Below are 143148 nucleotides of genomic sequence, written 5' to 3'. Positions count from 1 at the left end.
TGAGCTAAATCTGGAATGGGTTAAGACTTTGGGGGACTATTGGAAGGGCATGATTGTGTTTTGAAATGTGAAGACATGAGATTTAGGAGGGGCCAGGGGTGGAACAATATGGTTTGACTATGTCCTCACCCAACTCTCATCTTGAAGTTTTGTTCCCATGTGTCATGGGAGGAACCTGGAGATAAATGAATCATGGGGGCAGTTTCTCCCATCCTGTTCTCATAATAGTGAGTGAGTTCTCACAAGGTCTCATGGTTATATAAGGAGCTTCCCCCTTTGCTGAATTCTCATTCTCCTTCCTGCCACCATGTGAAGAAGGATGTGTTTCCCCTTCCACCATGATTGTAAGTTTCTGAGGCCTCCCCAGCCATGCTGAACTCTGAGTCAATTAAACCTTTTTTTTTTTTTTTTTAACAAATTACCCAGTCTTGATTACCAGTATTTTGGTCACAACCATTGAACTAGTCTCTGAGAAGTTCCAAACTTTCCCTTATCTTCCTGTCTTCTGAGCCCTCTAAACTCTTCCAACCTCTGCCCATTATCCAGTTGAAAGTTGCTACCACATTTTCAGGTATCTTTATAGCAATGTCCCACTCCTGATACCAGTTTTATGTTAGGCCATTCTTGCATTGCTATAAAGAAATACCTGAAACTGGGTAATTTATAAAGAAAAGAGGTATAATTGACTCAGAGTTCTGAAGGCTGTACCAGCATGACTCCAGCATCTACTTCTGGTGAAGACTTCAGAAACCTTAGAATCATGGCAGAAAGTGAAGCGGGAGCAGTCACATCACATGGCAAGAGCAGGAACAGAGAATGGTGGGGAGGTGCCACACACTTTCAAAAAGTCAGATTTCATAAAATCTCACTATTTCAAGGACAGCACCAAGCCATTCAGAAGGGATCCACCCCCATCACAAAAGCACCTCCCACCAGGCCCCACCTCTAACATTGAGGATGACATTTCAATATGAGACTTGGAAGGAACAAACATTCAAACTATATCAGCATCCAAACTGGAAAACAAGAAGTCAAACTATTGGGTTGGTGCAAAAGTAATTGTGGTTTTTGCCATTTGCCACAATTACTTTTGCACCAACCCAATATCTCTGTCCACTGATGATATAATCTTATACCTACAAAACTCTAAATACTTTTATTTTAAAACTCTTAGATTTGATAAACTAATACAGCAAAGTTTCAGGATACAAAATCAATATACAAAAATCAGTACCATTTGTATACACCAATAACAATCAAGCTGAGAATCAAACTAAAAAAGCAATCCCATTTACAATAGCTACAAAGAAATAAAATATCTGCATCCTGGCTAACACAGTGAAACCCCATCTCTGCTAAAAATACAAAAAATTAGTCGGGCGTGGTGGCGGGCACCTGTAGTCCCAGCTACTCGGGAGGCTGAGACAGGAGAATGGCGTGAACCCGGGAGGTGGAACTTGCAGTGAGCCGAGATCGCACCACTGTTCTCCAGCCTGGGTGATGAGCAAGACTCCATCTCAAAAAAAAAAAGAAATAAAATATCTGGGGATATATTTAACCAAGGAGGCGAAAGATCTTTACTACAAAACACTGATGAAAAAACTGTAGATGACACAAACAAATGGGAAAATATCCCATGCTCAGGGAGCAGAAGAATAAATAACATCAGAATGAGCACATTGCCCAAAGCAATGTACAGATTCAATGCAATTCCTATCAAATTACCAATGTCATTTTCACAGAACCAGAAAAAACAATCCTAAAATTCATATAGAACCAAAAAAAAAGAGCTTGAATAGCCAAAGCAACCCTAAGCAAAGAGAACAAAGCAGGAGGCATTGCATTACCTGACCTCAAATCATATTATAAAGCTATAGTAACCAAAATAGCATGGTACTAGTATGAAAATAGACACATAGATCAATGACATAGAAAAGAGAACCCAGAAATAAAGCCACATATCTACAGCCAACTGATCTTTGACAAAGTTGACAAAAATATACATGGAAAAAAAAAGGACACCCATTTTAATAAATAGTACTGGCAAAATTGGATTGCTGTACGCAGAAGAATGAAACTGGATCTCTATCTCTCACTAAACACAAAAATCAACTCAGGATGAATTGAAGACTTAAATGTAAGATCTGAAAATCTAAAAATGCTAGAAGAAAATCCAGGGAAAACTATTCTGGACATTGGTCTCAAGAATTCATAACCAAGACCTCAAAAGCACGAGCAACAAAAATAAAAATAGACAAATGGGACTTAATTAAACTAAAAAGCTCCTAAACAACAAAAGAAATAATCAACAGAGTGAACAGACAATCTGCAGAATGGGGGAAAATATTTGTAAACTATGATCCAACAGGGGACCAATATCCAGAATTTACAAGAAACTCAAACAATTCAATAACAGAAATCAAAAATATAATTAAAAACTGGGCAAGGGAAGTGAGTGGACATTTTTCAGAAAAGACATACAAATGGCCAACGAGCACATGAAAAAATGCCCAACTTCACAAATTATCAGAGAAATGCAAATTAAAACCATAATGGGATATCATCTTATACCAGTCAGAATGGCTATTATTAAAAAATAAATAAATAACATGTTGGAGAAGATACAGAGAAAAGGCAACTCCTACATACTGTTGGTGGGAATGGAAATTAGTACAACCTCTATGGAAAACAGTATGGAGATTTCTCAAAGAACTAAAAATAGACCTACCATTCAACGCAACAATCCCACTACTGGGTAACTACCCAAAGGAACAGAAATCATGATATCAAAAAGACACCTGCACTCATGTCTCTCATAGCACTATTTACAATAGCAAAGACATGTAATCAACCTAAATATCTATCAATGGATGACCAGATAAAGAAAATGTGGGATGTGTGTTTATGTACATATGTATATATGTATCCAGATAGATAGATAGAAAGATAATGGAATACTGTTTGGCCATAAAAAAGAATGAAATCATATCTTTTGCAGCAACACAGATGGTACTGGAGACCATTATCCTAAATGAAACAACTCAGAAAGTAAAAAACAGCATGTTCTCATTTATATGTGGGAGTTAAATAATGTGTACCCACAAGGATACAGAGTGTGGAATAATAGTCACTGGAGACTTGGAAGGGTGGGAAGGTAGGAGGGGGGTGAAGAATGAGAAATTACTTAATGGGTACAATGTTCCCAATTGTGTGATGTTTACACTGAAAGCCCAGGCTTCATTGCTAAGCAATACATCCATATAACAAAACTGCACTTGTACTCCTCACATTTATATAAATGTTAAAAATAGGAAACAAAAGCAAACTGGGTGGAGAAAAAAATGCAGATCATTCCATTGTATTTAGGAAAATCAAGGAATTCAAATATATTTAACAATATCCAAATTCATTTTGACAAACAAAAATATGCAATGTTTTCATAGTTTGTTCTGCTAACAAAATACCTGACAGTGGATAATTTATTAAAAAAGAAAAAAAAAAGAACTTATTTCTGACAGTTCTGCAGGCTGAGAAGTCCAAGATGAAGGTGGTAGATTCAGTGTCTGGTGTCTTGCTGCATCCTCACTTGGCAGAAGGCAGAAGGGCAAAAAAAGGTATGAATTTTAAAAGGACACTACTCTCATCCCTGACAGCTCTGTCTTCATAACTTAATCACCTCCTGAAGGTCCCACCTCTTATCACATGGGTAATTAAATTTTAACATATGAAATTTGGTGGACACATTTGGACCACAGCAAATGCCAACTAATCATTTTTAATTTTTAAAATAATTTGAAATAATTTCAAATGTATGGATATTTATCCTTTACCCAGATTCCTCAACTGTTAAACTCTTTACCTCATTTGCTTTATAACTTTTTGCTTTATATATTATGGCATTTTATTCATTTTTTTCTGAAATATGAAAGGGGCAGGCATGGTGTCCACTCCTAAATTTGCCATTGTGGTTTTCCCCAAGGCAAAATTTTTTCTACACAATCATGCTACCATTTAACTCAAAAACCAATGTCAAAACATGGCTGCCCGAGCCACAAATGCCCTTCAAAGGTTCCCTCATATGTGATAGTGTCTTGTTTTCCTTTCTGCTACAGGATCCCCACCCTGGAACATGTGTTGCATTCAGAGGTCATACCATTTTCTTCTTCTCCAATCTCAAACTGTTCTTCATCATTCCTTGCACTTCTCACTCTCAATATCCTATAAATGAAATTGAATGATCCTCTACTGGGTCTTTCTGATGATTCCTCATGACCAGATTCAGCGATGTTCCCTTAGCAGGAAGAATACAGAAATGGTGCTGTGCCCTTAGTGCCTCCCACCAGGGATCACAGTTGCTATCCCTCCCACCCCAGTGATGTAACCATTAATGACCTGGTCTGGTTGGCATCTGCCATCCCTATGCAGCTTTAATTTACACTTTTTACTTTATATTGAATAGTATTTTGTGAAGAGATATTCTAAGGAAATGTCAGTAAGCTGTTCCTCATCACATTTCCACTAACCAGCTTTTTTATATAACTCCTATCTGAACCATCTAACACTATGATAATTGCCTAATGGCAGCTCTAGACATCCTATAGTTGACATCTACTCTAAGAAGGAGGATTCCCTTCTCCTCCATTTATCTATTTTTAAATTTATCTTCGTATCAAAAATACTCCTCATTTAGTACATTATCCAGTGGGCTCCATTTTGTTACAATCACTTATTTTCATGCTTATGTGCCAGCTTTGGCCAGTGGGAGACCTCTAAAGCTCGTATTTTTACACAAGAAGTCCTAGGCTCAGCTTAGACAACTCCAGATGCCATGCTGATATTGGCAATTTCATCAAGGAATATGATTCCCTCTCATGGAACATGTTATGCAGACACCAAGAGTGTTCATACTTTATACCTTATGTGTTTCAAAATCCAACCTCATAACCACACCGCCAATGTTCCCTGCCTCTATCTCACATTCTCCTAATGCCTCCATGTCCTCAGATGCTAGCTGGCTGGCTAGCTGCCAACGTGCCTCCATGTGACTACTTCCCCACTTGCTATTTGAATCCTTAGGTGCTGGCTAATACACCACTAACACACATCTTCTCTGTTCACCTTTTCCCTCACTGCACTGCCTTCTAGGCTGTTCTAACCCTACTACTAAGGTAACCCAGCAACCAAGGCCAACTTCTGTGGCCAAAAGCAGATGGAAGGAAATCATAGGAAGAGAGAAAAGAAAGAGCAAGGGAAAGATACACATTTTCACTGCAAACAAAATTCTGGGATGACCATTTTTTTCTTTCCTGTTGTACCCTAAGATTGTACAACTCAAGGGGAAGAACCGGGATTTAAAAAATTGATGGGTCTGATTGCAGTTAGTAAATGTAGAAATTAGAACGAAATTAGAATACCACTATTTGGCAACTACTACAGAAATAGTAAAATTACGTAGTCACAAAAAAAAGAGACAATGAAGACTTACTTACATAAAGAAAATGGTAAGAAGACTCAATATTATGAAGGATGCCTATTCTTCCTAAACTGATCTATAAATTCAATGCAATCCCAACTAAAGTCCCCAGGAATTTTTCACGAAAAGTTACAAGCTGATTTTAAAGCGTAAATGGGACACTTGTGAAGAACATAAAAAAACTTGTCTGATTAGATACTAACTTTTTTTTTTCTTTTTTTGAGACAGAGTTTCACTCTTTGTTGCCCACGCTGGAGTGCAATGGTGTGATCTCGGCTCACTGCAACCTCCGCCTCCTGGGTTCAAGCAATTCTCCTACCTCAGCCTCCTGAGTAGCTGGGATTACAGGCATGCACCGCCACACCAGGCTTATTTTGTGTTTTTAGTAGAGACGGGGTTTCTCCATGTTGGTCAGGCTGCTCTCAAACTTCCGACCTCAGGTGATCCACCTACCTCGGCCTCCCAAAGATACTGACTTCTTATAAAACGATAAGGCAATATAGTACTTGCATAAAAATAAACAGAGCAGAACAGATCAGAATAGAGGCCCAGGCATGGTGGTTCATGCCTGTAATCCCAACACTGTGGGAGGCTGAGGCTGGAAGATCAGCTGAGTTCAGGAGTTCCAGACTAGCCTGAGCAACATGGTGAGATCCTATCTCTACAAAAAATATCTTTTAAAAAAATTAGCCAGGGATAGTGGCATATGCCTGTAGTCCCAACAACTTGGGAGGCTGAGGTGAGAGGATTGCTTGAGCCTGGGAGGTCGAGGCGCAGTGAGCTATGATTGCGCCACTGCACTCCAGCCTGGGTGACAGTGAGACTCTGTCTCAAAAAAAAAAAAAAAAAAAAAAAGAATAGAGAACTCAAGAAAGTTGGTTAAGACAGGTTGGGCTTTAAAGATCAGTGTTTGTGGGTAGGTGGAAGGATGGATGGATGGATGGATGGATGGATGGATGGATGGATGGATGGATGGATGGATGGACAGAAAGAAAGGTAGGGAGAGAGAGAGATAGAAAGTTGGTTTAAGACAGACTGGGCCTTAAAGATCATTAGGGAAAGGATTGATTCTCTAATAAAAAGTGCTGGGCTATTTAATTACTCATTATGAAAAAAATTATATCCGTACATCATAACATAAAGTCATACTGTAAGAAAAGGACAAAATGATATAACTTCATAAAACAATAGAGGGAAAATGTCCTTATGACTTTAGGAGAGCTAAGAACCTCTTAAAACACAAAACGTATTACCATAAAAGATGAATAAATTCAATGACATTGAAATTAAGAACTTCTGTTCAGCAAAATACCCAATAGAATAAAAAACAAGATAAAACTGTATACAGCACATAAAATGACAAAAGATTAGTACAGGGAATATATAAATCAATTTGACATCCAATACAGAAGTGTGCAAAGACACAAATAGGCATTATACCGAGAGAAAATATTAGTGGCTTGTAAATATATGAAAAGATGCTCAAGCTCATTAATAATCAGAGAAATGCAAATGAAGGCCACAAGGAAATAATACTCAAATCTCCTGTATTTGCAATACCTAAAACATAAGATAATACCAAGCACAGAAGAGGATGGGGAGCATTGGGGTGACTCATCTATTGATAGTAGAGACATAAACTAATATAAACACTTTGGAATTGCTTAGTGCTTCTCAAAAAAGCTGAACATGTATATACTCTATGATCCAGCAATTCCATTCTATGTCAATACTCTTAAACAGTGGTTCTCAAATTTTCGTGTGCATCAGAATCACCTGGAGGGTTCGCTAAATACAGATTGCTGGGCTCTTCCCCCAGAGTTTTGAATTCAGTAAGTCTGGGTAGGGGGCTTGAGAATTTGCATTTCAAAGAAGTCCCAAGGGATGCTGACGCTGCTGTTCTGGGAACCACTCTTCAAGAACCATTGCTGTAGAAGAAACTGTTGCACTTACATATCAAGACATCTACAAGAATATTAATAATGTAGTGCTTTGATAGTAAAAAATGAAAAACTGGAAACCCAAATATCCTTTAACAATAGGATGAACAAATTATGGTATAATCATACAATGAGATATTATACAGCTGTGAAGACAAATGAGATCACGGAGAGGTACACAAGGGCTTCTAAGTTATCGATGATGTTCTAGTTTTTAAGGCAGGTGGATATTTTATGGATATTCTAATTATTCCTGAAACCATATGTACAAATTTTGCATACTTACTTGTTTGTATGCACTGATTCTCTCTGGCTACCTCTACTCTCTAGCCCTACACAGAACATGTCAACTCATCTCAGAACTTGAGTAAAACGGGAACAGTACTTGGGTCCCACATCTCTACTGCCTCAAATGCTTACACACACTACTATCCCCATCTTCCCTAGTTGCTTTCAGTCATTTCTTAAGATATTTTTATGCCCCACAAGCTCCTAATCACTCTTCTATGACTGTAGGCCTCAAAATGACACCCAAAACTAAATTAACACTCCATATGTGGTATAACAGACAGTACTTGTAATAAAAACTGTCTCTTGCTACAAGTTTTTTTGGTGCAGTTCAGTGTTTTTACAAACTATATCAGACCGGTTACTCATACTGACTTTAGCTTATCTACTAAAATTCTTAGTATACTATTTTCATACATGATGTTGAAGCTATACCTGAGAAAGTTAGCCTTTTTGAACCAAAAGAATGGACTGAAAATTTTATCTCATTAGACTTAGCCTTTATGACTTCTCAGATAGATAGATAGATAGATAGATAGATAGATAGATAGATAGATAAACTTTTCTCATCAATGGGTTACTATCATCCATTCTCTGAGGAGGCCTCTGCATTCTTTATAAATTTAATGAGTCATCAATGATATTCAAGGTACTGATAAAGAACTGAACAGTACTGGACCAAGAACAAAGATCTGAGTCATTTCACTAGAAGTCTTCTGAATTCATCTGTATACATTTATGTATTATAGCCATTCAGTTATTTATTGTTGTTGTTTGAGACGGAGTCTTGCTCTGTCGCCCAGGCTGGGGTGCAGTGGCGTGATCTTGGCTCACTGCAACCTCCACCTCCCAGGTTCAAGCAATTCTCTGCCCCAGCCTCCCCAGTAGCTGTGATTACAGATGCCTGCCACCACGCCGGCTAATTTTTGTATTTTTAGTAGAGACAGAGTTTCACCATCTTGGCCAGGCTGGTCTTGAACTCCTGACCTCGTGATCCACCCACCTCGGACTCCCAAAGTGCTGGGATTACAGGCATGAGCCACCGTACCCGGCTAATTCAATTGGTTATTAATCCTCACTCACATTTCTCCATTTTACCACAAGGATATTACGATAAACTGTTATAAAACATGTCACTAGACTCTAAAGAAACTGAATATCCATCTAACTCTCTCTGATCCTTCAGCCTAGTAACACTATTAGAACAGTATTGTTCTGTCATCTCGGACCACAGTGAAGACCACCCCTAGGGAATGACAGAATGGGAAAATGGAAGAAAGCTGGTCTCTAGCAACTTTGTGGAGTTGCCATTCCTGCCCTGGGCTGTCTATTGTCAGAATTCTTTTAACTGGGAGAGAAATAAACTACTTTGTATAAAGAAAAAAACGGGATTATTACTCCCATAAATTGAAGTGATCCTAAAACCAAGAATACAAGCCTAGGGAGAATAAAGCAGGCCAAACTACATGGTATTTTTTTCTTCCAAACAAATTTATTCTGTTCCAGCCCCAAAGAAGAGGAAGGACCTAAATTTTAAAAATAACAATAAAAATTGCTAAAAACAAAGCCATTATAAAATTAAGCCCCCTCCTTTAGCAATAAATACTGAACTGATATATACATATGAGGCTTAGGAAGGAGGCAACAACAGGAACCTTGGGGACTGTGTCCCATGGCAAGATCCCAAGACTTCTACCAATTCCATGCTCTTTGCTTAAAACATAGAGAGCAGTGGAAGAGACAGCAGAGATATGCCAGAAGAGTATGTGGCCCTGGAGAGAGCTGGAACATGATGAGGACAGAGGAGAGAGAAGAGATACGAAGTGTAATACAGGCAGGGAAAAGGAAAGTTCATTTAAAACATTCCTCCCATTCCTGCTGAATCACTGGATGTGGCTAGACCAACTGCACAGGGCCTTGTCCCCTCTCCTCCAGTCCCTGTTGAGCACACAAGTCAAAGAAGGTCATTCACACTGTGGTCGCGATGCCACTGTAGCAACAGCCTGGCTGCTGGATCCCTGAGGCTTCCCATTCACCACCAGCAGGAGGGGCGTCTCCACTCGAACACTGGAAAAGGAATAGTCCTAGAAAAGACAGACAAAGGTTCATTACAGATTCCAAGATGGAAAAAGCTCTAGCATGGGGATACACCACTTGCAATTTTCTGCACCACCTCCCCCATTGCATACCCCCTCTACTTTCATCTCACATCAGACAAAACTGAGCTAACAAAGGGGACGCAATTTTCCCAAAGTTTTCAGTCTTCAGAAGGAAAACATGGAGCATGTAAGGTCATGCAGTGCCACTACAAGAATAAGACAGCTCTTTGATTCAAAAAAGGCAAGTTCCTGGCACTGCCTAACAAAAGAATGCAACTAACTCGCACAGAATCTGCCTTTTCCCACGGTGTTTCCCGATAATTAACTAGATACACATAGCAGCCAGCCAGAGCCAGTGGGAATCCTGAGAAAATCTCAGTCCAAATTGTTTATAAGGTCCTAATTTAATCCACCAAATACAAATTAAAGTTACTTCTCTTTTTTATATCAAGAGGAGGAAATAGAATATGTAACAGAATGTAGCCGTTTTCCTAATCACAAAAAGGATATCAGCTCACTTTATCAGTTCAAGTGTATTTTAAGTTGTAAAACATGTTAAATAATCTTCCTCCAAAAAATATGGCAATGAGAGGCAGGCTCTTTTAAGTCCAAGTAAATTTAAAAGTTCTCATAAACCAATTTTTTTAAGTCTTCACAGAAATATCGATAAGTGACACCAAAAAATGGCAATTTAAACAAGAAATACAAATTAAAATAATATTCATGCTATATTTTTCATGTAAAATTAGGAAACAACTTTTCAAAGGTTTCCAACCAGAGTTGAGAAAAAAACTAGAGAAACACTTATTTACATCCCTGTTGGTAGTGACAACTAACTAGTACAATTTTCCAAAGAAATATTTGGCAATATGTATCAAAAGCATCTGAATTCTGCATACCCTTTGGACCCAGGACTCTGCATTAGAAATTCATTTAAGGAAATAATCACAGATACAAGCAAAGATATAAAAATCCTCACTGTGTTTCTAATTTTTTTTCTATTATAAAAGTACTAATCTAGATCTGAGGTCATCAAAGTCTTTCTGTAAAGGGCCAGAGAGTAAATATTTTAGGCTTTGTAGGTCAAATGGTCTCTGTTACGGAACAAGTCACCTCTGACACCACAGTGCAAAAACAGCCACAGACAATAGTAAGCAAATGAGTGTGGCTGTGTTCCAATAAAGCTTTATTTGTGGACACTGAAATCTGAATTTCCTGTAATTTTCACACATCACAAAATACTATGCTTCTGTCAATTTTTTCATTTAAGAACACAGAAACCATTCTCTTTTTCTTTTTTTTTTTTTTTTTTTTTTTTTTTTTTTTTTTGAGGCAAAGACTTATCTCTATCACCCGGGCTGGCATGCAATGAGACAATGATGGCTTACGGTAGCCTCAAACTCCTGGGATAAAGTGGTTCTCTCACTTCAACCTCCTCAGTAGCTGGGACTACAGGCATGTGCTGCAATACCTGGCTAAGTTTTTAACATTTTTTTGTAGACACAGGGTCTCACTATGTGTTGCCCGGGTTGGTCTTAAACTCCTGGGCTCAAGTGATCCTCCCACCTTGGCCTTCCAAAAGTGCTGGGATTTTAGGCATGAGCCACCATGCCCAGCCTAAAAACCATTCTTAATAAAAACAAGCAGTGAGCCAGATTTGGTCCATGGGCTTTGCCAACCCCTGATCTAAATGGTTAAACAGTGGTTAAATATCTACATTCATAAGGTTTTTGTAAGAATTGAATGGGGCAAGGCAGGCAATAAAAAATCTTAGCACAGTGTCTGGCACTCAATTAAGTGTTAAATGAATGTTAACTATCATTACCATCTTCATCACCCCCTGTCTACTCAATGTGTGAAATATGTAAAAACATAGGAAACATTCACAAACATTGGCATATAATATCCCACTCATGATTTAAAATATAGATATAAATATATGTGCATATATTTATGAAAAGAAAAAAGACTTCAGGTATATACATCAAACTGTTAACAGTAACAGTTAAAAAGTAGTAACATCTGAGTGATAATATAACACCTCAGTGATAATATTTCACTCCATTTTTTAATGTTTTTGCTTACCAGTTTACCTTTTTAGTAAAAAACAATATATATATATAACATATACACACAAATATATATACACATAACCTACACACATACTCACATATAATTATTTCTATATCTTTTATAAAAAGATAAGCTTGGTTCTACTTTTAGAGCCTATGAGTTGGAAGAGAATCCTCGCCATCGCTCACCTTTCCTTTGTGCTGAATTCGGTGAAGACGCAGGTTAGGCTCAGGGATGGCTACAGAGTCTCCAATGAGCACTCCCCAGCTCTGCACTATATTGTACACCATCACTGCATAGCAAGGTCCATCTGAATCTACCAGGCCAAATGTACTGCCAGGTAAAGATAGATTAGGAGAGAGGACAACAAAAAGGTATGCAGGCAGGAAAGAAGAGCAGAAAGAGTGGTTTAAAAATACTAGCAAAATACTGGACTTAAAGTCAGTGACAGGTAATTAAAATAAAATATAAAATTTAATTTAATTAAAGTTTAAAAATAAAATACTAACAAAATAAACAAATGCTTTTTCTCAGTTACTCAGAAAACCTATCAGAGGTACCATCCTCCACTTTGTACATCTGAGTCTTCATTTTTCTGAAACTCATCAATCTGTCACTTTGCTAAGAACTTAGGACAAAGCACACTGAAGCCATTCAACAAATATTAATGAAGAACTAGACCAAAATGTTACAGTTGTAACATTATTCCTGATCTATCAATTTAACTATCATACTCTTTTTTGGTTTTTTTGTTTGTTTGTTTTTCTTGAGATGGAGTCTTGCTCAGTCGCCCAGGCTGGAGTGCAGTGGCGCGATCTCGGCTCACTGCAAGCTCCGCCTCCCGGGTTCATGCCATTCTCCTGCCTCAGCCTCCCCAGTAGCTGGGACTATAGGCGCCCGCCACTACGCCCAGCTAGTTTTGTTTTTTTTTTGTTTTTTTTTTTTTTTTTGTATTTTTAGTAGAGACGGGGTTTCACTGTGTTAGCCAGGATGGTCTCAATCTCCTGACCTCATGATCCGCCCATCTCAGCCTGCCAAAGTGCTGGGATTACAGGCGTGAGCCACCGCGCCCAGCCAACTATCATGCTCTTAACCAAAGCCTCTAACCATCACTGTCTGTGTAGTTTAATTCCACAAACTTTCACCACACATTACATATGTGCCAAGCATTGTGTTTAGCAGTAAGATACCAATCCAGCTATGAATGACCTATAGTCTAGCAGGAGTCAAACAATGAAGTCATCACTTACAGTAAAGTGTGATGAGTGCTAGAATAGCTTTTCCCTTGTGCTGAATTCAGTGAAGCCACAGATTGGACTGTGGGAGCCCAGAGGAGAACTATCTAAATCAAAATTGGAAAGCAGGAAAGATTTCCTGGAAGAGGTGATGCTCGAAGTGAATCTTAAAGGGTAAAAAACCAGCTGGGTTAAAATAGAAAAATTAATCCTCAGTAAAAATTTTAAAAACCTCTGAGGGGACAGGAACAGAGATTGCCTTGGAGGGAACATGAGGGAACTTCCCAGAATGGTGGTAATGATCTCTGTTTGGGTTATACAGATATTTTCCATTTGTTAAAAGCTATGAAATGTACACTTAAAATTGCACATTTCATTGTATGTAAATTTTACATAAAAAGAAAAAATTGAAATACTGAACTCAGTTAATGACTGCATGCTAAAGTATGTAAAGTATATTGATCTCTGCAATTTACTCTGACAGCAGGATAAACAGACCGATACGTAATAAGCTAAGTAAAATAAAATGTTAATGGAAGAATATAAGTGATTGAGAACACAAATGTTCAATGTAAAATTCTTTCAACTCAGCTGTATGTTTGAAAATTTTTGAAACAAAATGTTAGAGGCAGAAGAGGATGTTAGCCATGTCAAGAAGAAGCTAGAGATTATCCAGGCAGAGTAACTGTATGCAAGACACAGAGGCATGAAAACAGCTGTTCTAAAACCAACAGAATTGTTCCGTGGTTGAAACAAAAGGCACAGGTGGGAAAGAGACAGAAGATAATGGAAAGAGAAGTAGGAAGCAAATCATGAAGGACTTTGTATGCTAAGCTAAGTAGTTCACACTTTATCCCAAAAGCTACATATAGTACCAGCAAGGAATCTTAAATAAGAAGTAGCAATGGTCAGATTTACATCTAAGAAACATTTCTCTGGCAGCACTGTGGAACACTGGAGGAAACCAGACAATCAGGGAGATCTATTTGGAGAAGTGATAAAGGGGTGAATTACCAGAATTCTCTGGTAAACACAGAGAAGTCAAGTCTATAGGACAAAAAAGGCAAATCTTTTTGGAGAATGGAGAAGCCTATTCTTCCAAAAGTCTTAATCAAGTGACTGAGAGGTGATACCATTCATTCACAAGGAATCCAGGGAGGAGAAACAGATTTACAGAGAAAGATTTAGGTGAGTAATACTGAAATACTGAGTTAGAGATTTCTTATTGGAACCCAGAGGCAGTTGGTTATAGGGATCCAACACTTGGAAATGAAGCTTGGGCTGGAGATACATCTGTGAGCATATAGGAGGCTGCCAAAGCCTTGGGTTTATACGACATCACAAGGCAAGATGATCTATAGACAGGATGGAGAAGAATCACACTCATGCCATCACGTGACACACCTGAATTCACAGGAAACACTGCAATCAAGCAAAGCACTCTCCTGATGAATCCAGTCAAAGCCTCGGAATCCTTCTACATAGTATGTCAGGCAACCACTGACAAGTGATCAAAGTTGGCAACTATAGGCCATCCTGGTATAAAGAGAAAAAAAGGAAAAAAACAAAAATAGAGTCCTGAGAATCTAAGATTTAAAAGCTGGGCAGAAAAAGAGAAACCAAGGAGTGGCAAAATATCTATTTGTTCTCAAGGTCTTCTAAAACCTACCTTTGTCTGTCTATATCCCTTTCTAATTCTTCTCAGCTCTAGGATTTGCTCTAGTTAACTAAACTGTTCTCAGCTACCTTTTTGCCCTTCAACTCATCAAACACACAAACCCCTAGAAAACGCCATGGAGAAAGCTGGGCCATATAATGGGAATTGTGAATATTTCCGTTTAGATGGAACAGAAGGCAACTGTGAAAGGCAATAGTTACAGATAAGTCAGAATGTTTTGGAACCACGCAATAGAAGTTGCTGGATCCAGTGCCTAGAAAGACAATGGTGATCCTAGGAAAATAATAATTTCAGTAGAAAAGAGAAAGGGGAAACCAGTCAACCAGGGATTAGGAAGTGAGTGAAGGACCAAGGAGTGGTGGCACTCACTAAACCCTAACTTTTCAAGATCCAAAAATTTTCTAAATATTCTTAATTCATTTCCTCCGCTGCTAGCAGCACCTGCACCTGGGTCCTTGACATTTCTTTTTTTTTTTTTTTTTTTTTTGAGATGGAGTCTCGCTCAGTCACCCAGGCTGGAGTGCAGTGGCCAGATCTCAGCTCACTGCAAGCTCCGCCTCCCGGGTTCACGCCATTCTCCGGCCTCAGCCTCCTGAGTAGCTGGGACTATAGGCGCCCGCCACCTTGCCCGGCTAGTTTTTTGTATTTTTTAGTAGAGACGGGGTTTCACCGTGTTAGCCAGGATGGTCTCGATCTCCTGACCTTGTGATCCGCCCATCTCGGCCTCCCAAAGTGCTGGGATTACAGGCTTGAGCCACCGCGCCCGGCCTGACATTTCTTTTTTCTCACTCCCTATGACACATATACTACACACTCAACAAATATTTGTTGAATGACGTCTAAGACAATCTCCCAACCAGACTTTAAATTATAACTCAAAGCTCACTTTTCAGAACTGCCTAAGTACACCTAAGTACAAACAGGACTAAGAATTTGTCCTCCTTCAACTTCTATGATCATGAAAATGCAAAGGGACAGAAGAATTTTGAGGTTTCTGTCTTATAAAAAAAAAGTCCTGCCAAATTTCAACTATGGATATAGGAACCCACATAGCACCAAACTCAGGGATAAAAAACGGGCAGTGACAGAATCTACAAAAGCCTCTGATCAAAAGATTGTTAAACATCACCTAGGCAATATCTGCCCATGGGACAGTCACAGAAGGAAATGAGAAGTCACAAATCTGTGACCACTGACAATCTCCTCAACTGCCAGGGAAAGAACAGGAAGTGACAGCAATTAGTTCAAAAGGGTAAAATGGGGGAAATCCAAGAGAAACTCACAAGGGGACTTTCTCTTCTGTGGTAAGGCTAAACACCACCTTTCCCAGGATGACGGCACCACTGTTCACCCCAGGCTGAAGCGTACTCAGTGGCTTGAGCTCCAGGGTCACTTTCTGCCCAGAGGCTGACTGGTAGTGCCCATCACCGCAAGGGCCTAGATGGGCTGGGCGCAAGCTTCCCAGCATGCTCTGCAGCTTTTTGGTCTTCACCTTTCCCTACAAAGAAGAGGAAATAGGTAAGAAGCTGGAAACTAGTCGCCTTCCTTGAGACTCTAATCCTTCCCTCCCACCCACTTCTATAGGGTCACGACCTCCTAAACCTATTTATTCTTATTTTATTGACCCACAGCAAAAAAAAAAAAAAAAAAAAAAAAAAAGTAGAATTCAGCCCTTTAGACATGTTTACCTTACTCTCAAGGAGGCTGGTTAATCTATCCAGGAATTCCAGAAGTTGTTGCTCTCGTTGCCGGGGCTCTGGCCAGGCAGGGTCCAGGGCAGCAGCCCGAGAGAAGCCCTCCAGGGCCTCCCCATAGCTCTCTTCGTATTTATGCAACTGTACAAGAAGTATATCCCAATTATAAGTATATCCAAACAAACTATCCCGAGGGAATAATGGCACCATGGACTAGGAATCTAGAGAAATAAACTGTTTTCCTTCCTGGTTATTTTCCTGTGCTATAATAAACAGCCTCAAGAGCTGGTAACACCTTATATCCTTCTTCCTAGCCAAGATGATCACAATCCCAAAGATGGAATCATTTTAAAGAAGCTAATTTCCAAACTCTAAAATAGTTAAGTTGTATACCTTGGGTCACTTGACCTTTATATTTACTTAACATTTCAGAAGTCTTCTGAAAGATGCCCCCATTGTCTACATAGTCTTCTACCTCCTCAGCCCCTTCTCCTTTCCCTCCAGTGACTACACCAGATACTGAAGCCAAACTGAGCTAGCTGTTTATAGAACAGCACGGCTTTCCTCTCGCAGTCTGTACCCAGTCTGTGTCCCTATGCACACTCCGTTATCCTCACAAGCTAAGACCTAGGTGTCTTATTTATTTGACCCTCAGATGACTATACCCCAAAGGTCTTACCGTCGCCCTGTTCAAATGAAGGTCAGGATTGCTAGAAGCTTTTCTGTCAACCTTCTCCTATAATGGGATAAAAAGATTATCAGGGGATCCTGTCTCAATGTTAAGGACTAACATGCCCAACATGTCCTCCACCTCCTCTTCCTAGAGAAATGGAAGTTTCTTCCTTGCCAAAATGTAATCTATACCACAGAAGCAGTTACTGTATAACAAGTGTGGGTATCTTAGTCCCTAAAACCTTAGGGATATAAGTGTTTTTGTATGTGTAAGACTTTAAAATATTATTGTAATTTATCCATTTAGCATTGCAAAGATAGAATAAATATTTATATAAATGAAATATGTGGCCCGGGCACAGTGGCTCACGCCTATAATCCCAGCATTTTGGAAAGCCGAGGTGGGCAGATCACGAGGTCAAGAGATTGAGACCATCCTGGCCAACATGGTGAAACCCTGTCTCTACTAAAAATACAAAAATTAGCTGGGCATGGTGGCGCACGCCTGTAATACCAGCTACTCAAGAGGCTGAGGCAGAAGAATCACTTGAACCTGGGAGACGGAGGTTGCAGTGAGCCAAGATCGTGCCACTGCACTCCAGCCTGGGTGGCAGAGTGAGACTCCTTCTCAACAACAACAAAAAAAGATTAAAAAGCGACTATTTAGCAGAAGCCAAATATAAAATGTTGAAGGAATACACCATACTACTCTTTAAAATGTAAACATTCACCAAATTAAGAAATCAGAGTAAAATATAATTCCTCTAAAAGTTCCATGATTGAAAAAAGGCAGTTTAAAGTTAGAGTTGCGGGGAGAGTGGCAGGAATGGGAGAAAAACAAATTTAAAAGGGCAGTCCCTGAATTGCAAACATGAACATACAGTAGCTGTGTTCTTGATTCTACCACATGGAGCAGAGTAAGTAATGATAAGTTAAAAAGCAATTCTCTGTATCAAGAGAAGCAAAAGAAGAAAGGTAAATATGAGAGCTAAATAAAAAGTGCTCAGAGGACCAATGTGAAGTCAGAAGCCAATTCTAATAATGAGAAAAAAGGCACTCAAAGTCTGAGGGAAAGCCCTATGCAAATGCCTATCAATACAAAAATGCTTGAAAACCTAAACAAATTTCTTGAAAACCTAAATAATCTAATTCACTTAATTCCTAGGAAATGACACAGAACAAGCTACACATTGTTTTCTCTTTCAGCCCATGGGAAATCCAGAGCCATATTATCTAACGGTTAATTTGGGAATAGCACTTAATTTACACTGAAGTATAAGTTTTTCATTGTTCTTTAAAATGAATGTGGCCAGGCGCGGTGGCTCAAGCCTGTAATCCCAGCACTTTGGAGGGCCGAGACGGGCGGATCACGAGGTCAGGAGATCGAGACCATCCTGGCTAACACGGTGAAACCCCGTCTCTACTAAAAAATACAAAAAAACTAGCCGGGTGAGGTGGCGAGTGCCTGTAGTCCCAGCTACTCAGGAGGCTGAGGCAGGAGAATGGCGTGAACCTGGGAGGCGGAGCTTGCAGTGAGCTGAGATCTGGCCACTGCACTCCAGCCTGGGCGACAGAGTGAGACTCCGTCTCAAAAAGAAAAAAAAAAAAAGAAGGTACAAAAATATTAATAAGCATTATTTTAATAACTTTCTTCTCATTAAGAAAGATGAACACGTTGAGGCAGCTCTGTGATTTGGTTATGTATGTGTGTAAGAAACCCAGACAGGTTAAGGAGCTATCCAGCATCAACGCACCACAATGCAAGTGGTTCCTCACACTCACGTTATAAGAAGTCAGTCATCTCTGCAGACACATCTTTGCAAAATCACACAAATGAGATGCCAGCAAACACTGCCACTGTCTGTGATGCTTGCTAAAGGGCCACAGAGAAGACTGAACAACGCTTTTGCTTCTGTTGTTGCCTATTCATCTGGCCTGGTGACCCTAAGTACTTACTGCTTGGGCATAGGCACTGAGGGCTTGCTGGGAGATCTTTGGGTTCTGGCCAGTAGAGAAGTAAAGGGAAAGATATGAATTCCCAAGGATATCTGAAAGAGAAATACAGTGACGAATCATCTCAGAGTCCAAGTTCAAGATATGACTTATTTTGATCATTCTTGAAAGTATATTTGAGAGGTCCCACATGAAACCCAAATCAAGAATGACACGATACCTAGTATACCCAAAATTCCCCTACAATAGAGCAACAAGGACCCCAAACTGAAATTTGAACAGACCGTACAAAAGCCCTGCCTTGCTTATGTGAAAACTAGGATCAAAAGATCGAAGAGTTCCTAGAAAAGCAGTTCACCAAAATGTCTTTCGTGTGTCTTCAAAACAAAGATGTCCTGGCTTAAACCTCAGAGGCAGACTCAAAAGATGGACTGCAAATGTTGCTCTGATTGAAAACATCTGCTCTAGAACCCTGTTGGATATCTTTTGAGAGCACTCACACCAGGAGCGGCCATCATGGACATCCATCTGAACAGCCAGCTTAGCCTGTCGGACACTGTCCATGACATGGTGAGAATGTTCATCTTCAGTGCCAGTCCGCAGCTGGCGAAGCACCATTGACAGGTTTTGCAAGGAGACTTTGTTCCTGCACTGCAAATAGAAAAGGCACATACTCAATCTTCCCGATTCTACCTCCCCTTCCCAGATGTATTCTGAATTCAATCTTCTAAATCTAATTTTTTACTTTTTCAAATTTTTTGTTTTGTTTTGGTTTGGTTTGGTTTGAGGTGGAGTCTTGCTCTGTCGCCCAGGCTGAAGTGCAATGGCACAATCTCAGCTCACTGCAACCTTTGCCTCCCGAGTTCAAGTCATTCTCCTGCCTCAGCTTCCCAAGTAGCTGGGACTACAGGTATTTATCACCATGCCCGGCTAATTTTGGCATTTTTAGTAGAGACAGGGTTTCACCATGTTGGCCAGGCTGGTCTCGAACTCCTGACCCCAAGTGATCTGCCCACCTCAGCCTCCCAAAGTGCTGAGATTACGGGCGGGCGTAAGCCACCGCACCTGGCCATATTTTTCTTTTTGAGATAGGGTCTCACTCTGTCACCCAGGATGGAGTGCAGTGGCACGATCTTGGCTCACAGCAACCTCCACCTCCTGGGTTCAAGTGATTCCTGTGCCTCAGCCTCCTGAGTAACTGGGATTACAGGCACGTGCAACCATGCCCAGGTAATTTTTGTGTATTTGGTAGAGGTGGCGTTTCATCATGTTGGCCAGGCTGGTCTCAAACTCGTGACCTCAAACGATCTGCCCACCTCGGCCTCCCAAAGTGCTGGGATTACAGGCATGAGTCACCACATCTGGCATATATATATATATATTTATTTATTTATTTTATTATTACTATTATTATTATATTTTTTAGAGACAAGGTCTCACCATGTTGCCTAGGCTGGTCTCAAAATCCTGAGCGCCAGTGATCCTCCTGCCTCAGCCTCTCAAAGTGCTAGGATTACAAGTATAAGCTACCACACCCAGGCTTAATTTTTTCATCTAAATTCTTGCTGCCATCTGTATCTTCAACCCCCATCTACAAGGATCAGCTTAGTTGCTAACTTTTCTTCACTTCCTTTCTCCCCCTGAACCTGATCCCATCATCATCTTCCTTTCCCAGGACCCTGCCTCTATTTTCCTCATTCAGGTCTGCTTTCCGACCTTTCCTCCCTCCTGATTCCGTCCTAGTTCAATTTCAGTTCTACTCTGGTATTCATGTCCTAGGAAAACTCATAGAACCAAAGAAATTCATCCTTCCCATCTGTGCTTTCCAAAAGGATAGGGGGCAGCTCACATGGGTAAGGGCTCCTGAGAAGCAGGTGTGGGCAGCTGCAACATCCCCTTTTTTCCAGTACACCTCACCCAGCTGGTTCCAGGCTTCCACCAGCTTGGGCTCCAGCTTCACAGCCTTTGACAGAAGCTCCTCAGCCTTAGGGCTATAGTCAGGAGTCACATTTAGTGCTTTCCCAGTTAGCATCAGAACTTGCGCCTTGCCCTGGACAGAACCTAAGAGGAAGAAAAAAAGATAAAGTGGGAAAAAAACAAGCAATCTTACAGTTAAAGACCAGGGCACTTTCTCTCAAAAAATAACTCCATGTCAGTTTTAGGAATAAAAAGAGTTGAGGAAAATATTTATCAACAAACCATTTATTGAAAGCTCACCATAAGCAGAGTGCTATATTAGCTAATTGGGCAACAAAGAAAGCACTATTTCTAGAGCTTCTGCCATCTGTTTTTTGGGCCCCTATCTACAAGGATCAGCTCAGTTGCTAATTTTCCTAGAGGGATTTACAATCTAGGTGAAGACAAAGCATAAACATGGAAAATTAAAACCACGAAAAAGAGCATACAGCATTAGCCCAGTGAATGGGCTTTAACAAGTCAAGAGGAGTCAGGACAAATAGCTATCATTAAAACAAAAGACAGAGAGAAAGAAAAGACCCTCCAGATTAGAAAATGACATAAACAAAGACACAGAATCAAAAGTACATGTGGCCATGTTCAAGGGAGAATAAATGGTTCAACCTGGATGAAACAGAAAGTTCCTCTACAAGTAATTAGTCAGCGATAAGGTTAGAAAACAGAGTAAAACAATGGACACTTAAATACCAGGTTAAGGGGTTTAGACTTCAGCGAGTCAAAAGGCAGACAAGAGGATCAGGTTAAATGCATGAAGTAATGATTTAGGAAGATGACCATGGCCATCGTGTTATATAAGTGGATTTGAAAGTAAAAGAAATTAGAGGCAGAAAGTCAAATTACTGCAATAGTTCCAGTAAGTATGCTCTTTCATTTCATGCCATTTGCTATAATCAAATTTTAGAAAAAGTAGCTTAGGGAATGAAAGGTTGCACAGGGGCCCTGAGAAGTAATATTACATTGTACTACCCTATAGCAGTAACAGATAGGATACCAAAGAGTCTACGAGGAAGGAGTAAAGGTCGATCACATTTCACTGAAGGATGGGGGGTTGCACAGTCTCTAGGGCTCATACCCACTACTTCTTCCATCTGCTGTAGGGTCTTCTCCATCTCCTTCCGCACATCCTGTTGCTTCCTCCCAGCATCCTCAACACTATGTGTCTCAAAATAGCAGTCTCGAAATGAATAGAGCTGATCCACTAGTTCCTAAAAAGTATGACAATGGAACCATTAAGTGGAGAGAGCACTGGACAGGGAAACTTGAAATTGGCTAGCCATACCGTCTCTTGGTCTAGAAAGACCAATTCTCTTATCTCACCTAGGAATGGCACAATAGGCAAGTGGACAGGTTTACTAAAATGCCACAAATCATGAGGAAAAGCAGCCAGTACCCCAGGCCAGCTCTCATGGTCCCATGTTGTCCCATGCCAGTGTCTGTACTGTGATGACCGTTTTCTCTCCCTGCCCCAGCAGGGCTTCTAATATGACTAAACACTTCACATACCACAGTCATGAGGAGGGAAACACTGCAACTTAAGATAAACCAAAAGTTAGTAAGATCATTCTATATGGTCCTGGTCCTCAAAGAATAACACTTTGAAATTTACCCTTAAAGTTGGACTTCTCAATTAAAACCATTTTATTGCTGATTTTTCATATGCTGATATCTGAAAATACAATACAACCTTTGTGAATATAATAAACATGTTAGAGAGTCATTGTTTTCTACCACAAACATACCAATTTGAACTTGGTAACTTTGGTATTTTTGCAGCATTTTGTTATTTTTAAATGCTTATTGTGGTTTTGTTTAGTTCAATTTTTTGTCAAGTCATCTTCTAGGTGTCTTGGATTTTTTACAAGTAAATATTCTCTTTCCTCTTAAATGCCTCTGAGTCTTCCTGTCAGATAAGGCAAAGCTTTTCCACTACAGGTCAAGCATCCCTAATCCAAAAATCTGAAATCCTCCAAAATCCGAAACTTTTGAAATGCTGACACCACAAGTAGAATATTCCACACCTGACACACAGTCAAAATGCAGTCAAAGCATTGTTTCAGGCACAAAATTACTAAAAATATTGTATCAAACTACTTTCAGCCTATGTGTATAAAGTGTAAATGAAACAATTTTTTTTTTCTTTTTTAAAAGACAGGGTCACCAGGCACGGTGGTTCACGCCTGTAATCCCAGCACTTTGGTAGGCCCAGGCGGACGGATCACGAAGAGATCGAAACCATCCTGGTCAACATGGTGAAACCCAGTCTCTACTAAAAATGCAAAAATTAGCCAGGCATGGTGGTGCACACCTGTAGTCCCACCTACTTGGGAGGCTAAGGCAGGAGAATTGCTTGAATCTGGGAGACAGAGGCTGCAGTGAGCCGAGATCGCGCCACTGCACTCCAGCCTGGCAACAGAGTCTCAAAAAAAAAAAAAAAAAAAAAAAAAAAAGGAAAGACAGCCTCGTAGGCTACCCAGGCTGGTCTCAAACTCCTGATTTCAAGCAATCCCCCCACCTCAGCCTTCCAAAATGCTAGAACTACAGGCATAAGTCACCAAGTTTCATATTTAGATTTGGGTCCCATCCCCAAGTTATCTCATTATGTATATGCAGATATTCCAAAATGCAAAAAGATCTGAAATCCAAAAAACTTCTAGTCCTAAGTATTTTGGACAAGAGATACCCTATTCTTTCCTGAAACTGAACAGATAGCAGCAGAAATATATAATCACTTCCCATCGAGTCTAATCAACGGTCTTCACAACATATCCTGAATTCACCCACCTGACTCCGTCCCACTATGACCACTCCTGGATTACATCAGCTTCATTACTTGCCCAGAATGCAAGAGCTTCTTAACCAGTCATCTTGTTTCTGTTCTCTCTCATTCTCCTCACTGTAGTGGGAGTAATCTTATAAAAAATGTACATCATATCACAAACCTTCAAATAGTTTCCCATTGCAGACAGAATAAAATCCAAGTCCTTATCATGGCCTAGAAGACTGTATGAGCTGAACTACCACCACCCATCCTGACACAAACTTCACTTCTCAGCACTCTCTCTCCTACGATACTCAAGCCAGAGTGGCCTTCATGCAGTTTCTCAAACCCATCAAGCTCAGCCCACCCAGAAGCCCTTACACATGCTTTTCCTTATGCCTGGACACTTTCTCCAGATCTCTGCATAACTTATTCCTCATCATCATTTAGATCTTAGATCAAATATCAATTCCAGAGAGGTTTTCCCTAATTACTCAAACCAAATGAATATCTTCCTTCTCTCGTCTACTGTTAAATCATACTCTTATTTTCTTCATACTTATTTAAAATCATGTGGCCTATCATTAATTGTCTATTGTCTGCCTCCATCACTGAAATGTAACCTCCAGGATGGAAAGGACTTTATTCTGTTTTGTTTCGAGCTACACCTGAGCACCAGAACAGGACTTGGGATATAATAGGCTCTCATTCACTATACTTGATTGAATTAACTAACTAACTACCCCTGTTCTAACAAATACATATGTGCTATACTTAATTTAAAATCCTATCCAGAATGAAGAGAACAGACTAGCACCCTCTGCAGTAATGCTTTTCAAATTTTATTGTATTATATCCAAGACCCAGCCTGCAGAGACTCTGATTTTAACAGTTTAGCAGAACTCAAAATTCTACATTTTTAACAGGCACCCCAGATGATTGTAATGAAACTGTAAAACACACTTTGAGAAATATCCTTTTATACATTCCTTTTACACTAAAATGTCTATAACAATGAAATCAAAGTTTACCACCATCTCCATGAACAGCAACACCATTATCTAATCCTTTTCCTCTTCTCTACTTCACTCCTTTATTCCATTCCTGCACCGACCCCACCCCAACATAACTGAAGTATCCTCTCCCAAGCTGTTTAGGACATTTACCACAAATGAACCTAGGAAAAGACAATTCTCATAAAAAATTACAACCAATTTCCTTTTGTCCTGAAATCAACATGGCTGCAAATTAAGAGTTTTAGAGGGGGGCTTAATGATTGGTTTTAGTTGTTAAAGCAAACATTCAAGAACTTGTTTGGTTTTATTGTTTGGTTTTGTTTTCCTCTGGACTGAACGTTTTTAGAAACTTATTTTCTCATGGCAAAATCAATACATGTAAGTTGTTAAAATTCAAATAGATACATGTAAAAAACAGAAAGTAAAAAATTCCCCCAAACAACCTCAGTGATAACCACTGATTTGTATACCTTTTCAGATTCTTTTCTGTACATATACAAACGTATATACACCAATAATGTTTCTAATATAGAACCAGAATTGATTCTATGATTTCAGTCAGTCACAATTAGGGAATAAAATGAAGTTAATCCAAATCAGTTGGAACACTAAAAAGTGTTAGTTACTATTTTAATCTACTCAAGAACAAAGAAATTTCACCAATATTTAAATTTGTCTGTTAAACACCTTTAGGCGAGTTACAAGCCTGTCATAGTTCTAATATTTAAGTTACAGGCTGTCTTAGAACGAAGAACTGAGTTCCTGAGGTTTAAGGAAAATCGTGGGTCCTTAAAGGCAAAGAGCCAAGCAATTAGTTAACGCCTCCCTACCAAGCCCAAAAGCCTAGTCTTACTCAGAAGCACAGTCATCTGTCGACTACGTGGAGTCTGGACCCCTCTGCATCAGACCCCAAAGTGGAACTACACATGTTGAAAGAAATCAAAACTGAAATCCTAAGGGGAGTAACCAGGACACTTGCAGTGCAGGTCATCAGTGTGATTGTTGCCAAATTCAAAGCAGAAAGATGTTAAATGGCTTTTGTAGGGATCAAAACAACATGTGATAATAGTTTATGCAGATCTGCCATACACATGTATATGCTATTCGTTATGGATGAATCGAGAAAACAACGTCCTCTCTAAAAATGTACATGAATAGTTAGGAGCAACAAATCCTCTTCCATACAGGACTGAAATTAACCGCAGTCAGGTAGACAGCAGGAGGTTCCAACACACTGGGAGGCTCCCTCGCTGGCTGCGGCTGCACCCTCGAGGGTTGTTATAGTAACCGCACAGACGCAAGCAGCTTCGCGTGTGTGCCGGGGAATTCGCGGGCACTACATAAACTGGACTCCCTGCTTCATTCGGAGTAACAAAAACACATACAGATTTTAATCTAAGGCCCCACCTGCAATTTCTGCAAGATCGGCTTGACTTCTTCCTCTTCATCAGCCATCATCTCCCGGCCACTCCACCCCCAACTTTATAACCACAGAGACGCACGCCCTCTCTCATCGCGGAACCACAGCGACACCTGGCGCTCTGGAGGCTTTTCTGCCCACGAAGGGCTTTGCTTCAAACCAACTTAACTATTTCCTACAGCACATAGATGCTCTGCAATCACTTTTGAGTTCATAAACTTGTTTCTTTCCCAGATCCTGGAAACAAAATGTCCTCAGCTTAATTTCTATATTCTTGTTTCATATCTTCCTACTTATTTATACTAAGATTATAATACTCCATGAAGAAGAGAGTTTAAGAAGTGCACACCTGTGTTGTTTGAAATTTTTAAAGGCATGTAGTACAATGGCTACTTTACTCAATCTTTTCCAAACTTTGCAATAACTTTCTATGTATGATTAATTTTATCATTTTAATGCACTATCCTAATAAATACTACACTTGGGATGGCTCATAAAAACCACCATGCTGTACACTAATAATGCCTCCATATTTATAGACAACATCCAGAAGGATATATAAGAAACAATGTCTGCAGAGGGAAACAGAAACTGGGGAGCTGTGGGTAAGCGAAGAAAATTTCCACTGCCTGCGCTTTTGAATTTTCTTGCCATCTATATGTATCACCTATTCAAATATAAACATAATTTTTAAATAAAAAATTATTTGCTTCTACATAGTCTCTGGAAAGACACAAGACACTGGCAACACTATTGCTTACAAAGAGCAGAAGTGAGCGGCTGGAGCAAAAATGAGTGACTAGGGATAGACTTTTCACTCTATAACTTTTTTGTAACTTTCAAGTTTGTACCTTGTGAATATATTAAACTTGTGAATAAATCTTTTAAAGTGTCATGTAATATTCCTGACAGTTTTGCTTTACTTTTTTAGTTTTAATTACAGCTTCAAGTTGATTCTGTGAACCTAACAAAGAAGCAAAACGTTCAAGGCAGAAATCATGAATATACATAAAATCATTTCCTCAAATCATTTTCCAACATAAAGGAAATAGTTTGTATTGTAACCTATAAAATCTATGTCATTAGCTATAAAATAGGGAGGGATGTTTTAAAACTTTTTTTTTGAGACACAGTGAGAAAAAAGTCTCACTGTGTAGCCCAGGCTGGAGGGCAATGGCACGATCTCGGTTCACTGCAACCTCTGCCTCCGAGTTCAAGCGATTCTCCTGCCTCAGCCTCCAGAGTAGCTGGGACTACAGTGGGACTACAGGCACATGCCACCACGCCTGGCTAATTTTTTGTGTGTATTTTTAGTAGAGATGGGGTTTCACCGTGTTAGCCAGGATGGTCTCAATCTCCTGATCAAGTGATCCACCAGCCTCGGCCTCCCGAAGTGCTAGGATTACAGGCGTGAGCCACCACACCCAGCCCTAAAACTGTAAAATTTTTCATCCTCTTTCTCAGACATTTTAACTTTGGTGCACATGGGGCTGGGCTCAGTGGCTCACACCTGTAATCCCAGCACTTTGGGAGGCCAAGGCGGGCGGATCACTTGAGGTCAGGAGTTCAAGACCAGGCTGGCCAATGTGGTGAAACCCTGTCTCTACTAAAGATACAAAAATTAGCCAGGTGTGGTGGTGTGCACCTGCAATTCCAGCTATTTGGAAGGCCAAGGCAGAGCCACTTGAACCCAGGAGGTGGAGGTTGCAGTGGGCCAAGATGCTGCCACTGCACTCCAGCCTGGGCGACACAGCAAGACTCCATCTCAAAAAAACAGTAATAAATAACTTTGGTGCACACTAAGAATAATTTTTAAGAGATTTTATACTCTACATTCCTAGTGAGGGAAACACTACTTGCTCTTCAATTATGTAAAGCAGGGGTATTTAATTGCCTTTCTACAATGACTAAACATAAACTATCTTCAAATGATTTCAGTATAATTTTTATTACCTAAAAAACAATGGGATTTGGCATTTAGGGTAATTCCACTGTTAACAAATCCTAAACCATTAAGAATCAATCCTGGCCGGGCGCGGTGGCTCACGCCTGTAATCCCAGCACTTTGGGAGGCCGAGGCGGGCGGATCACAAGGTCAGGAGATCGAGACCACGGTGAAACCCCGTCTCTACTAAAAATACAAAAAAATTAGCCGGGCGCGGTTGTGGGCGCCTGTAGTCCCAGCTACTCGGGAGGCTGAGGCAGGAGAATGGCGTGAACCCGGGAGGCGGAGCTTGCAGTGAGCTGAGATCGCGCCACTGCACTCCAGCCTGGGCGACAGAGCGAGACTCCGTCTCAAAAAAAAAAAAGAATCAATCCTAAAATTTAAGAGTTAGAAAAGGCTGTAAGGATAACTTAATTCAATCCTTCATTCTACAGATACAAAGTCCAAGAAAGTTTAAACTAAGTAGAAACCAGAATCCAGATCTTCTGCCTCCCCAGCCAGTATGCTTTCAAGTCTTTCCTCTAGTAAGACATAAAGTTACTGAGAAGTCCTTCAAATTTCTATCATGGCTATACATTTTAAATAAATATATGCGTAATTAAACAATTTAATTTCCATAATAATAGTCAGAAATGCTCACTAAATAAAGGAAAACAATGAATAAATCTTGTAAATTATTTTAATACAGTCTCTTGAGATCAATAACACATTGGTAAACTTTCTGCAGAAGTGCATTCCTAAATAAATAAACCCAAGGCAACAGCTGACAAAAAGGTAAAGTAGTAGCTTTATTTTAAAATACAGTCTTCCTTTGGTATCTTTGGGGGATTGGTTCCAGGAACCCTCATGGATACCAAAATCCTTGGATGCTCATGTCACTTTTATAAAATGGCATGGTATTTGCATATAACCTACAGATTCTCCCAAATACTTCAAATCACCTCTAAATGATTTATAATACCTACAATGTAAATGCTATCCAAATAGTTATTATACAGTATTTTTAATTTGTATTTTTTATTGTTATATCATTAATTTTTTCTCAAATATTTTTGATATATGGTTTGCTGAATCTGCAGAAGCAGAACCTGTGGATACAGAGGGCCAACTGTAAACACCAAAAAAATTAACTTTAAAAAATAACTATCAATGTGAGTTATTTTAAATACAAATAGGGACTGAACATACATGCATCAAATTGTACTCTCGTTCACTGACATAAGCACACCTCCAAACAAGTTAATATGAAGGTAAATACATAAATATATACAAATAAATACACATACCCAAATAACAAGCCACACATCACCCACCATTTTCCAAGACCAAAATTTTCACATAAAACATACAAATACAGCAAAATATCAGTGTACATTAACATACTTACATATACAGATATGCATAAATACCAGAATTCAAAGCGACATGTAGCATATAACACAGGTACTTAAGGCATAAACAACACAGCTCAGTCAGAAACAGCCCAGGGAGAAACAGTTATCTATTGAAACAAATACTATTGTGACCTTCCCACCAGGGATGAAAATTCAGCAGTTCACAATGGAATTTAGATTAATAAAATGCTTATGCTTTAAATAATAGAAACAAAGAAACCAGACTCTAAACCACTCCCCACTGCCAATGAGTTTGTTATGTCGATAATGTGAAGACAACTTCAGAGATTTAAAAGCACAGGGAAGCTGAGGAGTCCTAACTAGGAAAAAGATTTGCTAAATGAAATCACTAAAGAGGAACATAGAAACATTCTGCAAAGTTAGCTAAATTATCTTTATTTTTTTAGAAACAAGGTCTCACTTTGTTGCCCAAGCTGGAGTGCAGTGGCATGATCTTAGATCACTACAGCCTCAGACTCCTGGGCTCAAGGGATCCTTCCAGCCTCAACCTCCTAAGTAGCTGGGATCACAGGTGTGTGACACCATGCGTGGCTCAAATTCTTTTTACTTTGAAGGCCCTGCTAGAAACTTGCTGCTGCTCTAATTCACGACTTGGAGAGGCAAAACTAAAAAAGCTGTTGCTGGGTTCAGGTGCTGTGGGAGAACCCACAAAAAATGGTTTGAACTGAAAATCTCCATCTCCATCGCCCCGATTTCGAACAGGTGTATTATCCAAAGGAAACCTGGAGTTGTTACCTAGTGGGGAAAAAAAGGGAAAAACATAATTTTATTCATTTGTTATCTACATAATCTACTTCAGAGGAATCATCAAATATATATATATATGAATATATTTTTTTCCTCCAGTATTTGTTTTAGAAAAAAACAGACATATAAAATCTTTTGCCCCAGGTTAAGAATAATCTTTTTAAAAAACATTGCAATAAACGTTCTAGAAAAAATATAACGATGAAATATTGGCATATACCATGACCCAATATCAATTAGCATGGGATTAAGACAAAGCAGATAATAGATCTGATTAAATGAACATTTAACTACTTCCACTGAACCCTTCCTTGGCTTTTACAGGTTTTAAAGGATCAAATAACTAAAGGAAAATGCTGACTATATATCCTTCAAGCTAACAGTGGTAGCAGGAGATAAAGAGGTTAACTGTGTACAAAAAAAGGAATGGGAAAGAACTGGTGAATATGAAAAAAATAAGACAAGTGGACAGTGACAAGAAAAAAATATCTATAATGCCATTTACAGTAACTCTGACTAAATTACATTATGTAAGTAAAACTGAAAGTTAAGCAGATATTTAGGTTTTTATTCTTATATCTGATATTCCTCATCTCATCATCTCATACCTGCTCCCCACCTTTTTTTTGTAGAGACAGGGTCTCACTATATTGCCCAGGCTGGTCTCAAACTCCTGGGCTCAAGTGATTCTCCCACCTCAACCTCCCAAAGTGCTGGGCCGCACCTGACCACCTCACAATTTTTCTAAGACATCATCTCCTCCCCTATTAAATCTTCTTCCTCAGCCTATAGTAAATATCCAAAAATGAGTATTAGGAAAGTCCAGCACAAGAAGCTTCACTTTTTTGTATGCCAAAAACAATTTCCATTAATAGCATAGCAAAAACCTATTGGATTTTGTTGCATAAAGAGTAGTATAAAGGAGAGAGCGCAGGAAGATATGAGATTAATTTCATCTGCAAGGCACCTAACAAGCAGACAAGAGATGGAATCATGCTAGATTGTGATTTCTAGAAAGAAAGAATCCTATTTGGATAATCTTTATATCTTCATTAGTTAGGATCATACCTAACAACCTGGTACATAAAACATACTAGATAAATATTTGATAAATGGAAAAATGATTAAACAAAAGAACAAAACAACCAAACTGACAACTTAAGAATTGTACAATCAGTATTGGCAGGTGAAAAAAATAGAAACATGGCCTTCTTGGAGGATAACAAATGGTTAAAAGTATAGGCTCTGAAAACAGGTTAGTGATATTGACCAAATTACTTAACTTTCTGTGCCTCAGCTTTCTCATCTGTATAAAAGGATAATAATACTTCATAAAGTTTTGTAAATTATATGAATTTATGTAAAACACTTAAAACAGTGCCTAGCACTTAGGAATCAATAAATGACAGTTAATATTATTATTACTACAACTACGTAGCTTTTAATTTAATGCAGCAATTTGCAAACTTTCATTTTGCAGAGATAACTCTGCTCAAATTAAAGATTTAATTTAAATGTAAGTAAATACAATAGATAAAAGCAATGATGTACAGGTTGAAACATGGGTGAAGAATTCATAGCCTACCACAACTCAAGACCCTTATCATCTCCACTGAATGCTTGGAAGTGGGCAGAGCAGTATAAAAAATCATTGATTTAAAGAATAGACACTGGATATCACATGTCCTTTCTTACCTAAGGGGAAGCCAAGAACACCAGACTGTGCAATCATGGATGGTTCAAGGGTGCCTTCATGGTTAGCAATAGTGATGTTTCGTAACCTAAGGCTATCATAGAGGCCTTGGAGCTTTTGATACTGACGATTGCGCTCCATAAGTTTCTCAGAGATGTCACTGAACTTTTTCTTGTATTCTTCTAGTACTTTCTTCATGGAGGTGACCTCCCCTTTCATAGAGGTCAATTCTACATCCTTGCTTTGTATTTGCTGAGTATATATCTTCTCCATCTGTTTCAGATGGCCCTCAGCCTTGCTGAAATTGTATTCTTGATAAAGACGTTCCTGATGTACCTGGTTCCAAAAGAAAAAAGATTTTTAAGGTATGGGGTACAAAGTTATACATTGTAAAATATTACACAAACACAAAAGGAAAAGAAAGATGCTTATATAGGGATGTTATTTTAACATTTAGAACCCAGTTTAAGAAGCAATCAGGATACACAATGAGGCACAGAAAACAATAAGTTATGTTATTAAATGCATAGAAAAAAAGTCTGGAAGAATACTCTCAAACCACTAACTTTATACCACCAAAAGAACTGAGTATTTGTCTTACTTTAACAAGTGACATGTTTTCCAAAGGTTTTTAAGAAATATAATCCCATTTTTCAAGTCATCCAGAGCATGAAGAACAGACTCTAAGACAACCCCAAATTATCATTGTCTCCTGGTACATACACCCTTGTGTAACTCCCTATCCCCTTGCATGTGGGCAGGACCTGTGACTACAATACTACATAAAATGTGACAGGTTGTCACTTCGTAAGTATATTACCTAAGACTATAAGGTCTGTCTTACTACGAGACACACTCCCTTGCTGGCTTTGAGGAGGCAAGCAGCCATGTCAGGAAGGCCCAAGAGGCAAGTAACTAAGAGTCTCTGGTGAATAGCCAGAAAAAAATTGAGGACCCAATGAATCTAGACAGATCTTACGCTTTTTGCAAAAATAAACTCAAAATGGTTTACAGACTTAAATGTAAAATGCAAAACTATAAAACTCCCAGAAGATAACATAGGATAAAATCTAGATGATCTTGGATTTGGCAGTGACTTTTAAAATATACCAAAGGTATAATCCATGAAAGAGAAAATTGATAAGCAGGACTTCATTCAAGTTAAAAATCTCTGCTCTGTGAAAGACCCTGTAAGAGAATGAAATGACAAGCCACGGATCAGGAGAGTATATTTGCAAAAGATAGCTCTGAGAAAGGATCAAAGAATACTTCAAACGCAGTAAGGATACAAAGAACACTTAAAACTCAACAATTAAAAAAATTTAAAAATAGACCAAAAACTTCATATACACCTCACCAAAAAAAAAAGGCAAAAAAGCATATGAAAAGATGCTCCACATCGTATGTCATCAGAGACATGGAAATTAAAATGAGATACCACTATACACCTATTAAAATGGCCAAGATCCAGAACATGGACAATACCAACTTCTGGCAAAGATGTGGAGCAACAGGTTCTCACTCATTGCTGCTGGCAATATAAAACGGTACAGCCACTTTGGAAGACAATTTGGCAGTTGCTTACAAAAATAAACATACTCTTACCACATAAGCCAGCAAAAACACTATTTGGTATTTAACCAAAGGAGTTGAAAAATACAGGAGCATGTAAGAGAAACAACTTACCCAGAAAAATATAATAAAAAGTTACTTAACAGATGACAAACATCCTTAATAAGTATAAGAGTATATGTAAGATATAACAATACATTCAACGACATGCTTAAAGTTATCCACAGGGAGGTCTTTCAAAGGAAATACTAAAAGTAGAAATCATAAAGGGAAGAAGTTAAGGATGTGTTATTTGATAAGAATGCTTATCATAGTATTTTAATAACTTGGAAATAAATTATGCTAAAAACAATATAACCATTAAAATATGATTATAGAATAGTTAACTAAAAAATATTTAACAAGATATTCACACCCAGTGGAGCATAGGCTACTCAGGAGGCTGAGGCAGAAGAATGGCTTGAACCCAGGAGTTAGAGACTAGCCTGGGCAACACAAGAAAACCCCATCTCAAAAGAAAGAAAAATACATACCAGATATATGTTGTCAACTCTGACAATAAAACAGTGTGTTATTATCTTACTTTTATACAGAAGACAGAGTGTGTGTGTGTGTGTGTGTGCGCGCGCATGTGTGTGTACCCAAAATATCAACAATGGTTATATCTGAGTGATGGAATTATGAGTGCTTTAATTTTCTTCCTTTTGATTTTCAACAATAAACATTATTGAAAACAAAACAAGCTAATAAGACAGTTTCTCATATACTCATAAAAAATAAATATAAAATAATGAAGAAAAGACACTAGAAGCTCCCACAAATGCCTGAAATTATATGTTCAAGAGAAACTAGACTAAGCACTAACCTGATATGTCCAGAAGGCCAGTGCTCGGGAGCTAATGTCCAACACGATCTCTGGTCGCAGTCCTGCCAATACCATAGCTTTATATTCCTCTGATGGACTGAGTTCTGTGCGGACAATATCTAGCTTTCCAGAAAGGGTACTGTTGCAGGCAGGACAGATAGCTGGTGAGCGACTAAACTCACCACTGCCATGCTGATCACAGAAGATGTGAGAGCAGGCAGTGACCCATGCATAGCCGGAGAGTTTGATGCGACACTTTCGATAATTACAAAGCAGCATGTCTTCACACAAAGACATAATAGGATAGTGAGGTCTCCAGAAGCTGAAGAGAGTCCTAATAAGGGGTAAATAAAAAGGCCAAGTAAGTTAAATTGCAATAAAAATAAAATAAATAAGTAAAAAATAAATATAACATGCATGTTTTTATTATAAAATACTGCACATTTTATTATATTCCTTGTATTTAGTATAATTGATATATTGATTTCAGTTACTCAATAATATTAATTGTGCTCCTTGTTTGTCCGGTTTTCTAAAAACACTTTAAGGATAAAGGTAAAGACAAAGGTGGTTACAGATCTTGCTAAAGTCAAAAATAATATATATGTGGGCCATGGGCAGTGGCTCACGCCTGTAATCCCAGCACTTCGGGAGGCCAAGGCAGGCAGGTCAGGAGTTCGAGACCAGCCTGACCAACATGGGGAAACCCAGTCTCTATTAAAAATACAAAAATTAGCCAGGCGTGGTGGCTCAAGCCTGTAGTCACAGCTACTAGGGAGGCTGAGGCAGGAGAATCACTTGAATCCGGGAGGCAGAGGTCGCAGTGAACAGAGATCGCGCCACTGCACTCCAGCCTGGGCGACAGAGCAAGAATCTGTCTCAAAACCAATATATAGGCCGGGCGCAGTGGCTCACCCCTGTATAATCCCAGCACTGTGGGAGGCCGAGGCAGACGGATCACGAGGTCAAGAGTTCAACACCAGCCTGACTAACATGGTGAAACCCCGTCTCTACCAAAAATACAAAAAATTAGCCTGGCGTGGTGGCGTGAGCCTATAGTCCCAACTATTTAGGAGGCTGAGGCAGGAGAATCGTTTGAACCCGGGAGGCGGAGGTTGCAGTGAGCCGAGATCGCGCCATTGCACTCCAGCCGGCGACAGAGCGAGACTCCACCTCAGGAAAAAAAAAAAAAAAAAAAAAAAAAAAAAAAAGGTGCCTTGGCCCTCCGGGTCGACAGAAAGGAACACTTGGACACCTTTATCCCAGTAGCCCCGCTCAGTGAGTTTCCTCAGGTATGTCACCTGGCAGCCACGTTAAGAGGCCTATTTTACGTCCGGCAGACTAGGGGCAGAGGCGAAGCAGAGGAGCTGGGAAGCTTTAAAGCTGAGCCCTCGCTCAGGCAAGAGAGGCGCAGCTAATTCGAATCTTCCACCAGTTGGGAGTAAGCGCCTATCTAATGGCTGTACAAGCTGCGTGAGGGCCAAGTTTTAGAGAAACAGCCCCACAGAAATTACAGTCTGGAATTTTCAGTCAGCTTTCCGCGCTCAGTAGAGAAAATAATAATAACAAATGATACTTAATCTGAGGCTGAAAGAAAAAGCGCGGAAAAACTCCGTTGCCTCCACAGCTCCACAAGCGAAGATTCCAGGATTCTCTGCGCGAGTGCTCCAGGGAACTACACCAGAGCGCGCATGCGTAGGGTTGCCCCGAAGCATCCTGGGACCTGCCAGGCCCTGTGGAGGTGCGGCGGGCAGCTCCGGCTTTCTAAGAATCAGGAGAAATTCCCAGAAACGGTGTGACAGCTGTAATTGGACAGCTGGCACCTCCAAGTTGGGGTAATCCACCATTTTATTTTTTATCCACCTTGGACTAGACATCTTTCCAGCTCTCACACATCTTCTATACACATTTAAGGAAGTTATAATTTTCTTTGAGTCTGCATTGCAAACATGCATTACAGGGCTTTACATTAAGCGATAGTGGGCTGGGCGCGGTGGCTCACGCCTGTAATCCCAACACTTTGGCAGGCTGAGGTGAGCGGATCACCTGAGGTCTGGAGTTCAAGACCAGTGTGGCCAACATGATGAAACCCCGTCTCTACTAAAATACAAAAATTAGCTGGGCGTGGTGGCGGACACCTGTAATCCCAGCTACTCCGGAGGCTGAGGCAGGAGAATCACTTGAACCCGGGAGGCAAAGGTTGCAGTAAGCCGAGATCGCACCATTGCACTCCAGCCAGGGCAACAAGAGCCACACTCCATTAAAAAAAAAAAAAAAAAAAAAAAATTAAGCGGTAGTATTGAGGGTCACAACTTTGAGGTGACCTACCTGCGCGTTCTCCTGGAACTGCTGGCAGTTCCAGGCATTACCTATAGGCATTACCTATAGCAGCTGCTGTAGGTAATTATTTTCTGCTTAATCTATATGGATGTTAGAATTCAGATTAAAAATTAACCTGAAGAGGAAAGCTAGAAGGGTCCTCAGAATATAAACCTTAATGAAGCTTTTTTTTCTTTTCCAGATAGGGTCTCACTCTGTCGCCCAGGCTGGAGTGCTGTGATATGATCTCGGCTTACTTCAACCTCCGCCTTCCAGGTTCAAGCGATTCTCCTGCCTCAGCCTCCCGAGTAGCTGGGATTACAGGCGCCTGCCACCACACCCAGCAAATTTTTGTATTTTTAGTAGACACAGGGTCTTGCCATGTTGGCCAAGCTGGTTTCAAACTCTTGACCTCAAGTGATCCACCCACCTCGGCCTCCCAACGTGCTGGGATTACAGGCGTGCACCACCATGCCCAGCCTTATACCGTCTTTTGTAGCCATCCTTCCAGATGTTGTGACCCTATTATGAATTAGTAACAGATGCAATTAGCCACACAGTGGACATCAAACCCTGCAAACCCCTTTCTGAGTAATGCCAAAACCATAATATCAAATCTTTTTCCTTCAAACAAAAAACTGTCAAAAACTGTGCAGCTTCCTACAAGGTTCGTCAACTGGTTCAGAGTAATTAAGCCTTTGTACATTTCCTAAAATATATTCTGATAACTTTAAAGTGATAACTTAATTCTAGTATAAACCAGTTTCAAAAAAATGAAATCTTCATGTGTGAACCATGTACTCCCTAACATCTGTTTTTGGCTGTTCGAGGCTTTTGTGTGAATTCTGGTTTTAACTATGCCAAATGTAGAAATATTAATACAAAAAAAAGTACAACTCATTTAAAGTTGAAAAATGCAAAATATTCTAATTTGACTAGTACCTAACTTTGTGATCCTAGCCTTTGTACTGCACCATGATCACTTCCTGGAGATGTATCTAAGTTAATACATACTTAATATTAATTCATTTTAACACCATGTACTGCAAATATGCTACAATTTATCCATTCTTCTAATAGACATTGATTGCGGGTTTTTACAATTAAAAACAATACTGCAATGAACATTCTGTACATGTCTCCTTGAGTACACATGCCAAAAATTCCTCTAGAATATAACACCCAGAGGCTGGGTTAGTATATAAGCAACTTCAAATCAACTAAATGTTGCCAAACCACTCTCCAAAGTAAAGGCATAAATTTCACTGCCACCAGCAAAGTATACAAGAGCCCAATGCTATAAATTCAGCAACATGCAGACATGTCAAGTTGTTTTATTTTATTTCATTGTTGTCTATCTGATGACAGTGAAATGGTATCTCAGTGTTGTTTTAATGTACAACTCTTTCATTACTGTACAACTCTTTCATTACTCGTAAGAGTGAGCATTTTTTCATCTGAATGACTACTCAGGGATCCTCATCTGTGATTTGCCTGTTCACATCCTTTGATGATTTTCTTGATTTATATGGAGTCATTTAACAGTAATATGCCATGCAAACATAAGTTTGAATTTTAGTGTACACAAATGTATCAACTTTCCCTTTTTGTACTTATGTCTACTCCAATATCATCCTCTTGCTTTTCAATAGTTTTAAAGTTTTGCTTTTCATATATACAACTTAATTCATTCTTCCCAATATAAAGAGTCTGAATAACTCACAATAAGAGTTGTGAAGGCCAGAGTGACCACAACATTCAAGAAAGCAAACATTCCAACAACTTCACTATTTGATGGAGTGGTAGTCTAGTCTATAACATTCCTAGGTTATCTTTACCATGCAAGGGATACAATATGCATCAAAATATTAGGAATGTTGTATTTCACTGCTTTTAGAATGATATTTAATCATATTTATTGACTATACAAAACAAGGCAACCAACCACAAAGATAAAACTACTAAGAATAACAAAATCATATTCCAGCTCTTTGGGAGGCCAAGGCAGGTGGCTCATCTGAGGTCAGGAGTTTGAGTCCAGCCTGGCTAATATGATCAAACCCCATCTCTACGAAAAACACAAAAATTAGCTGGGTGTGGTGGTGGGCACCTGTAATCCCAGCTACTCGGGAAGTTGAGGCAGGAGAATAGCCTGAACCCGGGAGGCGGAGGTTGCGGTGAGCCGAGATTGCACCACTGCACTCCAGTCTAGGCAACAAAGTCAGACTCCATCTCAAACAAAAAAAAAAATTATAGATATGAAATACTTTCCATGAGAATCAGGCCAGGCGCAATGGCTCACACCTATAATCCCAGCACTTTGGGAGGCCAAGATGGGCAGATCACCTGAGGTTGGGAGTTCGAGACCAGCCTGACCAACGTGGAGAAACCCCGTCTCTACTAAAAATACAAAAATTAGCTGGGCGTGGTGGTGCATGCCTGTCCCAACTACTCAGGAGGCTGAGGCAGGAGAATAGCTTGAACCTGGAAGGTGGAGGTTGCGGTGAGCCGAGATCACGCCATTGCACTCCAGCCTGGGCAACAAGAGCAAAACTCCGTCTCAAAAAAAAAGAAAAGAAATACTTTCCATGAGAATCTATATAGAGAAAAGCTGTCTGAAGATATTATAATGAAGGAGAAAAGGCATTGAGTTTCAAGCAGTAGTTGTGCTATATTTAAACACATAGAAGTAACTTCCTGTTTGTTTTGATACCTTGTTTTTATAGCCAAAAGTTGAGATTTGCAACAGACAGAAAAGTCTGACAACCTGAAGACCTATTTCTTGTAATTTATGAAATGGTTTAACTCATTTGTTTACTATTTTTAGACAAACTACTAAATATTCATGAACTGTATATTATTGATAAAGCAATTTCAAGAATCTTAATCTAAATAGGTTTCATATTCTGGCCAACACAAGTTATTACAGTTGCATACCATTTGTGAGATTCTGGTATAAGCATGAGTATTAAATCTCATTACAAAAACAGTGAAGTATACCAGACTTTCAATATTTGGATTTTTATTTTGTACCACTTGTATTTAAATATACCATTATGGATGTAAACACAGCATATAGGACAGTATACTTTAGCCAAAACAATTGAGAATATTTCAACATGAAGCAGAAATGAGTTTTTAACCATACCTGAGTGGTATGTGCAATTTAAGTCAACGATAAATATCAAGTAAGATTGTAAACAAAATATTAACAATAAAAGATTTTTAAATACCAGTAAGCTTTTATATATCTATTCCTCACATAAATAGATTGGTTTTGGCAGTCATTCTTATAATAGGCATTGATTCCAGGTTTTACAATTAAAAACAATACCACAGTGAACGTTCTATACATGTCTCCTTGAGTACACATGCCAAGAATTCCTTTTGGAAACCGCCGTGTTTTGTCAATCAGGGCTTCCCCCACCTTTCCCCCCGCCCCACCCTGAACCCTCTATGGCTTCCACACCCAGAGACTAGGTTAGTATATAAGCAAATATTTTTTTGGTATCTCTTCTGGGCCAGGTCTTAGGGGAAAAGAAGGTATCCTGCTTTCATGGAGTTTACAATCTACCAAACGATCTAAGAATGACAGAAGAAAATGAAAATATTATTTTATTCTTTCCTTTGCCACCTCTTACATTTTTGCAAATTGATTCCATAAAGCCATTTCTGGTGAGAAAAGTCCATCTTTAACTTGAAGAATTATCTATCTTCATACTGCAAAGAAAAGTTATATGTATAATTTTTTTTTTTTTTTGAGATGGAGTATCTCACTCTATCACCCAGGTTGGAGTGCAGTGGCACAACCTTGGCTTACTGCAATCTCCACCTCCCAGGTTCAAGCGATTCTCTTGCCTCAGCTTCCCAAGTAGCTGGGACTACAGGTGCGCACCACTATGCCCGGCTAATTTTTGTATTTTTAGTAGAGACAGGGTTTCACCATGTTGGCCAGGCTGGTCTTGAACTCCTGACCTCAGGTGATCCGCCCACATCAGCTTCCTAAAGTGCTGGTATTACAGGTGTGACCCACCGCACCCAACCAAAAAGTGTATTTTTAAAACTGCCCTGACTTGTGTGAGCAACCACTCTAGAAAACCAAGTAAACCATTTAAAATTTGAACATGAATGACTTTATAGTATAATGTTTCAGTAACTCCCAGAACCAACTGGCTTTCTTTCATAGCGCTAGATGAGAGCTATCTAATTACTATATGCTCATGTTTTGAAACTAGGCTGCTGCTTTTATTTTTTTAATCACAGGTATATTTTCTTAATCTAGAATCACCACCCGTTTAGTAATTGTTTGACTCCGCAAAAATCAGAAGGCACTAACGGACAGCCAGCCCATCCTCATGGTGCCCTGAGTGAAGATAAGCCATTTTTGATATATGATGGATCAAAATCCCACTGCCTAAGGCTCCAAGCAGTGAGAGGAACAGCCATCAAAGTGTACCTCCAACCACATTAATTTAAGAAACGTTTATAAAAAATAAAGACATCCCAACCTGGGCAACATGGCAAAACCCCATCTCTACAAAAAATACAAAAAATTAGCCAGGCATGGTGGCCTGTGGTCCCAGCTACTTGGGAGCCTGACATGAGAGAATCACCTGAGGCTGGGAAGCTGGGGCTTCAGTGAGCCCTGATTGTGCCACTGCAGTCCAGCCTGGGCAATGAAGTGAGTCCCTGTCTCAAAAAAAAATAAGACATCAAGAGACTCTTATAAGATAGGAATCATTACATCTAAGTAAGAACTAGAAGAGATCATTAAGGATCAATTGATTCGGCAAGGCAAAATGAGGAACTAGATAAAAAGTTAGTACCAAAATCAAGATTAATCAACTAAAGAAAATGTTATTCCAACAATTATATAAAGATACACACTATAGTGCCTGTGACTAATTCTAGAACTTCATTAAGTTTTGAGGGGCAGGGTGAAGGTAATGAGGGGTAGTCTAATTAACAGAAAGATATATAAGCAATAAAAACAAAGAATTTCCTTGTTTTTTTTTTTTTTTTTTTTTGGAGATGAAGTCTAGCTCTGTCACCTAGGCTAGGGTGCAGTGGTACGATCTCAGCTCACTGCAACCTCTGCCTCCCAAGTTCAAGCGATTCTCCTGCCTCAGCCTCCCGAGTAGCTGGGATTACAGGTGCACACCACCACACCCAGCTAATTTTTGTATTTTAGGTAGAAACAAGGTTTCACCATGTTAGCCAGGCTAGTCTTGAACTCCTGACCTCAGGTGATATGCCCACTTCGCCTCCCAAAGTGCTAGGATTACAGGCGTAAGCCATCACGTCAGGCCAAAACAAAGAATTTTCGTCAATCTATTATGCAGATGTCAAAAATTGCCAGGTAGTACAGAATCTAAGAGAAATATAAACATGGATTCTGAAGACAAAATAGTTAACATCAAACTGAGCATTTATCATATGCTTTACCCACACCCTTACTAATTTAATCTTCAAAATAACCACCCTGAGTCAAATACTATTACCATTCTCTAAAATATAAATATAAAATATAAAACTAAGACACAGATAATTAGGAAACTTGCCAATACTGCATAACTGGTGAAGTGATAGAGAGCATGGGTTTGAACCCAGTCTGACTCCAGAACCCATATATATACTATACTATGCTACTTCTCAACATCTTTAATTGACTTTTTTGTTTTTGTTTTTGTTTTTTTGGAGACGGAATCTCGCTGTCACCCAGGCTGGAGTACAGTTGCACTATCTCTGCTCACTGCAACTTCTGCCTCCTGGGTGCAAGCAATTATCCTGCCTCAGCCTCCTGAGTAGCTGGGACTACAGGCACACACCACCACGCCCAGCTAATTTTTTGTATTTTTTTTAGTAGAGATGGGGTTTGCCATGTTGGCCAGTCTGGTCTCAAACTCCTGTGCTCAGACAATCCATCCACCTTGGCCACCCAAAGTGCTAGGATTACGGGCATGAGCCACCACACCTGGCCTCAACTGACTTTTAAAAAATGAAACTTATAGCACCTTAGCAGCTGGCCATGAAGTCACAAACCTGAATTTTCAAAGACTCATATATATGTCAAAGCTTCTCAATATCAACGTAAGCCTTACCATAAAAGAAAAATGTAGTAATCATCTACTGTATATCCAGGATTTACAGCACCAAAGAGGTCCAGATTGAAACAGTGAGACTCAGATTTGGTTTCAGTCTCTCGAAATTTTACTTCTGTAAAAGACAACAAAAGCTAAAAAATTATTTCAACTCCTGATATTACTTTGAGTTGTTTGTATTTCCCGTATTTCACCCTTCTTTCTACCTAATTCTCTGCTGAAAATGCAGGCATGGGTAAAGAATATAAGCTTGTCCTAAGTTACTTAAAATAACTTTTAAAATATTACAATACATGAATACAATAAAATTAGAAAATAGGTTTATAATAATACAAGATAACTTGTAGAACTCAATTCTAGAGAAAATAACCGCTAGTATTTTAGTATATATATCCTTTCCGATTTCTTAAGCAAACATATGCATATAAAAATATTTAAGCAGAAACACATTGCTCTCTAATGTTTTTCATGTGTCATGAATATCATTCTATTTCAATAAACATAAACCTGTATCATAACTTTTAAGTGACTATATAGTGTTGTATTGTATAGTCTTCGCAAAATTGATTTAACCAACTCTGTGTTTCCCTTAATCTATATGTATAGATTGATAAAATAGTGATTGGTTTAAAACTGCCAGGCTAAATTGCCTATAGAATTATACCAGTTGCCAGTGCTTTTTCTGTAGTGTTTGAACTTTTAGATTAAGGATTCCTGACCCTAGTTCTAACTCACAAAAGTGATTTTTTGGGATTATAGAGATATCACAAAAGATCAAAGCACAATAAATTAGTCTCAAATTCCTAACTTATTATTTATATAAATTTATTATATATAAATTCATAATTTATTAAGGTTTAAGAATCACTTGGGATTACAGACTAAATCCCAGTATTAATTCCAACAAGCAGAATTCAATTGCAGGTGTTTGCCCCTAGCTTTAGTCTGCTCAGAGCATGTGTTTAATCAGGCTGATCAGCTGAAACACGGACTTAACATGCATTTCATCATGGCAAACTGTAAATGACTGGGGAAGGGCAAACCAGCACTGGCTCCTTATCCCTAAACAGGAAAATTCTCTTAAGGTTAGAACTAGGGATTTTTTTCAATTACCAAATTCCATCCACTAATAACACTGAGTCCCAAGTCTTGCTAGGTGATTAGAAATCCAAATGAGGTAAAAATGAAGATTTTGCTCTTACTCTTACCTCTGGCATCACATGAATCCAGCTTCTATCTAGAAATCCAGTTGAACCACAGGATCTATCAATTACCTAGGATCATTTCTGGAAAATTTTAAAAAAATAAATTCACAAAGGTTATGATTACATGACAACTCACACCAGCATGTTCTACACCAAGTCACAAGAAAATTTAGAGTAACTGTTCATCCTTTATTTAACTCTCCATTCATTAATATAAACTATTGACTCATCTTTCGGAGAATGTCACCAAATGCCCAAGCTCACTATCAAATAGGGCAGCATCAGGAGTTCAAGGTTACAGTGAGCTGTGATCATGCCACCGTACTCCGCCCTAGACAACAGAGTAAGACCTGTCTCAAGAAAAAAAAAAAAAAAAAAAAAGAGCAGGACCTCTCTTTTTTTGTACACAAGCTTAATTTTGTATAAATTTACAAGTTGGATAAAACTGCACAATAGTCTAACCAACTTCTGAAAGGCTATAAAGGTCAACAGTCTCACAGTAAGAAAACAGTTACGCAAGAAAAAGGAGTCAAGAACTTGTAAGATTCAGCTAACTGAGAAAATAATCCAAAATAGTCAGTTTTTTCAAAGCATGTTTCAATTTCATTTGAGCCAATGCAGGATTGTATTTAACCTTTACTCTTCATAATCCTTTGTCAAAATAATCTGAAGAAACTCTTCCCTTTACATAGGAAAATTGAATTAGTAACATTTGGAACCAAAGTCTGCCACAAGATGGCAACGTAAGAAAGAGGCTTGCTTTAACTTCCTCTTCCAGCATTTGAGTGTAATCTGAACTTTAAGGTCAAATACATACTAGATGCGCAGTTCGTCTTTGCAGGCAACCTTCACACTATTCCCTACTCTTCACCTAATTACTAGCTAGAAAATTTTTTTATTTACTTGTAATGATCATCTAAAACTTGTTAGCTAAAAATACTAGTTATACTTTTGTCATTGTGTTCTTTTTCATGCAGCAATGTGGAGATTTAAAAATCCATAACCTCAGACACAATCTAGCCAGAAAGACAAGACTCATAGAAATTAACATACCACCAAATAAGTGGTAGAAGGCAAGTAAGGTTAAGAAAAAAAGTAGGATTGGTCAAGGAAGGCTTCATGAAGCAAAAACAGTGGGTCATAAGTGGACCTTGAAGTTGCATGTCCAATAAGCAACCACTTAGAGTTAAAAATTAAATTTCTCCATTACACTACTCACATTTTCTTACTCAATAGCTATATTGGCAGTATAAACATAGAACATTCCCATCATAACAGAAGGCTGGACATCAGTGCCTTTAAGAATGGGTCTGCCGGGCGCGGTGGCTCACGCCTGTAATCCCAGCGCTTTGGGAGGCCGAGGCGGGCGGATCACAAGGTCAGGAGATCGAGACCACGGTGAAACCCCGTCTCTACTAAAAATACAAAAAAATTAGCCGGGCGCGGTTGTGGGCGCCTGTAGTCCCAGCTACTCGGGAGGCTGAGGCAGGAGAATGGCGTGAACCCGGGAGGCGGAGCTTGCAGTGAGCCGAGATCGTGCCACTGCACTCCAGCCTGGGCGACAGAGCGAGACTCCGTCTCAAAAAAAAAAAAAAAAAAAAAAGAATGGGTCTAAAATAAGCTGACAGAAAGAAAGCAGTGGCTATCATTCTTTGGAAATCCTATCTGTCAAGCTGTATAGAATTTGTATCATTTAAATTTTATAACCCCCTATTTACAAGGAAAATTGAGGCTCAGAAAAATTACCTAAATTTCCTAAGATCACCTAACTAGTAAGGGCTAGGATTTAAATTCAATTCCATCAAAACTCCATACTCTTTTCACTTCACCATGATACTTCCTACAGAAAATAAGCAGAGCTAAAGATGGTTTGCTTTAAAATGTAAAGCAGTGATATGCTAGCTAGCTCAGAAGGTTGGAAAGAAACTGAAGCATTTTAAATATCTCAGACAGATATGATCAAAATGTTATTTTACTCCTTCCTTGCCCTACATTTCTATAATGCTTTAACTATGTAAAATGTTTTCAGATCAGCAGGATTCAAGGTTAACTAAGAGAATGAAGACAAGCAGCAAGACATGGTGTGAAAGGTTTCTACAGTTTTAACAATGTCTACCTTAAAACTCCTTGATCTCTCCAAACCCAAAATCAGTTTTTTTAAAAAGGAAATTAAAAAAAAAAAAACTACTTGATCTAAGTATTCTTACAGGATAATACTTACAGGTTGAAAGGAACAACTTCTCTATTAATCTCAACTCACAAACAAAACCCAGATTGCAAGAGGCCTGATCTTTTTGTTCTGACACATAGCACAAAGCCTGGCACATAAATCCTGATGTTAAATATGGGATACCTTTCGCAATGGGTAATGCCCCCTGCAGGATTCTAGTCATGCATGCTTCAACAAGTGTCATTCCAACACACAAAGGACATTTCGTATTTACTAAGTATTTTGGAAATGCTCCATAAACAATCAATGATCCCAGCATTTTGTTGACTGTGAGCAGTAATCACTTCAAAGTACTAGTGTTCATAGCCAAAAAGTACATTTTATATATGTGAACAGATGCTTCATGAAGGCCTAATACAAACTACAAATTGATACTAAATCAGCAGATACTTGTGTTAAGATTTCATTACCATTCCATTTGACTCTATTCCAATTTATTCAGTGCCACCTAGCATTATAGGATACAATGGTAACTCAAAGAATCTCTAGGCTAGGCGTTTTAGATAGAAAAGGCACACATACGTGTAATAAAGAGAACTTAAGGCAGCTTATGTGATCAAAATTCAAGTACCAGGCTTTAGGTCCCATCAGTCTTTAACCCTTTCTGTTGAGAATATCCAAATTCAAGCCCATGATTTTCAGGGGGTCTACAGATGGGCCAGTCCTGGACTGGCACACAGGGTGCTGGACTTCCCTCCTCAGTGGATTTCATCTTCAACCTGAAACAAAATGAAAACACAAAATTTTGTTCATACGAAGTAAATACTAAACTGATAGCTTGGCATAGTTTTCCTTTAGAGATAGTTATATAAGGTACTGCTATCAGAACAGACTCCAAGTTTTAATTCCCACTCACTATCAGAGTTTCCTTCCTTTTTAAGGCAGAATAGTATTCCACTGTACATATGTATCATATTTGCTTTGTCCATTCATCTGTTGATGGACCCTTAGGTCAATTCCACATCTTGGCTTTTGTGAATAATGATGCAATGAACATGGGAGTATAGATATCTCTGACACACTAATTTTATTTCCTTTGAATATACCCAGAAATGGGATTTCTGGATTATATGGTAGCTCTATTTTTAATTTTTTTGAGAAATTTCCATACTATTTTCCATAATAGTTGCACTAATTAATATTCCCTAAAATAATAGATTTTGAAATCATACAAAACTAGATTTTAATCCTGGCTCTCTCATGTATTTGCTGTGCCCATGGGTAAGTTATGGAACTTCTCTAAACCTCAGCTGTCCCCTCTTTAAAATGAGAACAAATACTACATACCTCTTAAAACTTCTGTGAAGACCGAGGTAATAAATACACTTTGCACTGTAGCTGGCATGGTGTTAAATGTTTAATATGTTATTTTTATGTCTTGCCCAAGCTCAACCAGCTAGTGAGTAGAAAGGCAAATATTCTGCCTAAAAATTTCACACTTTTCCACAGCCATTAAAAAAAAAAAAAATCATGTCCTTTGCAGCAACTGGAGCTGTTGGATGCTGCTGGAGGCCATTATCCTAAACAAATTTACGCAGAAACAGAAAACCAAGTATCGCATGTTCTCACTTATAAGTGGGAGTTAAATCTTGGGTAGGGAGCTAAATACTGGGTTCACAGGGACATAAGGTTGGGAACAATAGACACTAGGTACTCCAAAAGGAGGAAAGGAGAGAGAGGGGCAAGAACTGAAAAACTTCCTATTGGGTACAATGTTTACTACCTAGATGGCAGAATCAATAGAAGCCCAAACCTCAGCATCATGCAATATATACCCTGTAACAAACCTGCACGTGTACCCCATGAATCTACAATAAAAACAAATTTAACAACAAGAAGTCACACTTCTCACAATAACCCAGAAGCCAGAAAGGTCACTCATATAGTACTCATAAGGGCCCTTCCAACTCCAAGATAATGGGTCTTTTATTTTTTATTTATTTTTTTTTTTTTGAGATGGAGTTAGTTTACTCAGAAAATCTACTGAAACAAAAAATATATCTTTTAAAAAAAATAATTTTTAAAGAATACTATGTGACCATTATAAGGAATGTGGACACTCTACTCATGGAACTTAACTGGAAAAAGTAAGACACATAGTAGAGTAGGTACAGTAAAAGGGAAGGATACCCACACATATCTGCTTATATGCATAAAATATCTTAGTAACACTGTTATGAGGGAGAGGAATTGGATGGCTTAGGGAAGGGGATAAGAAACTTTGATATCTTTTGAATTTTGAATCATATGAATGTATTACCTATTCAAAAAATATATATATGTATATATGTATTCAAAAAAAATATATAGTATTCAATATTTTATATATATATAGTATTTTATATATATATATAAAAAATATATATAGTATTTTTTTTTTTTTGAGACAGAGTTTCGCTATTATTGCCCATGCTGGAGTGCAATGGCGCCATCTCGGCTCACCGCAACCTCCACCTCCCGGGTTCAAGCGACTCTCCTGCCTCAGCCTCCCGAGTAGCTGGGATTACAGGCTTGCGCTACCACGCCCCAAAAAATAAATTTTAACAATGCTTGAGAATTATGAAAATTATGGGAGGCCTACAAATACCTATTACTACATTCGATTAACTGGTTTATTATTTGTCTTTCTCACACATTCTGCCTGTATGGATTTCCCACACATACATCATATAAAAATTAACATGTATCAAAAGAAAGGAATTCAGTGAAATTACATTCAAGGTCACTAGGCAAAACTTTTTATGAGAAAACAGATATCCAAAATACTTACTGTAAATAAATAAGTACTGCTTACTTCTAAAGGTACCTAACATTTATTACATACCAACTAGAGCCTAGTTTTTATATATTTTATCTGATCTTGGAAAGCTAAGCCTTGGAATGGCTCACTGCTTCTCCCAAGGTCACCAGAGCTGTAAACTGTGGCGCTGGAATTTGAATCTAGAGGCTTGCCCTAAACTAAGGTCCCTGATCTTGTACCATAGCTTTTAAGGACACACTCACCACAGTGGCAACATTAAAAATTAGCAGCTCCTCTTAGGGCTTATCTGTCTTCAGAGTTTGCTGTCCAGGTTCACCAAGAAAGCCGAAATGATCTGAGCAAAAGCCAGGGTAAAGACAAGGTCCGCTACAGTTTCCACAAACCCAGTAAGGACCTGGGCCCTCTAGACACTCACCGGAGAATTAAAATCTACTGAGCTGAACGCCTTCTCCCGAGATCTGACCTCACCCAGAGAGATATAAATCAAAACAGCATTGGGATGATAATATCTTTCCCTCAAAGCAAAATGAAGTCGGCGTTTTCCAAGAACAGACGCACTATGCACATGAAGCACAGTCTATTGTTCCTGGGTCACCAGGACACGGAGATGGAAGGCAAACCCGGTACTGCAGAGGCCCACGTGGAAACAAGCCAGGCAGAGCATTTCACTGCCTTCTCCCAACCTCCACACAGCCGACATTAACCTCCTTGCGACTCACACACACTGCAATGCCGACTTGAAATAAAGGCCTGCCACCTGGGTATATAACTCAAAGGGAAGAGAAATTCAAAACAATTAGAGAGCAAAATTAAGTGCACACTCACCAGCCCACCAAAACGGAGAGGGAAAGAAAGTGGAGAGACAGGAAGTCGCCTTGGGAAATGTCTTCAGAACCTGATTGGCTAATGAGTTCAAGAGGATTCCCTCCTCCTTTACCTTAAAAGGTGCTGAAATGACGTAACCCACTCCACCCCTCTCTATGGACCAGTGATGCTTCTTGCACTATTTTTAGAGTGAACTTCTTAAACCAAGTTTCCTTTTGAGTTAATGTACTTAGGCAAAAACAGGCTAATTTTATACACATTCTTGTTTGCGTGGGCCTACTGTATTCTAGTCCAAAGAATTTTCATCCCTTAAGAGTAATTTCGTATCCTTTGTGACCTCAACATGGTTAATTTATGCTAGACAACAGATTCCATTATAAACAGTCTAGATGATTCAAGTTAAAATTTACCTTCATTTTTCCCCCCAGATCCAAAGCTGGCCTGATAAAATTTACCTTCAGGTAATCTTCGAACTAACAGGCTTAGTAGAAAAACAGTAGATGGTTAAGTGTTTTAGGTTTCAAATAAAATTTAGCTGATTTTGAATCTGAACTTGCCACTTATTTGCACACATCTAAGCCTCAGTTCCCTCAACTATAAAAAGAGGGAAAAAAGATGAAATCTTCCTACTCTGATTGTTGTGAGGATTAAGTAAAATAATTTATATAATGTACTCAGTACAATGCCCGGTACACAGTACTCAACAATGTTAGCTGTTATTATTGTTATTACATATTTCTTGTTAGGTTTATCTTCCCAAGTAGGCTATAAACAACTAGAGAGCAAAGTGTACGTTTTACACATCTCCAGACCAAAACAATGACTTTCAGTGCTGAAGACATAAAAAGACAAAATAATTGATTAATCAATTATTTTGACTCCTCACATTGCCCTCCAGTTAAAGTATAGGTTCTTAGTCTGTTAAAAAAAATTTTTTTTTTTTTGAAACAGGGTCTCACTTTGTGTCCCAGGCTGGAGTGCAGTGGTGCAATCTCGACTCACTGCAGCCTTGACCTCTCGGGTTCAAGTGATCCTCCTGCCTCAGTACCCCACTAAGTAGCTGGGACTACAGGCATGCACCACCACACCCAGCTAATTTTTGTATTTTTTGTAGAGACGGGGTTTCGCCACGTTGCCCCAAGCTGAAAGATGTCTTTTTAAGCCATAATTAGAGGACTCCCTGGCACAATATTCATCATTATTCTTAATAAATACTAATATAATATATAATAGGGAATACATATACAAATATATGTTATATATACAAATATACATGTAATGTGCAAATATTTGAAGTATAAAAATTAAAGGTATATGAAGAAATGATACAACTCTAACTCATAGTAGTTCTCATTTTTTAATCATTTCATCCTATCCACCCTGCTTCCACCTTACTAGAAATTACCTATTCCTATCCACTTTAGAGTTTACCTGCCCCAAATTTCCCAACATTTAGCATCAAATGCTACTTTGTTGTTTCATAATTGATTTATTGTAACCTCTAGAGTCAAAACGTTTCTTGAATGTTTACTATAAACCAGGAATGATGCTAAGCACTTTATATTCATTACGTTGTTTAATCTTCATATTAACCCAAGAATGTAAGCACTTTCATTATAACTATTTTACCAAAAAAAAAAAAAAAAAAAAAAGGAAACAGAGTTATAGAGATTAAGAAATTTGTCTGTTTAGCAAGTGGTAAAGTCAGGATTCAGATCTCAGTTATTATGGTTTGAATGTTCCCTTCAAAGTTCACGTTGAAATTTAATCCCTAAAGTGGCTGAAACTTAATCCTCATTAGAAGCGGGGCCTTCAAGAGGTGACTGGATTATGAGGGCTCTGCCCTCATGAATAAATTAATCTATTCATGGATTAATAGGTTATCATGGGAGGGGAACTAGTGGCTTTAAAGAAAAGGAAAAGAGACTTAAGGATAGCATGTTAGCAGTCTCAGCCTCCTGGCCATGTGATTTCCTGCCATGCCTTGGAACATCACAGGGAGTCCCCTCCAGCAAGAAGTTCAGATGCAACCCAGAGGCAGTCCCTTAACCTTGGACTTCACAGCATCCATAACTGCAAAAAATAAATTTCTTTTTTAAAATAAATTACCCACAGCCTAACCAGCATGGCAAAACCCTGTCTCTACTAAAAATACAAAAATTAGCTGGGTATGGTGGTAATGGGCTTGTAGTCCCAGTTACTCGGGAAGCTGAGGTGGGAGGATCGATCACTTGAACCTGGGAAGCGGAGGTTGTAGTGAACCAAGACTGTGCCACGGCACTCCAGCCTGAGTGACAGAGTGAGGCCCTGTCTCAAAAACTAAATAAATAAATAAATAACCCAGGCCTGGTGCGATGGCTCACACCTGTAATCCCAGCACTTTTGGAGGCCGAAGCGGTCAGATCTCTTGAAGCCAGGAGTTCGAGACCAGTTTGGCCAACATGGTGAAACCCCATCTCTACTAAAAATACAGAAAAATTAGCCAGGCATGGTGGTGCACACCTGTAATCCCAGCTACTTGGGAGGCTGAGGCAGTAGAATCGCTTGAACCAGGAGGTATAGGTTGCAGTGAGCCAAGATTGCGCCACTATACTCCAGCCTGGGAGACAGAGCAAGACTTTGTCTCCAAAAAATTAATTAAAAAACAAACAAACTAATAATTAAGTGACCCAGTTTCAGGTATTCTGTTATAAGCAACAGAAAACAAACTGAGACAGCAGCCATCCAACTTGAGAGCCCAAACTCAACCACCACATTACACTGCCTCCTATTGTATGATTTCAGAAAACCTTAGAAAGTACAATATTATTTTCAAATTCCCATTAAATATCTAACATCTCTTTATGATATTCTGTATTCCAGGTTTTAATACTCATAACAATCCATTATGAAATTCTCTTCAGCTGGTAACATCAAAAATTTGTGCTCTGTAAAATAACTTTGAAATTGTTTAAAAGTAGATAGATTCCTGGGGCCAGGCGCAATAGGTTACATCTGTAATCCCAACACTTGGTAAATGGAGGCAGAAGGATCGCTTGAGCCCAAGAGTTTGAGAGCAGCCTGGACAGCATGGTAAAACAACTGTCTCTACAAAAAATAAAAATAAAAAATTGCCAAGAGTGGTGATGCTTCTGTAGTCCCAGCTACTAAGGTAGGCTGAGATGGGAGAGAGCATGAGCCCAGAAGGTAGAGGTTGTAGTGAGCTGTGTTTACACCACTGCACTCCAGCCTGGGCAACAGAATGAGACCCTATCTCAAAAAAAAAAAAAGTAGATTCCTGGGACATACCTTCAGAGATTCTAAATCAGTGGGTGGGACTCAGGAATATGTATTTTAATAAGCACCCTCAGGTACTTCTGGTAGATTTGAGGCTCACCCTTTGGAGAACACGGACTGAATGGCTATCGTTTAAGGATGTTATCACTGAAATGGTGGTGGGGGTGAGGGATAAAAGACTACACACTGAGTACAGTATACACTGCTCGGGTGATGGGTGCACTAAAATCTCAGAAATCACCACTAAAGAACTTATTCATGTAACCAAATACCACCTGCTCCCTAAAAACCTATTGAAATAAAAAATAAATTTTAAAAAAGGAAAAAAGAGATGTTATCACTGCTGCAGTGAGTAAACTCTTGGAAAAGGTAGCACTCTTTTTTTTATATATACTTTAAGTTCTAGGGTACATGTGCACAACATGCAGGATTGTTACATATGTATACATGTGCCACATTGGTGTGCTGCACCCATCAACTCATCAGCACCCATCAACTCGTCATTTACATCAGGTATAACTCCCAATGCCATCCCTCCCCCCATCCCCCTCCCCACAATAGGCCCTGGTGTGTGATGTTCCCCTTCCCGTGCCCAAGTAATCTCATTGTTCAATTCCCACCTATGAGTGAGAACATGCAGTGTTTGGTTTTCTATTCTTGCGATAGTTTGCTGAGAATGATGGTTTCCAGCTGCATCCATGTCCCTACAAAGGACATGAACTCATCCTTTTCTACGGCTGCATAGTATTCCATGGTGTACATGTGCCACATTTTCTTAATCCAGTCTGACACTGATGGACATTTGGGTTGATTCCAAGTCTTTGCTATTGTGAATAGTGCCACAATAAACATATGTGTGCATGTGTCTTTATAGCAGCGTGATTTATAATCCTTTGGGTATATACCCAGTAATGGGATGGCTGGGTCATATGGTACTTCTAGTTCTAGATCCTTGAGGAATCACCACACTGTTTTCCACAATGGTTGAACTAGTTTACAATCCCATCAACAGTGTAAAAGTATTCCTATTTCTCCACATCCTCTCCAGCACCTGTTGTTTCTTGACTTTTTAATGATTGCCATTCTAACTGGTGTGAGATGGTATCTCATTGTGGTTTTGATTTGCATTTCTCTGATGGCCAGTGATAATGAGCATTTTTTCATGTGTCTGTTGGCTGTATGAATGTCTTCTTTTGAGAAGTATCTGTTCATATCCTTTGCCCACTTTTTGATAGGGTTGTTTGTTTTTTTCTTGTAAATTTGTTTGACTTCTTTGTAGGTTCTGGATATTAGTTCTTTGTCAGACGAGTAGATTGCAAAAATTTTCTCCCATTCTGTAGGTTGCCTGTTCACTCTGACAGTAGTTTCTTTTGCTGAAAGGTAGCACTCTTTAAAAATTTCATTTATAATTTAGTCAAAATGAAGAACTGAGAACAGCCATTTTTCTGTACTTAAAAATTAAGCATCTCCTTTGCAAGTTCACATTTGGTTATCCACCCTGGAGAAATATTGTGCTCAAAGGGGCATGTTCAAGGAAGGATGTTCCTTGTAGCACTGGTTATGACAGCAAAACAGTTAGAAACACCCATGTCTATTCAAAGAAGATCATTAAATCATGATACAACTATTCCTTGGTGGTAGGGGTGGTTAATGGGTACAAAAAATCGTTTAAAAAAATGAATAAAACCTACTATTGGATAGCACAATAGGGTGACTATAGTCAATAATGACTTAATTGTACATTTTAAAATAACTGAAAGAGTGTCCATGGATAAAGGTTTCAGGGGATGGTACCCCATTCTCCAGGGTGTGTTTCTTTCACATTGCACATCTATATTAAAACATCTCATGTGCCGGGCGTGGTGGCTCACGCCTGTCATCTCAGGACTTTGGGAGGCCGAAGCGGGTGGATCACAAGGTCAGGAGTTCAAGACCAGCATGACCAACATGGTGAAACCCTGTCTCTACTAAAATATACAAAAATTAGCCAGGCGTGGTAGCACATGCCTGTAATCCCAGCTACTCAGGAGGCTGAGGCAGGAGAATCACTTGAACCCGGGAGGCGTAGGTTGAGTGAGCTGAGATCGCACCATTGCACTCCAGCCTGGGTGACAGAGAGACTCAGTCTCAAATAAAAAAATAAATAAATATCTCATGTACCCCATAAATATATACACCTATTATATACCCACAAAATTTTTTAAAGGATACAACCATTGTATGAGATACTACCCAGTAGTTAAACAGAATGAAGTAAATCTGCATATACTGACATGAAAACATCTCCAATGCATGTGAAGTGAAAATAGCCAAGAATAACACCATGTAATATGCTCACATTTCTGTAACATTTCCCCCCTCCCCACAAAAAAGGCAAAATGGAATAATTCTGTATGTGCACATCTTTGCAAGTGAATGAAAAGAAAACAGTCTGGAAAGAGACACACCAAACTGCTAACAGGTTACTCCTAGGAGCAGGATTGAGGGAATTAAGGAAGGAGCTTTTTGATTTTGAATATCCGCAATGTTTTACAAGAAGAATGTGTTCGTGTTTAAAAAATAAAACAGTACCTCTCCACAAAACAATGATAGAGATCCAAGAATAGGTTTCAATTTAGAGGGGAGAAGAGAAAAGTAGGAGACCCCAGCCCCCTAAGGCAGCAAAGTACAGGCTTCAAAGGCTAAATGGATACCACATTGAATGCCTACCCCCAAGTTGAACCTAGGACTCCAGAGACTGGGCCTTCTACATGTTCAACACCTCTTACTCCAACTCTGAGCTACTACTTTCCCCCTTTTAATAGGTCTCAGAACTCTCTCCATTTTAAATTAATATCTCTTGAGTATCCTTTCCTCCGAAAGTTGTAGCAAAGTAGAAGGCTCTCATCAACATCCCCTTTCCTAGCTATTCCTGAAGACGTGTATGCAAATTCCTTGAAATGGTGTTCCTAATCCACAGCTTTGCTGATCACTTTTGGGAAATTGGCAAATAAATAATAAATAAATTTGGAAATTTATTTATAACATCAGGCAATATAATATATAAATAACCATAAATAAGTTTGGAAATTTATTTATAACATCAGGCAATATAATAAACCATACTTGTGGAATTTCAAAGCTTTTAAAATCTTATTAGCTTCCTTCAATTACTGATCTTTTTGATTCTGAATTTCTTTTCTAAACAACTCTCAAGATCCACCTCTTTGAATAAGGTAGAAAAAAAAATCCTCAAGAGAGTGAAGTTCAATAAAGTCTCACCTTTCCTTCAGAACCCACAATCTTTTTTAGTCACATCCCTTGCTCCTTGACACACTGTCTTATTTAGTATCTCATTCAACAAATACCATTGAAAGCTAGGTACTGTTCTAGGCATTGGTTATAGAGCAGTAAACAAAATACACAAAGCCCTGGCTCACTTGGAGCTTACAGTCTAGTGGAGAGAGTCAGATATCCTAAAAATTAAACAAATATATGTTAGGTTGTAATTAGCACTCTGGAAAAAATAAAGCAGAGTAAGAGGTTACAAGTGATGGTGGGAGTGATATTATTTATATCAAGGAAGGCACCACTGCTACTAAGAAGATGACATTTGAACAACGACCTGAAGGAAGCCAGGGATCGATCATGTTAGCTGGAAGAAGAGTAGACCAGGTAGAGAGAACAGAAGCCTGCAGGGAGAAGGGGGACTGGTATGTTTGAGACAAAGTGGAAAGAGGCCAGAGTGCCTAACAGGACTGAGCAAAGGGAAAAATAGTAGTAGATGAAATCAAAGCACTGGGGTAAGAGACAGATCATATAGAACCTGGTCAAGCCACAGCATTTGAGATGGGGAGCCATTGGAACAAAAATCTAACATGATCTAACTTTCATTTTATTTATTTATTTTTAAATTTATCTTATTTTTCAGATAGGGTCTTACCATGTTGCCCAGACTGGAGTGCAATGATGCGATCAAGACTTGCTGCAGCCTTGACCCCCTGGGTTCAAGCAATCCTCTCACCTCAGCCTCCTGAGTATCTGAGACCACAGAGGTGCACTACCATGCCTGGCTATTTTTTTTATTTTTTGTAGAGATAAGGTCTCCAATGTTGCCCAGGCTGTTCTTGAACTTCTGGACCCAAGTGACCCTCCTACCTTGACCTCCCAAAGTGCTGGGATTACAGGCCTGAACTACCATGCTTAGCCCTAACTTCCGTTTTAAAGGATCAGTCTGGCTGCTACAGTAGGGTGATCAACTCATTCTTTGCCTGGAGATTTTTTCAGTGTTAGCACTGAAAGTTCCACATCCTAGGACACCCTCCAATCTGAGCAAGAATCTGTCGATCACTCTGGCAGGGGCAAATGGAGAAATGGAGAGATTAGGTAAGAGAGCATTTCCCTAAAAAAAAATAAAAAGAGAGAGAGAGAAGAAAAGGAGAAGAAAAACAAGACACAAAGTCTTAGAAATTTGTGTATACTTAGGAAGACAATAGAACCAAAATTTGTTTTTGTCACTCTGGAAAAAAATCCAATTTCTAAAGTCACCCTAGTCAATGATGGGGCATAGTAAATGCTACCCCCAAAATATGGTACCTTGGAAAATGAGAAAACAGCAGAAGCAGGAAAGTCACTCTGACTTTCTTTCCTGCTTTCTCCACTAAAGCAGGCCGTAGAAACTAGAATTTCCCTCACCCTTTCTTCCTTGAAGCAGGCTATACAACTTAGGAAGGTCACTCTCTGACCTTCTCCTTTCCTTCTTCCCTGGAGATTCTCATATGGCAGGTGTCTGACCCTATACCCGGAGGGAAGAAATGTCACACAGGAATGCCAAGAAGAAACTAAACAAACAGGCCTTGCTAAGTTCACCCTCTCCAGTTTATTACCATTAGATCATATGTTTTGTCTTCCAATCATACTTTTGCATGACTATCCATAAAAATAGACATATCTCTTTGTTTCTTTGTGTGATACTGGAAAAACAAACTGTTCTTCCTCTGTTCTCATACCACAACAACAATCAACACAGAAGACTTCTGCAACCAAATGTGTGCAAGCAATCAGTTCCCCAACAGACACCAGCTGGGTGTCCTCCAATTCAATTCCATTCTGAAACCTTTGTCTACCTAGAGACTGTCTCAGAAACCACAGGTTGAAAGCTCAGTCCCATAAGGCTCCCTCTCCTTCCTAACAGTCACAATTCCAGGCTTCTAGAACTTCTGACCCACTGGCTTCAAGTTGGGGTTTCCACAGCCCCTCTTTGGGTTTGATTAATTTGCTAGAGGAGCTCACAGAACTCAAGGCAGCACTTACATTTCCCTGTTTATTATAAAGGATACTTTAAAGGATACAAATAAATAGCCAGATGGAGAGATAACATAGGGTGAGGTCTAGAAATATCCCAAGCACAGGCACTTCTGGTCCCCTGGAGTTGAGGAGTGCCACCCTCCCGGCACATGGATGAGCTCTTCTTCACCTTCCTGTAAGCTTCCATGCATTCAGCTATGCCGAAGCTCTCTGAACTCTGTCCTCTTGGGCCTTTTACGAAGATTGTATTGGATAGGCATGACTGACCATCATGTAGAAATGTGCTTGAACAAAAACAATATGGTTTAACAGTAATACGCCAAATGGGGAAACCCAGCAAGGCCTATCTATTTGGATTCTTCTTGCCCTCTGTGTGCAGCATTCCTTCCTCCAGGGTGTGGGACAGAACCCTTTCTGAAATGAGGGTCTTATGACCCACAATCAGAAATGCAGGGGAAGATTAAAGTCCTGCCTTGAGCAGGTGAAAGGAGGGCAAAAGAAGCTCAGAGAGAAACATTCTGCTTCCTGAGGCCTGCTTCTAAGGCCTAACGCACCCCAATATTATAACAAGATCTGATCTATGGAAGCTATGAGCCAGGGACTGTGGATGAAAACCTGTGTGTGTGTGTGTGTGTGTGTGTGTGTGTGTGTGTATATATGTATATATGTCTACGTGTGTGTGTATATATATGTATGTATATGTATATACCCTTTTTCTGAGCTAATTTCATTTGAGAGGACAATAAAGATAATAAAGTTTATAGTATATTTAATTTGCTACAATTTTTTTTTTTTTTTTTTTTGAGATGGAGTCTCGCTCTGTTGCCTAGGCTGGAGTACAGTGGCACAATCTCAGCTCACTGAAACATCCACCTCCCAGGTTCAAGCAATTCTCCTGCCTCAGCCTCCTGAGTAGCTGGAACTACAGGCGCCCGCCCCATGCCCAGTCAATTTTTGTATTTTTAGTAGAGGCAGGGTTTCACTGTGTTGGCCAGGTTGGTCTCGAACTCCTGAGCTCATGATCTGCCCACCTCAGCCTCCCAAAGTGCTGGGATTACAGGCGTGAGCCACCACGCCCCGTCAATTTGCTACAATTTCTTATGCTAGTCAAAGTGCTGATCCCCAATTAAAAGGACTCCTTTTGTTATCAATAATAAGAGACATAATATTCTACATATTTAATCACATTTTTAAAAATCCTTGGTACAGTTCTCAACCCCGATATTGAGAAGTCATCCTAAAGAGAGACATAAAGTCCATGTCATGGTCATATTTGTTGGTACATAGGAATCAAATGGACTCCAGGTAGAATGAGTGCTAACAAATGCTGGGTTCCTGCAGGGTGACCTCCTCAGCAAATAACCACCCTCTTGTCAGCAGTTATTCACCTGAGTGGTGATGAAAATATCTGCCTCAAAATGCTGCGCAAAAGCATTCTGGGACACGTCTCATGTAAACGGTGATTGACTCCAGTATACTTTCTAGTTGCATGATCTGCTATTTCTCCTTATTACATTTTATGTATTCTCAGACTATTTTTCCTAGGGTTTCAGAAATGTTACTGGATCCTATTTCTACACCTTCTTGGAACCCAAATAAAGAAAATAAATCCTACATATTTATATATTACTTCAGGCCATAATCTTAGGTACAAATTAAATTATTCTTTATTCAGATATGGATGCTAATTGCTTAGTCTAATGTGATACAAAACCAAACAACTAGTCATTAGGAAGAGTTCGTTTCTATTTAAAAGGCCTATTTGTTTTCGAATCATGGGAGCTTAAGAAAAAAAAAGGGGTGGCCTATTTTTTTAAATTTGGTTATCATAAATTTCTGCTTTTCAGATAGATTTTATTTTTTGAAAAAAAAAGACTTTCCCATAAAAGTTATGCAGCTTTTATGTTTAGCTTGATAAATCCATTTTCCTGTCATTATGATATGTTAATCTAAACTACAGATATTTAAATTTTTACAAAAGTCTTAGGAATTGATTTGCACAGTTGGCTTTTCTCTTTAGAACAACAGACTAATTTGTCATTTTTTTCCTTAATATTTTTCTTTCTACTATAGCAATTTTAACCATATAGAAAAGCAAAGAGAGGAATATAATGGACATCTATATGCACATTAGCTAGAAATTAACAATTGTCTTTATTTTGCCCTATTTGCTTCATTTGATTTATTTGGTTGAAGTATTTTAAAGTAATTCTAGACTGAGCAATGTGGCTCACGCCTGTAATCCCAGCATTTTGGGAGGCTGAGGCGGGTGAATCGCTTGAGCCCAGGAGTTTGAGACCAGCCTGGCTAACATGGCAAAACTCTGTCTCTGTTAAAAATACAAAACTTAGCTGGGCATGGTGGCGGGTGCCTGTAGGCCCAGCACCTCAGGAGGCTGAAGCGGGGAATTGCTTGAAACCTGGAGGCAGAGGTTGCGGTGAGCTGAGATCACACCACTGCACTCCAGCCTGGGCAACAAAGTGAGACTCCATCTGTAAAAATAAAGTAATTCTAGATAACCTGATGTCTTATCAGAAAACACTATAGCATGCTTTTTTAAAAGAACTTTTTTTTCTCTCTCTTTTTGAGAAAGGGTCTTACTCTATCACCCAGGCTAGAATACAGTGGCATGATCACAGCTCACGGCAGCCTTGACCTCTCAGGCTCAAGTGATAAATTACCCAGCTAATTTTTGTACTTGTAGAGTCAGGTTTCGCCATGTTGCCCAGGCTGGTCTTGAACTCCTGGGCTCAAGCAATCCTCCTGCCTGAGGATCTGAGTGCTGAGATTACAGGCATGAGCCACCACACCTGCCCTAAAGGACATTTTAAAATCATAAATAGAATGTCATTATTTTAAACATAACTAGAATATCATTATTCTAGTAATTATTTTAAACATAACTAGAATACCATTATAATATCTAATAAATAATTCCCTAAAATAACCCAATTTTCAGTCCATATCCACATACCTCCATTTATTGCTGGTTTGTTCAAACCAACATCCAAACATTGCATTTGATTGTTATGCTTCAAATGTCTCCTTTACTCTAGAACAGTCCTAACAATTTTTTTTTCTTATTATAATATGAAGAGAGTAGGCCAATTGTCCTGTCGAAAATTAATTTGCATTTTTCATACTATGTGAGCCTGAATATCTTTTCCATGTACTTATTTATCATATGCAAACTGTTTATTAATATCTTTCATCCACTTATCTATAGAGGTTTTGGTTTTAATTATGAAAATAAATTTGTTGGTTTCTTCCAGGTTTTTTTTGTTTTTGTTTTTGAGACAGAGTCTCACTCTTGTCACCCAGGCTGGAGTGCAGTGGCGCGTTATGGGAAGAGCCTAAAAAAAAAAATTTAATTTTTAATTTTAAAAATTAAAAATAAAGGAGATTAGGACATTGACGCACACCGAGGAAAGACAGCATCCATCTGCAAGCCAAGGAGAGAGGGAGGCAGGCCTTAGAAGAAATCAACCGTGTCAAGACCTTTATCTTGGGCCTCTGGCCGCCAGAATTATGACAAAATAAATTTATTGTTTACAGACAGCTATCCTGTCTGTAGTATGTAATTATAGTAGCCCTAGCAATACATTGTGTGATCTTGAATAAATTAAATTTTTCTAAAGCTCAGTTTCCTCAATTATAAAATGGAGATAAATAACATATGCCTCATGAGGTTGTTGTGAGAATTAAATAATGTATGTAAAACTCATAGCATAGTAAGAACTAAATAAATTCCAGCTATTATTCTTAGGAAGATTAAATGAGGTTATGCATGTAAAGCATTTAGCTCAGCCTCTAGTACACAAGAAAGTTCTACTAAGTATTAGCTTTTTAAAGAAATTTTCATTTCATAAAGGGTTACATTATATTTTTTCTATCTCCAAAGTATTTCCTTTAAGACCTAGTCTAATTTATTTGTGCCATAATTAAGTCAGATGTAACAGGCTTTGTACCACTGAAACAGTTTAAGCAATCCTATCCAACAAACATTTATCCAGCACCTACATTTTGTTAGATTTATTTCCAACTACTTGATATGCTTTGGTGTTATTATAAATGCTACCTTAAAAAATTTTATTTATAGTTGTTTGAAGCTCTTTTATAAACATGAAATTTATTTCATATGCTATTTTCTATCAGTCTTGCTAGGCTTTGTAGTAAGGTAAAATTTTTATCCTGTAGTTTCTTCTAACTTTTAAAATATTCATAATCAAATTTCACGCAATTAATGAGATTTTGGGTTTTTCCTTTCTAAACTTTACATCTTTTGATGAAAAAAATAAAATGTATCAATTTTCTCTCTCTCTCTCTCTCTTTTTTTTTTCCAGACGGAGTCTCACTCTGTCACCCAGGCTGGAGTTCAGTGGCGCGATCTCGGCTCACTGCAACCTCCGCCTCCCGGGTTCAAGCGACTCTTGTGCCTCAGCCTCCCAAGTAGCTGGGACTACAGGCGCCTGCGACCACGCCTGGTTAATTTTTTACTCTTTTTTTTTTTTTTTTTTTTTTTTAATAGGGACGAGGTTTCGCTATTTTGCTCCGGTTGGTCTATAACAGGTACTATTCTATCCTAACAATATGTTTCTAAATGATACTGGTGCCAAAATCAGGATTACCCAGTGATTTTGTTAATACATGCTTATTGAATCAGAAGGTCTAGGGTGGGGAATTTGCTTAAGTATGCAGTCCCCATACTTGGTGATTCTCATGCAGCCAAACATTTGGGCGCCCCTCACCCAATCTCACCAAGAACCAGAAGACCAATTAGCATTTTCCGTGGGCTTCCTGCCCCATGGTACCCTCTGTTCCCAAAGGGTTTTTGCAGTTTCACGGAACTTTTTCACATTCCACTCGGTGTTTGTTTTTTTTTTTTTTTAAGACGAGTCTGTCACCCAGGCTGGAGTGCACTGGCGCGATCTCGGCTCACTGCAAGCTCCGCCTCCCGGGTTCACACCATTCTCTGCCTCAGCCTCAACCATTTATTTTTTAAGACCACTCTGTCACCCAGGCTGGAGAATGGTTCACACCTCATAGAATGGTACTCAGCCTCCCGAGTAGCTGAGACTACAGGCGCCCACCACCACGCCCGGCTAATTTTTTGTTTTTATTTCTTTTTTCAGTAGAGACGGGGTTTCACCACGTTAGCCACGATGGTCTCGATCTTCTGACCTTGTGATCTGCCCGCCTCGGATTCCAAAGTGCTGGGATTACAGGCGTGAGCCACCGCGCCCGGCCTGGTTGTGTTTTTGTTTTTTTTTTTTTTTTTTTTTTTTTTCAAAAATGGGCGGGGGAGAGTAGTCTGAATTGGGTTATGAGGTCCCCTCCGGGGTACCTCACCTCAGCCATTGAACTCACTTCGCCGGCCGTGAGTCTGTTCCAAGCTCCGGCAAAGGAGGCATCCGCCGGGCCCCTCCCCGAAGGGCGGGGTCCACGGCATCTCCTGCCCAGTCTGACCTCGCGCGGAGCCCCATTCTCTGGGAACTCACCTCCCCGAAGATCAGGGAGAGCCCTGTTAGGGCCGCCTCTGGCCCTAGTCTCAGACCTTCCCAAGGGACATGGGAGTGGAGTGACAGGACGCACTCAGCTCGTGGCCCCACTGATGAGCTTCCCTCCGCCCTATGGGGAAGGGTGGTCCCACACAGAACTTATAAGATTCCCATACTCAAAGACATTTTTCGTTTATGGTGACTTCCCAGAAGACACAGCGACATGCAAATATTTTAGGGCGTCACACCCCTGTCCCTCACAGTCATCTTCCTGCCAGGGCGCACGCGCGCTGGGTGTTCCCGCGTAGTGACACTGGGCCCGCGATTCCTTGGAGCGGGTTGATGACGTCAGCGTTCGAATTCCATGGCGGCGCGGCGACGACGGAGCACCCGCGGAGGCAGAGCGAGAGGTTCGGAGCTCAGTATTGGGGGAGGGAATGCGGAAGCGAGGAGTCAGAAAAGGAACGATGCCACCTACTGTGACCCCCTTCATCTTCCACCTCCCCATAACCTGCACTTGGCTACCAAACCAGTTTGGGTGCTAAATTTTGTAAATTTAGGTTTTCAGAGCTTTGGGGATGACATAATTGTGCATAAAGCCTTGCAGAGCTGTAACAACTAATATGCCAGTACTATTGTTAATACCTAATGTCATACAATTTACAAAAAGTAATTGTGAGGCACACCATTATTTTATACACAAGAAAGGATAAGCACTGGTGAACTATGATTCACTGCTTATGCCATCCATTCTAAGATGGAGCCCAGTTCCAGAGGGTAAAATGCGAGTCTAGACCTATTGAGATACGGTATTATGTGTATAATGTTCTTAAGTGCATAGGTCCACCCTATAAATTAAGTACTAGTGTACTTCTTTAGAAGTACAGTATTGTACAATGTTCTAATATTGGAGCAAGTGAAGTAGGAAGAGATCAAACACTTCTCCAAGTTTCCACAGATAAAAGCAGCAGAGCTAGGCTCTAAATTAGGCACAGACCCTTGAGCAGTTTACTAACCTTTATCCCATACCGCCTCATGTATGAGTTGGGTATTTGGGGGACATTGGGACACAAGTAAACAAAACAGATAAGCAGGCCTCAGTCTATGAGCTTACAAGACTCCTAGGGCTCCCTTTTATTTTGTTTTATTTCATTTGGCTAGAATAGCAATTTAGGAAGAATTACACAGACTGTTACACAAGGGTAGTGTGGTGACAGTTTTTATTGCCTCTTTGTAAACTTAGAAAATTATCTTAAACCGGCGGGGTGCGGTGGCTCAGGCCTGTAATCCTGCACTTTGGGAGGCCAAGGAGGGCAGATCACTTGAGGTCACGAGTTTGAGACCTGCCTGGCCAACATAGTGAAACCTTGTCTCTACTAAAAATACAAAAATTAGCCGGGCATGGCGGCGAACGCCTGTAATCCAAACTACTTGGGAGGCTGAGGCATGAGAATCACTTGAACCCAGGAGGCAGAGGTTGCAGTGAGCGGAAATCGTACCACTGCACTCCAGCCTGGGCGACAGAGTGAGACTCCACCTTGGAAAAAAAAAAAAAGAAAGAAAAGAGAAAGAATGATCTTAAACCATTTATTTAAAGGATTTTTTTCAATCCTTAAAATCTACACGTTTTCAGGTATACTCATTCTTTGCTCATTTCCAAATTTTGTAGCATTAAATGAAAGCAAAAGAGTTAATAATGGCAACACGGCTCCAGAAGACTCTTCCCCTGCCAAGAAAACTCGCAGATGCCAGAGACAGGGGTCAAAAAAGATGCCTGTGACTGGAGGAAATGCTAATGAGGACAGGACAGAAGACAAGCAAGATGGTACGCCAGGGAGGTCATGGGCCAGCAAGAGGGTTTCTGGTAGGAGTGGGTCTGGGGATGATATCTTGTTATTTCAACTCTTATTTCTTCCTTCTTTCAGGATAGAATTAATTTCTCTATCCTTTGGGCATACCACAGCACTAATCTACTGCCTTGAATCTTCATTTTCATGTATTTGAGATGGATTGAGGCCTAAGGAAAGACCAGGATTGGTTGGGAGGACAAAGTTAATTCTCACAAGTTTCTGTTTAACCACAACAGCTGTTTTTGATTCCCATAAAGTAGTACCTATCTGTCTTTCCTCAGAATCTGTGAAGGCCTTGCTGTTAAAGGGCAAAGTTCCTGTGGACCCAGAATGTACAGCCAAGGTGGGGAAGGTAAGACACTCTGGACCGATCTTTAGTCCGTGGATGTCTCAGAGAGCATCCTTTGTTATAAGGACTCCTGTCTGGGATGCTGTTCGTATCATTTCAGGAATCCTCTCCAAAATACGATGAGTGATTAGTTTTCTCTAATGGCAAGAGATAGGAGTGGTAAGGCTTGGGGTTAATAATCAGGGCGTTTTTAAACATGGTGTGTTAGACCATTCTTGCATTGCTATAAAGAAATACCTGAGACTAGGTACTTTATAAGAAAAGAGGTTCCTGGAGGCTGTACAGAAATGATAGCAGTATCTGCTCCTCAAGATACCTTAGGAAGCTTTTACTCATGGCAGAAGGTGAAGAAGGAATAGGCACTTCACATGGCAAAAGCAAGGGCGGGAGAGAGAGAGATTGGAGGAGGTGTCACAGAGAGAGAGTGGGGGAGGTGTCACATGCTTTTAAACTACCAAATGTTGTGTGAATTCACCATCAAGAGGACAGCAGCAAGAGAGTGGTGCTAAACCATTCATGATCGAATCACTTCCCACCAGGCCCCACCTCCAGTACTGAGGATTATAATTCAGTGTGAGATTTGGAAGGAGACAAATATACAAAATATATGACATGCATACCTTCTGTGATTGCCATCAGCTTTCTACACCTCATTCTCTTTTTAAACCAGAAAATGGTATCATTGTTAAAGGAAAAGTGTTTTCTTGTTCTAATGAGAAACTGTACCCTGGAATGGTATGAGTTACTGATGAATGGGGAAAAAAGAAGGCTACCTCTGGAGTAAGTTTTCTATAACTCAGAATCTTTTTTTTTTTTTTTTTTTTTTTCTCACTCTGTCACCCAGCCTGGAGTACAGTGGTGTGATCTCAGCTCACTGCAACCTCCACTTCCTGGGTTCAAGTAATTCTCTTGCCTCAGCCTCCCAAGTAGCTGTGATTACAGGTACCCACCACCACGCCCAGCCTGGGCTAATTTTTATATTTTTAGTTCAGACGGGGCTTGACCGTGTTGGCCAAGCTCGTCTCGAACTCCTGACCTCAAGTGATCTGCCCACCTCAGCCTCCCAAAATGCTGGGATTGCAGGCGTGAACCACCATGCCCAGTCTAACTCAGTTAGGATCTTTTGTATTGTTAAAAAAAGGAAGCATGTTTTCATTTATAGTAAGGTTACACCCAGGTTACTGGTAGAACATAGGTTTGCAATTCTTTGCTGGAAGATGAATGTTGATGTTGCTGTAGAATGACAACTTGAGCCATAAGAAAATTTAGAGCCTCATTTAGGATCTCAGGGCTGAACCTATACTAATGTTGATTTTTTCTCTCTCTTTCTAGGCTCATGTGTATTGTGAAGGAAGTAATGTCTATGATGTCATGCTAAATCAGGTAAGAGGTAGAAGAGGTGCAACCATTATATTTATGAGACTGTCTTCTTGATAATTATTGATGATAGAATCCCAGTGCTCAAATCTTTAAAGTTCTTTTTTTTTTTTAATTTTGTTTTTTCTTTTTGAGATGGAGTCTCACTTCATCTCCCAGGCTGGAGTACAGTGGCACAATCTCGGCTTACTGTAACCTCTGCCTCCCAGGTTCAAGCAGTTCTCCTGCCTCAGGCTCCCGAGTAGCTGGGGTTACAGCCATGCACCACCACACCCAGCTAATTTTTTGTATTTTAGTAGAGACAAGTTTTGCCATGTTGACCAGGCTGGTCTCGAACTCGTGACCTCAAGTGCTTTACCTGCCTCAGCCTCCCAAAGTGCTCGGATTACAGGTGTGAACCAGCATGCCTTGCCTAAAGTCCTTTATATACACATATAAATATATAAAAATATATATGTATATATAAATATATAATATATACATATATGTATATATTTATAAACATCACATATATGATATGAATATATATCATATATATCATGTGATATGTATGATATAGGTACATGATATATATCATATATGATATGAATATATCATATATACCTATATCATATGTGATATAAATATATAGTATATCATATATATCATATATGTGACATGAATATATGTCTATATCATATATAAATATATATTATATGTAATTTGTATATATTATATATTTTTATATATGTAATATATAATATATATTTTACACATATATTTATATATAATATATGTATATTTTTATATATATATATTTTTTTTCCAGACAGAGTCTTGCTCTGTCGCCCAGGCTGGAGTGCAGTGTGGCACGATCTTGGCTCACTGCAATCTCCGTCTCCTGGGTTTAAGTGATTCTCCTGTCTCAGCCTTCCAAGTAGCTGGGATTACAAGTGCCCACCACCATGCCCAGCTAATTTTTGCATTTTTAATAGAGATGGGGGTTTCACCATGTTGGCCAGGCTGGTCTCGAACCCTTGACCTCAGGTGATCCACCTGCCTTGGCCTCCCAATGCTGGGATTACAGGCGTGAGCCACCGTGCCCTGCCTTCTCTAAGAATTTTATTTTATTTTATTTTATTTTTTTTTTTTTGAGACGGAGTCTCGCTCTGTCGCCGGGGCTGGAGTGCAGTGGCCGGATCTCAGCTCACTGCACTGCAAGCTCCGCCTCCCGGGTTTACGCCATTCTCCTGCCTCAGCCTCCCAAGTAACTGGGATTACAGGCGCCCGCCACCTCGCCCGGCTAGTTTTTTGTATTTTTTAGTAGAGACGGGGTTTCACCGTGTTAGCCAGGATGGTCTCGATCTCCTGACCTCGTGATCCACCCGTCTCGGCCTCCCAAAGTGCTGGGATTACAGGCTTGAGCCACCGCGCCCGGCCTCTCTAAGAATTTTCTAAGTGTATGGCTTATAAAAAACTTTTATAATTGTTAACTCTGTGTTCGTATCCTTTTGCACTTTTTTTTTTTAAGAGACAGGATCTTGTTCTGTTACCCAGGCTGGAGTGCAGTTGGTGCACTCAAAGCCCACGGCAACCTTGAACTTCTGGGCTCCAGCAATCCTCCCACCTAAGCTTCCTGAGTAGCTAGGACTTCAGGCACATGCCACGAAGCCTGACTAATTTTTAAATTTTTTATGGAGATGAGAATCTCACTATGTTGAATATATGGTCTTGAATTCTTGGCCTCAAATGATCCTCCTGCCTTGTCCTCATGAGGCACTGGAATTACAGGGATGAGCCATTGGGACAAGCTGTTTTGCACATTTTCTAAAAAGGTGTTGGTCCTTTTCTTACTGGTTTCAAGGAACTTTATATAATATGGAGAATAGCCGTTTGTCTGTAACATAAATCGCTTATATGTTTTCCAGATTTGTCATTTACCTTTTGGTTTTCTTTGTAGTACACTTTTTGCCCATTTTTTCTATAGTTAAATTTATTAATTTTTCATTTAAAAAATTTTTTTTTTTTTTTTTTAAGAGACAGTGCCTTGCTATGTTGCTCAGGCTGGCCTGGCCTTGAACTTGTGGCCTCATGTGATCCTCCAACCTCAGCCTCTCAAGTAGCTGGGACTACATGCATCTGTCCCCAAGCCCAGCTTTCTTTTTAATCAAACTTTTTCTCTTGTTTATCTTTGTGTTTTGAGTAGATAATACATTTGCCTCATTAATATATTTCCTGGATATGACTTCATATTTGAATTTACTGATCCAACATACGTAATTTTAACAACTAACTAGTATTTCTTTGTTACTATTTCTTCTACTTAAAATACCACAGGCAGATAGAAAATACCTTAAGGTTGGCTGGGCACAGTGGCTCATGCCTATAATTCCAATACTTTGGGAGGCTGAGGTGGGCAGATCACCTGATGTCGGGAGTTCGAGACCAGCCTGACCAACATGGAGAAATCCCATCTCTACTAAAAATACAGAATTAGGTGTGGTGGCACATGCCTGTAATCCCAGCTACTTGGGAGCTTGAGGCACGAGAATCGCTTGAACCCGGGAGGCAGAGGTTGCAGTGAGCCAAGATCGCACCATGGCACTCCAGTCTGGGCAACAAGAGCAAAACTCCATCTCAAAAAAGGAAAATACCTTAAGGTGGCCAGGTTTGGTGGCTCATGCCTGTCATCATAGCACTTTCGGAGGCTAAGGCTGGAGAATCACTTCAGGTCAGGAGTTCAAGATTAGCCTGGGCAACATGGTGAAATCTTGTCTCTACAAAAAAATACAAAAACACCTGGGCATGGGCCAGCTACTTTGGAGGCTGAGGTGGGAGGATTGCTTGAGCCTGGGAGGTTGATGCTGCAGTGAGCTGTGATTGAGCCATTGCACTTCAGCCTGGGTGACAGAGGGAAACCCTGTCTCAAAAAAACAAAAACCATATACATTTTTTAAAGGAAAAGAAAATATCAAGCCAGGCGTGGTGGCTCATGCCTGTAATCCCAGCACTTTGGGAGGCCGAGGCAGGCAGATCACTTGAGTTAGGAGTTCAAGACCAGCCTAGCCAACATGTTGAAACTCCGTCTCTAAAAATACAAAATTAGTCTGGCTCGGTGGCGTGCACCTGTAATCCCAGCTACTAGGAAGACTGAGGCACGAGAAATTGCTTGAACCTGGGACACGGAGGTAGCAGTGAGCGGAGATTGTACCACTGCACTCCAGCCTGGGCGACAGAGCAAGACTCCGTCTCCAAAAAAAAAAAAAAAATTATCTTAGGCTCCTTTTTGTTCTAACATCTAATGACCTTTTTTTTTCACCAGTGGGCTAAGGTCATACAGTGGCTTTAGAATGTGAGCAAGCAGGAGATAGAAGTAGGAAGAGGCAGCATGCTTAACAAAGAAGAATGCCTCCATATCCAGCGCTTAGCCATACAACACCAGCTGCTGTGCCTTATCATGGACTTCTCTCTCTCTTCACTCTGAGTGATTTACTTACAGATAACTCTTTTTAGATACTGGCCATATTCTCTCTCAGTATCTCCAAGTCAGGTCAGGTTAGGTATGGGACAGAAGAGGCAGTGGTTTTGCATATCCCTTGTCCCCTCCCAGTATTGCACTGCTCTCAGCTCATTGTCAAATTTCTGCAACTGACAAACAAAAGTTGTGATTAGGACTGTCAAGGAGTAAGTCATTTAACAGTTGAGCGTAACAGTTTTAGACCTTTGGAGCATCAAAATTGTTTTCATTTGGGAAATAATTATTGGGAGTGGATTGGGAGCTGGAAAACACAGATAGCTTAGAAAATATCTAAATAGGGAGCTGAGGCAGGAAAAAACAGGAGGAGCCATTCAATGTAGGATATTTGAGGTTGGATAGAGGGTTTAGGAAGCTTCTAGGCTCCCATTTTAATTCCTAAGAATCCAAAGTTTAATGTATAAGCCCTATTTCTTCTTTATATCTTTAATCAACTGGCACCTGTGATGAGGGATGAGTTATTGGTTTATGTGCTTTCCATTTGCAAAACTCTGCTTTTTGTTTTTGTTTTTGTGTTCACTCAACATAGACCAATCTCCAGTTCAACAACAACAAGTACTATCTGATTCAGCTATTAGAAGATGATGCCCAGAGGAACTTCAGTGTTTGGATGAGATGGGGCCGAGGTAATGATTTTTATTGAGATTTTATGAGTTGGCATTCAGAAAGTCAGAAGTAGCTTAGTGGGTGGCCAAAGGATTCTCTGGGTTTAAATTGGGTCAGTAGAGGCTCTGAAGTCTAGGAGAGGCTTAGGAACAAGTTGAGCATCTTGAAATTGGGGAATGGCAGGCATCCTCCTTAGAGTTCCCACTGGAAAAACTAAGAGCAGCCCATTGAGGCTGAAAACTCTTCTATAGTTGAACTGCTAGTAGTGCTCATAGACTATCGCTGTTAGCAGGTAACTTGCATCAACATGATTAGTTCCCTAAATCCTTTCACCTTTCCCTTCTCCCTTTCTTGCCTGTTTGTCAGATGTTAAACAGAGAGACCTTGGAGAGCTGGCCTGTTACTATTAGGAAATTATCTTACGTGTGGCATTTACTTTGCAGTTGGGAAAATGGGACAGCACAGCCTGGTGGCTTGTTCAGGCAATCTCAACAAGGCCAAGGAAATCTTTGAGAAGAAGTGAGTGCTAAAAAGTGACTACAAGAAAATATACCCTCTTCTTAGATGTATCTACTCTAAGAATTTTGATTTAGACAGAGTTTCGCTCTTGTTGGCCCAGGCTGGAGTGCAATGGCACAACTTCAGCTCACTGCAACCTCCACCTCCTGGGTTTAAGCAATTCTCCTGCCTCGGCATCCCAAGTAGCTGGGATTACAGGTGCCCACCACCACACCCAGCTAATTTTTGTATTTTTTAATAGAGATGGGGTTTCGCAATGTAGGCCAGGCTGGTCTCAAACCCCTGACCTCAGGTGATCCACCTGCCTTGGCCACCCAAAGTACTGGGAATATAGGCATGAGCCACCGTGCCCTGCCTTCTCTAAGAATTTTATAAGTGTGTGGCTTATAAAAAGCTTTTCCTTTTATAGGTGTGATTTGGCCTAAATGTTAATGTCTTTTCACCCTGACATTCTGTGGTTGAAACACCAAACTGCATCCTTAGTGATTAAATCAAACTAGAACTTTGAAAGTCACTAAAAACAGAATAATATATTTAACACATGGCTGACAAATTTAGGAAATTTGGGATAAGTGGAGACTATCATAGGGTAGAGAATATTCAGCTAGGGGCTGAGCACGGTGGCTCATGCCTTAAATCCCAGCACTTTGGGAGGCTGAGGCAGGAGCATTGCTTAAAGCTAGGAGTTTGAGACCAGCCTGGGCAACAAAGCGAGACCCCTGACTCTCCCCAAAAAAAAGAAAGAAAGAAAGAAAAAAGAATATTCAGTTAGTTTTTAAAACTTTAACTCTGATATAGATGAAGAACTTTCTGGAGAATTTAGGAACATGTTTCTTTCAGGGAAAGGGATTAGATGGATATCTTTTGTTTAAAATCTCAGTGGCTTTTGTGGTGTTTGGGAAGGACAAGCATTGTTTTTCCCCATTTTTTAAATTCCATTTGTCTCCAGAGCTTTTTTATCCATTTAGTGTCTTCACTTAGAATTAGACTAATTTTGATTTATGGAAAGGTGACGAGTAAAGGAGCTCAGTGGTGGAAAATAAATTATTTGGAGATTTTCTGTCTAAAGAAACAGTTGTAAGTCCTTCTTCATAGTAGACCTTTATTTGTAAGGTTTTCTTACACTTTGGACTCTACAGATTCCTTGACAAAACAAAAAACAATTGGGAAGATCGAGAAAAGTTTGAGAAGGTGCCTGGAAAATATGATATGCTACAGATGGACTATGCCACCAATACTCAGGTAACTCTCACTATACTTTTCGGAGGAAACCCATCTTCTTTTTTTATTTTATTTTATTTTTTAGAGGCAAAATTGTGCTCTGTTGCCCAGGCTGGAGTGCAGTGGCACAATCATGGCTTACTGCAGCCTCAAGATCCCTAGGTTCAAGTGATCCTCCTACCTCAGCCTCCTCAGTATCAGGGACTACAGGCACGTGCCACTCTGCCCAGCTGATTTTTTTTTTTTGTAAAGATAAGGTTTCACTATGTTGCCTAGGCTGGTCTCAAATTCCTGTGCTCAAGCAGTCCTCCTGTCTTGGCCTCCCAAAGTCCTGAGATTACAGGCATGAGGCACCACACCTACTCCTGTTTCTTCTTACTCAGGATAAAGCAGAATAGCTTAGATCATTCCTAGACTGGGACAGGCCAGGATATCTTGAATCCTTTCTACTTCTCACCTCAGGGGTGTTCTCACTGATCTTTGTAATCCCGAAGGGACAGTAAGAATGAGGATAGAATGTGCCTTTCTACTCTCGGCTGTTATTTACTAAGGTTCTTTTTTTTTTTTGAGATGGAGTTTCATTCTTGTTGCCCAGGTTGGAGTGTAATGGCTCAGTCTTGGCTCACTGCAACCTCCAGCTCCTGGGTTCAAGCGATTCTCCTGCCTCTGCCTCTCAAGTAGCTGGGATTACAGGTGCCTGCCACCATGCCCGGCTAATGTGTTTTGTATTTTTAGTAGAGACGGGGTTTCACCATGTTGGCCAGTCTGGTCTTGAACTCGTGACCTTGGGTGATCCACCCGCCTCAGCTTCCCAAAGTGCTGGGATTACAGACCTGAGCTACCACGCCGGGCCTACTAAGGTTCTTATAAAATCTTAGGCCCTATTTCCAGAAGTTTATTGTTAGAACCAAGAGAGGAGTAATAAAAAATCAAACTGATTAAACAATTACATTTAAATTTCTCTTCACTTCTGGATATATACCACCATAAAAAAATTAATTTAGATAAACTGAGGTATACCAGGATTCTGAAAGTGTCCTGAAACAGTCACATATCCAAAAAAATGGAGAAGTTTTAGTCTTTTTTAAGATGGGAAGATCTGAGCCATAATAGCTATCTTTATACACTGACATAATGAGGAAAGCCTTTTTTTCCTAGACTTATTCTGAGTTGTAAAATGTGGGAGGCAGAACTAGTATGGTTAACCCTCTGTATCTATGGATTCAATGAACTGAGGATCAAAAATATTTGAAAAAAGAAATTGCTTCTGTACCGAACCTGTACAGCCTTTTTTTCCTTGCTTGTCATTATTTCCTAGACAATGCAATATAAAAACTTCACAAAGCATTTACATTGTATAATATTGAGTGTTATAAGGAATCTAGAGATGATTTCTTAGATTTTCTTTTGTTTGTTTGTTTTTTGCTATAGGATGAAGAGGAAACAAAGAAAGAGGAATCTCTTAAATCTCCCTTGAAGCCAGAGTCACAGCTAGATCTTCGGGTACAGGAGTTAATAAAGTTAATCTGTAATGTTCAGGCCATGGAAGAAATGATGATGGAAATGAAGTATAATACCAAGAAAGCCCCACTTGGTAGGACTTCACATTTTCTTCTGCATTCTCTCCTCATAATTCCTAGTTCCTTTAATGGATATTTTATTATCATTATGATTTAAAGCTTGCTGATAGTACTGAATGAAGAAAATGGGGTTTGGGGTGACAGGTTGTATGGAGGGAGGAGGAACTATTTTGAAAGTTGAGGCTGGGTGTGGTGGGTCATGCCTATAATCCCAACACTTATAGGGAGGCCAAGGCAGGTGAATTGCTTGAGCCCAGGAGTTTGAAACCAGCCTGGGCAACATGGCGAGACCCCATCTCTACTAAAAATAGAAAAATTAGCCAGGCATGGTGGTGTGTGCCTGTGATCCAGCTACTTGGGAAGCTGAGGTGGGAGGATCACCCAAGCCCGGGAAGTTGAGCTGCATTAAGCTGTGTTCATGTCACGGCACTCAGCCTGGGCAACAGGAGTGAGACCCCATCCCAAAAAAAGAAAAAAAAAAAAAGTTGAAAGGTGAAAGTCTTTTTTAGGCAAGGACGTAAGTACAGTTCACTAGCTGGGATCCTCGTTTGGAGTCTGATCTCTGACTGGGCCTGCAGGGAAGCTGACAGTGGCACAAATCAAGGCAGGTTACCAGTCTCTTAAGAAGATTGAGGATTGTATTCGGGCTGGCCAGCATGGACGACCTCTCATGGAAGCATGCAATGAATTCTACACCAGGATTCCGCATGACTTTGGGTAAGGCCTGTGCTGTTACTTCACTTTGTTCTTCTACCTATACATATCCCCTGTATCTATCAGCAGCAGCTATAATCTTCTGAATCTTTTATTCCTAAGAAAATGATCATCTTGAATACATACAGAAACAAAATGATACATAGGTAGCCTATTTAATCAGCTTACAAATAGGGGATGCAATCTCCTGGCTTGACCACAGCCATATTCTCTGACAAAGTGGAAGTTACCAACCCAAGAGAGAATGGGTCTAGCTATCCAACCACCAAGTAAAACACCTTCAGGCACATCACCCCCTTTTCCTATCTGAGGTGACTAAAACCACACAAACACCATTTCTGTGAACTCAAGTGATATTAGATAGACAAAATAACATTTTACATTTGTTGATTCTGTTTTCTGGTTTTCATCCTATTTCTATTTCTTTTATTGCTTTATAGAGCCCTGTGACCTAGAAATAACCCTGACTGGTCAACAGGTCTACTGAGATAGAACTATATCCAAACTGTTCCTTGTTGATATTGATATAATTTTAAAATGATTTGATAAAAAAAGAATTCTAACTCTAGTCTCAAAAGTCAAAATCCACGTAGTTCATCTTATACCGAGTATATATTTAATATTTTATATATTTGGAAGTTAAGATCTCTTTACAGATCTCTTTCTCTCTCAAATGGAAAACCTGTTTCTCATACCTGTTTTCTAAAGGACCCATCTGTCATTTTCTATTTTTAGTCATGTGCCTTTTAGCCACATGTCAGAAAGCTCATTATGGGTTATATCTCTGTTCTTAGACTCCGTACTCCTCCACTAATCCGGACACAGAAGGAACTGTCAGAAAAAATACAATTACTAGAGGTGAGATATGTATGAATTGAGAAGTATTATATCTCTTATACCAGTTTCCTCCCACATTAATTCTATATCTCATCTCAGGCTTTGGGAGACATTGAAATTGCTATTAAGCTGGTGAAAACAGAGCTACAAAGCCCAGAACACCCATTGGACCAACACTATAGAAACCTACATTGTGCCTTGCGCCCTCTTGACCATGAAAGTTATGAGTTCAAAGTAAGAAAAATGATCATTTATTTTCATACTCTTGCACCCTTAAGACCACCTCCCCCATCCCACTGATCTCTAACTACTTCTGGTCAAGAGCAAATTGTCAATTAGGGCAGACTTTTTATATACTAGGGATTTGGGAAGGCCAAGCTTTTCCTAGCTGCCTTGTAAGACTGTTTGGGAGCAGAAAGGTGTGCCAAGTTATATCAGAATCCCCAAATTCTTCAGTTCAGCTCAGTCTCTTGTAGAGTCCACATTGGCCTTTTTGTCTTATTTTTCACAGGTTATTTCCCAGTACCTACAATCTACCCATGCTCCCACACACAGCGACTATACCATGACCTTGCTGGATTTGTTTGAAGTAGAGAAGGAGGGTGAGAAAGAAGCCTTCAGAGAGGACCTTCATAACAGGTCTGAGTCTAACTTTGGGTTTGGAAAGACACTCCTTGCCCAAAAGTGCAGCTATAGAACTTATAAGAGGGAGTCGGAGGAAGGTGTCAGCTTTTTTATGCTTATGACCTATCTGTGCAGAACAACAGAGTACAATAATACTGGCTTTTCCTTAGGATGCTTCTATGGCATGGTTCCAGGCTGAGTAACTGGGTGGGAATCTTGAGCCATGGGCTTCGAATTGCCCCACCTGAAGCTCCCATCACAGGTTACATGGTGAGTGAAATTGAACTGTTAGATGCACAGGGGAAAAGGATACAGTAATGTTCCCAGTGCTTTTTTTCCTAGATTAGGATTAGGTGGTTCGCCTCCCCAGGAGTTAAGCCAGCTCACTGATAACCTTGTCATCTCTTACTGTGTCCCTCTTTCTTTAAATTCCTGAAGATACCTCACCTTTCCCTCAGAAGGCAGAAATTCACAGGTGCTTCTACCCTCTCTAGAACAGAATTGTGAGGGGAAATGGAGAAGGGTCTATATTGTGTTTAAGGGAATGGAAAAACAGGGTCAGTGGTATGCACTTTCTCTCTAACACATTGGGTTAGAAGCTGACCTTGGTATTCATTTATATATTTCAGTTTGGGAAAGGAATCTACTTTGCTGACATGTCTTCCAAGAGTGCCAATTACTGCTTTGCCTCTCACCTAAAGAATATAGGACTGCTGCTCTTATCAGAGGTGAGGCAGGAGTATGTCTGTGATCTCTAGTTTATTCCAGTTTTTTTCCAATGAGAAAAGTTTGACCCCAGAACCAAGAAGTTTACCTGGGATAACTTGAGAGAGGACCAAGTACAATTTCTAGTACATTGGATTCCTCTGCTGGAGTAGGGGAAAAAAAGTACTGATGGGATTTTCTGTTTGGCTTTGGAGCCATCTAATTCTTAGTAGGATATGGGAATTCAAAGGGTTTTTGCTTTGCAGGTAGCTCTAGGTCAGTGTAATGAACTACTAGAGGCCAATCCTAAGGCCGAAGGATTGCTTCAAGGTAAACACAGCACCAAGGGGCTGGGCAAGATGGCTCCCAGTTCTGCCCACTTCGTCACCCTGTAAGTACTCAGAACCAGGAGGGCTAGAAGACTCCTTTTGACTGGATAAGACTATGTTCTCTATTCCAGCTTCTGAACCAGAGACTGATGTTGACATACTTTTATTCCATTTGGCAGGAATGGGAGTACAGTGCCATTAGGACCAGCAAGTGACACAGAAATTCTGAATCCAGATGGTTATACCCTCAACTACAATGAATATATTGTCTATAACCCCAACCAGGTCCGTATGCGGTACCTGTTAAAGGTTCAGTTTAATTTCCTGCAGCTGTGGTGAATGTTGATATTAAATAAACCAGAGATCTGATCTTCAAGCTAGAAAATAAGCAGTGGTATACTTGTGGATTTTGAGATATTTTATGTAAATAAAAACTGTACAAGTCTACCACTGGCTTCTTCGGGCTTTATTTCTCCAAGAACATACTTCTTCTGACGTTAGTAGATCTCCATTTTCAGGACAGAAAGTACTCATTGTTCTGAGGGTTATTCAGTATCCTATTCTTAATGGCATCTGTGCATCAAGGGACACTAATGGGGGCGCAAATGCTTTTACCTGTTTAATTCAATTTTTCTGCGAACTGTAATTTGGTGAGTGTTATTGCAGGAAGGGTAGAGGCAACAAAGGCTAAGCTGTTTTTTTCTTTCCCATCCATATGTATTCACTTGCCTTTTTCCAATTTATCCACTGCAGCCCAGTCTCCCACTATTCAACACTAGGACTCATCACATGTCCAAAAATTTGGGAAGCCCTTGGAGGACTGTCACTAAGTCTGAATACATCTTGAGGAGGAAAGGAAAAAAGTAGAATGAGTTTTTACATACCCTGCCCCATCTAAGAAGTACTAAAGTCCAGATCAGATCCTGATATGGTTAGGCTTTGTGTCCCCACCCAAATCTCATCTTGAATTGTAATCCCCAGAATCCCCACATTTCAAGGGAGAGACCAGGTGGAGGTAACTGAATCATGGGGGCGGTTTCCCCCATGCTATTCTTGTGATAGTTCTCACAAGATCTGATGGTTTTATAAGGGGCTCTTCCTGCTTCGCTCGGCACTTCTTCCTGCCACCCTGTGAAGAAGGGCTTCCCCTTCACCTTCCTCTATAACTGTTAAGTTTCCTGAGGCCTCCTCAGCCATGGTGAACTGTGAGTCAAACCTCTTTCCTTTATAAATTACCCAGTCTCGGGCAGTTCCTTATAGCAGTGTGAAAACAGACTAAAACCAAATTGAAGAACATTCTACAACATTCTTCATCACTCTTGTTACCCAGGCTGGAGTGCAGTGGTGTGATACTCGGGAGACTGGGGCAGGAGGATCACTGAGCCCTAGAGGCCTAGGTTGCGGTGAGCTGTGATTGCACCACCACACTCCAGCTTGGGCAACAGACTGAGACCCTGTCTCAAGAATAAATAAATAAATTTATTTATTTTTTAAAAGTGTCAAGATTTTGAAGACTGAAAAGCTGTCACAGTTGGAGGAGACTAAGAAAACACGATGACTAAATGCAATGTGGGATCCTGGACTGGCTTCTGGAACAAAACAAAGTCATTAGCGGAAAAAATGGGCAAATCCAAATCCTGACTGTAATTTAATTAACATTTGTTAATTAACTTCGTTGTAATTTAATTAATAAATGTTAATTTCCTAGTTTTGATAAACGTAGCATGGTTATGTAAGATGTTAACATTAGAAGAAGCTGGGTGAAGGGTATCGAGGAACACTTGGTACTATCTTTGCGACTCTTCTGTAAATCTTACATTTCTTTTAATTTTTTTGAGACAGAATTTTGCTCTTGTTGCTGAGGCTGCAGTGCAATGGTGCGATCTTGGCTCACTGCAATCTCCGCCTCCAGAGTTCAAGCGATTCTCCTGCCTCAGCCTCCAGGGTAGCTGGGATTATAGGTGCATGCCACCATGCCCAGCTAATTTTTGTATTTTTAATAGAGACAGGGTTTCACCACGCTGGCCAGGCTGGTCTTGAATTCCTGATCTCAGGTGGTCTGCCCACCTCGGCCTCCCAAAGTGCTGGGATTACAGGCGTGAGCCACTGTGCCCGGCCTAAATCTTACATTATTAAAAAAGAAGGATTAAGAGCCATTCTAGTGGGAAAGCACCAACACAGATATGTTCTTTGGGGATGCTATCTGTGTATTGGTTCCTGGTTCTTCAGACACATCGTAGGATACTTCCTCCCTATCCCTTGACATTAGGTATGGCCATGTGACTTGCTTTGCTTGTATTTATGAAATATGAGTGGAAGTGATGTGTTTTATTTCCATGTAGAAGATTTAAGAGTTACTTGCCACGTGAAGCACAGATCTCAAAGTATGAGCAAAGTAGAGCAGGGCTTCTCGCTGACCCTTAATGGGCCACGTGGCATGATTTAGAAATAAATCTTTGCTGTTTTAAGTTGTTGAAATTTTGGGGTTGCTATGATAGCATAACTTTGATATTTTAACTGACAAAGAAACATACCCATCGTTCTGGATGAGAAGATTAGGTATTTGGAGGGTGAGAGGAGGGAGAAGATCAAGAAAAACAACCAATGGGTACTAGGCTTAATACCTGGGTGATGAAATAAACCATACAACAAACCTCCATGACACAAGTTTACCTATATAACAAACCTGCACTTGTACCCCTGAACTTAGAAAGAATACTAGTTTCACATTTTTTTGAAAACTGAAAAATTCAGTCCAGATTTTCTGATTGATTAAATATATACTAACAAATAAGACATTCATGAGAAAGAATAATGAGGTGATACTTGTACTGCTAGATAACAAAAAGAACAGTCAAGTTCGCACTTACTGAACACTTACCACGTAAGTGTCACTGTTCCATGTTTTACACCTTAACTCATTTAGTCCTTAAAACACTCCCATGAAGTAAGTTCCATTATTATGGCTGTTGTACAAATGGGGAAAAGGAGGCATGGAGATTTGAACTCAGTCTTATTCCAAGTCCATGCTTTTTGCTGCTGTTACCCAGTCTCTCTAGAGTAGTGCTTCTCAAACCTGAGAGGAAGGACTAATTGTTCCTTTGTCTTTTTTCTTCCTTCCTTCCTTCCTCCCTCTCTCCCTCTCTCTTTTTTTTTTATTTTTTTTTTTTTTGACCGAGTTTCACTCTTATTGCCCAGCCTGGAGTGCAATGGTGCGATCTCAGCTCACTGCAACCTCCACCGCCCCGAGTTCAAGCAATTCTCCTGCCTCAGCCTCCCAAGTAGCTGGGATTATAGGCGCCCGCCACCACACCCAGCTAATTTTTTGTATTTTTAGTAGAGACGGGGTTTCACCATATTGGCCAGGCTTGTCTGGAACTCCAGACCTCAGGTGATCCACCCGCCTCAGCCTCCCAAAGTGCTGGGATTACAGGTGTGAGCCACCATGCCTGGCCTGTTTTAATTTCTTACCTGTCATGGAACAATATTTCATAAAATATAATCAAAATGGATTATTAAGAAAATGAAATTAAAAAGCACACAAAACACAAGCCTCCATTTTTATTATTAAATTTGTCAGATATTACTTTTAAAATTCCTATACAGTTTCTAAATGGTTACTCTCAACTTCTATACTTACCTCATTATGAAACATTAACAATTTGTGAACTGGCACTAGTCCATGAACCAAACTTTGAGTACTTCTGCTCTAGATTTCAAAATCAGATGTGTATATATGTGTAAAAATTTGGTATATGAAAAAGATGCTTTTCTAGATGGGTAGAATAAAAGATTGTTCAAATGTCTTATGGTCTCACAATCCAGTGGTCATAACTGCAAAACTCATCCAGCTTTGGGAGACGCTGAAACTCCATTTAATGATAAGAACTTGAAGGATGTTAAATGTAAACCTAAATTGATTTTCACTTCAACTCCTCTTGGGTACATAATTACTTTTACCTAGAATCTGTTCTTGACTTTACTCATAACAATTGTACCATGACCTCACTGTCTGTCTCCAAGATGAGACAGAAAAAAACCCTTCAAGTGGACCTGGCCAACAAGACTGAATCTATTGAGCCTATTGGGCAAGTTAGCCTTTGCTTAACTTTCCCCATCCCCTTCACTCCAGCCTTAGCTGGGATGCTTTTATATAATTTTCAGAGCATGGAAGACAGACAAATAGAGCTTCCTCCTGCCATTGGCCCATGCTTTTAGGGGAGCAAAAGGCAAAAGATTGAAATCAATGACCAGGATGATGCCATGCCATGGTACTCTGCAGGATTTCTGGCAAGGATTATGGATCGTAAATTTCAAAATACCATAACTAGGACTTCTAGTCACAAGGTAGATGTGGAAATGATGGTCCAGAGGTATATTTCGAGGCTTGGCATGAAGCACATGAGAGAAGACAGAAGCATGGCCTATCAGCTGATGTCATCATCCTCTAGTCAGGATGGAAACCAGGGCATTGGATAGAAATAAAGTAAAGTCCCTCAGGTGATTTCTCCATGTAAAACCTGGAATCAGGGTTCAGTGAGAGCAAAACTCAGTGCCCTTTAACTCCCCAAGTCTTCAAAACTCATTTCTAGACCAGAGTGTAGTGGTATTTCTCCGAGATAAACCCATCAAACCAGGACAAAATCCCTGTAATAGCCTTCACTTGTCTTCTACAAGTCCTTGAATTCTTGGCTACAGAAGACATTTCCTTCTTCTTTAACCCTTAGAAAGAAAGGGCCTGAGGAAACTAAAGTCACTGGTTTCAATCTTTTGCCTTTCGCTCTCCTAAAAGCATGGGCCAAGGGCAGGAGGAAGCTCCAGTTGTCTGTCTTCCACGCTCTGAAAATTCTATAAAACACCCCAGCCAAGGCTGGAGTGACAGGGAGGAGGAAAGTTAAGCAAAGGCTAACCTGCTCAACAGACTCTTTCATATGACTGAATTTTAGGAATATAATAAAGTTCTTTTATGGGCCAGGCATAATGGCTCATGCCTGTAATCCCAGAACTTTGGGAGGCTGAGGTGTGCAGATCACCTGAGGTCAGGAGTTTGAGACCCACCTGGCCAACATGGTGAAACTTCGTCTCTACTAAAATACAAAAATTAGCTGGGCGTGATGGTGGGCACCTGTAATCCCAGCTACTCGGGCGGCTGAGGCAGGAGAATCGCTTGGACCCAGGAGACAGAGGTTGCACTGAGCCGAGATCGTGCCGCTGCACTCCAGCCTGGGTGACAGAGCCAGACTGTCTAATAAAAAAAAAAAAAAAAAAGTTTTTTACTTAAGAAAATCAGAGTTCATGGCTATGACTGTGCCATCTCTCAATTCGTTTTAATCTTTGTGAATTTCAATTTGAGAGTAAGACACTTTTGTGTGATCTCTTCTGAGAATGTCAATTACCATATTGACTAAAGTTTGAAAGTCGTGTCAGAAGTTGGGAAAACCAGAAGGTTTGTTCCGCTTTCAATGGCTTGGCTCCTCACCTCTCATCTGGGTAGTTTCTTTTTCTTTTTTTTTTTTCTTTTTTCCAGATGGAATCTTGCTCTGTCGCCCAGGCTGGAGTGCAGTGGCATGATATTGGCTCGCTGTAAGCTCCGCCTCCTGGGTTCACGCCATTCTCCCGCCTCAGCCTTCCAAGTAGCTGGGACTACAGGCGCCCGCCACCACGCCTGGCTAATTTTTTGTATTTTTTAGTAGAGTTGGGGTTTCACCGTATTAGCCAGGATAGTCTTGGCTAATAGTCTTGACCTCCTGACCTCATGATCCGCCCACCTCGGCTTCCCAAAGTGCTAGGATTACAAGCGTGAGCCACCGCGCCCGGCCTCGTCTGGGTAGTTCTGAGAAAAGGGTTGTCTCTGTGACAGAAACATAGCTCTTTCTAAATGCCTTGATGCGTGACTGACTTATTCTCCCTCCCTCATTCTTTCTCGATGAACTGAAAGGTCCTCCATGCTCTGTTCAAACTGAATGTTGGCCAACATCACTCTCATTCCTCCTCCTGGCAAGAATGGCCTCCTAAGGTCCTAGGGTCCGCAAGTGATGCAAGAATTCTAAAACCTAGCTTCAAAGTACCTACTAAAGATTTCATTCACTTTCTTGTGGTTCTAGTAAGGATTAATGTTAAATTAGAAGAGACACACATTAGAATGTACATATACATATACATAGAATATCCTCCTGTCTAACTCCACATGAGAACACAGGCCCACACTTGAGATTTTTTGACACTTCATTTTTATAATTGTTAAGAAATTATTAATTTTATAATTATTAAAAGCTACCAGTGTCTTCAGGCTTTGCATCTCTAGCACAAGGGGTATCATTTTTCCCCACATCTTCATTCCCAGTTCAGAAAGTACACATTGCCCTGCACATCTCCCACGGCAAGCTGCAGGGTGGAGTTAGCGCCCAGCCAAGGTTCCAGGCAGCTCACTGACCCTTCGCATCGGAACAGGCCCAGCTACAATGGGAACAAAAATGGGGGAGATCAGGGCTACAAGCCTAGGGCCTCCTTACTAACTTATTTTTTCTCACATTAATGCCTTTTATTTAGAAACAGGTTAGTCATACATTGCAAGTGATTGAAGAAAACAGAATTTTGATCTTTTGCCCTTTCTTACTCTAAGTTTGCTGTCTTGTGACATCCCTTTGGGATAGGTGTGTGCACACACCCTCTCACACACACACACACTTACCAGCTGCATACTGGGTCTCTCCCATAGCTTAACATCTCTGTCCTTTGAAGCTGTCACCAGCAACTCAGGTAGCACATGGAGGGCTGTGACAGAGCCCGAGTGAATCTCAAAGAGGAAAGGGGAGAGCAGGATGGTGAGTTCTCAGGGGCTCCTCCTCAGAGAAGCATCACAGTGAGCTGTGTCAGAACTAGAGCCCTCCTCCCCTAGTATTTCTTTTTTCTTTTTTTCTTTTTTTTCAGATGGAGTCTCGCTCTGTCGCCCAGGCTGGAGTGCTGTGGCGCGATCTCAGCTCACTGCAAGTTCCGCCTCCCAGGTTCACACCATTCTCCTGCCTCAGCCTCCCAAGTAACTGGGACTGCAAGTGCCCACCACCACGCCCAGCTAATTTTTTGTATTTTTTAGTAGAGATGTGGTTTCACTGTGTTAGCCAGGATGCTCTTGATCTCCTGACCTCGTGATCCTCCCACCTCGGCCTCCCATAGTGCTGGGATTATAGGCGTGAGCCACCGCGCCCAGCCCTCCCCTAGTATTTCTGACCCTTCCTTCAAACTCACCTTTCTACGCTGCTGTGTCTTTAGCTGTGATGTTGGCTCACTATCCATGCTGGCGTCAGATTCCCTGCAGGTAGATGGGTCTGCCCCTGGAGTTTGGGTTTCAGGAATGTTTGCTTTTTTCTGCCAGATGTTACCTGTGGTCCATTCTCCTTCTGGGCTGCATTTGGCCAGGTTCCATAGCATCCCATCAGAGCTGGCACACAAAAATGAGGACTCTGCCATTTTAAGGACAGAATTAGAGCCAAGTCTCGGGCCTTGAAGGATCTGCCATCCACCCTGGGCCATCTCCTGGCTCCTCAGGTCCTCCTGTTACCACTCACCAGATTCAGGTTTGGCTTGAGTTATCGATATTAGGGTCCTACTAGGATTCTCTAAGTTTATATCGAAGTTCAGCCTCTCTTCAAACTCTCCTGATTCCTTTTGCCTCTGTGAAAGGATAGGTAATTTTGTTTAGCCTACCCACACGAGTCAACTTGTACCAGACAAAGCAACAGTTTTCTGCTCTGGGCTGGTCAGGATTTTTTTTTTTTTAACTATAACTTAGATACAATCAAGTGCACAAATCTTTTTTTTTTTTTTTTTTTTTTTTTTTTTTTTTTTTTTTTTTTGAGATGGAGTGTCGCTCTGTTGCCTAGGCTGGAGTGCAGTGGCATAATCTTGGTTCACTGCAATCTCCGCCTCCCGGGTTCAAGCCATTCTCCTGCCTCAGCATCCCAAGTAGCTGGGATTATAGGCTCGTGCCACCACATCCAGCTGATTTTTGTATTTTTAGTAGAGACGGGGTTTCACCATGTGGGCCAGGCTGGTCTCGAACTCCTGGCCTCAGGTTATCCACCAGCCTTGGCCTCCCAAAGTGCTGGGATTATAGTTGTGAGTCACTGCACCTGGCTAAGTGCACAAATCTTAAATGTACATCACGATGTATTTTTACACGTGCATCCATCCATGCAGTTACCCCATAGATCAAGATGTAGAGCATTTCCATCACCCCAGAAAATTGCTCTTATGTCCCTTCCCCATCAATACCAGACCATCACCACAAAAGCTAACAATATTCTAATGTCTGTCAACTGAAATTAGTCTTGCTTGTTCTTGAACTTCATTTAGGTGACATCATATAGCATGTACTCCTTTGTAACTGGTTTCCTTTGCCCAGAATAATGTCTATGAGATATGTCTGTATTATTCCATTCATCAGCATGCAGTATCACATTAATTGTTTTGTCATATAGCAGTCCATTGTACAAATATACCACAAATTATTTATCCCCTTTCTATTTATTAATATTTAGTTATGATGAATAAAGCTACCATGAAGATTCTTGTACCAGGCTTTGCGGAACGTATGTACTCCTTTCTCTTGGGTATATATTTAGGAGTGGAATCACTGGGTCATGAATAGGCTTTAGTAGATAACTTTAGTAGGTAGCAGATCAGGATTTAATAACCTTCCCAGTAACAAGGGGCTCCCAGGAATCTGCAATGTGAAGTGAACTGCTAGCTTTGGCACACTCAATCCAAAAAGTGTTGAACATCTATTAAGTAACTGATAAGTATGATGACAAAAACAAGACGTAGTCCTTGCCCTCGAGATGCTAATATTCGTGGGGGCAAGACAAGAGAGACATGGGAAAAAATACAATTGAGAAAACTTCTAGGTTTATGGTTTCCCACGGCTTTTTAAAATGGTAGAGTCCTTTCTTGTACCAATGAAATCTTACATGGGAACCCAATATACAATGTCCTAAATTAGAACTACTCCAGTGGAAGGAGGATAGGAGGATTTGCAGCCAACTGCCTTTCCCTTCCCCTATCCTCCATGATGGGCCCTAAGGTGTAAAAACACTGGTCCTAGATGAATGTTTGCTTTAACACACACTCAAATAGGACTTACCAAGAAAGAAAGAACTCCAGGATCCTTGGGCTGCAGGACAAATACGCCATACTCCTTGTGGGTGGACAATATCATAGGATTTTCTGTATAGCTGCTCCTGGTTTGTAAGAAGGGAATAGGTTGAGCCCAGGATTTTCAGGGAGGTAAAGAGAAGAACACCCCTCTTTAAGACTCTAGTGTTTTCTTCTAAGTTAGACTCAACCTCAGGATAACCACTAACTCACATTTCCTTTCTCCCCAGCTCGGGAGGAAATGGCATTTTTGATCTTACCAGATTTCAGAAGGAGCGTCCCCTGGCTTCATGCAAAGTAACTTCAAATCCGCTTTGGCCAAGATGAGAAAGTGACCATCAGGAGCCCAACCCAGACTTGTCAGCACCCCTAAGTCCTCCTGTAGAATTCGGTTCAGGTGAAGACTAGCTCAAAAAAGTACATGGACAGAGAAAGATCCTATTTTAGTTAACATCTCTTGGCCTCCTCAATCCCACATGAATTCCTCAGGAATTAAGTATAAAGCAAAATGTATCACCTTGCCTGAAAATCCTGTTCCACTTTCTGTTTTTTTTTTTAACATTAGTATTCATCAGTGCCATCCCATTACTTGCTCAAACTAGGAATCTCTAACATTCTTGACTTTTCCTTCCCTCTCTACTTCCAACTCATCAATAAGGCCTGTAGATGCAACACATGCCTAAATCTGTATCTCCCTTCTTGTCTCCATGGCCCAGATCAGGCCCACATTATGTCTTTCCTAGGCTATAGCTACAGGTGTAAAGTGATCTTCTTACTTTTGGTATCTCTCTACTACCATCCATCTTCCATACTGCCACCAGAGTTCTTAATAAAATCCAGATCATTATTCCACTCAAATTCTTAGCACTGTGCCCTGTATAGCCTGACCCCAGTTTATCTTTTCAATTTCATTTCCCTTACTGCCACCAGGAATCCGAGGAGCTGGCTATACCGAGAACATACACTCTAATATCTCCGTATCTTCTGTACATGTTCCTTCTTCCTGAAACACTGGCACTGTTCCCTTCTCTTACTGGTCCAGAAAACTCCTACTCATTCTGTAAGTGTCCAACCTTAAATACCAACAACTCCTTCCCACAATTTCTCAAATTTTGAAGCCCCAGGAATATGTGTGTGCGCATGTGTGTGTGTGTGTGTGCACATGTATCTTCATTATAGCACTAGTCAGTCAAGCTTCCTTAATTAAAGAATGAATTTCATCTGTAACTGGTTCATACTGTCTGGCCCAGAGCTTGGCATCAAGTAGGCACCTGAGAATTACTCATTTACATTGCCATGGACAGAAGCAGAAAATAATGTCCCACTCAGTAACTAACATCCAGTTGGCCTAGTTCCGAAGCAAAAGTGCAGTAATTTGAGTAAAATGCCAGGAGTGAGGAGACTGCTGTTTCTATCCCATTAACCCATCAGCCTGTTTCACCTGAAATTTCCGGGTGCTGAACCCTTCCGCAGTTTCACTTGCCACTCGCTGATTTTCTCATCAGCACTGAGGACAAAAAAGGTGCGTGCCGAGGACCAGATCAGAGCACCAATGTGGCCTGGAGCCTGGTGTACACACAAGTTCAATTCAGTGCTTCTGATGAGCCAGGTTGCACCATCGTTTCCCTCCCAGGCAGATATGCAACCTCTAATGCCCAGTAATATACAGCCAGGGTAGAATTCACACAAAGAACCAAGGGTACATCGACTCACCTGTGCTGTGGCCACAGCCTTGGCTTCCTGCCACAAGATTAGTTCCCCAGCTTGATTTCCAGATACTGCCATGGAACCATCTGGTGCCCAAGCCATAGCAGTGATGGTTGCAGAACTCCTTGGTATACATGTGTCATCTGGAGAAGAAAGGAAGTGTTTCATTAGGAGCTGGGATACTGCTGGGATAAGAGATACCAGGTCACCCTCGACCTTTTTTTGTACCAGTAACACACCCTCTCTCCAAACCTCACTCACCTGCTTCCTTAGGAACCTGCCAGAGCCGTACAGAACCATCCTCAGAGGCAGTCAGCAGGAGGCCTGAGGTTTCTGAAACAGCAGCAGCACGGACTGGGCCACTGTGTCCCAGGAAGGTGTGGGTTTGGGACACCTAGGAGCAAGAGATAGAGATGGGCTCATGGGAGTGGGCACAATAGAAGGTTATTCCACATACTTTCCACACCTCCCTTGATCCTGGTCCTTTCAGGAACTCACCAAGAGTGGATGCCATAACCGTGTGGCCCCATCTAGCCCGATGGTCACCACCAGAAGCTCTGACCCAGGCTGTCCAGCTGATAAGACACAGAGACTGAGTCAGAAGAAGGGACAGAGCAGGGCAGAAAAGCAGCAGCAGCAGGGAAGGGGAGGTGGCTGACGTTTTGTTACCTGCACGGGGCTCCATGGCAGCTGCACAGTGGCTAATGGGTCCTGAGTGAGCAGGGATGCTGGTCAGCTCCACGCCTTGATGGTCCCACACTTTCAAGGTCCCATCCCGGCCCACAGACACCACGTGCTCCTCCTGCCCCCAGAGCACGAGATCAGAGCAGAGTCATATTGAGCAGGACATGGGAAACAGAACTCCCTCCACAGAGGTGTGGGTTGAGCATTAGGAGCATGGAAGATGTCAACGAGGGAGGAGAACTCAGGAACAGCGGGGTTGGGTGGCTCAGGACAGTGGGGTTGGGTGGCTCAAGTTCACGATACCAAGAGGCTGTGTTTTCATGCTCTCCTATCTCCCTTTACACCAACCCTTAGCCTCAATACCCTAATCCACTCCCAAGTATCTCATTTTCTTTTTCTCCTTTTTTTTTTTTTTTTTTTTTAAAGATAGGGTCCCACTCTGTCACACTAGAGTCTGGAGCGCAATGGTGATCACAGCTTACTATAGCCTTGAACTCCTGGGCTCAAGTGATCTCTCTCCTCAGCCTCCTGAGTAGCTAGAACTACAGGCATGCACCATGGTACCCAGCTAATTTTTATTTTTATTTTTTATAGAGATGGGGGGTCTCACTGTGTTGCCTAATCTCCAAGTATCTCATTCTTTATGCTCATTTTGCCTCTGGGATTAGATACTCAATGCACCCAGTCTCTCAAAGCCCCCTTAGCCCTTCCAGAGACCCTCCACAGTGGGATCTCCATTGCCTTCTCACCACAGCTGCCACAGCGCTCACAGCACTCTGATGACCCAGGAACTGACCAAGCCGCTGTCCCGACTCTGGGTCCCAGAGCCCCACAGAGCCATCACTGGAGCAGGATATCTGCAGAGTCAGAAGTCAGAGGAGTGGGATTATTAGCATCCCTCCAGCATTTTTGTATGTCTATAATGTAGGGTGGAAGGCAGTAAGCCATGTAATGAAGGGCCTGGGTTCTCCTGGGTTCAAATCCTAGCTCTGCCACTCATTACTTTCTGCTTTGTGGTCTGTTTCTCTTTCTGAGCCTTGGGTTTCTCAACTATTTGATGAGTATAATGATAATGTACCTATCTGATATCATGGTTTGGGGCTGAGCGCATCTACATAAACGACTCACGCCTATAATCCCAGCACTCTGGGAGGCCGAGGCAGATGGATCACCTGAGGTCAGGAGTTCGAGACCAGCCTGGCCAACATGGGGAAACCCCGTCTCTACTAAAAATACAAAAAATTAGCTGGGTGTGGTGGTGGGCGCCTATAATCTCAGCTACTCAGGAGGCTGAGGCAGGAGAATCATTCGAACCTGGGAGGTGGAGATTACAGTGATCAGAGATCGCGCCACTGCACTCCAGCCTGGGCGACAAGAGCAAAACTCTACCTCAAAAAAAAAAAAAAAAGGACTTAGCATGCTGCCTGGCACACAGTGAACATATAACAAATATTAGCTATTGTCCATATTATTATTATTATTTTGAGATGAAGTTTCGTTCTTGTTGCCCAGGCTGGAGTGCCTTCTGGGTTCAAATGATTCTCCTGCCTCAGCCTCCTGAGTAGCTGGGATTACAGGCATGCACCACCACGCCCGGCTAATTTTGTATTTTTAGTAGGGACGGGGTTTCTCCATGTTGGTCGGCTGGTCTTGAACTCCTGACCCTGTGATCCACTCGCCTCAGCCTCCCAAAGTGCTGGGATTACAGGTGTGAGCCACCGCGCCCGGCCCTGGGCTTTCTTATTAGAGAGTTCGCTGGCTCAGCTTCATCACTGACCTTGGAAATGTTCTGAGTTCAATTTCCTTGTCTGTAAAATGGAGATAAAAGGAGTATCTAGTTTACAGGGTGTTGTAAAGATTAAGTGAAGCAATATATGAAAAGAGCTTAGTTCAATGGTTGGCACATATCAAGTTTGACAAATATTAGCTATTACTATTCTTAATGGGTGCCAGAAGAAGGATGAGGTGGGGAGTGTTGTCTTGCCCCAGGAACCCAGCTGGGCTCTGTGCCACCCTTGGCCCTTTACTCACCAGTAGGTTATCTTTGGTCCAGGCACAGCCAGTGACCCAGTCACGGTGACAGGCGGGGAAGGAGTGGATCAAAATAGGGGCTTTGGGTGTCCGCACATCCCAGCAGAGGAGACTCTGGATAGGCCCCAAGGAGAGGGAGCAATCAGGACCAAAGGAGGGATGGGAACTCTGGGGCCATTTCAGGCAAGAAATTTCAAGGAAAGAGGGGGCGCAAGGAAGCACAGGTAGACAGATCTATACTAGATTTGGCAAAACAAAAAGCAGGAGGAAGCAACGGGAAATGGCTTGTTAAGAAATCTAGGAACTAGAGGGGCTATGGGACCCCAGGGTTGCATCCTTCTGCAGCTCACCCGATCCCGGCCCCCGGTGGCCAGGCTGCCTCCGTCAGTGCTGAAACTACAGCAGCTCACAGGGCCCTCATGTCCCCGCAGCTCAGTGCCACCGGGAAAGTCTTCTGCCTTGTGCGGCAGCGTCAGCAGCTGCCTTGGCCACAGCCGCACTGTGAAATCCTCTGCATTGGAAAAAGAGAGAGGGAACAGCTTCCTGAAAGAGGAAGCCAGACAGGCCCCGGGAGGCCAAAGACAGGAGCAGCCATGGGGGCTAAGGGTGACGCCCAAGGCACAGCTCCATGGGAGAGATGCAGGGAGTCCCAAGGCTGCGGAGAGGCCCTGGACAAGCGTCATCAGCAAGTGTGTATATAGGACAGGAATGCCCGGCACTCCCAGCTCCAGCTCCACAGCTCAGGCCAGGAACATGGTTCCTTGTCTCTGCTTCTCTAACTGTACTCCCACAGCAGCCGCTCCAGACCCCTCCTCTTCTCAAGCGTCCAGTGTCACTTCCACCTCACGACCTGTGAGGCCCAGTTCTCCCACGTAGAGAGGGCCTAGGCCATTCTACATTTTCACCTCAACATCTCTCTCTCTCTCCTTCTAAGGGAAACCTATCCCTTTACACAGCACACTCTCCCAAGGGGCAGAAACTCAAAGGATTACTGGGAGTTTAGAGGTCCCAGAATGAGGGTGAAGGAACGAGTACAAACAGTCTAAACAGATTATGCAAGATAAGTGCATTCAAAAGCACTTTAAAAGTTGTAAAACAAAATCGCACATGCGTATTTTCATACACATATACATACAACTTGGAGAAAGGTATTAGTGTCTTTAAAAGGAACAGTGATTTGTGGGCCAGGCGTGACGGCTCATGCCTGTAATCCCAGCACTTTGGGAGGCCGAGGTGGGTGGATCACCTAAGGTCAGCAGTTCAAGACCAGCATGACCAACAAGGTGAAACTCCGTCTTTACTAAAAATACAAAATTAGCTGGGCATGGTGGTGCATGGCTATAAACCCAGCTACTCGGGAGGCTGAGATGGGAGAATTGCTTGAACCCAGGAGGCAGAAGTTGCAGTGAGCCGAGATAGCACCACTGCACTCTAGCCTGGGCAACAAGAGTGAAGCTCTATCTTAAAAAAAATAAAAATAAATAAAAATAAAAAGAACAGTGATTTGTTAACCCTGCCCACTGTCCAGTAGTACCTGAGGCAGAAGCCAAGAGCTCCTGGGAAGTGGCCAGTCCTAGCACAGGCTTCTGGAATCTGGACAGGAGCCAGAGGGACTGAAGGGAGCATTCCTTGAGTGCCCAGCCCTGCAAGGACCCGTCTTCTGCTCCACTCACCAACACCTTGGGGCTTAGCCAGGCCAGGGCGGATACTGCCACATCCAGTGCCTGACCCTGAGCCCCCTGGGAACCTAGAGAATGAGAGAGAACAAGGGAGTAAGATACTTGGGAAGGGTTGGGGGGGCAGGGGCTGTGCTCTTTCTAAAGGCTCAAAAACCCACCCATTCCCCCGTCAGTACCTGAAGAGATTTTGTAGATCCTAATGCCATCTGCTCGATACCCAACAGCCACCCGATCACCATCTGGGCTGAGTGCCACGGAGAGGGCAGGAGAGAGAGGAAGGGAACCCAGGTCCCCACGGGGCCGACCCAGAGACCCTGACCATACCTGAACCTGGGAACCAAGAAAAGGGCTTAAGGATACCACCTCCACCACCCGGTCCTCCTCCCTGCTTTGAGTTACAGCCACCCCCATTAAAGTACTCCTTCCAGAGACTCCTCTCATGAGAGCTGCCCCTGCACACAGTGGCACCCCTCTCCCTGTGGCTCCTGCCATCCAGGCTCCTCCACAGCCTCCTCAACAAAGGAGCCCCACCCCCACCCAGATATTCTTTGCCTTTGCTACTCCTCCTCACAACCCACCACCAGCCCTCTGCAAGCTGACCTTGCCATCCTCTCCAGCCGTCAGTAACTGGCAACCCGCATGCAGGAAAAGTGCAGCAGCAACAAAGCCGTGGTGGGCAGGGAAGGCAGCCAGCCGTGCCCCTTCTCTCCAGGCCCACAGCTCCACCATACTGTCCAGCCGGCCCACAGCCACAACCCCACCAGGCACATTGAAGGCCAAGGTACGGACAGAGGCTCCAGGTGCCCCCAGGTCCTACACAGGGAGGTAGAAATGGAAACTTGAAGACCTGCTCTCAGCACAATCCTAAAGTCACCCAGTATGCTGCTGTCTGTCATCTGCCACCCTCCACTCCTGTCCTCCTGTGCTTCGCCCCAGAGCCACACTGGACCTTCTTACCTTGGTGACTTTGAGCCCATCCACCTGGAAGAAGCTGATGCTGCCAGCCCAGCTGCCTGTGGCTATTACCTGCCCCTCTGGGTGAAAGGCAACACAGTTCAGGGGCTTGGGGTAGGTGTGCTGGAAGGCCAGCTGCCCACGGACTGTGTCCCACAGCTGAGGGAGAGAGAGGAGGAATCAGGATGCTGAACAGAGATGCCTGAACTTTTCAGTCCCAGACCTCCAGGAGCAACCTTGTCCAGTTCCCCTGCCTTCAGCAGGGAAGGCCTTCTCTGGCCAAGCAGTCAGCAGCCTCTGCCACACTGAGAGAACAACCTCACGAGGGTGAGTCATGGCTCAGGGCCACTCTGACCACTGCAGTCCCCAAGTCTTACCTTTAGGCATCCTCCCAAGCACACGGTGGCTAGCAGCCGGCGGTCTGGGCTCAGGCAGCAGCCAGTGATTTGGTACTGGTGGGCCTTGGTCTGCAGCACCCTATCCCAGGAAGATGAAGTCAGTCCTCTGGGCCCCCTGGCCATCAGCTCCCTCCTCATTTCCTTCTCCTGGGGCTTCCAACAAATGGAGAAGGCCCTCACTCCAAGACAAATGGGGAAGACCCCCTACCGACAACCATGCTGCAGGTCCCAGAGCTCCAGGAGTCCGTCGAAGGCAGTAAGAAAGAGTGTATCATCAGAGAGGAACAAACAAGCAGAGATTCCATCACAGCCACTCACCAGAGACTTCTCCTCCTGCGACAGTGGGTGAGAAAGTTGGCTCCGGCCATCCCCTTGACTCTTCAAGTCCCACCACTCCAGGCCCCACCCAAAAAGAAGGCCAAGGCACAAAGGCCATGAGTCCTTGGCTCTCTATGTTGCAAGTCAAGCACACGTTCAAGTGGGGGCCTCATGATCCAAGTAGGGCCACATTTTCTCCCCCACTCCAAACCCCATACCTATTCCCCAAGTTACAGAAGATTTTGATGGACTTGAGAAAATGGGATTACATGGGGTAGGGGATGATATGGTTGGAAAGAGGATAGAAAGAGGCCATGGTTCTAGGACTCACCTCTCCAGCCCAATGTACTATTAGCCTCCCATAAGCACTTTGTGCTGCCATAATTCCCAGCAATTTACAGGGAACATTCTCCCCTGCGTCTTTGCTCAGGTTCCTTGTTCAAACAAGAATGCTTGCCCTTCTCTACCCTATGTCCCCCCATAACTGCACAGGTCACACAGGTCTTAATTATATTACATGGCTATGTTTTGGTTCCTTTTTTCACCTTGTATGTCTTATCTCCCAACAAAACTGACCACTTGGTGGGCAATGACAATGTCCCAAGTCCTGTGTTTCTTGCCACGCTTTGTACAGTGCCTTAAATGGAAGGTGTGCAGCAAATATTTGCTGTGTGATTGATTTCTTGATGAAGCCCTTTGAGCTGATGTGCAGGCAGTAAAGTTGCTGAATCAATCAGAGTGATAACAGGTGTGTGGCTCATCTAGGGCTTCAGGGCAGTCTGCACAGATTTTCAGAGGGTAAATTCTGCCCGTCCTTGATTGTCATACCTGCCAAGTTCTCAGGTCCAACAGGTAAACTGTCCCATTGGCAGTGCCAAAAGCTGCTCTTTGCCCATTGGTGGAGAAAGCCACGGCAGTAGGGGATGAGGAAACTGCCAGAGACAGGCTGGAGCTAGAGAAAGAGTAGGAAGAAACGGAGGAAATAAAAGAGGGAATGCAAACAGGAGTTGATTTCTGTGCTTCTGTGCCTGGATCCCCCTCTCCCAGTGTTTCTGGTCATCCTTATTCTTCAGTTTCAGAAAGAGCTGCAGCTAGATCTCTGGTGGGCTTACTAGGGTCTGGGGTCAAGGTCTTACCTTTGCTGATTTTTCATGGTCTGGGGTTTATTAAGCCATCGTAGTGTGTGTTGGAGGTGCCATCTCTGGGAGAGCAGCGGGGCTTGCTGGCAAAGAGGTGAGTCCAGGGGCTGGTTGGCTGCTTGCTGGGGCAGGAGCTGGGGGTACTGGCTGAGGATTGAAGCCTGCTGCCTCAGGAAGGTGCGAAACACCGTAACATCAGCTTCGGGGAGCTTTTGTTCCTCTTTGGGGACTGAAGAAGCTATAAAAGAGTGGCAGAATGTCACCGGGGAGCCAGCTAGACCCCATTAACCCCAGCACCAAATAAAATCATATGGTGTGTCTACAATACTGAGTCTCAAAGTGTAGCCTTCTGGCCCTGTATCAGGAATATCTGTTAAAAGTACAAAGCTTCGGGCCCCACTCCAAACCTAGGTAACCAGAATATGGAGACCCAAGGATCTGCAATTTGAACAAGTTTCCTAGATAGTTTGATGCTAACTAAATAAAGTTGAAGAATCTCTGGTCCAAGAGACCGAGGTGAAAGGTCTCCTGAGAGTCACATGCTCACCCTCTTGGCATTTTCAACTTGAAATGGAAATTTGAATCTTTTTTCCCTGACACCCACACCCCCGCCCCAACCCTGAGCAGGGCCCCCATAAGCACACCCAGGAGTCCCATATCTCAGAAAAGAATCCAGCCAGTGAATCATCTCACCATAGAGGGCATGGGTCTCCAAGAGCCGAGAGACCAGACCCAGTTCCAAGTGTGCAGCCACCACATGGATGTTGGTAAGAAACTTCGAAAGAAGTCCACGGTTCCCGCTCTGGAGCTGAGAAGGTCAGATTGGATTCATTAGGGATGTGAAGGGGCTGGTGAGAAGGGAGCGTTTAGTCTCAGAACCTGAATACAGAGATAGGATCTGAGCTGGGACAAAGGACTTGAAGAAGAAGGGCAGGAAAACTGAAAGGAAAGAGGTCAAGGGAGTTTGGGAGGGGTGATGGCAGCAGTGATGGTGGAGATGGTAAGGGGGAGAGGGGTCTCAGAACAGCCAAAGCACTCCCTTTGGGAAAGGTGTCTATGGGGTCTAGGAACTAACCAGGTGGTAAGGCAGGTCTACCAGAGCCTCAGGAGGGCAACTTCGGAAGGTGCCTGAGGCATCAGCGTCACATGTCTTCCAGAGCTGAGCTGCATGAACAGATATTGAGAAAGGCTCAGCCTTGCATCATTCCCAAGGGCAGTAGGTGAGCTGGCCAGCAGATGGGAGCACAGTGGGTGGTCCTGGCCTCCAAGCCCAAGCTCCACACTCAGTGCCCAGGCTGACTTGGGCTGCAATCACCTGCAATGAGGATGTGTGCCGTGTCCTCTTGCCCTGGCCTCTTCCCATAGCGACGTTTGGCTGCTGTTCTCAGGGGCCCATCAGGGAGGCATAGCCGGGCACCAGGGCGCTCCAGAGGGCCCTCCCCTAGCAAACTGTCCTCATGTGAGGAAGAGAGAGAGGAGAAGGAAGAGGCCTGTCAGTGAGCACCCTGGCACAGCAGTGGGCTCCTATGCCCCCCTCAAATAGTGGAAACTGGAGCAGCTGGAGCAGTAGCCCATTCATGGTCTGGGAGCCAGATGTTGAAGCTATACACAGAGCCCTGGCTCAAAGAAGGGAAGGCATAGAGAGGTCAGCAGGAGCTCAGCGGGGGCACCTGTACCTGCGCAGACTCTGGACGAGGTAGGCAAACGGGCCCATGGGGTAGGGGTCTCCACTGTTACCAGCAGCCACTGCTTCTTCCCAGCTCTTAGTCCCCTTGGGTAGTGTCCGCCACACACTCAGCACTCCATGCAGCTGGTCCACAGTCAAACCTGAAAACTCAAGCTCTCTGAGGCCCTCACCTAACCATACAATGTCCCCGCCCCCACCCCACCCCACCCAGTCTCTCCTTGCACTGCCTGCTGAGAACCCAGTGGAACCAATGTAATCTGAACCCTGGCCCTCAGCGTCCCAACCCACCCACCCCAAGCACTGACCACTCCGTGTGACCTCTAGGGCGGTCAACGCCTGGGGAAGGACATCAGGCCCGTGTTCCTGTTCCAGTGTGCTCAGGATGTGCTGCAGCAGCAGGGGGACAGTGGCAGGCAGAGTCCGGAGTCTCTCAGACACCTAGGATGGCGGGAGGACAGCCTCGTTCAGTGTGGCGGGAGGAGAAGCAGCTTGGGTTGTGGGATAGGGAAGAGGCAGCAGGAGGACAGCGGGGAGGAATGAAAAAGTAAAGAACAACGGTGGGAGAGAGGTGAGGCGAGGTGTGAGGTGAGGATGGGGAGTAGGTGATCACAAGACAGCAAAGGACATGGGATAGGGATGAGACAAAGCAGCTGAAGAGAGAATGGGCAGTGGTGACTGGGACTTGGAAGGTGAGGAGAACCGACCTGCTCATACAGCGTGAAGAGCCTCAGATGATCGGTGACCAAGCGCAGGTAGAGCGGCCGGCCTGATTCTCGCTTCACCAGCAGCAGTCGCATCTGACAAGACTCAGGACTCAGGGTGGGGTCCAGGAGGGCTGCCCGCAGCCGGCCCTCTGCCCAAGCACCAGCCATCCCCCTCCTACACTGCTCTGCCCAGTCAGCCCTGCCAGAAAATCCCTGTGGTTCAGCCTACCCCACCAAAAACCACTTCACTCATCCCCTCACCCCAAGAGGCCCCGGGAAGGCCATTCACCAGGGGAAGAGGGCTGGGGGACATTATCAGGAACCACAATTTTCTTATTAACAACTTCCCATGGACAGAATTTCTGAGAAAACAAAGGAGCAGGTCTGTTCAAGGCAGCTAGCAGCCTCAGCACCTCAGGTCCTCATAGTTCCCAGATTCACCCCACACACCCACCAGCCCTGGCCTAGAACCCAACCTGGTTGTTAAACGGTGACTCCTCCAGCCGCTTCCCATACAGGGCCAGCTCCTCTCTCACCAGCCGGGCCCGAGCAGAGGCCTCCAGAGGCCCCAAGGCCACCACGTGGGCACCCTGGCTCTGCTCAAGGGTCTCCCCTAGGCCTGCATCCCTAGACACACTCAGCACCAGGTGTACACACTGTGATATTTGGGCAAAGGGAAAGGAAGGTAGAAAGAAAAGGAGAACCACATTGGAGAGGCCCCTCTCCTCCCTGCTGTACCCCTCCTTCTCCCCAGCCTGCCTCCCTACACCCACCTCCTTCTCACACTCACCCGGGGAAGCTTCTTTGGGATCCAGTCTGAAATCAGCTGCCCATTCTGGTCCACCAACCTATCAGCCCCATCGATGATCAGGACCAGCGTCTGGCCAGGATGCAGGGACTCAGCAGACTTGGGCAGCAGTCTCTGCTGCAGCTCCCACACCAGGCTTCTGTACATGGAGATGAAGTCAGGGTCAGTGGGAGAGAGAGAAAAGCAGGGGTGGCACCGTGGACATCAACAAGGCTGGGCTCACTGGGGGATACCCACCGGTAGGTGTTGGGGAGGGCACCTGGCTCTTTTAGTTGGCCACGCAGATAGGTACAGAGGCGTCTGAGCAGAGTGAGGGCAAGACCCTGGTCAGGACGAGCCCCGGAAAAGTGGAAGAAGACTAATGGTGCCACCTTGGCCCCATCAGGAGCCTGCAGGGCTGACACAAGAGATGCCTGCATGTGACAGGAACAGAAAACATGGTCACATTTTACATGCTTGAGCTCCCTGTGCCTTACCTCCTTAGCCCACACAGCCTTCCCTCCCTCCTGCCCAGGCCCCTGAGACTCTGTACCAGGAAGGCTGTCTTGCCCTGTCCTGACTGCCCCGTCACCAGGCTCAGCCTCCCATGGTGCAGCATCAGCTGCTGCACTGTGTCCTGAAGAAGGCGTGGCCGGGCAGTACTCGGTGGCTTCTGCAGCTGCTGGAAGGTGGCCTGGACCAAGTCATCGTCTGGGATGGACACTGGCTGCTCCAGCAGGGCCCCAGGCTGAGGGTAAATGGGTCAGTGACTATCCATGGTGCCTTGCTCCTCAGGACCCCCAGGCTAAAACTCACAGAGGCCCCACCAAGTTACTTCCTACCCAGGACGACCCAGACCACCCCATGTCCCTCTGCACGCCTCGGGTCACCAGTGCTTCTGCTGACCTGCAGGTAGAGCTTCTGGATCGTATTCCACACATCCTGCAGAACCAACTGACCGAACTCCTCCAGCCCGCCAACATAGGGCCTGCCAGCTGCCACACCCCCCCACTCACAGGGGTACCTGTGGGCAAATCAAGCACAACCAGGTCAGAGCAGGCCTGGCTCCTCTCACCGCATCTCTGTACAGGTGCGCCCTACCTCCCTCAGCTCACCTGCGGCAGGTAATCCCTCTCTGTCTGCTTAAGCAGCTCTTCAGTTCTGAGATCCGACATGCGGCCTCTTCAGACTCAGAAACAAAGTCAGATTTCCAGGCATCTGGCACAGAGCTGACCACCAAAGACCCCAAAAGTTGGAACAGACTCAGACCCCAGCCAGCCTCCCTCCACCAACCACCAGACATAGCTGGAATTTCCTGAAGCTCCTCAAGTAGAGATCTCCTGACTCCAGCACCAAGGCTGACGTGGGGCTGCAAAGGCATGCTGGGTCCTGTTTCTGCCTCATAGCACTCCCCTTCTATACTCTGAATACTGAGGAGAGAAGACTAGCCTGTCTGACCTTCTGGGGAAGGAGCCCCAACCTGCAGGCAACAGAGAGTACCTGAGGAAGCTGGAATCCCGGAAGTAGATGAGAGCTTGGGCAGAGGGCTGCAGACGTTGGCTCCGGTTCAGGAACTGCATCACCTCCATCTCTGTCACAGAGCGCCCTGAAGGGTACTGCTGGGCCTGTGGGGAGGGCAGAGACCATGGGTTTAGTCCTAGGCCACAGTGACCCTCCCTCCAGAACTGCCAAGGCCCCAGGCCTCCTGTATCTGTGATGTTCCTCTCTCCCTCCCTCCAGGCGCAAGCAATAAAATATAGCTAATGTTTTTTATTTATTTTAATTTTATTTTCTGGAACAAGGCACTATTAGCTAACATTCATTGAATGCCTGTCATGTATTGAGTATTCTGTTACAGACTTTTGTTTTTGTTTTTTTGGTTTTTTGAGACTGAGTTTTGTTCTTGTCGCCCAGGTTGGAGTGCAATGGCGTAATCTCGGCTCACTGCAACCTCCGCCTCCTGGGTTCAAGCAATTCTCCTGCCTCAGCCTCCCGAGTAGCTGGGATTACAGGCACCCACCACCAAGCCCAGCTAATTTTTGTATTTTTAGTAGAGACGGGGTTTTGCCATGTTGGCCAGGCTGGTCTCGAACTCCTGACCTCAGGTGATCCACCTGCCTTGGTCTCCCAAAGTGCTGGGATTACAGGCATGAGCCACTGCACCAGGCCCTGTTACAGACTTTTAATTCTCATAGTCACCCTCCAATGTAAACGTCATTGCTTCTCTTTAATATAGGGAAATTGAGGCTAGGTGAGAGTAAGCTGCATTCCACAAAGCCACACAACTTGTAGATGACAGAAGGGAGATCAGTACCCAGATCTATCTGATGGCAACACCTAAACAGACCTACCCTCTTACTTTTGCTCTTGGCCAACCCCAGAGGCACTTCTCAAAGGACTTTTCTCATCTAGAGCATGGTCACTTGCAGTATCTTCAGCCTATATTTCTCTTCAAGTCTCAAGGACCTGCCTGTTCATAGTCCCAGGGTTTCTGACAGAATGTGGCTTCTCACAGCCTCTGCCCCAACCTTTGCTTCCTCCCCAGCCCTCCTCCAAACCTGTCTGCCTTACCCAGTGGAAGTGTGGATGGTCAGGAAGGTTGTAGCTGGGGGGAATGTATCCATAACGGGAGCCCAGAATCCCCACGAACAGCTGTGCGTTCTCCACCTCCCCAAGGCACACTTCCAATTGTCTGTAGGCATGGTTATAGGGACATGTGGGAGTCACTGGGGGCATGGTATCAGGGAACATGGGCACAAATAGGGAGACAGGGCCCTGGCTCACAACTGAGAAAAGAGAAGGTAGGCTGCTCTTGTTAGTATCCAAGGAGCGACTCCCGCCTTCACCCTCATCCATTCTTGCAGCCCCAACCCTGCCCACCTCAGGTCCACCACTCAAGCCCCTCATCCCCAACCCAGCCCCTCTTCTCTGCAGCCCCCACACCTGTTCCTACGGGTCTCCTCCTCAGTGATGCCCCAGCGGAGGTCGATTCCGTGAAGGCTGATACGGTGAGGGGCCGCTCGGGCCTGCAGTGCTGGCAGCACAGACCTCAGCAGCAGGTCCCGCTCCCCATGCATGTCTCGGAAAGTGGATGAAATAAAAAGCCGGATGCTGCGCCATCTGGGGATAAGCAGAGGGTTGGGCTCAGTCTAGGGATGAGCCCCATCACCTAATCCACAGACACTGCTGTGATCACCCTTTAGCACTGAGCATGAGCCAGGTACGACAGACAGCAGACAGGTGCCCAGCAGACCTTCAGAGAAGCACGTGCTAGTGGTCTCAACTGCAGGGCCCTGGAATTTAAAGCCCACTTGCTATTTCTTGTACACCTCTCCTTTTTCTTGTAATCATTATTATGTATTTACTGTTTGTTCATGACAACACTGTGAGGTAAGCACTATCATTATCTCCATTTTAGCAATCAAGAAACTAGGTTTTGGTTTTTTTGTTTGTTTGTTTAAGAGTTTTGCTCTTGTTGCCCAGGTTGGAGTACTCTGGCGCAATCTCGGCTCACCGCAACCTCTGCCTCCAGGGTTCAAGGGATTCTCCTGCCTCAGCCTCCCCAGTAGCTGGCATTACAGGCATATGCCACCACACCAGCTAATTTTGTACTTTTAGTAGAGACGGGGTTTCTCCATGTTGGTCAGACTGGTCTTGAACTCCCCACCTCAGGTGATCCGCCCACCTCGACCTCCCAAAGTGCTGGGATTACAGGCATAAGCCACCGCGCCCGGCAAGAAACTATAGCTTTAAGAAATTAAGCAACTAGGCCAGATTCAAACTACTATTTGGCAAAGCCACAATGAAAAAGCCAGAACCTGTGCTCCTAAGCCCTCTGCCTACACCCTGACCATACGGCCATGATGTCTGCCATCAGCTTTGTATTCTGATTTCCTTTCCTCAGTAGGGAAAGGAAGGGCTTGCTCACAACCTGACAACTCCCTGTGGTAGAGAAACCCCTGCCTGAGAAAGAGGAAGCGTACCTTCATGAAGAGAACAAGCGGCGCCTCACCAGCTAGAATTTCAGCCCCAGAGTTTCTCCGGGTTTGACTGCAGCCTCTCCCAATTCACAAAGGCATAGAAACACAGACTGACCCTTGCTGGGAAATAGGAGCCAAGGGGCTTGGAGTGTCCTCTTCCAGTGGCCGGAGAGACTGGACCCCTGTCTTTCCTGGGGGTGGTGGAATCTTGAATATTTTGTCCATTTGGCCCACATGTTCCAAAAGATGGGAGGCCCCATGCTCTGCGATGAACCTGACATAAATAACAAGAGTCAAAATCAGTGAGGTCTCCCAAAAAGGGCAGGGGGAAAAAGATACGTCTAGGTTTGGTCACCAGTTAAGTGAAGCTCCTTAAGAAGATAACCATAAGCAGTTTACGCAGACTTAAAATAAATGAGGATGCAGAACCATAGGAATGAAGGAAAAAAGAAGCCCAACTCTAGCCCCTCCTGCTGTGCATGGTAATCATAAACTTGCTGTTGGGCCAGGGGCAATGGGCTAGGGTAAGGTGTAAAACTTAAAGCCATCCCAGTCTGGGCTTGAGCAGCTCTGCGCCAGTCATCAAGGCTCCCTGGAGAAGGAGGAATGTGTCTGAGGCTTCCTAATAGGAGTTGAGGGAAATGGATGGTATCCAAAGGAAAAGGCAGGGGAGAAAACAAGTACATAAGAAGGCAAGGATGGAGAGAGAGAAAAAAATGTGAAAAGATTTCTATAATTTAGCTTAAATAAATGTAATTTTCTGTGGATCAAGAATTGAACAGAAGCCACAATGACATGGCCATCTCTTGATAGTGAAATCTCCTATGTCCATTTTTTTCTTTCCTACTGGATATGATATAATACAAATTTGGCTGAATACCAAGATGGCTGGAGCTGAAGCTGACATATTGAATCATGCGGTAGAAGCTGAGTATTTGAGGATCATGCAGCAATAAGAGAGAAAGTGCCCAGGTCCCTTTGACGCTGTGTTGCTGCTATGCCTGGATGGCTGTAAAAGAGGAGTGAACTATCTTACTTTAAAAAAGAAGTGACTGGAGCCGGGCACGGTGGCTCACACCTGTAATCCCAGCACTTTGGGAGGTGGAGGTGGGTGGATCACGAGGTCAGGAATTTAGGACAAGCCTGGCCAACACGGTGAAACCCCGTCTCTACTAAAAATACAAAAATTAGCCGGGCATGGTGGCACATGCCTGTAGTTCCAGTTACTTGGGAGGCTGAGGCAGGAGGATCGCTTGAACCCGGGAGATGGAGGTTGCAGTGAGCCGAGATTGTACCACTGTACTCCAGCCTGAGCGACAGAGTGAAACTCTCAAAAAAAAAAAAAGTGACTGGAGTAGAGATAATCTCCTAAAAACTTCCTACCAAAGTCTCCAACCCTTCAGTATCCATTCTATACTCACTTCAGTATCCCATCAGTGCAGCCTGAGAGTGTCACATCATTGGGATTCAAATCTGGTGACCTGGCAAAGGAAGAAGCAGTCACTAACCATCACAAACAATACCTGGAACACAGTCGCTGCCCCCTAACATCCCAAGATGAAAACCCCACTTCTACACCTTTAATAGGGTTATGTGGTAGGCTAGGGCTAGGGTAGACTCTCACGGAGGGGTACAGAGTTAGGCTAAAATGTCCACCCGAAGTGCAACAGAGGTAAGAAGGCAGAGTTGGGGAGATCCATGTCAAGTGGGAGTGTCCTATGCTTTGGCAGGCGTAGAGAGGAAATGTAGACCACTAATTTCTGACACTGGGCAGGAAGTATAAGCACCCTTACAGGTATTGTACCCTTCTCAGGAGGACACCAACAAAGAGGCACTTGGAATTCACATGCTGCCAGTAAAGCTGTTTGGCCACATTTATCATTCCTTCATCCATGCTTTGGCCAAAGAGGATGACCCTGTCCGCCTGTAAGATGAAAGGGAAGAAGATGCTAGAGAAGGGATGCTAGAGAACCTAGGACATTAAGATATGAGCTCTCTGAGGACAGGAGGATTAGGAGAACTCTGAGAGGAGTACCTCTCCTGAGAGCACATAGAATGAGGGAAGCCACTACATTTTAACTTACAGGGGACATCGGGGACATCAAAGTGGAGGTTGGAGTGGGGCACTGGTATACTGTAGATGGCTCATTCAGGCTCATGAGAGCTGATTGTTAAGTTTTCAGGAATTTTGTGGGCAGTTGTTAAAGATGGACATTATTAAACATCAAATGGTATACATTTAAAAAATCAAATAAGTTATATTTAAAACAAATGTGGCTGGGCATGTTGACACACACCAGTAGTCCCAGCTACTTGGGCGGCTGAGGCAGGAGAATCACTTGAGCCCAGAAGTTTTAGTTGCAGTGAGCTATAATCGAGCCACTTCACTCCAGCCTGGGCAACGGAGTGAGATCCTGTCTCAAAAAATAAAAATCAGAAAATAAAACAAATGTAATAAATACTCAAAACGCATAACTTCCTAATAATTTTACTACATTTTACTACTATCCACTCGTGCTTATTTACATCTACTGTATCAGGATTGTGAGAATACCACACAGCAGTGTGCTCCTGAGCATCTTTTCCCAACTCTGTTTTCAATCATGTTGGTAGCTTGAAATCAGCCACGGTAGGACTGTTTACACCATGGAAATTTAGCAGATGCTATTAACCGAGGCTTATTTTTCTAGGCAGCTGGTTGTTGAATATTTACCAGCACACCACTGAGTAGGGGGTTATAGCCAGTAGAGAGCTGATCTGACTATTTTATGTGGTTGGAGAAGTCAGCTTTAAAGGTCAAGAAATGAAATATATCAGTTGTAGAGGAAAATGTGGGGGAGGGAGAGGGTTTCTCAGGGATTAATACTCACAGGAACCCTTTGGCCAGCCAGAGACAGCAGGTATTTCCCAAAAGTATTCAGGGACCATTCACCATTTTCATCAAACTCCTGAAGGAAAGAGACTTCATGTTATGTGGTTGCACAGTAAGCAACAAACACTGCAGTCTTGCAGTCTGCTTGGGAAATCTTCAGAACTGTGTATATCTGTGCCTTTACCAAATATCTGGGCTATTCCCAGGCCTGTGTTCTTCATGTATTTTTGGATGGTGGGTGTTGAGTATCTGACCTGGACTTGAGCCTGGAGCCTGATGGCAGTCTTCAGGATGCCTTCTTCTGCCTTAAGCACTGCAGTCTTCAGAGTGTCACCTCCACACAGCATGACATCCACCTGCTCGGCCCTCGTGATCATCATCCCAATCAACAGCAGCGCATAGTTCAGTGGAGGCTGATTGGACAAGTGTCAGGGGAAATAAAGCTCCTCTGCTTTGGAATTCACCCTTGCCCAGCCAGCCCTGGAGGCCGAACCCTTCCACCAGTTTGAGGGAATAAGAAAAGGCGTAAAATCCCAAGTTAGGAGGCGGCAGCTTCAGCAGCCCTCAGGAAGAGCTGACTGTGGAGGGAGGAAGAGAGGAGCCAGGATCCCTGCCCAAGTTCAACCCTGGGATGTAGTGAGATGAAAGTGAGACATATTTTGGTGGATGGAAATTTAGAGAGTACCAAGTACCAGCCAAAGGGGAAATGTTAGTATTATAATCCATAAACCTGGTTGAAACAACATCCTAGGAATTGTCCCTAGGAACTGAGGACTGATACTTGGAAGCAAATTCGTATCATTTATTTCAGTCGGAGTGCTTGCCTGGGAAAACCAGCTCTGGAAACAGGATACCACTCAGGATCCCCAGCATCCTGCCAACCCAACCCCTTGGAGGATGCTTTTTACTTTCTTACCCCTTGTGGGTTGCTCTTTGGACAGAGCCTGTCCGCATTAGCGTCTGTCAGATAGACCAAGATGGTGCGGCCTGGCAGCAGGGGCAGGCTGTGCTTCACAGAGAGGTTCACAGCCGTCTCCAGGGCCTGTCGGTACCTGTTCAGCATCTCACCATCATATTTCCACTGTCTACAGGCAAGAAAGACACAGACACAGGGGCTCAGGGACTTATCTGCCCCTTAGAGGCAGACGGGGAGATGAGAACTTGCCACTAAGTATTGAGTCTTCTCCCTCCCTCAAGCACCACACCCCCTTCCACAGCCCACTCCATTTCTGGTGTAGAGGACTGAGACAGAGCTTCCCTAAGCCCCCATTCTATGGGATTCTTCTAATCCACACTCATGGTAGGAGAGGGGAAGTCATCTGTGGATCCACTAGCTACACTTACCACATGAATCCATTCTTACTTCATGAAGCAAGATTTAACGGCTACATAGTTGTAAATAGTATTTTAAAAAACAAATGCTAACTCCTTACTCTGAAAACTGACAATTAAAGGAGAATAAATTGAATATTCATCCCACCTTTCCCATACAATCTATTTCAGGGTAACTAAATAAATATAGTTGTTTAGTTACCCTGGGAGGCTGTTTTTTTAAATTCCAGTTAAAAAATATTGAGGAATGATAAAACCCTCATTCTGCAACCACCAATGAAACAACTGGTTCACGCAAAGATCACCAAAAGATGAGCCATTAACTACTGTTGAGAGATGAGGCTATTACTACCTAAAAGCGCTGATCAATATCAGCATTACTGAGTAGTAGTCCCACTTAAATAGTACATATATAGGATCACCTATGAGCTACTTGAAAAAAAAAAAAAATCTAAATCTGTTCAAGCCTTTAGAGCTAATGCCCAGTGAACATGAAATAGAAAAACAAGTTAGATGACATCATGAAGAAGGAGGGAAATCCAGAATATGGGATATTCTGTGGGGTCCCTGAACCTGGTTTTCATAGTAGCTCAATGGCATAAGAACGATTAAAAGATTAAAAGTGACGTAAGAGACTTAACAACCAAATGTAATGTGTATACCTTGTTTAGATCTTGATTTGAATAAAACTGTGAAATGATATTTTTAAACAATTGAAAATTTGAATATGGACTAAATAACAGATGATTTTACCAAGGAATTACTTTTAATTTTGTCAGGTATATTAACGACATTCTTATTGTATTAAAAATGTCCCTTTTTAAAGAAACACACACGAAATAAGGAAAGGTGAAATAAAATGTGTCTTATTATTTGACATTTGTTTTAAAAATATCTTCAAAAGAAAAGAAAAAGGAAAAAAGATCAGTAAAGAAAATGTAGGCTGGGCACGGTGGCTCACACCTATTATGTTTAATCTTGATTTGAATAAAACTGTGAAATGATATTTTTAAACAATTGGAAAATTTGAATATGGACTAAATAACAGATGATTTTACCAAGGAATTACTTTTATTTTGTCAGGTATATTAACGACATTCTTATTGTATTAAAAATGTCCCTTTTTAAAGAAACACACACGAAATAAGGAAAGGTGAAATAAAATGTGTCTTATTATTTGACATTTGTTTTAAAAATATCTTCAAAAGAAAAGAAAAAGGAAAAAAGATCAGTAAAGAAAATGTAGGCTGGGCACGGTGGCTCACACCTATTATCCCAGTACTTTGGGAGGCCAAGGTGGGCAGATCACAAGGTCCGGAGATGGAGACCATCCTGGCTAACACGGTGAAACCCCATCTCTACTAAAAAAAAAATACAAAAAAAATTAGCTGGGCATGGTGGTGGGCACCTGCAGTCCCAGCTACTCCGGAGGCTGAGGCAGGAGGATGGCGTGAACCCGGGAGGTGGAGCTTGCGGTGAGCCGAGGTCGCGCCACTGTGATCTCTGTCACCTGGGCGACAGAGCAAGACTCCGTCTCGAAAAAAAAAAAAAAAAAAAAGAAAGAAAATTTAATAAAATCTAGATAATCACTGAATCTGACAAACAGTTTTATGTAAGTCTTTTATTTTTATTACTTGTGCGCATAAAGTTTTTTATACTAGTTTTTTAATCTAGCAAAATCAGTAGTCTTCCCAGCGCTATCCAATAGAATTAAATTACAATTAAATCAAATTAAACTTCAATTATACACATATAATTTTCTAATAGTCACATTTTAAACAGTAAAAATAAACTGGTGAAATTAATTTTTCTTTTCTTTAAGAGACAAGATGGGCGTGGTGGCTCACGCCTGTAATCCCAGTACTTTGGGAGGCCGAGGCGGATGGATCACTTGAGGTCAGGAGTTTGACAGCAGCCTGGCCAACATGATGAAACCCTGTCTCGACTGAAAATACAAAAATTAGTGGGGTGTGGTGGCATGTGCCTGTAATCCCAGCTACTTGGGAGTCTGAGGCACGAGAATCACTTGAACAGGGGAGGCAGAGGTTGCAGTGAGCCGAGATCACACCAGCCTGGGTGACGAAGTGAGACTCTGCCTCAATTTAAAAAAAAAAAAAGAGAGAGACAGGGTCCTTGGCTCATGCCTATAATCTCAGCACTTTGGTTTGGGAGGCCAAGGTGGTTGGATTGCTTGAGCTCAGGGGTTTGAAACCAGCCTGGGCAACATGGTAAAACCCCAACTCTACAAAAAATATAAAAAATAGCTGGGTACAGTGGTGTGTGCCTATAATCCCAGCTACTTGAGAGGCTGAGGCAGGAGAATCACTTGAGCCGAGAGGTAGAGGTTGCAGTGAGCTGAGATTGTGCCACTGCACTCCAGCCTGGGAGATGGGAATAAAATCCTATCTCAAAAAAAAAAAAAAAAAGGGGGACAGGGTTTTCCTCTGTTGCCCAGTCTGTGCGGTGGCATGATCATAGCTCACTGCAGCCTCAAATTCCTGAGCTCAAGAGATCCTGCCACCTCAGCCTCCCAAGTAGGTGGGACTACAGGCGCAAGCACCTGCACCTGGCTAAAATGAATTTAATACTGCTTTTTATTTAACCCAATATATGAAAATATTTTCATGTCAGCCTGTAATTAATACAAAAATTATGACTATTTCATATTCTTTTTTCAGACTGCCTTCAAAACCCAGCATATCTGAACTCAGACTTCACTAGCATATTCAACTGCTAAACAGCCACATGTGGCTAGTGGCTACCACATTGGTCAGTACAAGAATACCATTTGGACTGGCCCCTTGGGCTTTTTTTTTTTTTTTTTTTTTTGAGACACAGTCTCGCTCTTGTTGCCCAGGCTGGAGTGCAGTGGCGCGATCTCGGCTCACAGCAACCTCCGCCTCCCAGGTTCAAGTGATTCTCCTGCCTTAGTCTCCCAAGTAGCTGGGATTACGGGCACCCGCCACCACGCCTGGCTAATTTTTGTATTTTTAGTAGAGAGGGGGTTTCACCATGTTGGCCAGGCTGGTCTCAAACTCCTGACCTCATGATCCGCCTGCCTCGTGATCCACCTGCCTCGGCCTCCCAAAGTGCTGGGATTACAGGCGTGAGCCACTGCACCTGGCCAGGCTTGACTCTTAAATGGCCCTCTGTTCAGCTACTGTTTCAGGAGATTCCCGGTTACTGACCCCTCTAGAAGATTAAGTGAGTCCTGTGTTTGTTTTGAATAAAAATAAGTGAAAGATACTGATGAACCACTTAAAAACACAGCTGAGACTTCATCACGCCTACAAAACAGATTGTACATCTGTCTGAGCCTGCTGATGGTAACTATCTTTGTGTGTATGTCAAAATACACACACACACACACACACAAAAACAAAAACAAAAAAGATGAATGGGTCAAAAAATACAGAAAGAGATAGAAACAGAAAGAAAAACAAACATGTCACAGAAAAGAAAAAGAAAGAAAATCATGAATCAGAGCAGAAGCAGAGAGGACACCAGCATACACTACCATAGATCAGCATAACTAAAAGGAATCCACATAAACCAATACAACAATCACAGATAATAGAGTGGAGGTCCAGGAGTAGATTTCGTTTCATGATCTCTCTTTCGGACAATGTTAAAGACAAGGTGTGCTGTGCAAAAAACCAGGCAGTTCTGAGCCATTGCGATGACTGACAAGCAAATCTTTACAGAAAAACAGCTGGGCTTCCCAGATGACTTCCAGCCTGTACCAGGGTAGCCCCGATTGCCCACCCTTGGCTCCCAGACAGTGCATACATACCTGGCCTTGTGTACTCTCAGCTTCTCCCTCTTAAGCTTCTCATACATCACAGGTACCCTCATTACTGTCCGAAGCTGCTGACAGCTTAGGTGGCAAAGAAACCTCCGCCTGGGACGGTTCTTGTCACTTCTAGTCAGTATCCGCCTCATCAGTGTTGTATTAGAAGGAAAGGGCAATGCTGTATGACAGGTAAATTTCTGAGTTAGGCAGCTTCCATTCCCTCATCTTTTCCTACCAGTAATGTGGCCTGAGCCCCAACCCTTGGGGCTGGCAAGTGCCTGACTTCTGCCCCCTACCCCAACACACCCTGAGACTGCAAGGCAAGAGGCTGAAAATATTGGTGCTGCTGCTTCATTTATTGTCAGATATGAGAGGCAAACAGGAGTTGGAAGAAGGGAGAGAATACCTTGGTTTCTGAGTTGAGCCTCAAGGGCATCAATGGAATCATGGGCATTAAGAAATCTGAATGGAAACTGCCGACTGTGGATCACCGACTTCTAGAAAGCAAGGGAGGGAGGGGTCATGAGCAGAGGAGCCGGGAGTATGGGGGGCTTCAGGGGTCCACTCTACTAGCTTTGTGAGAAGGCACAGAAGGACAAAATGAACTTAGACAAGAGATATAGAAAAGGGATAAGAAGAAGAAAGAAAAAAGTCATCATTTTAGGGTGTGAGAAGAGGTAACAAAAGAAGAGAAAGTAACAGAAAGAGCCCTGTTTCTTTTAAGACTCCCTCTGGGCGGGGTGTGGTGGCTCACGCCTGTAATCCCAGCACTTTGGGAGCCTGAGACCGGTGGACTGTCTGGGCTCACGAGTTCGAGACCAGCCTTGCGAACATGGCAAAACCCCATCTCTATAAATAAAAAATAAAGACTCCTTCTGAAATCAGTTACATCACAGAAGTGTCTCTTCCTGGTAAGTCACTGAGCTCAGAAAATTAAAATGAAAGTTCTTATACTCTATTGTAACTTCTCAAAGGATGTACTGAACCCCCAAACTTATCTCCCTCAACCTATCTGTATTTCCAGACCTACTTACAGCCCACATGGAAACAACTTGGTGGCCATACCTTCCTCTGCCACGTGAAAAAGCCTGGCCTCCAAAGCAGCAGTGGCCTGTCCTCATGCACATCTAGTTGCTGGGCCCCATGGCTACCAGCCCCTCACACATACCGCATGCTGGAGTCTCTGCAGAATGAGCTCATGGTGGCGGGCACTGATTCCAACCCGCAGCAGGTTGCACAGGTTCCGAAGCATGGCCATGAAGGGAAGCTTCCCATTTTCTGTGGAATGTGGGGCACAGAGTGAGAAAAACAAATAAGGAGGCCAGGCACAGTGGCATGCACCTATAATCTCAGCTGCCAAGAAGGCTGAGACAGAAGGATCACTTGAGCCCAGGACCCTGGAATTGGAGTCCAGGCTGGGCAACATAGCAAGACTGTCTCAAAAAAAAAAAAAAGCAAATGAGGGATGATTAGAGAGAGGTCAGAGACCAGAGCAAGAAGTTCAGAGACCAGGCATGTAGAAAGTCCAAGATAGAGGAAGTGAGGAATTCACATACAATCTCCTCTACTCAAAATGTTTTAAAGGCTTAGAAAGATTAAAAACAGGGTTGGCCTGAAGTTTGGAACAAAATTTATGCAACACTGTTTATGGGATGGCTGTTTCAATAAACAACTTATGTTACCACTTTATCTGTTGGCTCTAGCCCTAAGATTGCGTTCAACTGGCAAAATGTATTCTCTAGTCTAGAGCAAAGGTTTCTAAACTTTTTAGATGGCCAAAAGAGAAATTTCATAGTGTAAGTTGATTTATGAAGTATATATTAACATAATGTAGTACATTCATTAGTTAATATTTCAAGGCACAATATCCACTTAAAAGAAGGTTCACCATTTATGAAACCCCATCTCTACAAAAACACAAAAATTAGCCAGGCGTGGTGTCAGGTGCCTTTAATCCCAGCCACTTGGAAGGCTGCGAAGGTTGCAGTGAACTGAGATCATGCCACTGCACCGCAGCCTGGGTGATAAAGCAAGACTCTGTCTCGGAAAAAAAAAAAAGTTCTCCATTTATATGAATGTAAATCTATATTTCAAATAGTCTTCATAATTTTTAAGTTTTTTAACCAATTTCTTATATTTGATTAGTCATTACTTTTTTTGCTTAAATATAGGTGAAGAAGATTTGCACTGGAGATAGAATTTCACCTCTGATCTCTGTCACTTTCTTATTGTTCACTTGTCCCTGTGTTATCATTATCTTCAAGCCATAGTTTCTTTTCTCTTTTTTTTTTTTTGAGACGGAGTCTCACTCTGTCACCCAGGCTGGAGTGCAGTGGCACGATCTCAGCTCACTGCAACCTCTGCTTCCTGGATTCAAGTAATTGTCCTGCCTCAGCCTCCCAAGTAGCTGGGATTACAGGTGCCCACCACCACGCCTGGCTAATTTTGTATTTTTAGTAGAGACGGGGTTTCACCATGTTGGCCAGGCTGGTCTTGAACTCCTGATCTCCAGTGATCTGCCCGCCTCGGCCTCCCAAAGTGCTGGAATTACAGGCGTGAGCCACCATGCCCAGGCCATCGTTTCTTAATAATAATATTTTTAAGGGTTATATCAATTTTAAAGGGTTAGTTCGGTTAATACTGAATAATATAATTCCAAATCCATCTACAATTGAAAGAAAAATTGCTATAGATCAAATTATGTAGAAACCAAAATTTAAAAAAAAAAAAAGAGTGAAGGGGTGCCATTAATGCCCTCAGATTGTGGATGCTCAGAAAACCTCAACTATTACACATAACATGTAACACTGTATCGTATGGACTGAGTGACTATGTGGGTTCAATCTGCATGCTAAATATTGGGAAATTTTTTTTCTTTTAGATAAAAGTAAACATAAATAGGAGGTGTGATTTTCTTTTCCTGGACAGAGGTGCATTCGAACCACTTTAGAGGCCAGGTCTGTCAGTCCCACACTGTGCTTATGCACCAGCCCACACCATCAGCAGCTTCCATCAGGCAAACGGTGTTCCCTTTGTAAAGGGGATCTAAGTCTCATTTGAATTATAGCTGGAAGCTTTTAGCCCTCTGGAAGTCTTGGGATTCTCCAGTCATAATTCTTTTTCTTATTTTTGGATGGAGTCTCACTCTGTCACCCAGTGGCACAATCTTGGCTCACTGCAACCTCCACCTCCCAGGCTCAAGCAATCCTCCTGCCTCAACCTACCAAGCAGCTGGGACCACAGATATCAACCATCATGCTCAGCTAATTTTTGTATTTTTGGTAGAGACGGGGTTTCACCATGTTGCTCAGGCTGATCTCAAACTCCTGAGCTCAAGCGATTTGCCCGCCCCAGCCTCCCAAAGTGCTGGGATTACAGGCGTGAGCCATGGTGCCTGGCCTCCGGTCATAATTCTGATTCACAAACTGTACAGAACAATTAGGTTGTATATGTACTGTAAATGAACTATTGCATCCATTGTCGACTCAAGTTTTTTCAACTGTTACTATGTATAAAAGGTTTTCTAGATCATTTCTGATGAGAAAGTAAGTCCAATATCATACTGGTGATATTAGAAAATAAACTGGACATTTATCCTTCAGATTGCAAAATTCACTAATTTCATTCCAAAAAATGTTAATGAGTTATTAATGAGATCTGTGGTCTCCAAAAAGGGTTCTGTATACCCAATCACATTTTTATCTTATATTTTATACTTACATCTTTTTTTTTTATATTTCCTTTTATTTATTTATATTTATTTTTGGCTGGGCACAGTGGCTTACATCTGTAATCCCAGCAATTGAAGACCAGCCTTGGCAACAAAGCGAGGCCCTGTTTCTTTAAAAAAAAAAAAAAAAAAAGGTACATATATATTCTGATGTATCCTAAAAATTGTTTTTGTAGTATATGATTAAAAAAAGAGACTCTAGCCACCATGGGATTAGACTATGGGCATCTGCCTCAACCAGGATAAATGATATTAAAAGAATAAATTTACAGGTCCTTACATTTTCAGGGACAATGGTTCTCAACCAGAGGGAGGAAGTGGAGATGGGTGCATATAGAATTATCTTCATATGGCCGGGCGCAGTGGCTCACGCCTATAATCCCAGCACTTTGGGAGGCCGAGGCGGGTGGATTACTGGAGGTCAGGAGTTCAAGACCAGCTGAGCCAACATGGTGAAACCCCATCTTTACTAAAAATACAAAATTAGCTGGGCATGTTGGCGTGCACCTGTAATCCCAGCTACTCAGGAGGCTGAGGCAGGGCGTGGAGGTTGCAGTGAGCCAAGATTGCGCCATTGCATTCCGGCCTGGGCAAAAAGAGCAAAACTCTATCTCAAAAAGAAAAAAAAAAGAATTATCTACATATATCAGCTTCTATCCAGGCCCCTTTATTCTACTCCACCCCATGTGGTTTCAACTATCAGGGAAGAGGCTGTCAATTGGGGGCAGGTGTGTGTGTGTGAGTGTTTGTGTGTGGGTGCAGTGGCTCATGCCTGTAATTCCAACACTTTGGGAGGCCAAGGTAGGAGAATTGCTTGAGGCCATGAGTTTGAGACCAGCCTGGGCAACATTAGAAAGACCTTGTCTCTAAAATTTTTTTTTAAAAAAGTAAAAATTTTATAAAGTAAAAAATGAAAGAAACAACCTGCTATCGTTAAAAGTAGACCCAAAAAAAAAAAAAAAACAGAGAAAGATAACTTGGTCCTCCTTTATCTGAATTTTTTTTTTTTCCTGTATCAGTGTGGGCAACTTACCTAAAACTTCCATGTCCTAAATACAATAAGAGTTTCTGTACAGATTCCAACATGCCATGTGCCAGTCCTACCTTTTTTGGAATGAGTTACAGAGATATTGATACAAGCACAATCAGAGAGAAGGTGCTTTTGTCGTATGTTGATAAAAACTTGTGCATCACCTAACTACATCTGGTACAATGATGGATGATGCCAACATTACTCAAAGCAGGTACCACTGTTTACTTTGGTGTAGTCAATGGCAGACCTTATAAATCAAGTCATTTTCAGTAATACAACTACCAGGCAAAACAATAACTTCATCATTCCACAGAAATCTTCTAGTGAGGCTCTAAAATGTGGAGGCATAAATGGGGAAGAGAAGGAGGGAATGTGATGGTCAAGGTCACTCTACCAATGAGTTCCTCCCAGACCGACGCTTTGTTCCCCCGTAGGCTCAGCTCCCGCTCCCAGGTCTCTGGCCTAGACAGCTTCATCCTCTTCCCAGCTCTGCTAGAATCCCAAGGCCCGGGAAGGCGACTTCGAGAAAAGAGCTGTAGGTTGGAGGGGTATCTGAGGACAGGCAAGAAAGAAGTCTATCATTTCAGAGTCGGCAAGAAAAGAACTCAGAAAAGGAAAGGTGAGTCACGTTTACAGGTGAGTCAGAAAATGAAAGCCAGCCATTGGAAAGCTAGTCATGCAGATCTGCCTAAAGTCATGTTGCTGGGTTTGAGAACTACTGGGATAGGGGCCATGGATGTTGAAAAGTTACAGAATTACTTAGACGGAATGCATGCTCAGGGTGGAGCTCCTCACCTGTAACCCAGCAGGGCTTGAACGTGCTGCGCAGGCTCGTGGATGTGCAGTCGCTGAACCAGCTTCTTCAGGGTGAACCTTGGAGGATTCTTTTTCTCTGACACTGTATCATAGGCCTTCTCAAACTGTGGAAACATCCCCAAGTCCCATAGGGGTCCTTTCATCCATGACCATGGGAACTTTCTTCAGTAAAACAGATTGTAAAACCATCCTATCCCTATGTGGTAATTTCTTTCCTCAAAATAGATTTGGCCAAGGAGTAGGAATAGAGGATACAAATCTCTGGCAACAAGAGTTCCCATGGTGAGCACAGGATGGCAGCTCTTTGGGGTCACCATTTCATTCACACAAGCGGTCAACATGGGATGACTGGCTTGTGAGAAACAAGGTGGGGATAGAATGAGCATAGGACAGCTTTGTTTGTAGAGGAGGGGAAAGAGAAAATCAGCTCCGATTTAAATCACTGAGACTCTAATAGATAAATGAAGAAACAAGCACAATGCAGGTTACGAGGAGTTTAAAAACTAAAAGTAGGCCGGGTGTGGTGGCTCATGCCTGTAACCCTAGCACTTTGGGAGGCCCAGGCAGGTGGATCATTTGAATCCCAACTACTCGGGAGGGAGGAATAGGAGGTCAGGAGTTCGAGACCAGTCTGACCAACATGGTGAAACCCCCTCTCTAAAAAAAAAAAAAAAAAAAAAATTAGCTGGGCGTGGTGGTGCACGTCTGTACTCCCAACTACTTGAGAGGCTGAGGCAAGAGAATTGCTTGAACCCAGGAGGTGGAGATTGCAGTAAGCCAAGATAGCACCACTGCATTCCAGCCTGGGCTATAGAGTGAGACTCTGTCTCAAAAACAAATAAATAAATAAAAACTAAAAGTAGGTAGCTTTCAGAATCTTCTATGGTAAAAGAACTAAATTTAGGATATGTTAATGGGATGAAAAGATGAGTTGACCAATGGAGAATGTGTTCTTTCTTGTAACGCTAATATGTATTTTCCTAATCCTCTGTTTTAATAATGATGATGGTAGTGATAGCTAACACTTATTTACTGCCAGGAATTGCTAGAAATACTTTAAATATACTAACTTATTTAATCTTTATAACAATCCAACAATGTAGGTTCTGCTTTATTCTCATCTAATACATGAGAAAACTGAGGCAAGAGAGGTTAAATCATTTGACCAAAGTCTCATAGCCAGTAAGGGGTGGACGGAAGATGCAAACCCAGGTGACCTGAATCCAGATTCTATGCTCTTAACTGCTAAGTACAATACCTTATTTGTATGAAAGTAAAAAAGATTTTGTTTGGTTTGTTTTTAAAACTTCCTGTGAAAGGTAAATATTTCATAATGTTTTTAACTCACTTATCCAACTTTACTGACATGTCACCTGGCAGTAAAGTACAATACTGGCTGGGCGCGGTGGTTCACGTCTGTAACCCCAGCACTTTGGGAGGTCAAGGCGGGTGGATCACGAGGTCAGGAGTTCGAGACCAGCCTGGTCAACATGGTGAAACCCCGTCTCTACTAAAAATACAAAAATTAGCTGGGCGTGGTGGCACATGCCTGTAGTCCCAGCTACTTAGGAGGCTGAGGCAGGAGAATCGCTTGAGCCTCGGAGGTGGAGGTTGCAGTGAGCCAAGACCGCGCCACTGCAGCACTTCAGCCTGGGCAACAGTGTGTGACTCTGTTTCAAAAAAAAAAAAAAAAAAAAGTATAAAACCACATGCCTTTCCCAGTGCTCTCAGAACCTTACCCACAATCACAGCCAAGAATTCCAAGGCAGAAAGTATTTTTAATCCTAATGGAATTTTCTTCCTAAATATTATTCCAGAAAAGATTGTACATGCACATATACAACCCCAGAAGAAGGAACTCACCTTTTTCTGCTCATCTCTAAGAAACACTATGTACCTTGGAAAAGGTCTGCGAGAAAATGGAGGCTCCATCCTCTGTAGGGACAGGAGAAGCAGTTTAAAAAAGGGAAATGGAGGCTGTCCCTGAAGAAACCCAGTCAGTAGCCCTGAAGGTGCATCTCCACCAAAAAGGAAGCCAGCTAGAAAAGAAGCCTGCCCTGTACCGTATGCACCCGAGCTCTACCCCGCTCCCCGGAATTTCTCTGACTCTCTTTGCTCCTGGTGTAGGACTCCCCAGCATCAGCATACTCCCTTTTCCTGCCCTTCCCGGAGAAAAGGGGCGTGGGTCAAGGGCTGGGGCAGTGACTGACTGGAGAGCGGGGTGGCCTGCGGGGGTGTCTCTTGGCCCGGTGCTTCCGAGGGTTATACTTAGCCAGCTGGTACTCGTCAAACTGGGCAAATTTGTCCGTCATAGCAGCACGGAGACAGGCGGGCAGGGGCACCAGCTTATTCTCATCTCCCTCAGCCAGGCTCTGTCAAAGAGAGAGGAGACCATTAGAAGCAAGACCCAAATCAACCCTCCAAAACAAAACGAGGCCACTTCATGGAGATACATGAGAGCACAGAAAAGCGAGCAACTTCCCAGCCCTAGCTCCAAAATCACAATTTCTGTGGTACTGATTTTCATTTCTTCATTAGAAACATGAGGTCCAGGCTGGGCGGGGTGGCTCGCCTTTACACCTGTAATCCCAGCACTTAGGGAGGCCAAGGCCAGTGGATCACCTGAGGTCAGGAGTTCAAGATCAGCCTGGCCATGATGGTGAAACCCCATCTCTACTAACAACACAAAACCTAGCCAGGCGTGGTAGTGCACACCTGTAATCCCAGCTACTCGGGAGGCTGAGGCAGGAGAATCACTTGAACCCGGGAGACGGCGGTTGCAGTGAGCCAAGATCACACCATTGTACTCCAGCCTGGGCAACAAGAGTGAAACTCCAAAAAAAAAAAAAAAAAAAAAAAAAAAAAAAAAAAAAAAAAAAAAGCATGAGGTCCAAAATAAGACCATTTTTTTCCTCAAACTTTGATCCAGTCCTTCTCAATCATCTTCTCCATGTTGGGCAACCCAGCCTAGTAGAGGGAGAAGCTGTCCTGTCTGGGCACCAATGCTGAGGAAAGCTGAGGGGAAGCCAAACTGCCTGAGAATTTTCTCCAAGGATGCAGTGAGCATAAGAGAAGGAACCAAGGGAAGGCCCAAGCTCAGGGAAATGAGCACCATACCTGGTAAAGCTCAGCCACCTGGATCCAGTCAGAAGGCAGCTGGACAATGGCACAGAAATATCGTCGCAGGTGGGGGCGGCACGCCGGTAAGAAGGCAGCAATGGCCAAGATTTTATTGGCCACATTCCGGACGTTCAGCTGCTGCCTGGCATACAAAGATGCCTAGGACACAAGGTAAGAGGACTAGAATCTCAGCCACTCCTCCCGTAGCTTTCTGCCCTGAACTTACTTGCTGATTGAGTGTGCCTGTATAAAACCTTTCCTGAGCCCTCCACATTGTCCACAAAATACGAAGCCCAGGCTGCCTGACTTGGCATTCTAAGTCCTCCATATTCTATCCCTTACCCACCTTTCCAGCATGTCTTCTTCTGAGTCTACTGACTGCCTTGCAAGTCAACCAGGCCTTTTCCTTCTTTGGAAGACCTCCTGCATCAATATCTACCAAAAAATTATCCAGGGTTCAAATCATTCATTAAACCTGCCATTTTCCAAAGCATCATAGAAGATATTTCCCACACCGCTCTTCTCTGCTTCAGAAATGTTCACTATGTAATATTCCAGCTGTATTTGTATGATATTTGGAAAAGTATTTTGCTTCCCTAACAATACTATAAGCTCCTTGAGAGAATGGGCACTTACTAACAAACCAAGCCTAGTATACTCTTCCCCCACTCTTCACTGAACCACAGGGACTAGGCCTCAGACTCACCCAGAAATTCTCCCTCAGAGAAGCTCCTCCCATCCTCAGCATGAGGCTAGTCACCATCCCTCCACACACCGTAACCACACTCCCTGTCTGCTAGCTTTACACCCCCATCCCCTCCTTCACACCACAATACCTTGAGGATAAACTCAGGCTCCAGGGGCGCAAGTTCACGACAGTTTTCAAAAATGGCAGCCAGGGTGGGGTCAGATGCATCTTTCATGTTTACTTCTGAGACCAGAGTAGAGCACAGCAAGCTCAATAGAGCCATCTTGGAATTGAGAAAGAGAGGGAAGAAATGAGAAGAGAGGTAATAAGGACCAACTTAAGCATCCATGCAGACTAACTTACAAAATCAAGGACAGAGAGAATGGACCCGAGATGTGGAGTCCAATTGAGAACTTAGAAAAGGGGACTAGGACCAGGCATGGTTGCTCACGTCTGTAATCCCAGCACTCTGGGAGACCGAGGCGGGCAGATCACCTGAGGTCAGGAGCTCAAGAGCAGCCTGGCCAACATGGCGAAACCCCATCTCTACTGAAGACCCAAAAATTAGCCAGGCACGGCGGCGCATGCCTGTAATTCCAGCTACCCTGGAGGCTGAGGCAGGAGAATAACTTGAAGCCAGGAGGCAGAGGTTGCAATGAGCTGAGATCGTGCCATTGCACTCCAGCCTAGGCGACACAGCGAGACTCCATCTCAAAAAGGAAAGAAGGAGAGAGAGAGAGAAAGAGAGAGGGAGAGGGAGAGAGAGAGACAGAGAGAGAGACAGAGGGAGAAAGGGAAAGGAAAGGAAAGAAAGGAAAGGAAAGGAAAGGAAAGGAAAGGAAAGGAAAGGAAAGAAAGGAAAGGAAAGGAAAAAGGAAAGGAAAAGAAAAAAGAAAAGAAAGAAAAGGGCATTAGGAAGTGAGAAATAAGAGCTGGGTTGTATCCCTACCTTCCCCTTCCAACTGGGGAGGGGACCTGGTTCAAGTACTCCACCCCCAACCTCCCCTCCACACCATTAACTTTTCCCCAACTCTTGAACTTTTACCTTCTTTTCCTGAAGGACCTGGTCAGTAGGCTCCGGATGAGATTCAGAGTCTCCAGAGGTGAGCTTCAAGGCCAGATCCTCCACCTCCTCCTCCTCCTCTCCCAAGCTCAGACTGTAAGAAGGCATTTGGGTCTCTGCCCCTTTCTTCTCTTCTGAATCAAACCAACGACCCTGGGGATAGTAGTGGCAGTTATGAATCACAGAATGTATCCACAGACCCTCAAACCCAGATGGATCTGAAGGCAGCACCAGGACATGGGAAAAGTCTAAATCTCCATTAATAGCACCTCTAATCTCCTCTCCCTCTCCCTTCACACGCCAGCACTGATGTGTCCTGACTTACTGCTCTCACACACCACCTTGCTCTACTCAACCTTCAGAGCCTTCGCCCACATGCTTCATAATCTGCCCCTGCTTTCATCTCTTCATTGATGTCACAATCTGGGAGCATGGGGCTCTTCACACACCTTTTAGGATATTGGTAAGATGTTTTGGGGGTCAAAAGAAAAAGGGCAAAGCCCTATATTAATCCCCCAGCAGTCTTGGGCTGCTTAGCCTCTCTGAACCTCAGCTTTCTCTCATTCACTACCACCTATCTGATAGGGCCTCTGGGAAATTAAATGGAGTGATATATGTATGTGTGACTCTGCAAAATGCAAAGCCCTAAATGAATGTTAAGATGGCAGTAGTTGTAATCCTGATAACCCTGTGAAGTAGATTTTCATTAAATTCATTTTAAAGGTGAGGAAATTAAAGCTCTAAAGGGTTAAGAGGTTGCCCAAGATTACATAGTTTGTAATTGGCAGAGACAGAAAAAGTTCAGATTAGCCTTGTCCCTCAACCCGAAACACAAGTATATACAGAAGCAATGTGTGTCTATCTAGTGATTCTGAATTGTATACTAAATGTAGGCATGTAGATGTGTAAAAGTGGATATGTGTTTGCACATGCACACACAATTAAGTGGTCTCTGGTATAGGCCCTGATAGGGCTGTTGGAAAATTAATTAGTAGATGTATCTCATGCCTGATCTCAAAAGCACCTAACTGACTCTGCTATAGTGACATTACGCTGGCCCTCCCGAGCAGAGGCTTCCTAAGGACAGGGACTGTTTTCTGTTATGGTCTTTTGGGCTTTCATCTTTTTGAGACAGTCTCGCTCTGTTGCCCAGGCTGGAGTGCAGTGATGCAATCTCGCCTCCCGGGTTTAAGCAATTTTCGTGCCTCAGTCTCCCAAGTAGCTGGGATTACAGGTGCACACCACCACACCCAACTAATTTTTGTATTTTTGGTAGAGATGGGGTTTCACCATGTTGCCCAGGCTGGTCTCGAACTCCTGGACTCCACCTGCCTTGGCCTCCCAAAGTGCTGGGATTACAGGCATGAGCCACTGCGCCCAGCCAGGACAGGAATTGTTTTTGATCTATTGCACAAAATCTCCAAAGTAGATATGCAATAAAAGTAACGATGCCAGTGAAGATGGTCCTGCAACAAAGGGTATCTTAGGAGAGGCTCTGAGAAGAGAAGATAGCCAGACACAGAGCAGCACAGAGGGAAACTGAGACACTGAAAGCTAGAGACAAGAGAGCACAACAGACATGGCTGGAGTCAAGATGCGTGCCTGGAGCTATTACCAAAGTTGCTTCCTGAACTGTTCCTGTGGCAGAGAGAGATTTCAGGGCTATAGGGCAGGTTGAAAGGTCTAGTCCCTTAGAGAAATGCTGAGCGCTCCAACTTGGAGGCTCAGAGAGCAGGCAATTGCTGTTGTTCACACAGTACAAATCAGCTTGCGTCATGTGAGATATCTGTAGACTCTGGAACAAGCGGCTGGCAGACACAGTGCTCTTTAGACTAGGGAGGGTGGCCAGGCACCGGTTCTCCAAGGAGAGGATGTCTGGGTGGGCAGAAACATGTCCATGTGGTTTCTCCATGGTCTTCAGGTCAGAAAGCGTGGCCAGGCACCGGTTCTCCAAGGAGAGGATGTCTGGGTGGGCAGACACATATCCATGTGGTTTTTCTACGGTCTTCAGGTCAGGAAGCGTGGCTAGGCACTGGTTCTTCAAGGAGAGGATATCTGAGTGGGCAGATATATGCTGATGTAGTTTCTCCATGGGCTGTAAGTCAGGGAGCATAGCCAGGCACCGGTTCTCCAAGGAGAGGATGTCCGGATGGGCAGACACATGCCCATGGGGTTTTTCCATGGCTGAAACTCAGTTTGTATGTGCCTAGAAGGAGAGAAAGACAGGAGATGAGCACCTGGCTGCACTGAGCATGTATTTGTAGGAGAGCATATCTTCGCCACAGCCCTCCCGATAATGCCAGTGATTTGCAAGTGGAAAACAATGAATGTTGTTTTTCTTAGGACTGGGTTCATCCAGAGAATATTCTAAGAGAGAGGGGTAGGGAAAAGGTAAGGCAGAGGCTTAAGAGCAGAGATATTAAGAAAAGGCCGGTGCAGTGGCTCATGCCTATAATCCCAACACTTTGGGAGCTAAGCCAAGAGGATTGCTTGAGTCCAGGAGTTCGAGGCAAGCCTGGGCAACACGGTGAAACCCCATCTCTACAAAGTTTTAAAAAATAAAATATATTTCTTAAAAAAGAAACAAAAAGGAATGACTGGAGAAGAAGGGACATGCCTTCTCATAAGAAGATAAAGGAGACTCCACCCCCTCCCCGCGACCCCCGCTACAGGACTATCAGTTTAATCCCTACTTAGTAGAGGGGCCTCGCAATATAATCTGGACTGTGGGTTCTTAGCTCCAGAGAAACAGGTACTTTAATCAAGTTGCCAATACTTACCACCTCAGCTTCCTTGCCTCCTATTCACTCTTCAACCAACTAAATGGGATTCTGTCCCCACCAGTCCACAAGTCCTCTTAGGTAACCAAGGAACTTTTTGTTACTCCCATAAATAAATACATCTTAGCCCTTATCTCATTTCACCCCTCAAGTAGAATATGACATTGTTGATTACTCTCTCGTTAAAACTCTCTCTTCCTTTGCTTTCCATGATGCTACTGTCCTGATTTTCTTCTTAAAACTATTCTGGCTAGATCTTCTTGGGGATTCTTTCTCTGCCATTTCTTAACATCGATGCTCCAAAGAGTTCTATTCTAATCCTTTTACATATTTTCCTGGGGTAGTCTCACCCACTATGTGGCTCCAAATAACATTTCTATGCTGGCAACTCACGGATCTATTCCTGGACCTAGGTCTCCCTCCTGAGCTTCATATTCTTTTATCCATTTGCCTCTTGGGTATCCCCTCTGGATGATTCAAAGGTGCTCCAGATTCCACAGATCTTAAATGCATCATCTTTCTCCTTCTCTTATCTCTGCCCCAAATCCATTCCCCTTCCTTTGCCCCCTCTGCCTACTGGAGTTTGAAGTGAGACAGACTTTAGTTTGAATCCTCCTTTACCTTGGGATCTTGGTTGGGTAAGATACTGAAATTCTCTGTATCTCTAGAGTTTTCACATTTATAAAATTAAGAAAAATGCTTACCTCACAGAGTTGTTATAGAAATAAATGAGAAAAAAATATTAGGCAGTTTGAGCATTGCCTGGCACTAAGTGTTCAACATAGAAGTTATTATTATTTGTTATTATTATCCAGTAGACTACCAAATCCTATTGATTCCACTCCCTCAGTGTCTCTCAAATCTATCCAATTCTCTCCATTCCTCCTACCACCACCTTTGTTGAAACCCTCTAATCCATGTGGTGACACACTGTATATAGATATGTCTAAAGGACCTCCCTGCTAGAGCCAGATGTGGTAGCCTGTAACCCCAGCAAATCTCGAAGTCTGAGACAGGAGGATCACTTGAGCCCAGGAGTTTAAAACCAGGCTGAGCTACGTAGTGAGACTCCAATTTTTTTTTTTTTTTTTTTTTGAGACAGAGTCTTGCTCTGTCACCCAGGCTGGAGTGCAATGGCACGATCTTGGCTCACTGTAACCTCCGCCTCCCGGGTTCAAGCCATTCTCCTACCTCAGACTCCCAAGTAGCTGGGATTACAGGTGCCCGCCACCACGCCCAGCTATTTTTTTTTTTTTTTTTTTTTTGTATTTTTAGTAGAGACAGGGTTTCACTATGTTGGCCAGGCTGGTCTCGAACTCCTGACCTTGTGACCTGCCCACCTCGGCCTCCCAAAGTGCTGGGATTACAGGCATAAGCCACTGCACCTGGCCGACTCCTTTTTTTTTTTTTTTTTTTTTTTAAAAGCATGTTTGCTTCTTAGTAGCCCACTTGCTAATTGTTTCTTCTTTGTTTTTGTTTTTTTGTTTTTTGAGACTGATTCTCACTGTGTTGCCAGGCTGGAGTGCAGTGGCGCAGTCTCGGCTCACTGCAACCTCGACTTCCCGGGTTCAAGCAATTCTCCTGCCTCAGCCTCCCAAGTAGCTGGGATTACAGGTATGGGCCACTATGCCCAGCTAATTTTTGTATTTGTAGTAGAGACGGGGTTTCACCATGTTGGTCAGGATGGTCTCGATCTCCTGACCTCATGATCTATTCACCTTGGCCTCCCAAAGTGCTGGGATTACAGACGTGAGCCACCGTACCCAGCCTAATTGTTTCTCTTTACTGAAATAAAACTCCTTAAGGTAAGGGCTCCTTTGTCTTGCTCCCCTCTGCATCCTCAGCATCACACACAAAACCCGACTTCTGGTCACCTCCCAGCATCATCTCTCACTAACACCCCAATCTAACTCTCAGCACTCTAAGCTTCAATCATACCAATTTTATTTAGCTTATTAATTGCCAAGATATCTCTTGACTCTGGGGCTTTGCACAGGCAGATCCCTGCAACACTCTTTCTTCTACCAACACCACCCCTCCTTTACAAGGCCAAATGCTACTTTCCTCTCACTCTACAGGCTTCAGTTTCATCATCAATTCCTCCAAAAAGCCTGTGCTGACACCAAGCCCCAGTCTGGTTTAGGTGGCCTTCTCCTTGTTTTCACAACACCCATACTTCCCCTATCATACAGCACATCACCTGTTTGTCTTTCTTCCCAATAGACCATTAAGTTCCTAAGGAGAGAGACCCTTTTAGCCTTGTTAACCGTTGTTCCCACAATTGCTGGTCAGTGGGATTCAGAGGCTTTTGAGAATCTGGTGAAAGCTATGGAGCTTTTTCACAGAAAAAATAAGAGTATATACTGTTTTGTGCTCAATTTTCAGAGTGTCTATGAAGCCCATTTATGGACCTCCCAGGATCTCCATAAACTGCAAATTAGAAACCTCTGCCTAACAGAATGCTTGAATTATACCATCAGGAACCTATTTTCTGGCCGGGTGTGGTGGCTCACACCTATAATCCTAGCACTTTGGAAGGCTAAGGTGGGAGGATCACTTGAGGTCAGGAGTTCAGGACCAGCCTGGGCAACATAGTGAGACCTCTATTTAAAAAAAAAAAAAAAAGGAATGTATTTTCTTATTTATTTGGACAAAGGCTAATCTCTCATTCATACGTAAATATTTTGGGAATAATATTGTTAAGTCAACCACTTAAACTTAGTGTGAAAAAGCTTAGGGACAGGAGTATAGAACACTTCCAAGAAGACCTGAATGACTAACAATCCAGGGCCAAAAAGGACAGCAATATCTCACTGGACGTCAATGTGACAAACACATACAAAATTATGGTTTCCATGCCCTGTACATTTTGCTCATGTCGTTGCCCTACATGAGCCCCCAAGGAAAGGAGTGGGGAATCTCAGAATTGACTCAGACTTTTTTTAAAGAGATCTCAAACCAAAAATAACAGAAAAATAAGGACAGTTTATTTGAGCAACACAGTGAGACTGTCCTATCCTAAAAAGGACAGTCTCACTATGTTGCTCATTTTATTTTTTTGCCACCCTGGAGTTTTTGAAAGGAGATTCAGCTGAACCACAAATGAAAAGCTAAAGTTCCATCCCCACTTCCATCTCTAGTTCCCTTCTCTGGAAGTAAACATTGCTAACAGTTTTATACTAACAGTTTCACAGTTTCTATGCCTATACAAATATATGCCTTCACCATCACCGCTGCTTCCGCTTTTGCTTTAAACAGGATCATAAGTTAGACTCCATTCTGCGCTTAGTACATCTCAGAGACCTTGCCGTGTTAACACATTAATACCCACCTCACCAATTTTTTTTTTTTTTTTTTTTTTTTTTTTTTTGAGGTGGAGTCTGGCTCTGTGGTTCAGCTCACTGCAATCTCTGCCTCCCGAGTTCTAGCGATTCTCCTGCCTTAGCCTCCCGAGTAACTGGGATTACAGGCGCCCACCGCCATGCCCGGCTAATTTTTTGTATTTTCAGTAGAGAGTGGTTTCACCATGTTGGCCAGGCTGGTCTCAAACTCCTGACCTCAGGTGATCCCCCACCTCCGCACCCCCAAAGTGCTGGGATTACAGGCGTGAACCACCGCGCCCGGCCTTCACCTCAGTCTTTTTAAGACAGTCTGGGTTTCTATTATTACAAACGGTTCTCATACTACCATTTGTTGGTGACAGCCACTGTCCCCTTTCAGTGGGCACACAGAGCAAGGAAGTAAGAGGGGATGATTGTCACGTGGTCTCTCTTCCTGTCCCTCCCTCTCCTTCAGCCTTGTCCTCCTTTCTCACCTCCCCTTTCACGCAGTGTACACTCCCTCCCCTTCCCGGAGCCGCCGGGGCCGGGAGGAGCAGGGTGGACGCACCCCTAGCTGAATCTCGGGTGGTTCCTAACCGGCCCCGCCAGGCCCTTCCCACCCGGCTCTCAGCCTCAGAGCCCAGAGCCCTAGACCCAGGGCCAGGGCAAGTTCTGCCTGCGCTCGGGCCCTACCTTAGACTGGGGCTGGAGACCCTGGGTGCCTGACCTGGGGCGTCCAATTCCCGCAGCAGGAAGCAGAAACTTCGCTCTGGGTTCTGCCAGTGGGAAGGGTGGCAGCCGGGGGAGGAGCCGGATGCGGATCTGGGAAGAGACAGTGCGGGCGGAGACTCTCGGGCCCGGGCGGGGCGCGGCAGCGGCTGGAGGGGCAGCGAGCCGAGGGCCGGGCACGACGACATGCCAGGACGGCGACGCGAATGCCCAGGACCCCTGCAGCCTTTTCTGGGACCCGAGTTTAGTTTGTTGTTGTTTCTCTTCTTTTCCCTTTCCGGTGCTGTTTTCTCCTGTCCCTAGGGCTTCCCCCCTACCAAATTCGTCTCCTCTGGCTAATTTTCGTCTTTTTTCTCTTATTATCTCTTCAGCCACTGTTTCTTGGAAAAGATTTTAGCATGTTCGCTGCCTGTCTGTACACCTCTCCTTCCTAGCATCAACGACGGTCAGACTCAATTCATCCTAAAGTTCCTTTGAGGAACTCCTTAAAAGGAGACGGAAAGTCTAAAGCAACCGCCTGTAACCAAGTGTAGACATCAGTCAATCCAAGTTCGCTGAACTAAGAGCAAGTCCCTCCCCTCCTGTTGATCAGAAGAGAGATACGTGGATCACACAGAATCTATCTGGAGCCATCCTGAATGATTAATGCTGAACCCTTTCCAGGAAGATGGAACCAGGCTTAGGAAAGAGACAAGTGACCCTTAGGTTAATAATGCTAGCTTCGTAAAGACAGGACCAAACATAGTAGCAGGAGAAATATGCTTTCTACCTATAAAGCAGATTAGCTGTCTTCTGGAAAATATCATTGCTTTCCTTAGAGAGGTACCCTTGAGTCTCAGGTAACAGCTGAGCTTCGGCTCAGAATTGAGGATATTCTATCCTCTATTAACTGAGCCAGTACCACTTTCCTTCCTTAGAAACCTCCATTGCCACCCACCCCATCAGTCCCAACACTCCCTGCAATGGTCTTTATGTTTGTGTCTCCCCAAAATTTATATATTGAAACGCTAATCCCAATGCGATGGTCTTTAGGGTGTGATCTCTGGGAGGTCATTAGGTCATGGAGTTTAGAATACTCATAAATGGAATCGGTGGCCTCATAAGGAAAGACGGAAGGGCTAGCTAGCTCTTTGTCCGCGATATGAGAATACAAGAAAACAGCCATCTGCAATCCCAAGGAAGGCCCTCATCTTCAGAAGCAGACCATGCTGGCAATCTGATCTTGGACTTCCATTCTCTAGAACTGTGAGAAATAATATTTGTTGTTTAAGCCACCCAGTCTACGGTAATTTGTTGTAGCCACCTGAACTAAAACATTTCCTTTTTATAACAAATATTTTAATGCTCCTTTTATTTTCCTGATACATAATCATAAAACATGTAACTTACCTCCACACACAATTTTAAACAAAAATTTAAAGACAAAAAATAGAGACAGGGTTTTGCTATGTTGCCCAGTCTGGTCTCAACCTCCAGGGCTCGAACAATCCTCCTACCTTGGCCTCCCAAAGTGCTGGGATTACAGGCATGAGCCACCATGCCTGGCCTAAAAGATTAATAAAATCTCTTAAAGAGATACAAAGGAATCTACAGCCATACCACCCTGAACGCACCCGATCTTGTCTGATCTTGGAAGCTAAGCAGGGTCAGGCTTGGTTAGTACTTGGATGGGAGATAAAATGAATAGTAGAAGGAATATGACTTATAATCAAATACTATGTGTTTAGATACATAACTGCTTGTGCATAACATTCAAGAAGACACAATGTGGTACTCGGATATATGCATCTCTATATAAAATCACCTCGAATGTAACAGCTACAAATGCAAAATGATACAGGCATTATAATGGTGATTCAAATACCATGAACAGAATTACTGATGTGGTATGATTTTCCAAAATACTAAATAACTTTTGGCAGATTTTCAAACAAAACAAGATATGATCTACCCATGATTTTCATGGTAGTTGCATCCCTGGAAAGTTTAGTGTGTATTAAAACTATGCATAAAATGCCTTGTGTTTATATTTAAAATTAAAGTATGGCTGGGCACGGTGGCTCACGCCTGTAATCCCAGCACTTTGGGAGGCCAAGGTGGGCAGATTACCTGAGGTCAGGAGTTTGAGGCCAGCCTGGCCAACATGGTGAAACCTCATCTCCACTAAAAATACGAAAACTAGCCGGCCGTGGTGGCAAGCACCTGTAATCCCAGCTACTCGGGAGACTGAGGCAGGAGAATCGCTTGAACCCAAGAGGTGGAGGTTGCAGTGAACCGAGAGCATACCACTGCATTCCAGCCTGGGTGATGAGCAGAACTCCAACTCAAAAAAAAAAAAAAAAAAAATTCAGTTAGATCCTAATTAAAACAAGTTTTCAACTACATGAATGACTAACAAGTTATTCAAAGTTAAAGATGCAGAAATGTCACTCATTGTGTGGTAGTGTCCTAAACAGTTCCTGAATGTTGAGCTATCCTGGGCCCTACTCATTTAAATGTGTAAAATCATCCCAATTATTATGAAAGCCAAAAACACCCCCTAAAGAGCAGCGCCACTCACATCAAAAACCATCACTAGCGATTTGTTTATAGGAGAAAGAGAGGAGTTTGGTGAGGGAACACAAGAGCTAGGAAACCTGAAAGAAAGGGTTATGTGAGGTGACTACAGTGGGAGCATATTGAGGAGAAGGAAGTGAGGGGAGGGATTGGAGGAGTCCATATAGGGCCTTTCTTCTGAAGGCCAACTTTATAAGGCCTCTTCCCATAGAATATACCTTAGATAATAATCCCAACCTCAACGCCTCATAGTCTGTGACTCTCCATGGGAAACACCTGCCCCACCAGTGAAAGAACAGCATATGCAAGTCCTTCCATCATATTCCCATAAATATCAGACCTGAGAAGACTGGCGATACAGGAGGGAAGGCAGTTGGTGATGGCTTCCTGATTGGCTTTGAGGATCTAGATTTACTTTCTGGTTTCCTGAAGCAGCAAAGAGATTCAAGGCCAGTAAGGCCTGTACATTGGAACTACCTGGAGATCTTTTATAAATTCCAAAGTCTGGGCCACACCCCAGACCAATTAAATCACAATCACCCGGAGCAGGACCCAGGCATCAGTAGTTTTTGAAGTTTTCTAGGTGCTGCGGTCTGATTGTGTCCCCCAAAATTCACGTTGAAACTCGATCTGCAATGTGATAATATTAAGGGTTGGGGTCTTTAGGAGAGATTAAGTCATGAGAGCAGAGCCCTTACGAATGGAATTTGCAGCCTTATAAAAGGGCTAGAAGAAACCAGCAATCACTCCTTTGTTTGCCCTTCCACCTTCTGCCATGAGAAGATGCAGCAAGAAGGTATGTTCTCACCAGACACCAAATGCTAGTGCCTTGATCTTGGACTTCCCAGCCTCCAGAATTATGAGAAATAAATTTATATTATCTATAAAATTACCCAGTCTCAGGTATTTTGGTATAGTAGCACAAATGGATGGACACATCAGGTGATACTAATGTGCAGAAAAGTTTAGGAACTTGTGCTCGAGGGTCTCACTGATAGAAGTATGGGATTGTGGACCACAACACCAACATCACCTTGTTAGAAATGCAGACTCCCAGGCTTTACCCCAGATCAACTGAATCAATCTTTTAACAATATTTCCAGGTGATTTCCACTCACATTGAAGTTTGAGAAACACTGATCCAGACAAGTGAAGTGGAACCTGAGAATCTATATTTCCAGACACTGGGGTCAGGGCCCAGTGATTTGTATTTTTAACAAGCTCTCCAGTTGGTTTTGGTACATGCTTAAATTTAAGAACCCCTGATGAGGCAGGGTGTGGTGGCTCATGCCTATAATCCCAGCACTCTGGGAGGCCGAGTGGGCAGATCACTTGAGCTCAGGAGTTTGAGAACAGCCTGGGCAAAATGGTGAAACCCTGTCTCTACAAAAAATGCCAAAAGAAAAAATAAATTTAGCTAGGCATGGTGGCGCACACCTGTAGTCCTAGTTACTTGTGGAGCTGAGGCAAGAGGATTGCTTGAGTTTAGGAAGTCGAGGCAGCAGTAAGCTGTGTTCGTGCCACTGCAACCTGGGTGACAAAGCAAGACCCTGTCTCCAAAAAAAAAAAAAAAAAAAAAAAAGCTCTGATTGAAACAAATATTGTTGCTCATCTCTTTTGAAAATTTCTGATTTAGTAGGTAGGTCTGAGACGGAACCTGAAAATTTGCATTTCCAGCAGTTTCTCAGGTAATCGTGACTCTTATCTCCGATCTGAGGTAAACATTTTAAAAACTATTAATCTAGGATGATTACCTAAATGGGAGAGATAGTTACTACCTACCACATGGCAGAGGTGGGTAGTAAATAATGCGCCTGTCACACTTGAATTGCATATATAAATTAAAAATTTGGCCCAATTCCCAGATATTCTGTTCCAATCACACAGCCACTGAATGATCCCTAAAGGACATTTCAGCTGTGTTTTGAGGAGCCAGATGAACCATCTCTGCCTTGCAACAGAGAAAACCTTCCAACTGGCAAGATGTTCACAATGTTCACATTCAGCTTTTCATACCCATAGGAAGTGCTAGTCATATTGCCAATATTTGCTTCTTTGAATCATGCTTTCCTAAGTTAGCCATTCCCTTGAGTTGAAGCAATCTTTCTTCAGATTGCTATCATTCGAACAAATCAGGAGTTTTGCCAATCAGATAACTATACCAGGGCAGGGAAGATGTGCCACTTCCCACTGGAATGAATTCACTTCACTCACAGAACTGTCTTGCTTTCCTTATTTGCAAGTTCTTAAAGGACCATTCACTTTCTCCTGCATATACGCCTACACCACCTTCCTGTTGATCAGTAGCATTGAGCTGCAATGGCCAACTGATGAGGGTAGTATCCAGACTGATTTGTCTCTGGGACAAAGGAGTGCCACCCCCTCAGTCTTCCCTTTTGGGAAGGGTCCTACCACCTATTAAAATTGCTCACTTGTGGTCAGTTTTCTTGAACGCTCATTGACCTCCTCTACTTTGATCAACAAACATCTGCTAATCCCTTGTCAAAGAATAGTGCTAGTACATGGGTAAAATGTATACAACATGCCTTCTTCTCAAGGCTTCATCATCTTGTAGAGATAGACACATGTAGAAGTCACAAAAATACAAGGCAGATAATGAGAAGTGCTATAATGGACTCAGAAACAAACTATAGGGTATTACAGGTGAGGGCAAGGATCTCGAGCAACTCCCTGGAGAGATGGACTTTGAACTGGGAAGGGCAGGCCTCTGATAAACTGGGAGGGGAGTGACCAGTGGGAAGTGGAAAAGCCATTGGTTTTACCTGATGTTTTTCTTTTTTGTGAATGATTACCTTTAGATTCACAGTATGTGTTTGTTTGACCAAACCACCACAACTTAAAGCATCACACAAGCCGTGATATGTGGACAAGAACACACTTACTGGATAGCCACTTGTCACCTCAGACAAGCCCCTCTGGGCCATCTGAAAGCAGATTACAAGAACCTCAGTATCTTCTCCCTTCTGACTCTTCTGAATCAAAACAACCCTGCATTTGGCCTCTGGTCTGTTGATATTTGCCAATATATTTCTTCATCTTTTTCTTTTTCTTTTTTTTTTTGAGACAGAGTCTTGCTGTGTTACCCACTCTGGAGTGCAGTGGCACAATCTTGGTTCACTACAACTTCTGCCTCCTGGGTTCAAGCAATTCTCCTGCCTCAGCCTCCCAAGTAGCTGGGATTACAGGTACCCACAACCACGCCCGGCTTATTTTTTGTATTTTTAGTAGAGATGGGGTTTCACCATCTTGGCCAGGCTGGTCTCGAACTTCTGACCTCAGGTGATCCGCCCGCCTCAACTTCCCAATGTGCTGGGATTATAGGCATGAGCCACCATGCCTGGCGTCTTTCTTCATCTTTCTTCAAGGATATTCCTCACTGACTAGTCTCTCTAATCAGGTACGGTAGGTTAAAATAGGCCACAGATTCTTTGCGTCCCCTCCCATTGAGAGGCAGAGTCTAATTTCTTACTTCTTGAAACTGAGCTGACCTGGTCACTTGCTTGACCAATATAAGGTGACAGCAGTTGCATTCTGGGACTTCTGAGGCTAGGTCAAAGGAATCTTGAACTTCCTCCAGGACTCTGGAACACTCCCTTGGGAACCCCTGAGCTGCCACGTGAATCCAACTACCCTAAGACTGCCACTCTAAAGAGGCCACATGAAGGTGTTTCAATTAACACACTCAACTGAGCTCAGCCTTCTAGCCATCTACACCAGGACACCACACATGTGCCCTGTCTGGTGCCATGGTGGAGAAAGAAGCTGTCTTAAGCCCTTCAGATCAGTTCATCTACCAATTGTCTATCAACTTCCACTAATGACACATGAAACAGAAGAATCATCCAGTGGAACCCTGCCTAAATTTAGTGAAGTCAGTTACACATAAAATTGTGAGATATGATTAAATGGTTGTTGTTTTAAGTCACAGAGTTTTGAGCAGTAAATGATAACTGGTACACTAGGCCTGCGAAATATAAGACAGTTTACATCAGGGTACTCTTTTTTTTTTTGTGACAAAACCAGGACACCTGATCTCAAAAAGGATTTGAGTCCTGCTTTTGGATGGGATGAGGCAGGGGTAATTGGAAATAAAATTTGGATTTCAAAATAGTGAACTTGGGGCTGGGTGCAGTGGCTCACACCTGTAATCCCAGCACTTTGGAAGGCAGAGGCAGGCAGATCACCTGAGGTCAGGAGTTTGAGAGCAGCCTGGCCAACATGGTAAAACCCCGTCTGTACTAAAAATACACAATTAGCCGTGTGTGGGGGTGCGTGCCTGTAATCCCAGCTACTTGGGAGGCTGAGACAGGAGAATTGCTTGAACCTGGGAGGCGGAGGTTGCAGTGAGCTGAGATCACGCCACTGCACTCCAGCCTAGGCAACAAGAGTGAAACTCCATGTCAAAAAAAAAAAAAAAGGCCAGGCATGGTGGCTCACGCCTGTAATCCCAACACTTTGGGAGGCCAAGGTGGGCGGATCACGAGGTCAAGAGATCAAGACCATCCTGGCCAACATGGTGAAACCCCGTCTCTACTAAAAATACAAAAACTAGCTGGGCATGGTGGCATGTACCTGTAGTCCCAACTACTCGGGAGGCTGAGACAGGAGAATTGCTTGAACCTGGGAAGGCAGAGGTTGCAGTGAGCTGAGATCGCACCACTGCACTCCAGCCTGGTGACAGAAAGAGACTCCATCTCAAAAAAGAAAAAAAAATAGTGAACTTAGAACATTTTAATGCCTTGTAGGAAGAATGTAAAAAATATGGGAATTCAAATACTCAAGGAAGAACTGGAATATTTGGCTGCAATACAAGATATGGGTGAAGATATATATATATAAATAATTTTTTTTTTGAGATGGAATTTCGCTTTTGTTGCCCAGGCTAGAGTGCAGTGGCATGATCTCTGCTCACTGCAACCTCTGCCTCCCGGGTTCGAGAATTCTCCTGCCTCAGCCTCCCGAGTAGCTGGAATTACAGGCAGCTGCCACCACAGCTGGCTAATTTTGTGTCTTTTTAGTAGAGACAAGGTTTCACCATGTTGTCCTGGCTGGCCTTGAACTCCTGACCTCAGGTGATCCGCCCGCCTCTGCCTCCCAAAGTGCTGGGGTTACAGGAGTGAGCCACCACACCAGGCCAGATAATATATTATATATTAAATACGGTTGTTTAAACATGCATTCTGGAGTCCAACAGATCTGTGTTTATTTTTTATTTTTTTATTTATTTTTTTTTGAGACAAGGGTCTTGAAATATGTGCCACCACACCTGGTCCAATGGATCAATGTTTAAATCCTCCTCTGCTACTGACTAGCAGTGTGACCTAAGCTGTAGAAGAAAATAAGGTTAATAATCTCATCAACCCTCATTGGGGCCAGAGAGTGGTCCTTGAGTCTGCAGTAAGATCACATGATGCTGATGTGGCAAAGGGGCCAGGTTAGGTTCTCCATTTGAAAAGTCTCACCTCCTGTCTCATTTTCATAACAATCTGCAGCTCAATACATCCTAATAAGTGAAAAAAACTGTTGGAAGGAAGAACCCACTATCCCTTGCTCTGGCTGAGCGTCTTTTAAATTCACAGCTATTTGCGTTACAGCAATTGGATGTTAATTTTTGAAGACCATGTCTCCAAACCTCCAGTGGCACTTATACTCACTCATTGCTCCCACTTGTAGAGTCCATGTATGAGTTTCATGGATAAAGCTTACCACTCAAGTGGAGATGGAGCTACATCAGAGAGGGGCATAATAAAGTCCTTCTACCAGTTTAAATACATGCTCAACATTTACAAACTCTTGTGTGAGTTTGGGTGGGTTAACTCCTCTAATCTTCTAGTTTTCTCATCTATAATGTGGGAATAATAATAGCACCCACTTTTTATGGGCTGCATTGTCATTCAAATTAGATAATATACGTAAAGCACTTAGCATACCAGCTGGCATATAGCTAGCACAAACAATAACTATCATCTAAAACAAGCAGTTCTAGGCTGGGCACAGTGGTTCACACCTGTAATCCCAGCACTTTGGGAGGCTGAGGCAGGTGGATCACCTGAGGTCAGGAGTTCAAGACTGGCTTGGACAAGATGGTAAAATCCCGTCTCTACTAAAAATACAAAAATTAGCCAGGCATAGTGGCAGACTCCTGTAATCCCAGCTACTCTGGAGGCTGAGGCAGGAGAATCACTTGAATCCGGGAGGCAGAGGTTGCAGTGAGCCGAGATCGCACCACTGCATTCCATCCTGGGTGACAGAGTGAGACTCTGTCTCAACAAAATAAAAAATAAAACAAGCAGTTCTTACTCTGTAATGAAAAGGTTGGCTTTCATCAGTGACAGTTTGCTTGAAAAGTCTCTATTGGGGTTTAGACTGTCTACCTGGCAATTAGTCAAACTGATATATAGGCTGGGCGTGGTGGCTCACTCCTGTAATCCCAGCACTTTGGGAGGCTGAGGTGGGCGGATCACTTGAGGTCAGGAGTTCAAGACCAGCCTGGGCAACACGGTGAAACCCTGTCTCTACTAAAAATACAAAGATTAGCCAGGCATGTGCCTATAATCCCAGCTACTCGGGAGGCTGAGGTAGGAGAATCACTTGAACCCGGCAGGTGGAGGTTGCAGTGAGCACAGACAGAGCCACTGCACTCCAGCCTGGGAGACAGAGCAAGACTCTGTCTCAAACAAAACAAAACAAAACACCAACTAACTGATACGTAGCTCTCTAACTATATGCCTTGGCCTCAGTTGGAATCCAGATGAATCTGCTTCCCTGTCTCAGGAGTACATCAGGCTGGAGTAGCTGATAACCTTCTGTACGGTACTCATGGTCTCAGGACCCTATCACTACAGTACACTGGCCTCCTTGTTTGGCATCATTTAGCTCTCTGATCTAAAAGGATGTGTCCTAGGACCTTGATTTATAGATTACCAAGGCACACTTTTCCAAATGTGCCTAGAGGTCCTTAGGACTATCCCAAGCTCTGGGGTTCATGAGCTATAATAACACTGTGGTGTTTACAATACCGTTATGGTGCTTATTTTATGGGGTAAAACTTGGAATTTAAACTGGTTAAAGGACTTACTCATCATTACCAAAGCAACAATTGAATTGAAACTTGAAGCCAAGTTACTGAATCTAGCTCAGTACACTTTCAAGGCTATACTTTTTGTTTTGTTTTGTTTTGTTTTTTTGGTCATTCTTCTAATACTGTATTTGTGCTCACATTACTACAAAGAAATACCCGAGACTGGATAATTTATAAAGAAAAGAGGTTTAATTGGCTCATGGTTCTGCAGGCTATACGGGAAGCATGGCAGCATCTGCTTCTGGGGAGGCCTGAGGCCTCAGGAAGTTTCCAATTATGGCAGAAGGCAAAGGAGGCGTGAAACATCTTACATGGCAGGAGCAAGAGTAAGAAAGAGAGCGAGGCGGGAGGTGCTACACACTTCTAAACAACAAGATCTCACGAAAACTCACTACCAGAAGAACACCACCAAGGGAATGGGGCTCAACCCTTCATGGAAACCACTCCCATGACCCATCACCTCCCACCAGGCCCTAGCTCTGACACTGGGGATTACAATTTGACATGAGATATGTGCAGGGACTCAGATCCAAAACATATCAAATAGGAAATATAGATTATTATATTCTGAATCAGCTATAGTAATAATACCATGATCATTTCTCTCTCAGAGCAAAAAGACTATAATCTCACCAATGATATAAATGTATGTATGTATATACACATAAGTACCTGTCCATCTATAAATTTTTTGGTAGGTGTTTTACCAGGAGCTGTGATAAATTCACACCTTTTCACTTAGGGCTTCTTGATCTCAAGGGCTAGACAGGATTTAGAATATAGTCTGTGATCCTGAAAGAGTAATTGTGACTGTCCTGTCTACAGACCTCACCTGCGATGCTTGTCTTAGCCTGCCTGTTGGTCCTAATGTATATGAGAGACTAGTTTCATGAAAAGCCTTCCTCTTCATTATCTAGACTGTGTACCATGTACCTTTATTTCCTAAGCTGTGTAACAAAAGGTTTGAATTACATGATCTCTGAAACCTCTCCATTCTATAATTCTATTAAATAATCTTTCTATGCAATTTTTCCTTTATTCTTTTTTTTTTTTTTTTTTTTTTTTTTTTTTTTTTGAGATAGGGGTCTCACTATGTGATCCAGGCTGCACTCGAACTCCTGAGCTCAAGTGATCCTCTCACCTCAGCCCTCTGAGCAGCTGGAACTATGGGCATGTAGCACAGTGCCTGGCAGTTTTTCATTCTTTTGATTGGACATTGTTGCTGCTACAACCCACAGTGTCTGTCTGGGTAAGTAGTAATTTTTGGTTTCACAGCTAGTGAAATTTTCATATAAATTTACTCTTCTATTTTTTAAAATCTTCCTTGCTATCAAATTTCCATATATCATTATTATTATTATTATTATTAATTTGAGACAGAGTCTCACTCTATCAACCAGGCTGGAGTGCAGTGGCGCGATCTCAGCTCACTGCAACCTACGTCGCCCGGGTTCAAACAATTCTCGTGCCTCAGCCTCCCAAGTAGCTGGGATTACAGGTGTGTGTCACCATACCTGGCTAAAACTTTTCCATATATATTATATTCAACATAGAAAAGATTGGGAGAAGACACTAAGTCGGTTTTTATTTCAGTAGTCCAGTATTACATGATGAGTCAAGTGAAGAAAAAAAGATAAGGGAGAATAAGCTCAAGATGATTCCAAAGCTTCAGGTCCAGGAAACAGGGGAAATGATAGTGCGAATAAAACATAATGAATCTGAACTAATGATGCTGGTACGTCTAAATGGAGGTGAGAATCACTGAAAAAAAACAGACTAGAACCCAGGTGAACCATCAAGGTTGGAGATAGAGGAGAGGTGAGCTTCCCGACAGGGAGCTTAAAGCAAAGGAAAGGAAGAACGTAAGCAACCTAGGACTAGGCACAGGAGACAAGTGATACATAGAATCCCACACACTTACTTGTACTAAATATTAACCTACATGTCCAGTCCTACCCAGTACCTGAGTCAACCTTGAAAAGATAAGAGAGATATCAGAAATTTCACCCTCACCAACAAAGCGGGTTGAGGGAAGAGTGTTGAGGGAGCTATTAGAGAGCATCTAGAACACGTTGGCTTATTTTCTGATTCACCAAAGGTAAGAATCCCAGGCCTCTACAGTCATCAAACTAGCCTTGCCAGGTCCCCACCATGGTTGCCCAATCTGTATGCATGGTTTTTATCCCAGTTCCTACTTCTCACTCCACTTCCCTTCTGGGGTTGAAATGTTACCCTGATATTATTTTATTCTTAGTCCGCCTGGCTGAGGCCCCAGGCTGTTATGTTGCCTATATTCAGTCCCTTCTCACTGACAAATGGACTATTGAATAGGGTCCTCCTTCAAGTCAGAGATCTCCTCTCTCCTCACTCTACCCTCAATTGTAAAGATAAATAATGAAAGTCAGAACTTTCTGCAATGAACCACCCTCATCCACATACCTGTGGATCCTTGGCTATTAGCTCCACTAGAGACGAAGCCACACCCCCTTGGACACTATCTGGCTTACTGGATTTTGGATTGGAGAAATAAGAGAAGGTCCATCCAGGACAGTGTGCTATCTCTAAAGCCAGGAGAAGAGAAACTTTTAGGGTAAGAGCCAGTTTTCAAGCCAATCAGTTCCTGCAGAAAGATGAAAGAGAATGAAGATGGCCACAGATGGTTAGATTTGGTAAGAAGCAGGTCACAGTAACAGTGGAGGGAGATAATTTCAATCATGTGGTAGACCTAGAAGGCAGATTACAGGGAATTTTATTTTGAATGCTTTTTATAGTAGAGAAACTCAGATAAGAAAGATTCAGTCACTATGAAGTCTTTATTTAAGCCTGTCTTTGGATACAAATCACAAAAAATGTTCATAGAAGTTCATCCAATTTTTATAGCTTCTCATCTCCTTCAATTTCCTTCTTCCCTTTCTTTATTCTTCCTTCTCTTATCTCTTATATGTCCTACTTACCCCTTCTCATTTTCAGTTACATTCCTAGTCTATCTTAAATAGAGATACAGAGAAAACCTTACTAAAATAACGAAATCTAAAAATAAATAAATAAAATACACGCCAAGTACTTCTGGGGCCAGAATGAAGAAGGGTGCAAGGGAGACTCCATCATCACCCTTAGAAACATGAAAATCTTAATAAACAATGGTAATAGAAAACTGACCTACACAGGCCGGGCACTGTGGCTCACACCTGTAATCCCAGCACTTTGGGAGGCCGAGGTGGGTGGATCACCTGAGATGGGTGGATCACCTGAGGTCAGGAGTTCAAGACCAGCCTGACCAACATGGAGAAACCCCATCTCTACTAAAAATACAAAATTAGTCAGATGTAATAGCTGTAATCCCAGCTACTCAGGGAGGCTGAGGCAGGAGAATCACTTGAACTCAGGAGGCGGAGGTTGCAGTGAGCTGAGATCATGCCATTGCACTCCAGCCTGGGCAACAGAGTGAAACTCCATCTCAAAAAAAAGAAAAAGAAAAAGAAAATTGACCTACACACACACACACACACACTGACCCTTTTTTGCTCTCAGCTGTCCAGTCAGCAGAAATGGAAAGAGCAGACAGGAAGGACAGAGATGAGTCGTAGAGGGTAGGAATATACAATCATTAAGTGAAAGCCATTATCCTCAGGAAGGCTCCAGAGAAGAGGGTAGGTGGCAAGAGCAACAGAATTATCTGGAGAACCTCTGGAATACCCACTTCCCCTTTGCTATGGAGAAACAGGGCATGGCATGCCCCACTTCTTTCTGTTTCAAATGCATTCCCCCTTCTCTAGTGGGTGAGACTCTAGGCAGCCTTTAAGATCTGGTTCAAAATATACCCATTGGATGACACCTTCCCTAACAGAAGCCTTCCTGGGCAGAGTTCACTGCTTCATCCTATGGGCTCTCACAAGACTTGCGCATACATCTAAGACTTGTCCATATGTCTAAGTCTACTCAAAACTTGTATTTGTTAACGTCTATCTGCTGGTCAGAGTTCTCTGACCTCTGTATCCTTGGTGCCTTCTACAGTGCCTGCCACCAAGTAGGTAATTCATAACTGTGTGAGGGAGAAAGAAGAGAAAGAAAAATAAAAAAGAGGGGCAGTGGGGAGAGCAGGATGGGGGAAGAGAGAAAGAGGAAGCACCTGATTACTTTCCCTGGCTGAGAAAAAGGGAAATGGATTTAAAAATAACTCTGGGGGAAAGGGACTGAAAGGGGGAAATGGCTTTTCTAAGTCATGTCTGCTTCTCACTCTTCTGTCTGCCACATCCTCTCACCATGTGAGACCTCAGGCAACAACGGTCTAATTTTCACTCCTGATTCCTCAGTTTGCCCAAAGGGAAAGAAAGAAGCCAGACAGGCTTCTGACTTCTTCCATCCCATCTCCTTAAACCTCAAATCATCTGTTTTTCCACTGTGGGCCTCTCCCTCCTTTGGCCTCTGCCCCCATCATCTTCCTCACACAACACTCCTGCCGCGTGGCCCTGGGGGCCCCGTCAGGCCTCTCAGGCCCCTGTGCTGTGCATGTCTATGTGGGAACTTCTGCCTCAAAAGGAAACCAAGAGGTTCTCAGGGGCAGCCTGTGGTGTCTCAGCTGGGAAATGCTAGACCAGGCCTACAAAATTACCTGAGAAAGAAGATTGTTAAGAAGGTTTAGGCATCCCAGGGATGGGAGAGGAGAAAGGAGCAAGTCCTGGGCAAAAAAAAAAAAAGGGCTGAACGATTTACAGTCCTTCCTCCCACACTCCTCAAACTCTTTCATGGATGGCCAT

General features: G+C 42.6%; 4 protein-coding genes and 2 non-coding genes across 14 annotated transcripts; 1 reads left to right on the top strand and 5 right to left on the bottom strand.

The window, feature by feature from the left end:
* Positions 1-9181: 9181 nt before the first annotated feature.
* TTC5 (tetratricopeptide repeat domain 5) lies at positions 9182-26369 on the bottom strand. Its single transcript, XM_050795878.1, has 10 exons — positions 26264-26369; positions 22155-22287; positions 20955-21166; positions 19606-19756; positions 19109-19200; positions 17160-17216; positions 16475-16621; positions 16070-16284; positions 12062-12206; positions 9182-9785 (listed from the first exon to the last, which is right to left on the bottom strand). Exons 1-10 carry the CDS (start codon positions 26312-26314, stop codon positions 9666-9668), a joined length of 1323 nt encoding a protein of 440 aa, XP_050651835.1. The 5' UTR covers positions 26315-26369; the 3' UTR covers positions 9182-9665.
* A 3622-nt stretch (positions 26370-29991) lies between these two features.
* Positions 29992-50185, bottom strand: CCNB1IP1 (cyclin B1 interacting protein 1). Of its 5 annotated transcripts, none has more exons than XM_050795873.1 (8): positions 49955-50185; positions 46891-47087; positions 44142-44219; positions 42934-43048; positions 40474-40552; positions 34514-34847; positions 32079-32412; positions 29992-30371 (listed from the first exon to the last, which is right to left on the bottom strand). In XM_050795873.1, exons 5-8 carry the CDS (start codon positions 40500-40502, stop codon positions 30169-30171), a joined length of 900 nt encoding a protein of 299 aa, XP_050651830.1. In that variant the 5' UTR covers positions 40503-40552; positions 42934-43048; positions 44142-44219; positions 46891-47087; positions 49955-50185; the 3' UTR covers positions 29992-30168. The 5 variants fall into 5 exon arrangements, with proteins under 5 accessions (XP_050651830.1, XP_050651831.1, XP_050651832.1 ...); XM_050795874.1 differs by having other exon boundaries at positions 46940-47087; XM_050795875.1 differs by lacking the exon at positions 49955-50185 and adding an exon at positions 49372-49946 and having other exon boundaries at positions 46940-47087.
* Positions 41133-41280, bottom strand: LOC126960438 (small nucleolar RNA SNORA79). Its single transcript, XR_007727985.1, has one exon. It is a non-coding gene; the product is annotated as a small nucleolar RNA SNORA79 (small nucleolar RNA).
* Positions 43876-43952, bottom strand: LOC126960450 (small nucleolar RNA SNORD126). Its single transcript, XR_007727994.1, has one exon. It is a non-coding gene; the product is annotated as a small nucleolar RNA SNORD126 (small nucleolar RNA).
* A 13605-nt stretch (positions 50186-63790) lies between the features above and the next one.
* On the top strand, positions 63791-78686 carry PARP2 (poly(ADP-ribose) polymerase 2). The gene is made up of 16 exons (XM_050796522.1): positions 63791-64424; positions 65684-65839; positions 66146-66216; positions 67546-67596; positions 71634-71730; positions 72154-72229; positions 73369-73471; positions 74882-75044; positions 75609-75747; positions 76539-76602; positions 76681-76815; positions 77093-77220; positions 77376-77475; positions 77835-77933; positions 78177-78301; positions 78419-78686. Exons 1-16 carry the CDS (start codon positions 64379-64381, stop codon positions 78576-78578), a joined length of 1713 nt encoding a protein of 570 aa, XP_050652479.1. The 5' UTR covers positions 63791-64378; the 3' UTR covers positions 78579-78686.
* A 3100-nt stretch (positions 78687-81786) lies between these two features.
* On the bottom strand, positions 81787-129292 carry TEP1 (telomerase associated protein 1). 5 transcript variants are annotated; one of them, XM_050796475.1, is made up of 55 exons: positions 128732-129288; positions 123520-124110; positions 121887-122057; positions 120990-121124; positions 120151-120312; positions 119244-119405; positions 118897-118968; positions 117013-117137; positions 116612-116769; positions 112623-112732; positions 111861-111951; positions 111455-111632; positions 107246-107414; positions 106584-106742; positions 106328-106405; positions 105251-105381; positions 104879-104938; positions 103573-103731; positions 102421-102597; positions 102049-102169; positions 100978-101102; positions 100593-100706; positions 100384-100501; positions 100031-100225; positions 99736-99911; positions 99481-99637; positions 99167-99346; positions 98691-98783; positions 98292-98424; positions 97976-98126; positions 97615-97748; positions 97375-97463; positions 96993-97107; positions 96297-96537; positions 95989-96112; positions 95051-95175; positions 94822-94921; positions 94448-94603; positions 94091-94303; positions 93667-93820; positions 93346-93558; positions 92162-92322; positions 91812-91925; positions 90530-90637; positions 89766-89898; positions 89595-89671; positions 89358-89490; positions 89103-89239; positions 88831-88955; positions 87650-87793; positions 87379-87475; positions 85805-85910; positions 85485-85699; positions 84931-85035; positions 81787-84695 (listed from the first exon to the last, which is right to left on the bottom strand). In XM_050796475.1, exons 2-55 carry the CDS (start codon positions 124084-124086, stop codon positions 84573-84575), a joined length of 7869 nt encoding a protein of 2622 aa, XP_050652432.1. In that variant the 5' UTR covers positions 124087-124110; positions 128732-129288; the 3' UTR covers positions 81787-84572. The 5 variants fall into 5 exon arrangements, 4 of the variants coding, with proteins under 4 accessions (XP_050652432.1, XP_050652431.1, XP_050652433.1 ...); XM_050796474.1 differs by having other exon boundaries at positions 83987-84695; positions 128698-129287; XM_050796476.1 differs by lacking the exons at positions 81787-84695; positions 84931-85035; positions 85485-85699; positions 85805-85910 and adding an exon at positions 86099-86961 and having other exon boundaries at positions 128698-129291.
* Positions 129293-143148: the final 13856 nt, after the last annotated feature.

The sequence above is a fragment of the Macaca thibetana genome, chromosome 7 (genome assembly GCF_024542745.1).
Source record: "Macaca thibetana thibetana isolate TM-01 chromosome 7, ASM2454274v1, whole genome shotgun sequence".
NCBI lineage: Eukaryota > Metazoa > Chordata > Mammalia > Primates > Cercopithecidae > Macaca > Macaca thibetana.
The sequence above is the reverse complement of the archived record's forward strand: the minus strand, read 5'-3'. Positions and strand labels throughout refer to the sequence as shown.

What these genes read in the sequence shown, in the direction of transcription:
- TTC5 (XM_050795878.1), bottom strand. Translation starts at nt 26,314, where the DNA reads ATGATGGCTGATGAAGAGGAAGAAGTCAAGCCGATCTTGCAGAAATTG. An exon ending in TCTCAGGAGCCCTTACCCAT is followed by an intron (nt 19,757 to 20,954) that starts GTGAGCTGCCCC and finishes TTCTATTTGCAG; the next exon opens with TGCAGGAACAAAGTCTCCTT. An exon ending in GAATTCAGCACAAAGGAAAG is followed by an intron (nt 9,786 to 12,061) that starts GTGAGCGATGGC and finishes TGTCTTTTCTAG; the next exon opens with GACTATTCCTTTTCCAGTGT.
- CCNB1IP1 (XM_050795873.1), bottom strand. Translation starts at nt 40,502, where the DNA reads ATGGCTTTATGGAATCAATTTGCAAAAAT. An exon ending in TGGAATCAATTTGCAAAAAT is followed by an intron (nt 34,848 to 40,473) that starts GTAAGAGGTGGC and finishes ACCCCTTATTAG; the next exon opens with GACTCTCTTCAGCTTCTGGA. An exon ending in TGTTCTTGGCTTCCCCTTAG is followed by an intron (nt 30,372 to 32,078) that starts GTAAGAAAGGAC and finishes TTTCCCCACTAG; the next exon opens with GTAACAACTCCAGGTTTCCT.
- PARP2 (XM_050796522.1), top strand. Translation starts at nt 64,379, where the DNA reads ATGGCGGCGCGGCGACGACGGAGCACCCGCGGAGGCAGAGCGAGAG. An exon ending in TTGGATGAGATGGGGCCGAG is followed by an intron (nt 71,731 to 72,153) that starts GTAATGATTTTT and finishes TTTACTTTGCAG; the next exon opens with TTGGGAAAATGGGACAGCAC. An exon ending in TCTGCCCACTTCGTCACCCT is followed by an intron (nt 78,302 to 78,418) that starts GTAAGTACTCAG and finishes TCCATTTGGCAG; the next exon opens with GAATGGGAGTACAGTGCCAT.
- TEP1 (XM_050796475.1), bottom strand. Translation starts at nt 124,086, where the DNA reads ATGGAAAAACCCCATGGGCATGTGTCTGCCCATCCGGACATCCTCTCC. An exon ending in AGGTCCTTCAGGAAAAGAAG is followed by an intron (nt 121,125 to 121,886) that starts GTAAAAGTTCAA and finishes CTCAATTCCAAG; the next exon opens with ATGGCTCTATTGAGCTTGCT. An exon ending in CGGCTGGAGAGGATGGCAAG is followed by an intron (nt 93,821 to 94,090) that starts GTCAGCTTGCAG and finishes CTTGGTTCCCAG; the next exon opens with GTTCAGGTATGGTCAGGGTC.